This window comes from Lonchura striata, chromosome 6 (assembly GCF_046129695.1).
Source record: "Lonchura striata isolate bLonStr1 chromosome 6, bLonStr1.mat, whole genome shotgun sequence".
Classification (NCBI taxonomy): domain Eukaryota; kingdom Metazoa; phylum Chordata; class Aves; order Passeriformes; family Estrildidae; genus Lonchura; species Lonchura striata.
The window spans coordinates 27382633-27526811 of NC_134608.1; the positions used below are offsets into that span (position 1 = coordinate 27382633).

The window sequence follows — 144179 nt, forward strand, 5'->3', positions numbered from 1 at the left end:
CTGGAGTTGGTTAGGCAGGAGTGGTGACTTACAGCTTGATTTCACACAACTGGCCTCTTTGTCCCGCTGCCTCTCTATTTTCCTGTGTATGTTCACCTATAATGTACCTTCATCACACCCGTTCCCCTAAACATCCCATAACGCCTTTTGCACCTAAAATACCCTGTAATGGCTTTGCTCTTTCCTGACAAATATGTGATCATCTTCCCTCCTCACCAGTTAGGAAGTTCCAGCTTAATCTCCATGGGACGGAATGTTTCCTTCAATGACCTGTCAGAGTGGTCTTTGCCACAGTCTGGGTTACTTCCTGCGTTTGTGTATCTGGGGCTTACCTACTTCTGTGTTTTGGCCAAGTCTTGCATTGCTAAACACCTGTTAATCCTTACAGTCTGTGCTTCAGAAAAGAAAATAAGGAAGTCTGTGCAAACAGGGTGAAAGGTAGAGAAAGACTATTATAGGTAATTATTTTCTTCCTTAAAAAAAAATTAACTTATTTTTGTTGATTTTTCTAAATGTACCACAGTATGGTGGGTGTCCCATTTTATCCAATAACCAGTGACTGACCTGCTATCCAGGACAGATTCCATTTTCTTTCATGGATTCAAATGCACATTTTCACGTTTTCACGAAGTTTAGGGTGTTGCTCTTGTCTGTACCCTGTCTGGTTTGCTGACTATTCTAATATATATATATATATATATATATATATATATATATATATATATATATATATATCAGGAATTGCCACACTGCCAATGGAAATTATAAGCTTATTGTTAAAAATAGGTTAGAAACTGTTGTAAAATAATTGATAATTGTTAAGCATATACTGTTAGTTTAGTTGTTATATTGTAAAGGGGTTAAAAGGGTAGTTATAAGAAATACGGTACTCAACGTACTATATTACACCTAAGTAAAGTGCATCACCCCCCCAGCCTGGACGAAACTGTAATGGGCCAATCAAGCCTTAAACCTTCATGCAAATGAAAGGATTAAACAGAAATCAATCCAAAGGGACAAAAAATAGGATAAAAAGGGCATCTGACCCCGCTGCAGCATCCTCGATGGGAACTGCCCCTTGCTTTAGGCCTTCCTTTGTATTATAATAAATGCTGAAATCACTTTTAGTACCGGGAGTGTGGTCCCATGTTTAACATTAATGTTGTCTATCCCAGTCTGCCACATTCTGGATATATCTGTCTCAAGTAACAATGTACCGAATAAAGGATATTATCATACTACCTCATCTTTTGTAATATATAGCACTATTTCTGGTATATAGTACAGAATATATTTGCTATATTTGTAGCAAATATAGCTACAGATCGGAAATATTCTGTATTTGGAATACAGTGAATTGTATGTATGTATGCATGCATGATTTCAAATACAAATATGTATTTGGAATCATACATACATACATACATACAATGTATGATGATTGTATGTATGATTCCAAATACAGAATATTTCATTTTGGTTCAGGTGTTAAATTTTGTTAGAGTTATGAAAATTATTATTATAGTTATTGTTATGTGTAATAAACATAATTCGAGCCATTAGTTGTATGAAATATATAATATTGAATACTTGTTAGATTATGCTCGTTTGTACTAGCCCCCGCCCCGCAGGCGGGCCCGGGTGTATATTAGAAAGTGATTTACAAGTAAGAGGGTGAGTCTCGCCAGGAGATGGGCCGTGTCTGGAGAGATACGGGGACCCCAGGCGCTGATCGTCGCGTGAACCACCCGGATGGATATCATGGAAATCCTCGGGCAGATACATGTGAATGCAGCGTTCCCGTAAAATTCATCACGGGATTCAACAACTCCGGACACTCATCACTAAAAAAGAAAATCTTATTAACATATGGACTCTGAATAGCAGAAAAGACTGATTGCCGAAATCTTGGCTTCAGGTGGAATTTTCCCCATAAAAACCGCTTGTGCCAGGATGGAGGTGTGTGGGCATAGGGGAAAACCTCTCCTGAGGCTGACTTCGATCCCTGGGCTCGGCACTGTGGTTTGTTTTGTTTTGTTTTTTCCGTGGTTGGCTAGATAGAATTTGACCGCTAATAAAACTGTTTTTATTTTTAATTTGGCTGAATAAATTTTTATTTATAACATTATTATTGTTATTATTGTCATTATTCTCAGTCAGAAATCAGGTAGCCCTACCATAAGGGAGAAAAACCTCTAAAAGAAGTATTAACATTTGAATGTACCTGAGAATTCTCCTGGGTTTTATGAACTTTTTGTTGGTTTTTTTTTTTTTTTTTTTTAATTTAATGAGACAGCCTCAAACATTTTTCTATATTTCTATAAAACTCTGACAAGCAGCGCATCCTGTAAACATTTGAAATATGGTAAACTGTCTAAAACTCCAAACCATGTATGGAGATGCTTAGTAGTCATGTCATAGCTTATGAAGTATTTAGGACATACACATGATGGCCTCATGTTATACTTGATTTACATGGTTATATAATAATAAAATTAACATAATAACTAATAAAGTCCTTATTCTTTAATCGTTTTTGAAAGAAAGATGTCCAGATTACTTTAAAATTTATATACAATTTTTTTAAAACCATGGACTTACTCTTCTGAAGCACTTTAAAATTATCTTTCTGTGTGTGATGACCAGCTATAGTTTATATAAATCTGTTTTTTTACATTATAGTTTGTTGAGATTTTTAAGTTCAGTTAAAAAATGTAAAAAGTTTTTCCTGTTTCATCCTGTAAGTGTCAGAAAATCTTCCATTTCTCCTGGGTCAAATGATCAGACTCTAGACTATAGATGTGAATGTGCTGTTTTATTTCAATAGTTCATGTTGTATATTTAAATACGAGCTAATACTTGCTTTGCAGAAAGCATTTTGTAGGATAGATTTCTGGTGATGCTGATTAAATACTTTTGATTCAGAAACTTATAAAATATTCCAAAAGAAAATTGCATCAATTTTTGCCCAGTTAGTAGCTTTAGGGAAAATAGTTGGTAAAATGTTTTTAAATTTTACTGCCACTTAGTTCCCTGAATGTTGATGCCTTCCAGTGTTTCTTAAACCTTTAAAATAGGTTAATATTTCTGGAGGTGTTTGTTTGAGAATACAAATATTTAACATAATCTGTGAGATAAGTAGCCTTGCCTATGAAATTCCTAATCCACCTCAGGCAAGAACCTTACTTATAAAGGTAAAGTAGAATGGAAAACATTTTCTTTGAGCATTTATATAAATATTAAAGGTGGATAGGGGTTGTTCCTTTAAGGGCTGGTATTTTCTCTTTAATTTATTGTGGAAATCTTACAGGTTTTATAAATAACCAGAAGTGAGCAAATTTAGGTGAAATCTGCTGAACAAAAGTTTTTTGGTTGGATAGCCTGTAGCCAGCTAATTTGTCCAGTAATAATTAAACAAGAATGGAGCAAAACAGTTTACCTTAAGCACTCCAAGAAAACTCAGATGAGGGAGCAGTCAGTGGACAGAGAAATCAAACAAAATTCAAACACTGAAATGATTTAAAAGTGCATGTTAGATGATATATTTTTTTTGAATTGGAAGGTTTCTGTCTGCTCTCAGCACATTACTTCTGCCAAAATCTTATGGACAGCCTTACTTAAGAGGTGATTAATGTAGTTTTTCTTCCTTAATTGTCTGGGGCTTTTGCTGCTCTTCAATGAAAATGTCAAAAAGTGATCTAGATTTTGGAAAGCACGGAAGCATTTGGAAACATACATCTGAGTTGTTATTGAGGGCTGACCATCATTCAGAGGTGACTCTAAATTCCTTTCATCTAATATCCAGTCAATCACATTTTCTTTTCCTTTCGTAATGATGCCCTGAATATCATTTGCAATTTCTTACAGATACAAGAACAAATCTGAAAAGGAATCTGCCTTTACAAAAATGAGTTGCTGGATTTTTTTAAATACATGGGTTTTTAAGACATTTGTGTTTAAATGTGACAATCAAGATGCTAATTTTGCCTTCTTAGGCAATGGTGAATCATCCTTCCGTGCACCCTGCAAACATTTTCTTCTCATCAGACCCAGACAAGGCAGAAATACAGTCCACTCCACGTGAAACCACTGGTGTACCCTGAGGGTGTAATTGTCCTGTGCAGCACAAATACCTTTGAATTACATATGAATGAAGATCCCAGCTCCAAGATCCAGAGTGTCTCTTTGCAACTTTGTTGATTTGTAACGATTAATCTCTTTTAAAAAGATTTATATGCTAATATAGGAATTTCACTACAAAAGCTTAGTCCTGGAGTCTGACAAAAGCAGAAGAAAAATGGTAATGGCCTCAATGATTGCTCTGCTGATGTATTTTACTTCAGTGTGTGTGGGGTTTTCGAGGCAGGTTGTGGGGGCTGGGGGTGGCTACAGGGGTGGCTTCTGTGAGAAGCTGTCAGAAGTTTCCTCATGTCCTGCAAAGCCAATGCCAGGTGGCTCCAGGATGGGCCTGCTGCTGGCCACGGCAAGTCCATCAGCAATGGCAGTAATGCCTCTGTAATAAGATATTTGAGAAGGAAAAAAGCTATTGCGCAGATGTAACACATCTCTGCGGCCAAAGAAAAGCCGAGTGAGAAAATGTGAGTGGAGCAACTCAGCAGACACTGAGGTCAGTGGAAAAGGTGTGACAGGAGGTGCTCCAGCTGCCAGAGCTGAGATTCCTCTGCCACCCATGGTGAAAACTACAGTGAGGCAGGCTGTGCTCCTGCAGTCCATGGAGCACCACAGGAATGCAGAGATCCTCCTTCAGCCCATGGAAGAGACCCAGCCTGGAACAGGTGGATGCCCAAGAGAAGACAGTGAATCCTTTGGAAGCCTGCACTTCAGCAGGCTGGCAGGCACCTGCAAACCTGTGGAGGGAGTGTTGCCAGTTCTAGGAGCTCTTCAAACACAGGCCCAGTCTAGTTTAGAAAGCAGACATTGTTTATTCTGTGCAGGGTGCAAGGTGGAGGTTTCCACAAATCGAGCACATCAACTATCAAAACTTTTACTGTTTATATATTTTACCAAACAAAGGTATTAATGTTTATTGCCTATAAATTACATGGTTCTCTTATTAATTAACATTCTATCTTCTATTGGTTAATGATTCTGTTGCCTTCTCATGCTAATTATTCCACATACTCAGTCTTTCTCTTGAGTCAGTGAATTTCCTGGGTTGGTGGTATGTGAGTTGGTGGCTGCAGATTTCCCCCTGCCGGAATTACATTTTACTCAGTTGGAGCTGATTCAGCATAGTTGCTGAGTTGGTTTTATTAGTTTCTTCCTTGTCTTGGATGTTCTGCCAAATGTCCTTGTGACCCATAAATTATGCATGTTTTGTGGTTTACCCTTCTTCCCAAGTTTTGTTTGACCTCCCTTTAGGTGTTAGATCCTGTCAAGCCCTAAACTTTAACAAGGTGAATAAGTAATTTGCCTTTCTAACACCTGGACATCACTTAGAACTTGCTTGTTGGCAGCTATCTGTTTCACAGATTAAATCTTTGTTATTGATTAGGCTTGAAAGTATTCAAAGATCAAACATCAAAGAACATCCTTTCTTAAGAAAATTTTTACCTTTTCCACCTTTTGCAAGAATAGGGCAGGACCCTATTTCATAACCCCTTCTCATTCCCTGTAACTCTCTGGGCAGATTGTTAAGTTTTCTTGTGACTCTTAAGATGTCAGAATCAAGAGGAGCCCACGCTGGAACAGCTTTCCTGTTAGGACTTGTGACCCTGTGGGGGATCCATGCTGGAGCAGACTGTTCTTGAAGGAGTGCACCCTGTGGGAGGAACCCCACGTTGGAGCAGTTCGTGAAGAACTGCTGTGGGAAGGACTCATACTGGAGAAGTTTGTGGAGAACTGTCTCCCGTGGGAGGAACCCCATGCTGGAGCAGGGGAAGGACTCCTCTCCCTGAGCAATGACAGGAATTGACTGAAACCCCTATTCCTGCCTCCCTGGGCTATGGCAGGGAGTATGAGAAGGGGACGAGATAGAACCCTGAGCAAGAAGGGAGGGCAGGGGGCAAAAACGTTTTTAAGTTTTGTTTTATTCTCATTATCCTTCTCTGCTCTGATTTATAATAAATTCAGTTAATATCCCCAAGTCAAGTCTGTTTTGCCTGTGATGGTGTTTGGTGAGTGATCTTGCCCTATCCTTATCTCAACTCATGGGCCTTTTATTATAGTTTTTTTCCTTCCCCTGTCCTGTTGCAAAGGGGACTAGTGGGTACCTGGCATGCACAAGTAAAAAGCAGGAAGGCATCAGGGAGGTCACAATACCTACCTTTTGATGCCACAGTTAAGAGTTCTGGGAGGGAAAGACCTATGCACTGCTCTTATGAAATTCATGGATAGATGTAAGGATGTTACTCTGGTGATTAAGTAAAAACAGCCAAGGAAGCATCATTTGCTGGTGACAAATGAGTCTGAGTCCTGATTTTTGTATTTGTTACCAATGATTACTTTAGTAGTTACAAATAAAGGAAATTTGATCATAAATCTTCTCTACTTCTCAAGGGCTGAGATGAGGTTAAATTCTCAGCTCTGAAATGGCTAGACAACCTGAAATCTTGATGGTTTTAATGATGATGATATATTCTGCCCCTGACTTAGGCTGTGGTGTGCTTAACATAAGTGTTCTGTGTTTATTTTACTTTCCTCTAAGAATTCTTCCTCTTGAGGAAGACCTGTTTTGGAGAACAGAAATAATTTAGATTGAGATGTTGTCTCATAAGTGTTACTCATTGTAGAAATTTAGAGCTGAAATTCACTACCACAATCCATGATTATCTAGACTTTTCACATTCTGCAAATTGCTCAGGATCTGAAAATTAGCTAGACAAAAGATTAATAATAGCAGGTGATTACTTAATTCCTGGAATACATTCATTTATTGAATGACTATCAAGGGAAAACAGCCTTTATTCTTTTAAATAGTACAAACAGTTACAAATAAATAATTTTATTATAAAATGGTTTGTTTTTAAACTAGAGGCATGGAAAATTATTCCTATTAAAAAGTCTGTTCATTTTTCTTTTCTCTAAGGTATGATTGTAATAGGAGAAGAAGGTTCTAATATACAGCTACAAGACCACAGTATCAGAACTGTGCACTGGGGGTCATCTCTATGGTATAATTTAAAAGGGAAATTAATTAATTAATTAATTATGTTACTTACGACTCTGCTGCATCACTTACAATGAAAAATACAGTTACTGTATTTGTTTAAAGTACTGCATTTATTTTGTTGATCTACATCTTATTTATGGATGCCAAAATATTAATCAGGTGCTGTAGAAGATGTAATATATTCTAACAGAAAGATCTTTTAGGCTGCAATTAGCTCTTGTTAAGATCTGAAGTCACCCTGTATCTCCATTACTTGAAAATTTGAAAATAAGAATTTTTCCTCTAATTTTTTTTCGTAATCATATGTCAGAGATAACCATTCTATGAAATTCCAGCATTTTTAAAGTGACTAGCTATGGAGTCACTCTCAATTGTCTAGGGAATTATTGAAAGATGCTCTGTTCATCCATAGGTGTTGATAAGGACAACATTCTACTTTATCCTGGAAATAGTGTGCTGAGCACTGAACATAATGGCTTGGGAGAACAAATGTTAGTAGTTAAGAATTTCTTCAAACCAGTGTTTTTTCACTAGAACTCTTGTCAAAGAGAAGATGAGTTTGAGTGGGATGGGGTTTAGCTGTAGAAATTCTGTGAATCAACTGTGGTTGACTAAAACCAGCAGAGGGAAAGTAAGCTTCTTTATTGACATGTACTATTTATACTGTTTTTAGGAGAGTGCTGTGTTTGCCAAGTTTACTTCCTCAAAATAATCTTTGGATAATTTCACCAGTGAATGGTTTCAACATTCAAATTTTAGCTCTGAAAGCCCATTTCACTACAGTGTTAATGCCTTGCTTTGCGTCATAGGTCTTTTGGCTGTGAAGACTGTGACTGACAAGGTACTGTTATTCAGCTCAGGCCAGAGTTGAACTCCAATCATCCTGATGATGGAATTATGTTTATTCCTATCAGTAGTTGATATTTTCCTCACAGCTGTGGACCAGTTCGAAATCTATTGATAGCTTTCCAAATTATTAATTGGGAAGAGTGTTATATATTTGACTTTACATAGACTAGAACAATGACACATTTTTTTTTTTTTGCCCTGTCATGGAAACTCTGGAGATGAATACTGTCTCCTTTCTGAGGTCCACTCTATTGCTTCAATTTACAAGTATTGTTGTAAAAACAGGAATAAAAATTAACTTTTTTGATGTCCACATTCCCCCAAAGCCCCAACACTTCACAATGTGAAAATCACTTTTCTTTATAGTTCCTTAGATTCTGATCATTATGGACTTTTCTTTTAATGACCCTGAATAAACATGTGGCTTTCCACATCTCAGACTTCTCTATTAGACTTATATTTAGTAGTTATATAAACAAGATTATCCAAAATTACTTCATTTGGGTTAAATGCTTTTGAAAAATTTTTGAAAAATTACAGTTTGAAAAATGTTTTTTAAAAATTGCAGTTATTGTCCTGGAGACTATCTGTTGTATGGTTCTGTTTGTTTGTTTTGTGTGTGTGTGTGTGTGTGTGTGTGTGTGGGCTTTCTTTTAATTTTCTGGAATAAGATAGATCATCAGGGTGTTGCAGTGTAAATTTCTTCATGCCATGCTGCCACTTTGATTAAATTGTACATTGTGAGGGCTGAGTAAGCAGAGTTCTGAGGTCTGATTCTATATATTGTCTCAGCAGCCTGCAAACGTTTCTTGTAATGGCTAAGGTGGTGGCAGTGATATTCCTCCCTCCTCTAAGTTATGAAAAGGAAAAATATGATTTCATTTAATTCCTTTTTATTTCATTCAGAGTACCAGCCAGCAGTAGTCTACTGGTAATCTGAGGCAAAGATATCCAAGGAGGAAAATTGCCTCTGTCATCCTGGTTCTCTGAGGGACAGCCTTGTGGCTGGGGAAGCTGAGACTCTTCTCCATGTTATGCCACTGGCCAAAATTTTCTGATTTCCCTCCATCTCAGCTTCCTAAACTATAGTGTATGAAAAATTATGTGACTTTCTTTGCGGAATATTTTGAGCACTGTTATTGCAAGAGATGTGGTCTGATTTTCTTGATTGTTGTTTTCTGTTGTTGTTTCTTGACTTGTAACTAATTAAAATGAAGGTTTGAAATTGATTTCTCTACTGAAGCAGTTGCAAGTGAAAGATTACAGAAAATTACCACTAGATGGAGTCAATGATTTTCTAAATTATTCTTCATAGCTCAAGATAATAGAGTTGCAAAATTATTATGATCACTGAGTTAAGTGGAATATGATAATTTAAGTAGCTCACCTGTATCCTGTTATAATTGCATTATCTGTTCTTTGAACTTTACAATTCTATGATTTTTCACTTCATGTAAATAGATTTTTTTACAATTTGATGCTGAATAACAATATCTTAATAGAATTCTTTATCAGTTTTACAACATCCTGTATCAGCGCTCGCTTTCCCCATCCATGTCTCTAAGTTGTTCTGATGATTCTCCTCAATCCTGTCATTTCACAGGGTAAGTTCAATTCTAGTGGTTTCATCCTTTTTATTAATTAGAAATTGATAAGTAGGGTTAATTGCCAGACATAATTTTTAGCTCATGTTTAAATAAAAAGACTGTTATGCATTGTTCTGAAAAGCAGCTGGGATGTCATCAACAATCATGAAATGCCAGTTGTTAAGAGTAACCTGTGCTAAATTTACAAGCACAAAGATTATTCTCTTTGGACCTGCAAACTTCACCTTAGACAAGGATTATTGCAATATTTTTTCATAATGCATTACTTAGTACAGTCTAGCTTCCTTATCTGAAGAGAGCTAGCCAGTCAAAAATGTCATTCACTTTTATTCTGTAAAATAAAACTTGTTTTCACTAAAGAGTTCTCCAGATGTTCCAGCTTTTTTCCAATGGGACATTACTAATGTGTTATCTATGAAATTGTGCAGGATACATTACCATTCTCAACTTCATTTTCTGACATTTGTGTCCTGCAGTCAGGCTCATTGTGGTTGTCTTTTGTACAAAATGAAAAATAGAGGTAATATTTCCCTTCAATATTTGACTACTAGTAACAGGCAGATTTTTAGTAGTTTGTTGACGAAACAACTTAATTTCTTGGAAAACAAATACACAACAGTACTTAATAGAAACTCTTTCAGCTTCTAGTGCATATGGTCACTAGTTCAGAACTCTTTTACCGGCACTGAATCTTATCTAATACAGCCTCTTATCTTATTTTGTTTCCTCTGGTAATAGCAAAAAAAAAAGTAATATGAATAAAAATTTCACATTAAAAATAATATTTATGTTCCTAGGCAAACTAGTTAATGCCTTCAGTGTATTACTTTTACCCAACTTCCAAGAATTTTAATTAATAAATAAAATTAATAATATTAACTAATAAAGAAAAAATTAATGATACTAAAAACAGAAGATAAAAATTTTGGATATATATAATACATAGTGAAAACCCTACACAAACAGAAAGGTATGTGCTATTTAAATACTATAGGAAAAACAATGAGAAAAATATGATTTTAAAATCTATTCTTTGCTGTAAAAAAAAAATCAAAATTTTAAGTTTTAGAGAAAGCAGATAGTTTACATATTTTTAAAAAAATTATCCTCATCATAAAGTGAAAAGAAATTAAGAAATTTACATGAATCCCTTACTTGCTTGCTTTTCAGCATCTTGAATTGTGAAAAACATGATGAGGAATTAAACCAGACATTTTTATTCCAAACCTGTGCTTTGTTATATTTCTAGAATCTGACACAGACAGTCATATTCAAACCTATCTATAGGTAGCTTTTTCTATTCATGTTGCTGAAAGCAGGACTGAGAATTGATCTAAATGCTGCTAATTATTTTTCATAGAATCATAGAATATCCTCAGTGGAAATGGACCTACAAGGATCATTGAGTCCAACTCCTGGCCCTGCACAGGACAGCCCCAACACCACATTCCTGGGAGCACTGTTCAAACTCTTCCTGAGCTCTGCCAGGCTGGTGCTGTGACCACTTACTTCCCCTGGGGTGCTTCTTCCAGTACCCATCCGCCCTCTGGGTGAAGAATCTTTCCCTAATATCCAGCCTAAACCTCTTCTGACACAGCTTCAGGCCATTCCCTCGTGTCCTGTCACTGTCACCCAGAGAAGAGATCAGTGCCTGCCCCTGCTCTTGCCCTCAGAGGAAGCTGTAACTGCAGTGAGGTCTCTCCTGAGTCTCTTTTCTCCAGGCTGAACAGACCAAGTGAGCTACTCCTCATACCGCTTTCTCTCCAGGTCCTTCATTAGCTTTGTTGCCCTCCTTTGGACAATTTCTAACAGCTTTGCATCCTTCTTATTTTGCAGCACCCAGACCTGTCCCCAGCACTCAAGGTGAGGCTGCCCTAGCTCAGAGCAGAGGGGACAATTCCCTCCCTTGGCAGCTGATGATGCTGTTCCTGATGCACCTAGGACAGGGTTGGCCCTCCTGGCTGCCAGGACACTCAGATTTCTTTTTGGTTAAGCACAATTATTTTGCAGACTAAATTAATGCTCTCTTAATCAACTACTGCCACAGGGCTATAGGCTTAAAAATATAAAGTACAATTTCTTTCATAGAATGTAGAAAAGACTTTGATAGTTTGTGGTATCTTTTCAAGATATCTAAACAAGAAAATGGGTTTATAAAAATGTGTTGAATAAAGGTCACGCACTAACAAATTAAATGGAATGTACCATATATGCTTAATTTTGTAAAGTTTACAAAGGTTATTTTTAAACTATATGTAGGCTCAGAGTCAGCTATATTGTGCATTTGATGATATAGTCATCTCTTGGAATAATCATTATCCAATCAATTACAGAATTATTCTGTATGGTTCTGACGTGTTTGTTTTACGCATTCATAGCTGTTATCAAGAATTTTAATGGCTTACTAACCCCCACTTGTGAATAAAGCTTTTTCTTTTGTAAAGGTGGCAGGATGTGGCATAATGGCAGAATAGAAGCAGTAAAAGTTTTTACACCTCCTCTTGTCAGTATGAATGATTCACTAGTCATGGTAGGCTCTATGCTCTATATCAATACAATTAAATAATCAGTACCTGTAAGTTAAATTACTTCTCACACCCACTAGTAAAAATATGACAATAAAGCTATTCCCACTATAGTTTTTTATCTTTTCATTGAAAGTACTTGCATATAGTTTAGAGACTAGCGCTACAAGACATAAAAAGATACCTAAAACTTCTTCTCTGTAGCTAATAAACTAAACAGAAGAAAAGATACATTTCTGTAGAAGTGCAGTATGTAATTTTTACAGGGACAAGACACAGAGATGGTAAAGTATCTTTTGTTTATTTAATTGTAGGCCCTGTAAATGTCATTAGGATTCTAGACAAGTGGTATTTTGGACTTGAGAATCAACTGTGTCATGCAGTAGTTATAAAATGAACAGATAAAACATTTTTTTTTTTAAAGTGAAGTATTGGTTTAAAACTTAAACTTATTCAGTAGGAGGAAGGTGCTTATTTTTTCTATAAGTTGCCGTGCTAAATCTTTTAACAGCCTGGATTGAGTCTTGACAGCTCAAAAGCTCTGCTGAATCCATATAAAACCTGTGATCCCTATATTAGATTTCCTTTAGAAACACAGGGAGCAGTGGAAGTTTTTTATCTAAAAAATAATTTTTACCAATGTAACAACTATAAAGTAAAAAATAACCATGATTAATAAGAGTTAGTGTCTCTGAACTTGTGACTTTCTCAAACTACTCTCAGCTATATTCAGGCACCATGAGAAATACAGCTCACTTTTTAATTTTTAATTTAAAATTAAATTAAAAGTTAGGCTTTTAAATTTTATTTTAACAGTGCCTTAAAGAAATAGTGAGAAAACAATAAGGTTAATCTCTATGGGTTTATTTTCTACAAAGATTCATGCTCTAGTGGTGGCTCTATCTTGCAAACCTTGGGCTGTCTATAGGTAAATGATAACTCTTTCCTTTTGTTGTGTTTGAGTAATGAGTACCTAAATAATGTAGTTGAGCCCTTTTGGCATCATTGTGCTGGTTTATGCAATAAAGTAATTTCAGGGAAACCCTTACATAGGAAATCTGGATTTTCAATCTAGAGAGATCGTACAACTCAGTATTAGTATTTTGATGCTGCATGTGTCATTCAACATACACAAAAGGGTATGATATATATTATACCTTGCCTTTTGGTATCTAATATTGTAATTTTGATGGAGGGAAGATAGTGAAAGCTTTGAAGTGATGCAACTGGCCATAAGTGAGCAAAGGCTAGAAGACAAAGAATTTCAAGATATCTTTTCATAGTAATGTTTCGTCTTGTAAACTCATATATAACCCCATCACCCTGGAACTTTTTAGTATGAGAAAATATTGAAAATCTTCTTTAGGGAAAATAATAAATTTTGTTTTTTCAGACATTCTGTCCATTTTACAGGTTTAGACTGAGTATAAATGGCTAATTAAAAGGCAGATGAGTTTCTTTCTCATTTTGCAGTTTCTTGAGCAGGGAAAGTATTTTATGAAGAAGTTACAGAATAGAGCAACAAATTTTTGAGGAATACATCTCGATGGACTCATTTTGTTGGCTTGCAGTGAAATGACTGCAGACTTCATGTACTGAAATCTGAAAATAAACATAATTTGGCATTTATATATGAAACCTAAGAAAGTTACCTTTATTTTATAGTATAATGCAATGTCATCTTCGAGTGCACAATATGTCCTCACTATGATAGAGTCAGATAGTGTTTGGGACAGATAGTGTTGTTAGTGTTGTTGATACATTATAGGATGCACTTGGTTGCAGGAAGCTTTTATTTTTGGATGGACATGCAGAGTAAAAACAAAATTTGTGCTAATATTAAAACTAGCACTTTTATTACAGATTCACAGCTAATCTTAAGTGAATAGGGCAGAGTTAACATATCTGATAGGTTACTGCTGGAGGATATCTGCAGAGTAGACAGATAGTGCAGCATAGGTTACACCAAGACTGCAAAGAACCCCTACTGCCCTGCTCCGTCACATTTTCTGAAGCACAGTTCTGTTGTGTCTTTTAGTGAAATACAGGAATCAACCAGCCTGCATCCATGAGACTCTTCTAGAGACCAAGCCATTCACACATATGCTGTAGGTCTTCAACATACCCTGAGTTCATCCTAAGCTTTTCAGGTCCTGTGAAATACTGTGCAAATGCAGGAATGCTCAAGTGGCCTTTGTACCTCTATAAATGGATTTATGGTATTGTTCCAAAGTAGAGTTCAGTGGAGTAATGGTGGAAAGGATCAGAGAAGAGGAGAATGCTAAGAATTTTTGTTCATGTCTATCCCAAAAAATGCCTGTGCGGCTTTCAGGGGTCACTTGAGGCTGTCCCCTGTCCCTCCCCGGCCCCCCGGGACCCTCCGGCTAGCTGTCCCCTCCGGGGCCGGGGTTTTCCGCGGTCCCGCTGCCCTGGGCTTACCAGGCAGCGGCTGGGTTAGCACGGTCCGAGCTGCGGCGCTGCCTCAGTCGCCGCTAGGATTCGAGATAAAGAGACCAAGAGAGACCAAGGGTATGCTTGTCCAGAGAGATTGTATTGCCTGAACGGTTGCAGGGACCAAAGGCCCCGGGCTATTGCGCAGATACAGTTTTATACAGCAAAATTAAGATATAAGGTCTAAACAATGGGGATACTGTCCAGCTAAGGCACATCAGAACCACCCCAGGGGCCGGGTCCAATGGGAACTGCTCAGGGTGGGGGAGAAGGGGGTTTACAGAGGAATGCTGAAGCGAAGCCCCCCAGTTTCTCATTCCCAAGGCCTTTATAAAACAATGGGGCATACCTAAATGTATCTTTTCCCTCAGTTTCTCATTCCCAAGACCTTTCTAAAACCCTTCCTCCACACTACCATGCCAGCATGATAGCAACATACCTGGAGGTATTTCAGAGATGTCTCAGCTGATTTTATCAGCTGTGCTTCCAGACTGGCATGGAGATTCACAGGTGCTTGATCTCATCTGCTGTGATTGACCATGCAAATTGGGATAAAAGATCTTATGGTAAGCAGACTCATGACCAAGTGAGGGATGGCCTGGGGTGCCACAGAGAAGGCTGATGTATGACTTTTTCTTTTCTTGTTCATTTGTGTGTGTGTGTGTGTGTATGTGTTGAAAAGCATTTTTCCCAAAACTGATACTGTTGGTAGGCTACCCTTTGACACCCCCTTCAAGAAGCGAGGAAAAAGAAATCTGCCCAGTTTGTCAGCTATTACCTCGCAAAATGGTTTCACAGATACAAATCATACTTGAAATAAGTTCAATTAACCATGACTAATGAAGTCTGTGTGGATGGGTAGGTTATAGATATGAGAGGTTGTTAAAACAGTTTATGTGGGAATGCTGACAAAATGTTCTGGAGCGGCGGCTCCAGAGGGCTGGGGCAGGGAACAGAGGCTGTGGGAGGTGTGGGGGCAGCTGTGTTCTGAGCCATCCAGGCCATGCATAAAGTGTGGCAGGCTGCCTGCAGTCCTGAGCATACATTGCTCTTTGGTTTGTGACAATACTGAGCTCGCCTGGCAGGTATGTTACAGCTGTGGCGGCACAGATGGGCCAGGGCACCAATCCTGAAAACATGGAAGATAATGGGCTGTAAGTGGTGAATTTTGTGAGTGCTGGGTAAGTGGCAGTCAGTATTTGCTTTCTTTACATAGGTAGATGTCTGTAATGTCCCATTTCCCAGAGTGGCTTGAATTGAATTTTGGTCTTGGGACAGTTTTTTGAACATTTGTCATGATATTTCCAGCATTAGCGTAAGCAGCATTTACATCAGAATGTGACTCATATCAATAATTAAATCCTTACTCACACAGCTTAGTAAATACTCTGCTTATAATATTTAAGTCAACTATTTCCTTTCTGAGACAGAAAGAGTACTTTGAAGAGTTCTATTGTGTGAATTCTAATTCTGTTTTGTAAATATTTGAAGTAATTCCTCCACTTCATTTATATACCAAGGGTTTTTCCCAATTATTTTCAAACTCGAGGAATGTCCTTATATGTTTGAGATATATTTTGTCTGTATCTCTTTGTCTTTTTATTTAACTGAACTGTTTACTCAACACTTAATATAAATAGAAGGATACAAATAAAGTTTTAGCTGGAGTGCTGATTGATGAGTTTTCCAAGAGAAAGACATCAATGGCATTATATGTTTTTAAGATGTACAACACTGGTGATATTTATGAACACATGGTAGGTGTGCATAAATCAGTATGTTTGTGGCATTTTATTGAAGAATCCGAGGTGGGTTGTCATGGTGATTAAAAGCTTCAAAATGCTATTTGTTGGTATTAGTTTGCTGGGCATAAGGGCATATTCATTCTGCTACACTGAAACTTTTGTTGTCAAAAGAGCTACATTTCTACCTGTATTGCAAGGGGTATTCTAGCAGGGTAAGTAAATAAAGATCCAATGAACACATTAGACTTAAAGAAAATATATTGTTTTCTATTTTTGATCAGCACAACAGTTTTTGTTTTGAAACCATTAAGGAGGTTGTCTTTTAAATGTGTAGTGTTTCAGGCTATTTATAAGGTAGCAGAAAATTGTCAACCCCATGAAGAAAAAAAAGGTGCTGGTAACTGGTAAATGAAAGTATTTTCTTCCAGATGGAAATGTTATAGAAATGAAAAGAATCAAATATGTTTTGCTGGCATTTGCCTTAACAATAGCATATACTCTACATGAAAAGCTACCAAATTTCTGGTGTTTTCTTCTTAAGTAATTAGTAAACAGCACTTATAGACAAGTTAACCTTATTAAAAGCCATGTTGTTTTCTGCATGAGGTCATTGATGTGTTGCCATTAGTATGGTTGTTTTTTTAACAATTAAATCAATGAAAATGCTGCAACAAATGCTGCATACATATACAACATCACACACACTCTGAATGAGTAATACAGTTTTCATAACAGACTCAAAGTGAAGATTATTAACTAGAATTATATATATTTATATTTAAACTGACACTACAGAATTCTTTTGAGTCTTGACAGATCCGTGGAATATTTAAATGGAGTAATTGTAGTTACCAGACCTCCTGGGACTACCTGCTGGAATAAAAGTGACATTTTTCAAAGAGAAAAATGAATTTATAATGTGGAAAAAAAGCTAAAAATGAGGTTATGGTATGCCTGTTTATAACCATTCGGAAGGAAAATATGTTTATATGGAGTTACTAATACACTGTAGCGATGTACTTCAGTTAGAGTTAATTACAGAGAGGCTTAGCATGTATCTTATTGGGTTCCATGTTTCCTGAAATAGAATAAACCGTGCTGAAAAGAAACTTTTCAGATATTTTATTTTTGGTGCGTTCGTGTTTAGGAGTTGATTCTCTGCTATTTGTGTTTTCACTGGGAATAACTTTACTGAATTCAACATACTTTATGGTAATAAGGAAAAAAGTCATCCAAAAGTGAAAAATACTAACCTCTGGCTCTGTGGCACAAACTACTTGGGATAAATCACACCCTTTCACTTATAACTGTCAGGCATACTCAGATTTTCAATTAGGGAAGTTTTTTCAGTTGTAAACTCTGCCTGCTGAGCTTTCCTGAACTGAATAGAGCCACAGAATCACCAAATAATTTAGGTTGGAAAAGAATTGTTGGGGTCATCTGGCTCCACTGAAAGCAGGATCAACTTAACTAGGTTACTCAGTATCTCGCCTGATTGAGCTTTGAGTGGTGGCAATGCCACAACTTCTCAGGGAAACCTGCTCCACTGTTCGACTATGATGAAAGCTTTTTTCCTAAGATCTAGCTGAAATTCCCCAAGTTGCAATTCACGCTACCAATGCTGTAATTGTGCCACATAGAAAGAGTTTGGCTCTGTTCTTCCTCCTAGTAAGCAGTCAAAGATAGCAAGAAGATCATTAAGATCTCCCCTTTGGTTATTCTTCGTACACTGTGTGGCCTGGTGGCTGGCTGGTGCACACCACCAGTGCCTGTGGAGATGGCTGGTTGCTAAAAGCAGAAGTATAAAACTTCAAGATTAAGTGGAAGGAAGTGGTTTCAGAAGAAGGAACTGAATGAGACATTGACTGTTCCCTTAGGAACATGTGGAGATCTGAATGCCCTTAATATCGAGGGTATGTCCAATGTAACAAATAATGCCATCCATGAGCTGGCAAGGAAAAGTAACCCATAAGAACCTATGAAACTGAAATTCAAGAGAAACATGGCCTTTATGGATATTGAAGTGACTTTAACCAATATTCTACCTATGCACTCTGATACTGCCTATAGCACAAATAAAAGTGGGACATGGTGGGTGACAACTGTGTCTTCCTACATTATAGCATTTTTTCTACATTATATATAATAAATACAATATTAAAAATTAATTCAATATGTGTATAATATTTTCTCACCATCATTCTATCAGTCAGGTCACCAGGAGTAATTTTCTTTTCCTAAATGCTCCAGAATAATAAATTGATAATGCATGACCAAGATGAGGTGAAACACATGTGACCTTCCTTCTCTGTTACATGCCATTTAGCAGCTAAAACCTGAAGTTCCTACCATTGCTTTTCCTGTAACTATGGTTATTAGTTAATTTCAACTGCTATTACTAGGAAAAAAAATGCTGCCACTCTTTTTAGCAGAAAAAAATGTCATTTTTTTTTTCCACAGTAGAATCATTCAGCCTTTGCTGAAAGCTACGCTGAAAGCTAATGTCCAGAAATAGTACCTGCTGCTATGCTCTTCAGTCTCTTTCTTCCCTTGACCAGGCAGCAAAAGATGATTTTAAAAAAATACATCTACCCTAATAATTGCTGTAATGAAACAGGCAACATGTAAATAAATAAAAGTATTTATTTGCAAGACATTTGTATTGCAAGTATTTCTTGAAGGTAAAAACATGCAGATCCAATTACTGAGTGACTACCTGTTCCTTCAGAAGTAACCATGGTAAAAGAAAAGTAAATAAAGGGGGAAAAACCCCACAAGTATGCAAAGTTCCCTTTAAATATTTTACTCTCTTCTTACACTATCTTGTGTCTTCATCAGAGTAGTGTCACAATCTTGTAGTTGTGCATTAAGCTAAGTGTATAATGAATAGTTCATTCCCTTTCTTAGCTTCTCCTCAGGGGGAGAATTAAATGTGCACTCTTATATCCTGTTTCGGTGGAGTTTCATTTTTTAATTTTTTAGAAGATTTTTGCAGAAGGTGCTTGAATTGCAGGGAGTTGTCAGAATGAAGGACTCGGGGGACAGAAAATTATAGAGCAGAACACTATTATGTATCCTAGTAACTATTCTTTTAATCCTGTCTCAGCCTATACAACCACAGAGGTGCAGGAGGAATAAAGGCCTATTACCCTTATTTCTCAAATCTGCATATAATTCTGCAAAGCAAGGCAAGCATTGAAAGGCTGAACTTCTGTCAGCTCTGCTGGACAGAGGCATCTTCTCTGTGTGTGGAGGAAGGTAGGTAGTCATTGTCATTCCATCCACAAAGCTGTTCTAGAGGCTTTTCTCTTTAGTAGCTACACACAGCAGGGAAAAACCATTTTGAAAAGGGGTCTGGACATAAGTATTTTCTACACAAGGGATATGTACTACATACAAAACAAGAGGTGACAGGTGTGTTTCTGAGTTCCTCTTGTTTGAGGCCACTTTGCACATATATTATTTCTTCATTAGAGATGAGAAGCTGGACAGATATGGGAATCAAAGGGTTGAAGGCTGTATAGAGTTCTTCAAAATATCTGCATTCCTAGCAACTATATAGTAGAGAATTTTAAACAATATTTCTGCCTTTTCTCTATTTTTTCCTTTTGGATTGTCACTGTGAAGGTAAAGGAACACTGTCTCGAAACTAAGTAGAATCTAGAGATAAAACTTAAAAAAAATTCCTTTTCCCCACCTTATTCTTTTTTTATTTTGCTGAATATTGGATGAATAAAAATACAAGTAAGAGAGGGAAATATTTCCCTAATATCAAAGAGAGAATTACAAAATGAGCATTCAACTTGAAGAGAATGTCAGGGAACAACAGTACCTTATACTGCACTCTGAAAAATTGTAAAAAGTACAAAGGTTCATAACATATTGTAAAGAAAATTCTTTAGAACTTGCTCTGTTATCTTGGAGGTAACAGACACACCATATGCTGTGTCTAGCAGTTGCTATGGCAACTACTTTTAAAATTTAAGCATGGGGAAGCTATTGCCTAAAATCTCCACAACTTGGGGCCAAATCTTGCTTGATGCTGAACATCAAGGGAGAATAAAAAAGATAAAAAGGAAATACTAAAATATCTTTCTTGTTGGCTACTGAAATTTTATCTTGAAATCAATACCAAAGGAGATTTCAAGTCATGGACTCCTGAGGACATTGAAAAAGACAAGAATGGGATGATTTCAATATCTTAAATTTAATACCATACAAACTGCAATTAAAATTAGGAAAAACCTATTTGTTCATTGAGGCATTTTACATAAAAATGATGATATTTGTATGGCAGTAATCTATCACTGTTTTATGTATTTGAGAATTCTTGCTTAGAAGTCAAAGATTAGTAAATTTTTGAAGGAAATAGATAGGAAGGTAGTAGATTTTCATAAAATGATAGTGCTTATTATGACTTAACAAATACAGATTTATATCCTTGGAAAAATAGTTTTAAATATAAATAATACTTGGACTGTCACACCAGCAGCCTGCATAATGCACTTCTAATGCAAAAGAGGCTAAAAATATCGAATAAGGATTTTTCTAAGGAAAAAGCAGTACAAATGAAATTAAGATACTGTTGTTCTTCACCTAAAAAGGTCTATTAGACCATGGTACAATGAACGCTGTTATAAGCAAGATCAGCACTTCAGTATCTGGTTATCTGTGATTAAACTACATCACAAATTCTATCTTGCCCACATGCATTCTAGATGGTTTCCTTGACAGTTTGCAAAGGTGAAACATAATTCAGCCAGAAAATACTGGTGTACTGTAGATCTTTACAAAACTACCCATACAAATTCAACTTGTGGCTTGGAGTAATTCAGTAATTATCTGGCCCAATGTCACTGAAGTTGGTGGTGTTTTCTCTGTAGATGTCCCCAGACTGTGCATGAAGCACTGCCCATTCTGCTTCCTGTAGCAGAAAGGTGGCCATGTGCAGGGCCTCCCTGCCTTCAAGGGAGTCAACAGCTCCTCCCAGTTTCGTATTAGTATCAAACTTGCTCTGTGTCCCTTCCTGTCCTGCATCCAAGTCACTTACGAAGATGTTGAACAGCACAGGGCTGAGGATGGAGCCCTATGGAGCCCCACTAGTGACAGGTCACCAGTCTGAGGTCATCTCATTCACTGTCACCCTTTGTGCCTGACCCATGAGCCAGTTGCTCACCCATGCCGTGATGTGTTTATCCAGCTGTGAGCTGCACCTTTTGTCCAGAAGGATCCTGTGAGAGACAGTATCAAAAGCTTTACTGAAATCTGAAAGAATTACATCAACTGGCTTCCCCTGATCAACTGGGTGGGTTACCTTGTCATAAAAGGAAATCAGGTTCGATGAACAGGAACTTCTCATTAAGCTGTGATCTGTGACTCTTTTGTCTTTCAGGTGTTTTTCAATAACTACAGGATAATTTTTCTGTAGATTTACCAGACACTGAAGTGAGACTGACACTCCGTAGTTTTTGAGCTCCTCCTTATTGCCCTTCTTGAAAATTGGGGTAACACTTGCCAGCTTCCAGTCAGCTGGGACCTCTCCAAGACCACTTACAAATTGAATTTTTTTTTTTATTTTCAAGATCCAACATCCTGCAACATTGCAGGACCCTTGCAAGAAAGTGTTATTAATCTCAAGTGTCCTTTTTTCATGCTGTTATTTCTCACTGGGTTGAGTCTCTAAGTCCTTCCTCCAAAATAATGAATTCTGTGAGCTGTGGCTCTCATAAGCTGCTATGAAATTATCAATGCTATTATAGACAAGAGAAAGATTTAAAACTTAAACACTGGTTTAGGCACTAGTTTACTCAGGGCTCTTGAAAGTAATTATTGTCATTGTAAAGAAAAATATGTGTTTTAAATGCATTCTGTTCAGCTACGAGGATCATTATCTATCTACCTTGTTTTGTCTGCTGCTCATTAATCAATGTCTCTTAAGTTACCTTCTTAAAACATTTTTTGATGGACAGCAGCAGTAGAAAAGCTTGGTCACCAGCTCCTTCTCCTCTGTTCCCTGTCCACTCCCATTTGGGCCTGAAAATCACTGCCATGTCTATGAGAAAGACAGGTCTTGCTGACTGTTCCAGTTCATGGCCTCTGGCTCTATCCTTGTACTGTCTGTCCTTCTAGAAATGTCTAATATTTGCTTGGCAGGCCATTTCTCAAGGGGATGTGCATAATTTTGCCATAGATTTGACAATTCTTCATGTCACGTTAAGATACTTACTTGCAAAAATTGACTTGTTGCTGAATAGACAGTAAGGCACTGATGTTCACAGTATAGCTGATAGCTGGTGGAAATGAAATAATCTGTATTGACACATTTGGAAGTTTCACATCTTTTTCCACTTAACATGCTAACGTGATAATTGCTAGACTGATGATTTTTCCAGTGACACGTCTCCTTTTGTCAATATTTAGACCTGTGTATAGAAAACTTATCTATCACACCTGGCTAATTTTCACTTAATTTAAAAATAAATGAAACATATTTAGTTTGCAGGGTTAACAGAACAAAATGAGGTATTATAAACATTTTTCTTGAAACATGATTTGAAGGATAGTAAATGATAATGGCAAATGTATATCAAATCTGGCTCAAGTGAAAGTATATTCCAGGAAATTCTTTTAATGTTTAAATAAAACTAATTGAACATTTAAGTTGAGGGTTCATTCTGCTTGCCACTTACTGCAAGGTTTCAAAATCTAACTGTTTGGGTTATGAAACTTAAACATAATGCCAAATAAAAATAGGAACAAATACCCAATAAAATCACTTCAATATCTATCCAAGAGACAGGCGAATTTGTAGCCAAAGTGATCCTATGTTCCATTGTGCATTTGTCCACAGGGTTTAAATACTGAATCCAAACAATTAATTCATCTAGGCTTCTATCATAGCATTTCTTTGCTGTGTATGCCATGACTCTTGCTATTAGTGATTAGGTAACAATTTGTCAGTGAATGAACATAAGCTGTAGTATTTTGACTATCCTGACATAACTGTAAACATTATTAGCTTTAGCTTTCTTTAGCTTTGGTGCTTTTTGCTGGACTGATCCTCAGGAATGAGTGTGACCATACTGTTCTGCAAAAATAGCTATCATGACAGTAGGATGAATCATTTCACTGTTACTTTCAAAGGTTAAAATCACCACTTTCTTCTACACGTAATTATCATTCTTGCTGTAGTTCTGTTTTCACACCCATGTCTGGTAATTGTGTTCTACCTGTTGGGGTGGAAAGCTTATTCCCTTATCTTTGGTTGCATCTATTCTGTGTAAAGATGAGTATTCACTTACTGGGAGTTCTTACCCCATACCACTTCTTGAATGGTTGAATTTATTGTGGCAAACACTGATATATGCCAGTCACATGATTGAGAATTCAGCCATGGTCAGTTTTTACTTAGTCTGAATAGTTACAAAATCTTATATGTAATACAGGTGTTTCACCAGGTTTTCAGTATTATAGATATTCTACATATTCTAATTTTGGACGTCATTAAGCCAGTAAAGGTGTTTTTCTTTCACATCTTTTTCTTCAGATAATGAGAACCTACTTTGGGTTCTGCATTCAGAGACTTTTGCCTCACAATCAGAAGAATGGACAGTATTCTAGAGAAGTGCCACTGTGAATTTGCAACATGCACTGACATATAAAAGAGGCATAATTCATAATTTTTTCCACTAGATCATCATATTTCCTGACCCGTCTTTGATGCTTACAGTATCACAAATACGTGATCTGAAAAATAACTTTTGTACATTTTTATGAAATCAAATAAAGAATCTTTTTCTGCATAACTACAGTCATCACAACAATTTTTCTTGTAGTTACATGCTTATTAATACATTTCGCTGTTTCTTGCATTATGTGATACAACTTGTGCTGAAATGTGGAAGCTGACTGCTTCTATTGTATGTCACTCAGTGCTTCTTTGCTGAAAATCTCTGGAATTGTTTCCTGGTCTTAGAAACAAACCTGATATTTACCATTTAACTATATTCATATTCTGCTTTAATGCCCATTTAGTATTTTTTAGTTAAAAGAAATTATTTCACATGTCATCTCTCAATAGATGGTTTTAGTTTACCTTTCAGATTATTGTGGTTGCTCATGAAATTTCTCAAATAGCTTGCCTTTGATCAGACATCAGGGATTCCTTGTGAAGCATTTACTGGGTTTTAAGCTTCATATACTTCACCATTATTGCGTAGGCCTTTAAAATCAGAAATGTGGGTATGAGGAAAGAAAATGTGCTTTTGCAATCAATACTCTTGTTAGAAATATTCTGTATTATTCTGTCTTGCAAGCCTTGCAAAGGACTCTCATTCTGCAGAAAGATTATATCGTAGCTTTCCATAACCTGCAGACACAGCTGAGTATCTGATTTCCTGAGTGAAAGTTCTTTTTTATCCCCTACAAGAATCTGGAAACATTGCCTTCATTTCTTTTACTTTTAAGTTCCTATCCAGACTAAGAGATTTGGAGAACTTATTTTTCTCCAGAATAAAAAGAAAATTCCCCCAGTTCCAGGTAAGTGTCAGAACATTTTCAGAATGCCAGTTACTTGAAAAGTCAGTATTACAATAGGTTTGTACCCTTTCATGTGACAATACCCATAAACTTTTGGAACAATGAAACTGACAACCAATGGATGCAATACTGTGATCTACTGTGAGTTTTTTCACAGTCTTTTGATACATAGTGCATTTCTGTATGTTTCAGGTGCTAAAATTATTTGGATCAAGAGGGAATCTGACCATTTTTTAAAAATAAAAACACAAATTCATAGACTTTGTGTTTCTAAAAAAACTCCTAATGTATTATATAGATTTTCACAAGGTTTTCAAAAAGAAAAGCAAATGCAATTCTAAAACATGTTAAATGCCTAATTTTAAGTGTTTTACATTCTGATCCCAAAGCAAAGGACAGAAGGTGATTTATAATGCTTGAATATTTCTGTCTGATAGTGTTGTGAACCAGGGCACATTTTTGCTAAAACCATGCAATTTTTGGAATTACCAATTTTCTATATAAGTTTGTTCTTTTGTGGATATATTCCACAGAAGGGGAACATTAGGGGTCTGGTAGGGAAATACAGACAAACAAACCAAGACACAGAGAGACTAATTTTGCCTTAAGACTAGACAATTTTATAATCACCCTCCACAGCTTTGGGAAACAGGAGTCTTGGTTTTGCATTTAAATCTGTTTGGCAGTATGCACTATGTCTCCCAGCCACTTGGTTATTTGTAGAATTTGCTGTATTCAAGGGGTTTGAAATACTTTAAAACAAATTGAGCTGAATGGGCATCTTAAACCATTTCCTGATTGGTGTGTCTTCTAGCCCCTAATGTGCCTTTCTAGGCCTTAGTTATTTCCTTTTCATAAAAAAAATAATTGCTCTTAAAAATGTCTGCTTGGATTTCTTTTGTAAAGAGAGCCAAACTGAGGAGCTCTAGGCAGATTAGCTGGACTGCTTCGTTTAGTAGGCTCTCTGAGCTTTGAAGAATGCTTCAAAAGTATGGAATAAAGCTCTTTTTCTTCCTATTTTTGCATGGGCTAACAACTTCCCAGTCTTTTAATTTGCTGTCCTGTTGCATTAGAGTTCATTATCTTTGTGTTTCAGTTTAGTAATTCTGTCTGAGTTCCTATCCTTTCTCTCTTCTGAGTCCCTGCCGAAAATGGCAATACAAGTAACACAGCAGAAGCTTGTATACGGACAGAAGATATAATGAGAACAACACTGCTCGTGGGAATTAAATGCTGCATCACAGGGTTTCATTTGTAAATATCTGCAATGGGAAAGTATGTTTAAAAGTGCATTCAGATTCACTGTTTGGAGTCTCTTATCTTTTTCACTATGCCTGCACTGTTCGTATTACAAAACAAGGGATGCAGTTCAGGCTAGATTGAGGGTTAGATATTTAAATTTGGAGAAAACAAGGCCAAAAAATCATTTTAAGGCATAGTAAAGAAAAAAAATTCTTTAAATGTACAGCAGAAGCGCAAAAAATTGTGCAAATATTGGCTGATAATAGCTTCATAAATAAGAAATTAAAAGAACAAAGACTGCAAGTGACTTATTTAGTGTTGTTTGGCCAGATGGTGGCAAAATGCAGGTCTTCAAATGACAGTTTCCATGTGCTGACTTCTCAAGGAGATCATCACATTGGCTGTGAACACACAGATTGTTTTCTGAGTGGAAAACTTGACCTGTCTTGTACCAGTCCAGAAGTCTTTTACAACATGATACACGGTGGGGAGAATGGATATGGATAGTTCACACATGGAACTACTATTCAGTGAAAAGGCTAGCTGTTTTCATAACTGAGAGGAAAAAGAATTGTGTGGAAAAAATTAGACTGACTCTTGTATGAAATTTATTCCCTTTGGCCTAGAAAAAGGTCTTCCATCAACTCCTTTGCTTTTTTAAGAGGAAAATTGGGAAAAGCTTAAAATGTCAATGTAGGTATTTTTTTTCTTTTAATAAGAAAGAATGCACAGAAAGGTAATCTTGATGTTCAAAGAGATCTTGTCAGTTCTGTTGATGTCAGTATCAAAAGAAGTTGATAATTATCTGAAGAAAACACATTTCTTTTAGTTACTTTCTTTTTCATGAAAATTTCTCAGGTTAATCACAGCTGCAGATCTGCAAGGGTATGTACTGTGCACCTTCACTTCTGCAGCACATTGTCTACCAAGATTTATAGAGGCAATTATAGTGTTATACCTTCTCTGGCATGACTAAACTTAATGTTGGATAGACTGCAAAGAGAAAAACCTAGTAGTTATCTTAATCCTATATTTTTTGTACAGTATAATTATACCAAAGGCATGGGGTAGCTTTTTGCTGTCTACAGGTCAGGTTTGGCCATGCTGTGTTTCATGCAAGGGGGACTATCGCAGGTGCTGAAGGTGAGCAGGAGAATTGTGAGTGCATTTCACTTCTGCATGATTAGTGTTTACTTAAGACAAATAAGCCTCTGCATTATTATTAAATGAGCTCTTCAGCCAGAATGGGCTCTATTCTGTGGAGCATTTGTCCTGATTTAATCTGTACACCACTCTTCCAAGAGTGTTAACTTGTGAAGACACTGGAGGACTTCTTGATGACAGTTTAATTTCTAACCGAATTGCCATCAAGATGAGTTCTGAAAATCATCACAATGATAAAAGAAATCAAAAGGCCTTACTGCAAATGAAGCGGAGATAATTTTTTCTCTTTTTTTATAAGGAACAAAAGAAGTTCTAATACACTATTGCTTTTTGGATTCTCTTTAAAATTTCCTTCAGAATGCAATAGCATAACCCCGTCTACAACTTCTTTTGGTTGGGATCATACAGTGTGATTCAGACAATGACATCTTCAATTCTGCTCAACAGGATTTATCCGCAGAATAGTGCACAGTAACATTTTTTCATTTATTATGTTTCATTTCACAGACTTTTTTAAGGTCTTATAGCTTAAAAAGCCATGTGTTTTGCCCATTATGTTTCCTTCAAAGCTGCATCCACTAAAAGAAAAAGGAGCTTGGAAATGCTAGAAATTCAAAATTTCTCACATACTAATTTGCTCTCCTTTGGATTTTTCATAAAGACAAAATCAGGCAGAACATTTCTGTGCCTTAGTTTCCTCAGCTGGAGAAGGAGGGGGCAAAAAAGAAGCTGTGATAACTCCCACATATTTTGGGAGGATATGTGCATTTGATAGACTTGAATGGAAAGCTTTACATGAGAATATTTGCAATAACCAATTGCTTTTATTTTGTCTGGCCTCTCATGAAAAGAAACACAGGGTTAATTCTGGAAGCTAATTCTTGGAACTATATTGTTGTATATATCTAACCTTGGTATAATTCAGTGCTACATTCTAAAAAACACAATTTTTTTCTCTCTTTCCCCCCTTCCCCTAAATAGTACTGCACCATAATTGCAATTGCTATAGAGGCAGGAGCAGAGGAATTAAATTCCCTGTAGGTGTCACATGTAATTGTTCCTAGAGAATCAGAAGATTAAACATGGCAACAATGCACAGCACAAGATAGCCTAAACCTAGTTTTCCTGCAGAACTGCAAATAGTAGCAAATCAAAAGACTGTTCTCCTTAATTACCACTGTATGAGGCATCAAGCTAAAAGCAGGCTCACTCTGTAATGTTTTCTATACAATTACAGTATGTGCATACAATGCAAGTCCTTATGCACCACCTAATAGACAATATTATACACACAATTATTGCTAACTTCCATTTTACAGGGAGAAATCACTGGTGAGTCTAGGACATTGGCCTCTCAGCTTCCCCAGCAAGCAATACTTGACTAAACTAAGGGAACAGTTTTACTTCCTGAAGCCAGTAGAGACTATTTATACTTAAACACATTTCTTCACAACTTACAGCCTGTTGTATTAGGTGAGAGCTTGTGAGCTGGATGGGCTGCAATCTCTGTGAGGTTTGCAAGCTGGAGCTTGTGGAGTACTTCACGAACTTTACCCATTTTTTCTCCCTCTGTATTCTGAAATCAGCTACCCTGCTGATCAGAAGTCCATCTGGGACTTGAACTCAAGTCAGCAAGAGTCAAAGAGCTGTAACAATAAAAGCAGTGTGGGGTTTTGGGGAAGAAATTGTCATTCTTGTACACTGATCTAACATGTAGCAGTCTGATCTGTTATTGTTTTGAGCCAAAATAAATATTGGTACAAGCTGAAATATGTGTCATTGTCCTGGCTTACACTTTTGCCAGAATTTTATATAGTTTCATGTTGTTATTTCCTTAATCAGATTTCAACTGCCAGGTATTCCAGTAATGAATTTCTTCCTATTGTAGTTTAACTGCTCATTGAAATTTCCATTCAGCTGGAGAAACCATTTTGCTCTCTGACATGTTTTTACTGATTATCAGGGTTACTGGATGCACTGTGCACTGAATTTTAATTGGCACCAAGCTATATATTTTTAGTGAGAAAAAATGGGAAGTGCTTTTCATTAAATTCTTGGAATTCAAGTGTTGTCTTTGAAGATAAAATGATTCATAAGATTTACTGAAGCGGATTATAAATCAACTTTCAACTGTGGCATAAGCAAAAGAAACAAAGTTGTGATAGTCCTTACTTAAACAATACCTATTTATACAATGTTGTAACAACAAGTATTATTTTACTTGTTGTACAGGGTCACCAGCTGACAAGTGGGTTTTAACTTTCTGCATATTCACTTATTTTTATCTAGAAATCAAAATAACTCAATAGTACAAAATACTATCTGAAAACAGTTGCATTTTATAAGGGTTTCTTCTAGCCATAATAGTACACCAAATAAAAGTTATACTTTTTATGTTAATAAAAGGAACTGTTGGAGATGCAAAATATCAATATTTTCTCTGAAGGATGAAAAACAAACAAAGCCCAGGTAAGCAGATTTGCACTGTTTTTAGTAGAAATAACCAGAGATGCACAGTTTTTTCTTAACAAGTGAATCAGAAAGAAATACACTTTAGGAGAGCATCAAGCAGTTTTTAATTATAGCATAGTGGACAATCTCATCCACCTAGGAAACCAAGTGCTGTTTTTCCAGCTTCTAGTTCTGAAATTCATTACTTCTTCTTAGAAAGAGAGAAAATATTATGTATTCTTTCAAATAATCACAGTCCAGCCAGCTGGGGGCAAAAAATGAACCCTCTGAAGTAGCTTGTGATTCTACATATTTATAATCAGTTAATTAAGAGGTAATGTCCACAATCCATACTTTCATTTCAAAGGCAATAAAAGGATAAAGAGAATCACAAAGAGAATCATTAAGGCATACTGTAACTGAGGTAACATCATGTTTCTGTGTAAATTAGAGACACATCTTTGAGACCAATTTATTGATGCTGATTACACAAAATAAAAATTTTCATTTATAAACTAGGGAAGAAGTTTCTTCTGTTTTATTTGTTTAGAAGTGTTTCAAACCCTGCAGAATGATGCAGCCTAAAGATGAAACGAAAATAGTTTTCTGATTTTCAGGAGATGCTAAGCCAGTGTTAAGCTACAAATAATGGAAAGAGAGGAAATGAAAATATACTAATGAAGACGTTGCAAAGAAACTCTCTCAATTACTTTCTCAATGCCTGAGTCTATTTTCCTTCAAACATGGCCTGATTTGTAGTTGTTTGTACAGTTATTAATAGTTTAATTTTATTAGTTCACTGCAGTAAAACCTGATTTACATCTTGTGCAATTAAATGATGAGTCAGCCTCAATCACATACTAATCTTGATTTCTTCAGTGCAGCATTGAAGGTGACCTTAATGTGTTTTTGACATTGAACTTACAAAAAGCGTTCTGGAAAATATAATTTTGCATTGCATGCAGAGAAAAGTACACTCCAAAAGACCACTGCATCTTTCATGATTGATGGTGGTGGTTGAATTCTGATTCCATTCAGACCATAATTAATGAACTTCTGGTTATACACTGTTGTAAATTTTAGAAATTTAGCTGCTAGCCATCTGGTGAAAAAGGTAATCTTGCACATACAGAAAGAATATTTTAGGATGGGAAATAGTCTAACTTGTGTGCTGAATAGCTATGTGGGAATTTGCTGCAGTAATTACCCTCCTATCATTAGTGACAAGTAATTGCTATAGCAACCCTGCTGCCACCTGTCTCACACACTCTCTTTCAAACACATACACACACACACACACACACACACACACTCTCTCTCTCTCTCTATCTCTCACATGCTCTCTCACTACATATTCATAGTTTTGAAACAAAAGCAGAAAAGCCAGTAGCTTAATGTCATTTATTGAATCACTGTTTTTTCTAATCATCAAAATATAACCTCTTTCTCCCCTGCCAACTCCTCATAAATATTTATTAAAAATAAAACATTTGTGTTGTAGAAAATAGTGCTGTTCAACCAAAGTATCTCTATTCAACACTAATTCTCTGAGGGAAAGAAAAGAGAACTCTCACAGCTTGATTCCTTTTTTTAATTTTATTACTACATTGGGTCTGAGAGTGATTTTGCAGATATGGATATGAATTCCAACAAAGGCAGCCATCTAATATATGTAACTGGTTTGGTATTCACAACTAGGGCAGCTGAGATTTGTTCTCTTTGATTTAGACACAGCCCAAACCACCATGCCACTCTGTCAGCACCAGATATTTCTTTATTGCAGGAAAACAGTTCCAATTTGCACGCAATATTTTTGACTTGTTGGCAGTGGGTAGAGACTGAAGAACAGGCCGGCTAGCAAGGTTTCACTATGGCATCATCTAACCCCGGCTCTAGTTGTCTATTTTGCTACGGCTTTTGACAACATGAATGGAACCTGACATTGAAATTCTAGAATAATCGACAAGAATAACAAAACATCCTTTGTATTTGAAAGTACCAGAAGTTCACAATTCCCTATGATTAGACAGTGAAAGAAGGGAATGGTTGCTCAGCATTTTCTTTTTCGGCTTATGAAATGCCAGCTTTAAACCCTCAGTTACAAGCATTCCTGATAAAGCGATGATCCCGCTACATCAGCACGGGACAGAAATCCAGAGAACGGGTTTGTCACCACTAGATGACAGCAAAATACCAATAACCAGGACTTGGACGTGAAAATGTAGAGCCACTAGGTCTCTCACTAACCCTATCACTCAGTATGCTCTAACGTGAAGATGAAATAAAACAGCGTTTGAAATATGAAAGAACAGTGAGGAAATTCGGGAACAGCATGCCTCAACACCCGACATTTGTGCCCCACATGCTTATTTCAACTCTTTTGATCAAAAGAGACCATTCACATTTAATTCTTAATATATGTATTTTTTCCAAAATGACAGATTTTCTCATGCTGCTCACTCCATCTAAAAATAATTCTGTGCCACAGCTTTTCATGTTGCTGAGGAAGAGAAGGAAACTATCTAATGGAGAGGTATTCAATTTTTTCAGATAAGAAAATAGTATGGAATATTATTTCAGATAAAAGCTTACATACAAAAAAGTAAATCTTGTAATACTTCTCTAGAAGTGAAACCTATCCTTTACATTTTTTTTTAAATAAAAAAATTCTCTTCAATTTTTTTCAATAATCTGGGTAATAGTTTTAATTTTAAAATCACATTACAGACTTTTGTTAAGGGTGTTAAAAGTTATGTGCCTCCTTAACATCTTCCTGCAACTGCCAGCAACCTGAATGTTTTATTTATTTGGTTAAAAAAATAGCAGGAAGAAACCTGCTTCTGATCAGCTCACTGTTTAGTGTGGAATGGTTGTCCAGTCATGTGAAGCATGGGTAGACTTCAGCTTTCAAGAAGGAAATCCATGTACTGTCCGTTATACAATTTGTCTCATTTATTTCTGATTAAATTATTCATTCGTTTTCTGATGTTCTAGCTCAAGACAATATGGCCTGTCAAAATACAGGGTTTGCAAGCAGAAAGTAGTACTCATTTCCCAGACATATGTAGTCCTTCAGTGCTAAATCTTTAAGCAGTATGCATTAATCTGAGGGATTTGTTGGTAAATTATACTGTATTTTGTCACCTGTTTAACTTGAATTGTTCAACATATTTGAAAATTAAAGATCCATATATTTTGTTAATGGGAATTTTATGCTTCATAAAAACTAACAGACAAATGAGAACAAAACCCAAAACTCTGAAAGCATATAAAACATGAAATGCTGTCTCAAAAACATTATAGAAAGAGCTATGTGATAGTTTATGATGAGGAGGAAACAGGGGGTTTTTAATGTCCACCATAAATATATCAGTGCTATAAATGAATTGTAAGAGTTGTAGTGCTTTCTTCAAAAGCTCCAGGGGTGCATTCAGCCAGTGCCCAATACTGTGGCATAACTCTGCTCCACTGTACATTGAGAGTATTTAATATTTTACTGAAAATACTGGTCTTATGGATTTGGGTACCTATTTTTAGTACTTCAGAAAAAGAGAATTCCAGAGATTTTCCTGAAGCTTACTCTTAGAAATGAACAATTCACTCCATTACTTCTGTATTCAGTTCAGCAAACAAATAAATAAACTTTTCTTCCAGCAATGAAGAGGCATTTGAACAATTTACCTTCTGAACATCAGTACACTACTAAAACAAAAACCTGTGATGGTGAATATCAATATTCAGTAACTTCTTAAAACTCCAATGTTTAATAGCATCTGAGCTTCTTATTTCATCTCTTCCTACCAATTTAGCAACTCTTACTGGAGGAGGAGGCAGAGCTTCCTGGGGCAATTCTAAGAGATTATAGGTTGGTTGATGCTTGTAAGAAAACCCACAACAGTGGGTTATGCTGATGGAAATAGTAGGGACATAATTGCTGATGGAAATAGTAGGGACAGCTCTTGAGTCCATGGGCAGCAAGACTGGTTATTTCTCTAATGTAAGGGAATAACAGAAGAAAATATACAGTTCACACCTGACTGTGGGTTCTGCAGACCTAAGGATCATTCTATTAAAGTCAAAGCCCATTAGCAGTGTGTAAACAACCTCTTAGACACTGACTGTTCATGTTGAATATATTTTTACATGTTTTCAGTTCTCATTCAAGGCAGAAATGTCAACACTTTTGCCAGACAGTAAAGGGCAGACATTAAAGGGTGCTACAATCTTGAGGCTGCCATCTGTTATTCTTGAGTGCCAGTCCTGATGGAAAGGAGAGGTGATACTTAAGGATGACAACGGAGAAGCAGTGGGAGGGATTCAAAGGGAAGAGGCTTTGTCAGGAATTTCTGTTGCTCTTTCATATTGACTTTTCATTAAAATCTTGCACATACATACATTTTTTTTTTTTTGTTCTGAAGATGAAAACTGCTGTCCTCTCAAAATCTGCTTGATATCTTATGAAATCTCAGTGCCTTATGCATGTGATTAAAATACAAATAAAGGACTGATGGCATTTATAACATCTTCTACAGAAGGCATATTGATGGGGATTCATGAGTCACAAACAAATTGCACATATGAAAGCAAACTGTATTAGAACACATTGCACTTCCATCCAGAGGCTGTTTTAGAAAGGGAAATACTATGGCTTACTCATTATGGGGGGAAACTGCATTTGAAATGGTAGAGCAATATACTGACACAGATAAAGAAACTTCCTTTCCTTTTCCTCTGTTGCCCAAATAGTGAGAAACACCATAATCTTGGTAGGATGGCAAAGGTTTGAGAATCCATGAGAGTGTTTTTTTCCTTCCCACTAGACTTATGCTCAAAAGGAATTTCCAAGTCATTTCTAGGTAACTAGGGATTAGGAAATCAGAATTTATTTTATATTTTCTGTCAAAGATCAATGGTTTTATTTCCCTTTCTGACCATCTGCTTCTATCCTTAAAACATCAAATCTACGTTTACATCCAGAGACTTTTGGTGAGATTCTAGATTTCTAGCTGTGATGACAGATATTTGGAATAATTTTTCCTGAAAATCAGTAGTTATCTGTCAAATAGATTCAGTAAGTATTAATTTACCTAATAAAGGTGGATGATTACCAAAAGACAAACCACATTCTAGAAACTTGGTGTGTACTTTGTACCTCTCTTGTCCTTCATGATACAGTATTCAGAATAAATTGTGCATCAGTAGACTGAGACACTCAACAATACAAGTATATTTACACTGGTGTAGCTGGAAGTAAAGATAGAAAATATGAAAAGCATCAGACCAAGATGTTACTCAGATCACAATTATGAGACTGTCTGGTGCTGCAAAATCAACCATTAAACATTGAGGTTTCCATTTGGAAGCATCACTCAGAATGTTGAGTTAAAGCATCTCCCAAGATAGGTCATGTGGAAAATGATGCCAAACTAACTGGTAATTCAGTAGCAATCTGCAGATTCTATCTTCTTGCAGACTGATCATATTTTTAAAGTGAAAAACTGGGGTGTTGTGTTCAGGGGTTCTCAGGGAAACATTCTGGCACAGGGAAAAGGGAAGTTGGCCAGAAATTCAGAAAAAAAAAAGTAAAAGAAAAAAGGGGGCACTCTTCATCTTACTTTCAGTGCTAAAATAGAAAACTGGGACATCTTGTAGTAAGGACAGGTTGGATAAATTTTTATCACTGTGTCACCTCTTCGCTGTCTTCACTCTCAAATTCATTCATTCACGTCTAGCTCAAGCCTTGTCCTCTTGCGTCAGTCAACATGCGCACCATCAATTCTGCATGTGATTTATTTTACATTTTTTTCTACTCTGAGTTTTGACAACATAATTGAATCATTTTGCTCATGATTAAGGTCTCCAAGAGAAATTAAGCTCTGTGTTCAGAAATGTTATCCCATTCATGTTATGATTTCCCTTCCTTCTGTTTGATCATTTTACACTCAGGACTAACACTTAAACACTGAAACTTCCATCTGACACTTTGAGGCTTAGGGCATTACTCTTTTCTCTTTCCTTTTCTATATTATCTTTTAAGGTCAAAGCTTTTTGTTTGGTTGAAAACTCACTTTCCTTTTTAATAAAGCCCAAACCTCACCACAGCCCTAAACCTCACACGTGCATGCCCCATTCCTCACTACCACTTACTGACTGAGGAGCCTGAGCATATAGTTTTAAAGGCAATGATTAGTTTTGCACGCAGAAAGATTGTTTGTGTTAGCTACAAACAGATTTTCTACCTCTTCATTTCCCCCAGAAGAATAGTCTGCTGAACTACTACAGTATATGTCACAATATTTAATCAGAACCAATAGTTATCAGTTTTATAAGAAGAACATACACTTTATTACCATATTCCAATATGTTGTTAGCAAAAGATAGTAAGCAGTCACAAAACAATTCAGAAAACCTACCTAGAGCAATGGTGGCAGAGGAATGCCTAACAGTTACCCAACAATAACTTGGAAAATATATTAGACTTAGAAATGAAAGTACTTGTCAACCTATCACAGTAAGAATTCAACTATAAATTTATAAATTGTCATAATTGTAAGTACTCAAAGTTCAATTTCCAGGAAGAACAGATGTTATTCAACAAAACTGCTCAAAACATTGCTTCTCAGACCAGAAACACCAGCTCTTCTACTATGGCAAAACAACCATGTGAAACATGGAAACTTTGCAACAGGAATACTTTAGTGCTTTGAGATTCAATGAAGAAGAGAAAATCCATTAAACTTAAGCATGCATTGCACCTTTACAGCCCTAGCACCTGGGTAGAAAATGCAGGCTATACCATTTAAATCTGTACAGTGAACGGAAATTTGAAAATAAGAAATTAAATTCAGTCAAAATCATTGTGTCTTTAATTCTATAAGGTTTCAATCTGCTTCTGGTTATCAGACTTGGAAGGCACTATGTTTAATTTGCATTTGTTTCCATAAAGTAGTTGTCCTAGAAGTAGGTTAGAGGTTGATGAAAGCTGAGGAGTATTCATCCCTAATACATTTTAAAGGTATAATCATTCAGCAGGGAGGCCTTTAAACAATTTAAAAAGGGGGGAAAATTGTGAAAACAAATATAAGCCGACTTGAATACAAATATGTTAATATGGTAAGGTTGTGGAGTCTTCACCTGTGGAATAATTTTAACATCTGGCTGGACATGGTCCTGAGCAACCAGCTTTAGCTCACCCTGCCTGTGTAAGGTGTGGGGGTAATGACCTGTCAGCCTCAACCATTCTGTGATTCTATGATCCTCCCAGGCTTATTTCTTTCATTATCTAGAAACAGCCAAATTTTTCTACTAAAACTCTGTTGCTGCAAAGTAGGATATACAGAATATATCCTGTTTATAAATATGATCTTGTTACCACTAGGAAATAAACTGTCAGTTAATTTAATTAATTAAAAAAATAAAAACACATCTCAGATGAAAGCTAGCTTGGAAGTAGCCCAGAGGTCAGAAACTGAAATCTTTGATGAATGCTTGATTATCTCAGTCTTCAACATATGTCCTTGCATGATGCTGTCTGTAAGTTTCTGAAAATGGTGAAGACACTCCACATTTCCAGTGGGTGTAGGAACAGTGAAAACAAGCAAGAAAATGAGCTTCCTGGATAATGCAATAGAAATAGCATCTCTATGCCCATCTGAAACTTCATTTAACCAGCTAGGGGTTTACAGTCAGTATAACATTACAGTGCTAAATTCATTCAGAGGCTCAATTGGCTTACTGCAAGTGAAAACAGTATTGCAAGCATTGATGTAATTTCTGAATTTGACACTAGGCACAGATATTTGGTGGGTTATAGGTCTTTTGAGTCTGAGCATTCAAGTCTGCTTATGTAAGTTACATCAAAACAAGAAACATTTGTTGTGAAATCCTAAGATGATTGAAACTTGTAAAATAATTATGTCAGAAATGGGGAATCTCTGCAAGAAATTAAAGAGTTGAAAGAGGTTAAAATGATCAAATTTTCACTAATATGTTGCTAATTGAATGCATTTGGGCCCAAATTTTCAGAGCATTTAAAAAAAACATGCATAGATCCAATTCATTTCAGTCACAGCTGTGATCACTTGGCACTTGCATGGATCTGCCAAAGATGACTCAAATAGGTACCTAGAAAATGTGGCCATTTTTAGCAGCCATTAGCAGCCATATGAAAATTTTAATTTAAGTGTCTCAATTACCATCACATTAGAACTTTGTGGTAGATTCAGTTCTCACTGTCACAATTCAAATCCATTATCCTTCACCTGCCATTTCCAGACACACTGTGGTCCTACAGACTTTGCTAATTACATGATGGATGAATCAGTTTTCTTTTGATCTTTATTCTCCATTGCAGTTTATCCTTGATATGTTTCCAGAACAGAGTGTAGTCTATTCAATTAGGCAAAATGTGAACAAATAAATAAGGACCTACCACCTAAAACATACACGTAAGGCCTAAATTAACATTGCCAAATCAACCTTAATTCTTGGGTTTCCTAAGTTCTGAATGTAGAAAATTAATAATATTGCATTGCAATACATACAGTTTCTGAGCTTTTTTTTTTTTTCCCAGAAAATAAATAGCAAAAATTAGATGTAAAGAAACCATGCTGCATTTTGCATGTAACAGTGCAGAACTTTAGTAGCCTATCTGAAAAATAGCTGGTAAGTAATAGGCTATTGTTTTTAAGCTGATGTGACAGACACATTCCCAGCATACTTCACAGGTATATTTGTCCCAACAGAAAAATTCTGGATAAATTAAGCTGGAAATAGTATAGTTATGTTGGCAGATTGAAGCCCTGGAACTAATGAGCCTGTGGTCTTAGCACAGGCTAAGTGTTTTAGAATTTACATATTAGAATGGATGCAGTTTGGAGCTGACATGCCTAAACGACTTCTGGACTACTTAAGTATGGGGATCATGGCTGCTGGGTAGAGTTGAAGCATGTCTAGTACACAGTGTCATGCACTATTGAGTTAAGCATGCATATTGTTCAGGAAATTTTGTTGCTCAATTCTAAAAGCTTCTTGCGAAGATTTAGTATGATTCCTTACTACGAGATGAACTGTACTAGCTAAAAGTTCAAAACTTGGCTGTATTTGGCTGGACAAACCCAAGGTTTTGCTTCAAAGCAGATATAAGCTAGAGAACTCCTTATGAAAGGCTTTTATAGTATGAGGAAATATTTGAAAATATTCAGCAGCCAACATCTGACATGAGAATTTCAGTTCAGAGTCTGAAATTTTAGAAAATTTAAATGCAAGTCAAATTTGTATACTAAAATGGTAAAGTGTGAGACAACCTTAGGTCTGGATAATATCTAAAATTAGTGTCTTTTATGTTTAGGAGCATGTGTAAAAAGATAATATAAAACTGTTACTTTTTTGTTAGCCTACTCTTATCTGCTTTCACATAAACTAAAGTGCACATTATTGCTTCTATGATCCTATATTATTTTCTCACCCATACCTTGAAACATGTATAATTCAGGTTTTTTAAGGTCTCTTCAGAAGGGAAGTGGATGTTTGCTTCTCTTTACTGTGGTGGAATTATGTGACTAAATATTGTCAAGTATAAGTAATTTCAATAAGGAATTAACAAGCAAATAATACAGATAAATCTCAATGCTTCAGATAGAACAGATATATATTCTCCATCAGAAAAATACAAACTTCCATGTTACTAACCCCATTATTGTGGTTTTCTCAAACGATGAGTAATCCAAAGACTGGGAAGAAATTTGGTATGGTTGTCTTTCATGATATTACTAATACTTTGTAATATATGACAGTGATGAATAACCTTTCATGTATGTTTACAAAGTAATGGCATAATTGTTCATGCTTGCATGATAATTAAATGTGTTTATGTTTACAATTAGATGTAATGACATAAAGATGGTCTGAATATTTGCCAATCTATCTTCTATCTGAATCTTTTAAAAGATAATATATAGTAGCAACTAATTAGGTGACTAATATTTATGACAATTTATGAATGTTCTGCATGATACGCACACAAGCAGACACACATACACACATTTACATTCTTATCTACCTTCAAAGAATGAGGTGGATAAAGTCAGTACATTTTTAGCATAATGCCTTACTTCAGTCTAAGGCACATTATCCTTACAGAACACTTGACTGGGTTTGAATTGCAATAAAATATATATAGTAGTGAAGTATTTTATAATAAAGTTTACACTATCTGATAAAAAAAAAATTCTTAGTGCTCTGATTTGTATGTATATTTTAAACTAGTACTATGAATCAATCAGCCCCTGTGGAGGAATGACAAAAGGGATCTTTTAGATGTCTGACATGAATTTACATAAGAATAGATGTTTTTTGTATTTTGATAAAGGTGTTTCTGGTTCCCTAAAACCAAAAACTTTGAATGATTTTTTTTCTTGCAATGACATTATAAAGGACAAAAAGCTGTAGGTATTAACAATTCAGAAATATGCACAACACAATCTTTAACCATTGCAATAAACCACAATTTCCTTACAGAAAACGGATGAATCATTGGAAAATAGAAATATCTTTAAATAAATACTAATATATTTCTATTTTCCAATGTTCTTTGGGAAACCTTGGCTTAACTTTTAAAGTTTCAAGGACTGGGGATTAATGTGGCCCCATTTCTGAAGAAACAAACATTTTATTAAAACTAACCTGTAGGAAACTCAAGCCCAGCAGGAGCTTAATAGCCTTAATCCATTGCAGCTTTACAGAACCTAAAGAAGTCCATAAGTTCTGCTTAACACATATGATATGTTACAGTTGTAAAACTGTAACCACGAGCAGCTAATCTAATTTAAAAAAAATAATCAGAATTGATTATTAAGCTTCAAGGGAGCTGTGAACAAGGGTTAGTGATTGAAAAATACAGGGACTTCCATTCAAACAGTCAAATTAAGTGTTCAGCCCATATTTAGGAGCCTTTTCAATATATTTTATACCCTGGGGAACCTAGATCCAACTAAGAGCCATGGCCTGTGGTTGTTCTGCCTACATTTGCAACAGCTTGAGGTATGCCATCTCACATGGTTTAGGGAAATTGCTGCCAGCATAAGACAAATAATTCCTTCCCTCTGATCCTCAAGAATAGCTGGAAAGTGTAAGCTCTCATTATCAAACCTTCTGCTTTATTCTGTCCTGCTGTAGCTCTGTGTCACTGGCCTTGTTCACAGTCATCTCATCTTTGTCACAGATACATTTTTCAAATGCGACAGAACTGCATTTAGTAATCATGAGCTTGACAGAGATGTATTTGTAAAACAAAAAATCATAGAGGGTAAATTTGAAAGTTTCCATCAGTTTAATGCAAAAATATATAAATTTCTTCCCATGTTAGTTCACACATTTCAGTTGAACATATAAGGTCTTGATTATGATGTAATCCTATATGTTCTTCATTTAAATAATAAAGATGTCCTATTTGAAGATTCCTGTATTCAGTGTTTATTCTTTCCATTCTAATGATTCCTTCTAAATTATATATTTCAATGACTTTAAATTTAAATTGTAAAATCAAACCTTGAATTTTGCATTTGTCAGGACCATCACTTTATTGCTTCCTTATATGTAGGTAAGTCTATCCAGCATAAATAGATTTCACTAAGGATAAAATAGTGCTTGTTTGCCAGTGTCAGAATCCAAAGGTACAATCTTACCATTCATACATTCAATCTGGATTTTTACAGCCAAGAATTTTCAGATATAATTACTTTGACTTATTCAAATTATTTCACCTGACTCTAATCAGCAACAGGGGTGACCCATCTCACCACATCTGAGCAATCTGAAAACATTAGGCTTTATGGCTCTCTATACTGAATGAGAATATTGCTATTACTCAAATTGGCAAGTCAAGCTACAAGCAACTGAAAGCCTCATAGTCTTTTGGTGACTGCAAAAGCTCTCAAGCAGATCTCATCCCCTTCTGGTCAGTGGGAATATATTATATGAGTGTAATCAGTAGAAACAGGGTCTTGATTTCTGAGTAGTAGAGAAAATGGCAGAGAACATGCTCCAACACCTCAAAAGAGCCTTGTTAGAAAGGGCAGAAACTATTACTGGATAATCTGGGAAGAACATTGAGTTTGATATTTTACAGCAAATCAGAGGCAGAATCAGGACTGGCGTAAACATTTTTGAAGAGCAGTTCTATATCTAAGCCCTTAAAATTCGATATAAGAAAATTTACACATATTTTTTTTCCTAAAAAGTTTTATCTTCATAGAGATTATTGGATATTGGAGTGTGATGTAGGTATAATGCACAATGATAAGAAAATACAGGAGGAAAAAAGGTATGCCTGAATTTATATATCTAAAAATATACACTGAGAGTTGCCCCAAAGGGCCACTACAAGAAATTGTCTCACTTATACAAACTCAATGCTGTTTTCTTTGAAGTGTGATACAAAATTTTTCTCTTCCAAAAAGATATCATATGGAGAGGAAAGAGCAAAGGCTTTTCTAACAAAGTGTATTAGTCTTGTTCCCAGCCACATTCTGGCACCTGATTTTACTTATCCCATCACAGCTAACTTACAACTAATTCTTCTCAACCAGTGCCTTTAATAATAATTAGTGAAAAGCTTCCCTCTTCTCTGACTGATTTCCAATATAACCTAGGTTACTTTTCTCAAAAGAAAAAAAAGCACCAGTGCAGAAACAGTTAAATTAGACAGAGTTTAATATGAACAGGGAGAAAAGAAGGGCTGGACAAGATTGTCTCTTACAGTCCAATCACTGCACATTAACTCACTCATGCTATGTATATCTGTTGTCTCTACAGGTCATGGCCACCTAGGCTTACACATTATAGTTCTTAGAATAAAATTCAATTTAGTGGATAAGGGTTTTATATCCTCCAAGTTAATTTCCTGGACATATTCCAATCTTCACTCGTATTACTGCAGGAAGAGATTAAAGCATGGGAATGTTTATATGATTGTCACATGTTTATGTTGGAAATTCTTGAGAATACCACCTATACACTTTACTGAGAATTCAATGATCCATCATTATCAAAATTCCATCCTCTCACATTTATTATTTTCTTAAATTGCACACACATATACTAATGTCATTAAAACCTTCCACCTATACATGCAACATAATTAACACACTGTGCCCAGTATTGCAGATGCCACCTATGGTCAAATATTCCCTATTATGCCAGTCATTTCAAAGCTGCTATTGCAGAAAGTTAGATATTTTTTAACAGAAGTAATTTGACCAACATATTCACTTTCCTGAACAGCTTTGCATAAATGTTTTGTGATATTTCATTAGTAATAAGATTTTGTTCAGCATCAAAAAAAGAGAAAAATTCTGATTAATAAAAATGACCATACAAGTTATTTTAATACTGGGATTTGAGATTATGCATGATTAAACTGAAGTTTAGTGATCCTTATAGCATTTGAACATCATATATCCCTGGGTGAAGATATTTATAATTCAGAAATGAAGTCTAAGTTGTTTATCTCTGTTATTTCAAAGTAACAAGAACCTGGTTTTCATTCTGAAAAGAGGGCATGTGTCCCTGTTATGTATTTGAACACCTCAGCAGATGATCTGTACGGACCTCCAGAGCACAAATCTGGCATAGTGTGTAACCATGAGACTTGTAATATCTTTATGTGATGCAATACTTTGCAGTGACTCCCACTACATTCCTCAGATGGCAAAGTTTCTCTGAGAAAAATTTAATTTCTATTATGAGCTAAATTTTGCATTGTGGAAATGAGGTTTGTGAACAACCAAAGCTGTATGCAAGAGATTATATGGACACTTGCAAATTCAGCTTTTATACCAATTTTTTTTCTACCTGAAGATGTTTGATTTTATTTTTTAACACTTTTTTTAACTTACATTTTTTGAATGTGTCTCTCAATGAAGGTGTTAGAAAGGAGAAGCTGAAGCAACAAAAACCCCATCCCATCATGGGTTTACCCCATTCAATCCACTACACTGACATTGTTTTAAATTTATACTCTACTGAGATTTAATCTAAATAGATATTTTCTTAAAAAGTTCATTTTGACAATCAGAAAAGAATTTGAAACTTAAAAAAATTACCCATCTTTTTATTTCAGTATTTGTTGTGAACCATATTTAAGAAGAAACTGGGATCAGTATTTAAATTTTTTTGATGCTGTTTTTATTTTATGATCTAAGTGGTTACTATAAGCACCTCATCATCAGTTGTTAAGAATTCTTGAGTATTTCTTTTTGAAGAAGGGCAAAAGGTACATAATGTCTAGGAGAAAATGAAAGGCAACTGTTGTTTCAGTGTTTCAAGTGATTAGAATGGCATAATCTAGGCCTTAGTCTGCCTGATATTGTGAAATAAAAGGAAACTGGCATATAAAACTCATCAAGAAAGAATTCCAATGGGAAGGTCAGCTAGTTTTGTTAGAGCCAGTGGTGGAAGCAGAAAAGAAAGAGAGACTGGTACAAAAACGCTGACAGGTATTTTTCAGAGGTTAAAAATAGCAGGAAGTTTGTCATGTGAGAAAAACAGGTGGGAGTACAAAGAGGTTCTTCACCCTCTGGGGAAAAACAGGCTTACTAAGCATGCTGATTATTGTTTTCAAGACTAGGAGCGGAGGAGTTTTTTTTTTCAAATCAGCTAGTCCAGCTATTTTAACTTGATTTTGGGATAGGAAACATGGGTTTGTGTGTTCAGACAATGCTTCCCTTACTGAGACTCTACTTTCATTACAAGGAAACTTGAGTAGATGGCAACTTTTCCTTGTTTTAGACAGAAGCAGTCTTGTGATAGGTACTCAGTAAGTGATGGTTACTGGCTTCAGTGACTATTACAATGTAAAGTTTATCCTCTTATCCAGTTTTATTAGTATTTTTTAAATCAAAAAAGACAAACCTGTTCCAGCTGGGTTCTAGTTTCCTAAATTACCATTTGCCTTTTCTGTAACTCATCAGCAGTGACACTATCATAATGAATAGGTATTTTGGCTTGAGTCTTAGAAGTGCTCCTTTTCATATTTCATAGTGAGCTGAACAGAGGAACTCTAAAGAAATTGGTCTGAAACAGAAATTTTCTACAAACTCATTCTATACTGAGGGGAAAATAATGTTCCTACAGCTATACAGTTACCACATAATTTAATTGAAAACACATTTAAAAAGATCATACCTGTGCTCCACCTTTATTTTTTGCTCTCAGTTATGATATGTGGACTAAATTTACATCAAAATACACATGTACATTCCTTAGTCTTTGCTAAACTTTTTTTTTTATGCAAGTGACTTTTTAAACTTTTATTCTTACTGTTTCAAAGCAGTAATCCTTTCAATTACTGTTTTTCTCTCTTGCATACTTGAATGTCAGAAAGCTGCACCCACTATCACATGACCTAAATATTCACTTGGAGTGAAATATTTTCAAAACTGTGACCTTCCACAGCAGGCTACAAAATTGATAGTAAAAGCCATTCTATTGATGCTTCTCTTTTCCTTTGTTCCTTTCTCCTAAGGAAAGTAGATTAGAAATATAGCAATTATTCTGCCTGGATATTGAAAGGGATTTCTGAGCAACCTTGCACAATTGAGCTGGCACATGTAAAAACTGTTTCTGACTCACTGAGCTGGCATATACTGCTAAATCAGCATTGGCAGGACTCCAGGCAGCCTGTCACCAACACTGGATATTGCAGTAAGTACCAGTTCTGAGTATTGTATCCAAAGTGGTTTTATTGAATTGTTTAATTCAGTGCTGCAAGGTCTGGCTTAAGAAACTGAAGCCTTGGACTAAAAATAAAAAGACCACAGTGGAACTAAAAGTGTACCAGCTGAGCTATGGTAACTGAGTATGCTATTAATAAAAAAGACACTGCTTAAATTCCTTTCAATACCCATATTTTCTTACTCACAGGGACTTTTCAATATTTTACAAAAGTATAAATTAGTTTACAAATTTTCTTTATGAAATAATTCAGAAAATAAAAACATTGACCAAAACATACAAAGAGTGATTATTAAGTGAAATACCCATGATCTTTTCAACAATTTTTTTTTTTCTGCAGGGGATACCTTAGAAACTGTGCTCTTTTGCAAGTAAGTAGTAAATTTTGACATGGTAGGAAATTAGTAATTTTCTCACTTCAGCTTTAGCAGTGCCATATTTTCCTTAATTTTCTGCAGACTAGGAACATCCTCAGAGGCAGCAATCACAGTTCAGCCATTCACACAGATTTACTAGTCTGTGATAGTTCAGTTGAATCTGGCCTGTATCCTTGGTGTTTAAAAAGTGACACCCACTGTGGACAAGATTAGTCCCACATGAACTTAGGCACACATCAAGGACCTTCCAACATTCTTGATGAAAAGGAATATAACTAGGTCTCCAGTAAGGTTCATTTATTAAATGGTTTTAACTTTGGAGAGAGGGAGAACATAGTAGAGGTAAAAAATATCAGGAAATAGGACATTAGACCAATGGAGCCTGAGATCATGCATCCTGGATGCCAGAAAGCCTGCACAGCTCTAAAAAGTCTGTGAAATTTTGTTGCTCTTCCTGTTTGTGTAAATTGGATTAGTGACATTCTCTGTCTCTGCATAGCCGGCTTACTCATGAGCTTTTGGAAAATTGGAAAAGATCATAAGTCTGGGGTGCATAATGCTGAAAGCCCTGTGAGGGCAATATAAATTAACTCTCTTATTATATTTGCATACAAACAAATTTACACATTTTAAATATGCATTAGCATGGATATATTCAAGCAAAGTATTTTTTTCTGTAACAGAAGTTACAGAATGTAAATGGATGCAAATATTTCAGATTACTGAGCACTACTTTGCTCAAAAAATACAGTTAAATTTATACATATCACTTGATACTGGAAAGGCTTCTCAGAAATAAAAGAGTATATGAAAATCTACATTGAAATTAACTTCAGTGCCTTAATCGTCCATAGATAACCAAACAGACCTCAAAGTTTCTGACAGAAAATGCCAAATTTTTCCCCCTCTCCAGCTGTAGTTAGCTGGTTTTCACTATAGCATTGCTATATTTTTGCACCTTTAGCTGATGAATATATGAATACTGAAATCCCTTGAGTCTATTGCTCTTCTAGAACTGACCGACCCGAAGGAATTTAGTTAGAAGGGCAGCAGAATTTCAATCCTGGATGTAAGGAACCAGCTTTGGTTATGACTTTAACAAAAATGGTTTCTGTCCTTAATGATTGTGTGATGTATTATATAGTGTCATTCATTCAAAAAGGTTTGCTAAAAAGTACTATGGTTAGATAATCATCAAAACAGAAATATTTGAATTGCTTTGAGCAGATAGCTAAAGGACATCTTCCTATGTCTGTGAAAGAACACTGATGATGATAATATATAGCAGACTAAATACCTTTGTAAGTCACTCTGTCAGGGATTATTCAGTGATTTTGCTTTTGAAATCTTTGTAATTCCTATGACCTATACAGTTGGTAAAAACCACCAATTCACAGTTATAGTTTTCCAAAAGCAGAACAAAGAGAAGAAATTACATACTTTTCACAAGGGACTTGGTATTATCTGAAACCCTATAATAAAAATCTCATTCTGTTTCTTCAATTAGTTGATTGATTTCAGTAGGCGTGCCTGCAATCCAACCAATTTTAAAACAGCTGTAAAAATAGATTTCATTCTTTGAAGGATATCCTACTTGTGGATCAACAGCAAAGTTAGTAAACATAAAAAAGAATGTGATGAATTACAAATCTTCTGGTAGTACCATGCAATTTACCCCAAGACTGTGATTTGTCAGTGATGTTTGGGGTAACTGCTCCTTTGGAAACCACCAGTATAGCTGAGGAATAATATATATTAAAAATCTTGCATTATCTAGCAGCAGAGAGAGGTTTCTTTGCAAAAAGATCTTGTGAAACACCATAATAACTGGTTAACACTCATCCATAAGTTTTAAAAGGGTGTTTACATAAATAAAATATAATAATTTTAGACATACAGAATGTTATAGTTGAGATCAGCTATGGTAGCCTTGCTAATACTTTGATCTACGTGTGTGTTCTTGGGAATAAAGGATGTTTTTGTTGAAACTAGTTCTCAGAATATGAGAGACAACTGAATGGCAACAGCAGTCATTCATGGGGCCATATTAAGAATGTTATTTCTGATGACAATAAATTACACTTGTCTCCTTTAAAACATGATTATTATGAAAGGGTTTAGAATGGGGGAGGCCCAACACCCGAAGAGAAATACTGAAGTGTTTTGCCATACATTTCCACTTTCAAGAACAAATATTATTATTTATCTCTATGTTACAATGAACACAAAAAAAGGAGTATCTAAACAGGAAAAAAATTGCCAAGCAGGAAAATTCAACAAATTTCTTGATTTCATGTTTACAAAGGCAGAGAGATCAGAAACAGACAGGATGCAACAAGACTTCCACTTTGCAAGCAGATTCCCTGGGACTGTTCTCTCTTTCTTCCTTATGCACTAAGAGGTTACCTATAAATCCTCAGGCAATTAGAAGAAACTTCTGCTTCAATTTGTGATAATAGGTAACAGTTTTAGGAACCACTTACTGCAATTGATGATATTCTAATCCCAAGTATTTCAAGATGTGAAGGGAATTGTTCTTATATCTGCTATGGGGTTCGTTACTGTTACTACTCAAACCCATACTGAAGGTCCAGCAACTTCTTGTTTGCGCTGCTCTGAGTATGATGTGCTCTGAGGATACTTTGCTGAATTCTTTCTAATATAGCCTCCTTGTAGAATATATTATGTTATGCTCCTCTGCCTAATCAAATGAGCACACAGAAATGATGGCTATTGGGGGATGTTTGTTCCAAGCCTGCCACAAAAGTCACCACCCACTCAAAGGTCCCTTTCTAGTTGACCAGAGGAGCACAGAGGCACAAAACCAGGTGAGAAATGCAAATCAAGGATGGAAAGGAAGAAGCATCCTATCAAATCTGTTATGTGACATATATTATCAATTATCTCCTATATATAATCTACAGCTGTCTCACATGCAGAGAATGTTTTTTTTTCTTCACAACTGTTTCTGCAGAATTACAGCAGACTGAAGATAAAGGAAACTGTCAGTAAACTGGCTATTGCTTTGACAGACACTGAAGGCCTTCTCGTGTGAGGGTGATGATGGAAAAGCGAAACCTGTAGCCAATTACAAGATCACCTTTACATTCAAGGCTGTCTGCAAACAAATGGCTTTTCCTTTATGCACTCTCTACATTCAGTCACTGTTATAGTGAGAGTAATTAAAGTGATTAAAAGTTACCTTAAAAACTATTTATTAATTTCTAATACTTTTTTGGGTCATTTTCAAAGTGTTTGATACAGTCTGAGATTTCATTCAAGTTTTGAAATTAGAGACTTGCCTAGCAACAAAAAAGTATCACTGCTTTCTTGGCGATGTCAGAGCATTAATGTTGTTTTAAGACTCTGCCTGTGAGTATAGAGTATAGTTTATATTTAGAAAGAAAATCCTACAGGATTCCATATATCTGCAAAATGGTTAGACTTTCATGCTCTTAACAGTCCACTGCACAGCAGCATTTTTGTGTATGACTCAGGAATAAAAAATGTTAGGTCGGCTTCACCGGAACCCCCAGCCTGGTTCAGGGGTCCCGTGTGGTGGTAAAGTCTCTTCTCCAACCCATGCTTCCAAGGAAAAATTCCACAGGCTCTTGCTGTTCGGTGTCAAGGCAGTTTATTGCGAGTTATCTAACAGATTGTCTTCGCAGGTCAGCAGCCTGGGCAGAGGCACACACACACCCTGACATCCTCTCTGTCTGCTGTCTTCTTCTTCTCCCTCCCACCCAGGGTTGCTGCTATCTTTTAGATGATATATTACGTGTTACCTGTTTACAGTTTTTCCCCAATACCTACTACCTATGTTACAAGGTGCTTTTCTACTCTAAACCAATCCATAAGAGCCAGCATCACCAAGAACACGGAGGCAAGGAAGAAGAAGGAGGAAGAACAGGATCAGCCCACTTTCCTCCATCTTAGAACTTCTGACCCCCATGTACAAAGTAAAAACTCCCCTGTACAGGTGCTAAAACCCCCCTGTACAATACTAAAAAATTTTCCCCTCTACTTTGTAACTACTTTTACTATACTATCTAACCCTTTGTGACTGCTTGTTCCACCTTCAAAGTTGGTAACTCATTCCATGGCTCAAACTCAAAATCACAGCTGTTTCCAGCTGCCTGCCAGGGTCTAAAATGCTTCTGACCAAGGCCTGGAACATCCAAAAATGTCTGAGGGACATTTTGAGTTCCAACAACAAGCCAGACATTTACTTTAAATATGGATTTTTTTCTTTATTATGAATGAAGTTTTAATTTTTGATACTGCTTATTGATCTATCCTCATTTGCTTTTTTTTTATGCTAGTGACTTTTAAATAGTAACAAAGTAAAATCACCCTACTCTTCTTTTAGTGAAAAAATTATTCACCTTAGACACTCAGAGGGAAGCAGCTTCTTTTTAAGATTTGCAGAAAAGTGAACTTTTGTATGATTTAAAGATAAAGCACCCGTGGTTGCAACTTTAATCCAATATGTATTTTTGTGTAAGTATCATGAAGTAATAGAAAAGAATTAATCATTCCAGACATGGAGAAAAGCATAACTATATTGCTACATATCTTTGCAGTCAAGTAACATCTTGTGTGTACTTTCATGGTCAAAGGTTCACACTATTGCTTTTCATTAAAAAATGAAATATTGTTGTTAAGTGTTCAAATGGAGCATACATTAAGAGTCATTACTAATTAGATCTTCCTCAAGATGGACCTACTTGTGCTTGGCAGAAAAGTTGCAATAAATTTTTTTAACAAGCAATATAGATAAAGAGCCCACATACTAGAATGTGTTTCCAGGTTTTGTACAACCAATATTAAAAAAACCAAAATGCTGTGATCCTCTGGGTCTCCCCATATAGGCACATATGTACATGCACAGAGCCAGAGAGGAGAGTCCTGATGATCTTGGTTGAAGGGCATCTTGATCATGTGGGTAGATTTTGTTATAATTATTTATGCTATGTTCCAACACCAGCTTGCTAACCACAAAGGAATTCAGGTGCATGCATAACAAGCATGCATAAACAATCTGCTGCTGACATCTAGAAAGTGCAGAGCTTGCCCTATTTTGAAACAGCACACCAGCATTCTGTTCTCTTTCTGTGTTCTTGAACATATTCAGGGGCTTTAGAAACCAAGAAAAGAACCGTCTTATCTTTAGATAAGATCCATCTTCCTTTTTGCAGTCTTAAGTGTAAAATGAATTATTTTTCAAAGTATTTGATTAATTAATAGATGCATATATATTTATTTTATTTATACTGCATATGTCTGTTATTCCTGGTTTTAGTTAGAAACAACATTTTGAAAAACTGCATCAGAAAAATCTATATGCTTGGATTTGGGACTCTTTACTTTCAAAAAGATTTTTCCAATTTAAATTTATTTACTGACTAACTAAGCTGAATGGAAAATGAAAACTGGACTTCATATGTATGACATAAATCTCAATGTGTCTTTCATGTTCCAATATCACATTTAGAAAATTTGTACTCATCTAACAGGAATACAACTTATTTACAAAGTCCACAAATGACACAGAGCAGTATGAGCATAAAAACTATTTACTGTATTTTTTAGAAATTTGCAGGATCTGAAAACTAGATTGCAACTTTTAAAATTATATTTCATTACACTAGCTGTAGTATCTGTATCTGAGTTTTGTTTTTGGCTTTTTATTATGATCGGTATACAAGAAATGGAAAGGCTATTCATGAAAATGCAGTTTAATTTTAGGTAAAAAGGAAATTCACAAATTGCAAAAAAAAAAAAAAAAAAGAAGGCCTGCACCATTTTTGGCAAAATGGTAGTCTTACTTTCATAGAGGCAATTTCCCCTGTATTAAAACATTTTTAGATATTTGATTCTAAATGATGAGAAACAAAAACATCATACACTTAATAGAGTGTGTTTGAGGTTTGTGCCAAAGCTTGCTTTAATTTAAGAGTCTCATCTTATTTCTATATACATGGAGCAAGCTGGGATATAAACAGTACGAATGAGGATGTTCATTTTGCTTTATTGCAGTTTCTGTGACTCTAGGCTAAGCTTCTATAGAAAGAATCAAGTTCATGCTATGTCAGTGTTACTTGCTCTGATTTACATGTATGATGAGATATAGAGGATGCACCTTCACTCCTACTACCCTGTCTAGAAATGTTGTATTATTTGCACTCAGAGATTTGATCTTATATATTTAATTTCAAATAAATATATTTAAATTAGAGTAAAAACATATGAGAAGAGTAGGATGTCAAAGTAACTGGAGTTTTACCTGCATCTCATTAAAAGCCAACACTTACTTACCAACATCTCCATTTATGGACTTGCAAAATTTTAATAGTACTAATGACACAAAAGAAATGAGTATCACAAAGGAAACCCTGTGTTCCACAGAAATTGAACACTAAGCCTAAACAAGGTTATCCTCTTCAGATGTTTTCCTTATTCCAGCAGCAGTCAAACTCATTTTGGACTCAGAGAGAAGGAGCAGCAGCAGGATGCCGTTCTCAGGTGTGGCATGCCAGGCCAAGGGCAGCAGGACAATGGCCTGACAAAGTCCTGCAGCGCCTGGACAAGGAAGGCAGAGCCTGGGGACTGTCAGCAGAGCTGGACGGCAGGCAGGTACAGAAACACGAGGGCAGGTGCAAGGGCTGGCAGGGCTGGCCAGGGGTCATGTTCAGATCAGTGAGCTGTGTGGCTGGGCCCCTGCATGGGCGCAGTGCACCCCAGAGAGGGACAAGGGCAATCGCTCAGATTAAATGCAGCTCCGGAGTACAAGGGAATGGCCTCTGCTAAGGCTTCCCACAGCTCCTCCTCAAACAGCTCTCTGAATCCAGGCTGCACAGCTGCGCTGCTCACACTGCTGGCCCTGAGTCCAAGCAGCCAAAACCCCATGAAGGGGCTCTGGCACCAGCTTCCTCCAGTTCATCCTTTCTCATTCCCCGATTGCAGCCAGGAAGTGGGAAACCACAGATCTCGCAGATTTGGGCACCGTTCAGAGAGTGACTTGTTGCCCCATTGAAGTGAGCATTCACACTGTGTCGCTACTTCCCTCAGTGACCTCACATACCTGTCAAATAGGATGCAGCACTTTATGTGGTCTGTACTTTTGCAGCACATAGCATGAGTATATATTTTAAAGTCTGCTTGTTATCTCTTTAGGAATGTCTAGCTGTTGTGCTGTTTTTGGCTAACACAGAGTTAATTTTCTTCATGATGGCAATATTTTGGATTTGTGCTGAACACTGTGAAAATAATATGGAGATGTATTTGTTATTGTTGTGCAGGGCTTACACAGGGCTTACACTTTTCTGCTTTCTGTTCTGCCAGGCTGGAGAGGAAGTTGGGGTGCCTGGAAGCTTGGGAGGAGTTACAGCAGGGACAGGTGATCCAACTGATTGAATGGATATTCCAGACCATGTGACACCATGCTCAGTATAGAAGGTGAGGGGAAGAAGCAGGAAGGGGTGGACGTTTGGAGTGACAATATTTGTTTTCTCAAGTCACAATTTCCCAAGTCACACGTGATGGGGTCCTGTTCTCCCAGAGATGGCCTAACACCTGTCTGCCCATGGGAACTGGGGAATTAATTCCTTGTTCTGCTTTTGCTTTTTATGTGTGCAGCTTTTGCTTCCCCTGTTAATCAGTATTTAACTCAGCCTATGAGTTTTCTAGGTTTTACCCTTCCAATTTGCTCCCCAGTACCACTGGTGGGGGAGTGAGGGAGCAGCTGCCTGGGGCTTGGGTCCTGGCAGGGTTAAACCACAACACTATTGAACTGGCTATCTCTAGACCAGAGGTTCAGCATCATTTCAAGCTGAGAGATGGCATTAGCTGCATACAAATCCTGTGTTCACTTTTGTTGGTCTTATTTCCCTCCTAAAGTGTACATAAATTAAAAAAAATGTGTAGCACCCACCTATTTCTTTAGTGTTCAGATTTTTTTTTAAGAATAGAGGTGTAGTCTGTGCAACCTAAGAGCTCTTATTTTAAATGTGGTGTGCACATTGGTAAAATGTTATGATGAATTTGTAGCCTGTTCTGTAAAATCTACAGTCTCCAAAATTTGAGAGGTCCTATATTAATATTTCAATAATTACAAAGTTTCTACAGCTAGTCTCTTAATTTCTGTATGAGATACTGAAACTCTGGAGTAATTAAGATTTTATTATATGTGCTCCTATATAAGTAATTTCACTCCTCTCTGCAGCCTATTAATAGTCTCTAGATTCCACAAATCAGTATAACACTAAGTGTACTAGGATCAAATTCACCTGAAAAAGGCAAATACAAGTATCACATAAATCTTGGCAATTTGAAGTGACACCCATAGCTCAGGGCATTAGCACTGGATTAGAGTTACTATAAAATATAAATGTTTATGCTGTTTTGCAGTGTAATGCAGACAAGAGAACATAATCAAAGCTTTCACAGACATAAACAGACATCACATACTGTAATTATATTTGTCTGCAAGATTATAATAATCATAGATGGCAGGTATTACAAGGCAGTTCTTTTTTTCTGGTTAACCCATTCAGTATACTCATCATACTCCAAAAGCAATTTCCATAAATTGAATATTAGGTATATTTATATTTATAAATATATTTGTACATTGGAAATTTTGGCATGGGGAAGCCATTGTCTGTCTATTTGTCCACATTTCCGACCTCCCTGCAAAAGACAAGATGGTGAAAACAATCACAAGGCATTTATGCAACAGTCAGTGTGTGTTTATGTCCGCGCCAGCCCAGACTGCTTCCATCATGCTGCTGAATATGGACAGAGCCTCATCACCTGAATCCCTGCAAGAGGGATGTCTCTAGCAGAGGACGTGATACACAGAAGAGGTCGTTTCCCCTTCCAGTTTATATTGAAGATTAATCATCTCTCCAAAATTAATGTCAGAGGTTGGCTATTTTGCTTGAACAGCAAATTAGTCAGAAGACTGATTAAAGCCTCTGTTTATTGTGAATGAATTGTTAAAAGGCAAATCAGTCCCTTTTAAAGGCCATTTCCTGCCCTGAGTCATTCACATAGGACTCACACTGAATTCAAGGAGAATTCAACACACTCCTTCAAGGGCAGAATTCATCCTGCAGCTTAAAGTCTGTGAACTTTGTAAATCCTAAAAAAACAGCTAATATGCAGAAGAAACTGTACTCACCTCAATATAATGCCTACAGTCTTAAACATTAGAATCTATGAATCTTACATATTGAATTTTGATTAAAAACACAGAAAAAATAAATTTACATTTTAAGTTTTACTGATGTATAAATACAGAGCATTAAAAGAAACTGTTTTTAAAAAGGAATTCTTAGCAATAGTCAAGAGCTAATACTAAAAATCTTTTGAGTATAGTGAAAGGTATCTTCTTTTGTCACCAAAAAAGTATGCAGAAACTTTCAACAGGAAAGGTGTGTGTTATCAAAGTAATCAGGTTGACCAAGAGATATACACAGTATTATTTTATTTTGGATGTGCAAGGCTGGTTACTTGCCATCCTGAAAAGGAAAACAAAACATATATTTTCCTGAGCATAATAGCCACAGTTCAATTAATATTTTTAAGACAAAAAAGATGGTTTATTTCATATACATGAAGCAGAGAACATAATTATCATTGCAAGTATTAATGTGGCTTCATACTTTAAAAAGCAGGTAATAAATTCTTCAAAAGTATTTCATCACTCAGTGATTTAACACAGTGCTATTATTAAGGAACTTCAATTTTATATCATATCCTTAGTGCACACTGAGCTCACGCAAGAACACAAGAACTTGTCTATAGACATGTCTGTAGACATGCTCTTTTCAACAGATTATTTTTAGGGGTTTCAGGTGAAAAGGGATTCCTTTTATCAAGAAACATATGTATCAAGAAACAAATGGAAAACAGCAGAAGTAGCTCTTAAGGTTAGGAAGTTGCAGTTAAGATTTCTCTTAGTCAGTCTTTCTCTTTGAACCAAGTCCGATTGTATGCCAGTATGAAAGGCTTCTTAGAGATCACTCCTGTTAAAATCCCTTTCAGAGCAAGTAACTTGCCATCTGAGCCAAGATGTATTTTTTTCTTGCACTGCTGGCCTCCCTGGCAGTCCTTACATTGAGGGCAGGCAGCTGCTATTATCTCTTCTACTCATGGAGGACAAGTTAACCCTATCCTCATCAGGCATTTATGAATTATCACAGGATGAAAAAAAAGATTGTATCTCAGCTATTGCTCCATTGTGAGGTTCTGACATCACCACCCAAATCGAATATCCCATGCTTTTCTGAAAATTCAGTATTACATAACTCATTGCCCCCTGGTAAAAATATGTGGATGATTCATATCCATACATAATTGAAATTTTTCTGAGTTCCAAATATGTGATCCTGTATTTCAGACCTACTTGTAGGATAGAGATCAGCTGTGCTGAAGCTCTGAATCTGAAATTTTCACAAATCTAACTTTGATTTGAGTAGTTATTCTAAGCAGTCTTTCTGCTGTCACTTGTCTGTACTCTCCACTCTAGTGGCTGAATGTCAACCCTTTTTCTGCTTGTGTTCTGTACAGAAGTAAAGTGGTGGTTCTGGTCTTCTTCTACAGTTATGGTCTAGAAAACTATAAAAACACACTAGGAAAAATAATAGCATTTTCATTCTATATTCCAGCTCTATCATTCCTGCTCATGGAACTGCACTTATTACAGCTGCTGTAATGTTTTATTTACACCTGCAACTTACAGATCTTGTATGCACTAACATTTGCCAAAGTTCTATTTCATCCATGTTGTTTATTTGCATAATAATAGTATTTTACAGCACATGAACTACTCAACTGTATTTTAATGGAAATATTTAACTGTACAGAAGAGTTGCTCATAACTATGCCTGAACATAAGATAATATTGAAAAATGATAAGAATGTTTCAAAATAGCAAAGAAAATTTCACTTCTTTCAGCTAAAATATAAGATACCAGCTGCTTAAATTAATATTTGTCCTTCTGATTAATTTTCTCTTATATTATGACAATTTGTGATAAGTAAATATAAGCATTTTCTGTCAAATGTAAAGATTTGATCTTTAAAGAAATAAAGATAACATAATGTCAGGTACAAAGATTATAAAAACAGAGTACAGTTTTCTGCTCTTGAGAAATATCTGCCTACCAGGAATAAATACCTACACAGTAGAAATTGGAACAGACAATAAAAAAGTGAAGTGACCCTGAAAAATATTTAGCAAACTGCAGCTGTAAGTAAAACATGCCATACATTCATCAAGTCAGTAAATTCAAAACAAGCTTTTATAATTCAGTCTTATTTCTCTGCAAAAGAGACTGATAAAAATGAATATGAGAAAACTAAGAAGAATTTTATGAAGTTCAGCAAGGACAATTGTAAATTCTTGCAGCTGGGGAAACATAATCCAGGAGTGCAGCACAGGCTGGGATCTACTGGTCAGGGAAGCAGTTCAGTGAAAAGTGCTCAGTGGACAACAAATTCAATATGAGTGAACAGTGAGCTGCTGTGTAAAAGAAATCCAACAGGATGCTGGATGGAATCAACAAGAGCACCATTATCAGAGATAAAGAAGAAGTTATTCCCCTCTGCTCAGTGATTTTCAGGTGACATTTGGAATACTGTGTTCAGTTTTGGCCCCTGCTATACAAAAAAGGTGTGGACCAGCTGGAGATGGTCAGGAGAAGTAACACAAAGATGAGGAGCCTGTCATAGGAGGAAAAGGCTGAAAGAAGTGGGGCTGTTCAGCCTTGAGAAGAGGCACAGGGAAGATTTTATCACCATATTTCAGTATTTAAGAGGTGGCTAAAAAGAAGACAGAGACTCCTTTTTTTTTTACAAGGAGTCATATGCAAAAGTCAAGGCAAGTTACTCCTAGGGAGATTTCAATTTGACACAAGTAAAATTTTTCACTATGAAAAAATTCAGTCTTTGGAACAATCTCCCCAGGGAAGTGATAGATTCCTGGTTTTAAAATTTGCCTGGGCAAGATGTTGGGCAATCTTGTCTACACTGCAGTTTTGTCAAGAAAGGTTGGACCAGATGATCCTCGATGTTCCTTCCAAACTGGTACGCTATGATTGTATTAATGAATTACGGATGTGTATGGAAAAGCTGCATAATATTTCTTTCTTGATAATTACAAGGACTGAAATGCCTTTCAACTGAAAAAGCTTGGATGGAGACTGTGGAAGAAGCAACTGGATTTCTGAACAGCAAATGATGAGTTTTCTCATAAAAATGTTAAAGCCTCAACACTAAAATTCTGGTTGGTATACAAACTTTGCAACTTATTTCTGAAAATGAAAGTAGCATGTTTGATTTATTTTTCAAGGTATTAAAGGAGATATTCTCACAACACTCAGTAATTTATTTCCTGGTTCATCATATTTTTGGCTATAATCCTAACTTGCATCTGTTTAAACTAGATCATGGGTTTAGCATTCCAAGTCCTGAAAAATGCAAGATGACATGAATAGAAGAGACTCCAAATCGAATATAATATCAATGTTTGTCATAATCATATGGAATTTGATGAAAGCATATTAATATTGTTACATATTTCATTGCTAATAAAAATGTATTTCTGATTTGTTTATAAAAAATAAAAATGAATACAAGTACAATGGAAGACAGTGAGCTCCACCTAAATTAATGAAAAATAGAACACAAGGCTATTATTGTATTTGTCGTGGATGTTGCTACATGACTGCTGATTAAGTTACACTGCTCAAAACAAGGCAAAACATCAAAACATGCAAATTCTTGAATATATCCAATGACATTTAATAAGCCTTTCAAGGATGCAGCTAATTTTAGCACAGCACACAAAGCCAAGAAGACTGGAGTAGCAAAACAAGATTTGGCTAGACTACACTTGAGGGATTCAAAGGGATCTGAGAATAATGCCCTATCTACATTTTCAGGTGTGTTTTGATAACCCTCCTATTTTACTTCTTATTCAGATATTAGTCTTTCATGTAAAAAAGGTTTTTATCTTGTCCTTACAAACCCTCTGAAGCAGGCCCCAATGGGGACATATAAATTTAATGAGTCTCTCATCTCTCCCTGCTGATGCATTTAGGGAGAAAGAATGTCTATGGGGCAAAGTATGAAGATGTGGTGCTAACAATAGATGGAAAGATCAAGAAATGGGGGAATGATCATTGTGATCAAGAAATGGGGGAAAGATCTAGAGCCATCCTCTGTTTTCTGCTTATATAAGAACCATGTTAACAAATTCCTGTTACAAAGAAATGCAGACCTTAGGCAGTAAAGGCCACATTTAACCAGTATTTTGATATCTGGCTTTATGCTGAAAGGGCATTACCTGAAGCTGCTGATCAGTAGAAATCTGTTAACCATGGTTGCAGTTTAATAGAGTTCTTTTTCTATTTCTTTCTCTGACAAAGGATGTACGGCTTGTATAACTAAACTTCAGATGTAACCCAACTAAAAACCAACCTTAATAAAAAATTCCTTGTTTTATTAGAGCTGGTGGCCCCAGTTATGGGGGTCTCTGTACCAGATTCCCTTCTACCAGCAATCATTATGTGAACAGCTGTTTAGTCCACTGTGGCCTGAGATGGGTACTTGTCCTGCATGTTCTGTCCTGATGGAAGTGTCAGTTCTAGAAAAAGTTTCTTGCAAAGCCTAAAATGGAGATGCAGTTAAAATATATTGGAATATTGTCCATCCTATCATCATCCTAGCTAGCAAAACACATTCCCACCAAGAACAAACATACAAATTAAATCGCAAAATTGAAGCATACAATTGCAAACAGGAAAAATGTTAAAATAAAATAAAAAAAATACATAATTTAAAATCCACAGAAACAGAAATATGGTGAAGAAAGAGAAAGGGTAATTTGTGTGAGTGGCTCTGAGAAGCAGCAGGGAAAATTTAAATCCATGGATGTTCTGGTTTCAGGAAAAGCAAGTCCCAACACACAAAGCAAAAATCTCCATAAACTGACAATTTCCCAACAGGCTTGGGATGAAAGCAGGATGTAACTGTAGGAGTAATTTTTGAAATTGAGATAGACAGCATGCAAACATGTAGTTGATCCATACAAGATAATAATTTTGTAGTCTTAGTACATTAGATTTACAAAACACAATGGTTTAACAGCCATATTTTAAAACTTAATTCCCTGAAACATAATGAAAGAATGTTTGTTTTCTCTTTGTGAATAGCAGATAGCTTTTTCTTGCCTGACAGATCCTAGCTTTCCTTCTCATCCATTCAGCAGTGTGTTTTAAGCAGTACAAATGCTGAAGTCAGAGCTGACACTCAAGATTTGTCCCTAAACAATGAAGACAGCATTGCAACTGAACTGTACAGATAGCCTTTTTGGGGTAATCACTGTGTTTAAATTTATCTTTGCTAATGAATAAAGACAATAGCATGGCAGATGGGACAAATCCACTTCATAGATTAATGAGAAAATGGACATATATATATACATAACCTGATGTTATAAATGCAGAAATGCATCTGAAAGTGTATTATTGAAGTATGTCAAGGAGAAGCTGGAAAAATGCTTCAAAAGACTCTTTATAATTCTTTGTCTAATTTTTGAACAGCTATTCGAATAAACTGTGCTTATGCACCTCATTATGTGCTGTTTATGAGCACTCACATTCCTATCAACATCCTGGAAGTTCTATTCTTGAGAAAAATGAAAGAAAAGAATGATGAATAGCTAGTGGTTTAATGTACTTTCTTTTAAGTTATTTCTGTTAAAAATGTAAATATTCAATAATAGTCTAGAAACATGCTATTTTTACAGTATTTTTGCCACACACCCCAAAGTATAAACAATTCATTAGTAGCCTTAGTCCGACCTTTGCTAGTATAAATTGTTGTTCAAGTCTTTTTAATGGCAAATAAACTTGAACACCTCAATATGCAGTCTTAAGAACTGTCTAGGCTGTGCTCAGTTGAGCAACAAGAAAAAAATAGCAAGAATAACAATGCCACTATTGTGCTAACAAAGACCTTGGGTTAATAGAGACTATTTTGACCTTATGACACAAATTAACACTACCTCAGGGTTCCTTTAATTTAGGCCACCCTGCAATAGCCTCTGGCAGTCAGGGATTATTGGATGAAAGCAAACCAGTTTGTTGTGAACAGAGGTTCAGGAGACCTTCATTCAATTCTTGGTGACACCATAGAGTCTTTGGGTGATATTAGGAAGTATTAAACTTTCTGTGCCTCCAGCAGCTGTATGGTGAAGCAGCATTAGTATTTACATACTTTATAAATGTATTATTTAATTAATTTAACACATTTTTGGAAACTTTGTGCACAAACCCCTAGAAGTCCACTAAGAGCTTTGTCAGTCTTTGGTTGTGACAGAAGAGTCCCTAAATCACATCTGACTGCTTCAATACATGAAGGTTTTTTTTGTTTCTACATGTCTTTTTAGCATGCAAAATATAAAACACCCACAACCATCCATAAAAACTAGGTTTGTTAAAAATCCCTGGAGCATATGCTTCCTTGAAATAATACATACACCTGAATAATAGTAATTAAAATATTCTGTGAATGGATTTACACGTATGCATGGATTTTTGTGGAACGAGACGTCTCCAAAGTCCAGTTTTTGGGTATGTTGTAATCAATGCACTGTTTAGGGAAGACTTCTGTATGAAAGAACTTTAGTATAATGGGTTGTGTGCAAATTCTGAAATCTATATTTTGAACAGTTTTGTCATTCAGATGTTTATTTGGCTACAAAAATGTCAGTTCCAGCACACTGAATTTTGTATTACTCTGTAGAGAACTAGTTGCTTTACTTCTAGTAATACAATAATTAATTACAAAGTTTCAATTTCATTGTTTTTATTTAGTTTCAAAGCAAATTCTCACTGATATTTCATCACATCTTGTATGCATGAATTCCATAAAAACGGAATGAAAAATTAACTTTATTTTTCTACAGATCAACAAGTTATCCTTATTTAGTTAGCACATATCCTATGAAATATTCTGAAGGTAATATAAATTAGTAATTTTCTTATTACTTATACTGTCTAAATAAAGTAGCACATCATATTATGTAGAGAGAGAAAAAGTAATCACTGAGTCCTAGATAAACTAGAGAGGATACATTGTGTACCTAATGCAAAGGAAAGAGAAGAGGTGGTGTTCTCAGGTATATAAAATATTTATGGACTGATTGTAACATTGGCAATAATGACAGGTTGTACTCAAAAAGCTTTAGACTTCCTTTGATTATTTAGTTGACAAATGTCCAAAATTCTGTGCACTGGTATCTGGTGCGGAAATTTTCACTTTAACATAACCTTGGGAGTCCTGTTGTCTTTTATATCTTGGTGAGAAATACATAAATCATTTGCTGGGGCTATTTCCACACAGTCTCTCTCATGGTTAAGAAGTAGGAGAATGGATGCCAAAGAAAAAATCATTCTAAGTCTTGAAATATTATTTTTGGAGTCTGATTTGTAGATTTTGAGCCCGTTATCAAATGCAAGTAATTACACAAAAAATATCCTTGTCTATCATCCAAAGTCATGTCTGTCTGATTTCACCAAAAGTATTCTAATTTCCAGAACAAATAGGAAGGGTATATATGTGTGTACCTGCATTCGCATAAAAGTTGCTTTCAGTTTAATGTTTCAAATTTCTTCCCTGCAGTAACTGAAATCAAGGATGTTGTTTTGTAGCAACCACTTCTTCTTTCTTCAGTTACTAAAGCTCAGCAATATTATTTATGAACTCTTGCAGATTTTACACTTGAATGACATATATTTTATGAAAATAGCTTAAAACAAACCTCAAACTGTCATATATACCTCAGCAGAGCAACAAAACAAATGAAAAAAAATGACAGCACAGCTACACGAATGATGTTTTGTAAGCAGCCATATATGCTCTATATCAAGAATAACAACTTCTTTATTATTTATATGTTGCCATAAGTGTACATAGGCATCAAAGTCAAGGCTTGTAGAATAGTTAATGAACCAAACAATAAATATTTTCAAAATTCTCAGAAGACCTAAGCTAACTCAAGTCCCAGCTGAGGAGGAAGGCAACATCAGAGCAACTGGGGAGTGATGAGAAATCAAACATGTTATGAATGGGGCAGATATAGCCCAAGTGCACAGCTGTTCCATGGGCTCACAAAAAGCTAATGCATTAAATAGTTAATCTTTCATTAAGAGTGTGTAATCAGTTGGCATGATTTGCTCAACACACAAGAAAACTGGTGACTGTTCCCTTGGGAATGCAATTCCAAGCTTCAGCACTATCAGTGCTGAAACCTCACCTCCCAGTTTTAGATAAAAATTTTAGATACAAAAGGCAATTTTGTTCTTTCTCAAAAGTATAAAGTAGAAGATGGAGGAAAAAAGAGAGAAAAAAAGGACAATATCAAGACAAACTCTTCACCTTTGTTGGGACTGAGTGAGGATCAATACTAAGTTATGAAAAGACTTTGCAGATTAATCTGTAGATTAATACACTCCATCAGCAGCACCTGCCATTTCAAAGGAGCAATAAAAGGTTAAGGGAACACGATCAAGCAAGGTTACTCTTCAGCTGTGATTCCTCCTTTGGAAAGATGCCTTTATTTGCTCACTAAAGGAGTGGAGTCCAGCTCCTGGTGTTGGTGTCGATGGTATGAGGAGCTAGGAGGAGTGAGGTGGGGGATGGGACTCTAGGACTCCTCTTCCACTAGTTACAGCCACTGGGGCTTAATGCGATCTATAAACTCATCTGTCTGTTTACATACCAGCAAATGATACGTCTCTCTGATCCACTTACATTTTCAAGCCTAATGTATACACAGGGCACTGACGTTGTGTATACAAGACACAGAGATAGCTGGGGGCTGTGTGCTATCCCTGCTTTCACAGCACACTGTCACTCTTATAAATAAAGCATTCGCTCGGGAAAAGAGTCTGAGAGCTGGAGAGCCACATTGCGTGCAAATCCAGCTCACTGCCTGAGCTTCCTCGAGGTTGAAGCTAATCCTAACTGACATGTTACAGTAAAAGTACTTTATAAAATCAATATTAAATTCACAGCCTTTGACATCCTGGGACATCAAAGATAAAGGGGAAATAAGCTGTGGAGTAAACAGTCCTGCAGCTATGCCAGTTGCTCAAGGAGAGAGGCAAAGGAAGACACAGGAGACCATGGGGTAAATTAGTATTGTGCTAGTCTTGTTTTTATACCAAGGTCTTGACATCAATGAAAACATTATAAAAACAGCACGCGAACCCTTACAAACAAGAAAAAAAAATATTAGGAAAGACTCACTCAGTTACAAATTCATACAACCTTTTCAGGTTAAAGGTATATTATGCTCCCTATACAAAACACATTTTTAGCTTTCTCTTTCAATAAATTATACCTGAGAGTGATAGGATAATAAAGAACTGGGCTAGAACTTGACTGCACAATCTTAACGTGACATGATCATTCCAGCTTTCTGTGATGTACACCTGTGTATATTCTAGAGTCATCCAGGCTATCCAGGCTGACATACAGTCAGCCATCATAGCATTTGTACTATGGGTGTGAAATACAAAATGTATTGAGTCAAGAGGAGAAGAGCTTGAACTATGGTAGAGCTACTTGTTTGCTTAATCCCAAATTCTCTCTTTCATATGTAGAATGACAGTCACAATTTATACTTTAAATGGTAACACTGGTCTTGATCAAGGGTAAAATGAAGACCAGAATCAGCTTAAAAGTAGAAAATCTCCCTTCTTCACCCCTCACTATCCTCCTCAAGCCATTTCCTATTGATGAATAAAAACAGCATGTACTCTTGATGCAAGGTAGTGTAAGTCAAGCTGGTGAGTTGACAAGTCCTTACTGGAGATTTGCATTGTGTGAATTAAAAACATTCCTTGACATTTTGTGGTTCTTGTGTAGTAAAGTTGGTAGTTCTAATGGCTCTTGGTGGTACCTGCATCAGTCTTAAGAACAGACATTTGATATACAATCACTTCTACTAAGTATCGGCATTGAAAGAGTAGAAAAATCAAATCTTTTGTGCAATGAAATTTCCAAAAATTGTAATTAAAAAACAACAATATTTGATTTTTCACAGGAAACCGCTAATGAATTTCTACTCATAATAAATTGACACACTAGCTTGCTGTACCACATAATATTGCTACCAACCATTACCCTCAGGTTAGTATTTATGATGAGACAACTGTTGTGGTTTAGGAAAGAAAGAGAAAATTAATATGTTTGCTAACATTGAATATGGACAAGAAGGTACAGTAACAACTGTTTTTATTTAGTTAATGTGTCTTCAAGAAAGAAATTTCTCTCCTGATGCTTAGGAAAATGTAATTTCAATAGTGTTCAACCCTAAAGTTAGCAAGGACTAGATACCTAAAATTATTCTGAATAGCTTGATTGCAAATATTTGAGGGAAAGAGACTAAACTTAGGGGAAAGGACTGAAGGAGTGATGCAGTGAAAGTGATAGGCCTGATAAAGGAAGAAGCCAATTCACCTCTCTACAGAACACACACATTTTCACATATGCAAATGAATATATGTTTTTCTAGCCCTTAGACTGATGTCAACATTTAGGAAATGATAATTAGGGGGTGAGGTGAGATGTTGTGTGAATCCTATTAGAACAAAAAAAAAAAAAAAAAAAAAGAAATCCAAACAAAACCCAATCCAAAACAAAAACACCCATAGCAAAGAAAATACCAGAAATGTCAATTCTAACATCTTTTTTTAGCATATGTCTGCAATGCGCAACAGATTTTACTAGGATGAATAAAATCTTTGTCATCAAACAGGATGGAACCATTTTAACAGCCATTATAAAGACCAAACCAACATTTAGCCTAAGGCTAGTGTCTTAATTTGGGAAACAATTAGACCATCCCTGCCTTTTCTAAATATACTACTGGGTTTCAGTGACCAACAACTAGTAATGGCATCTATGGCTGCCCTTTTGGAGCTTTCATGTGCTTGGCAGCATGCCAATTTTAGAGTTAGGCAAGCCAAAAGCTGAGTTAAACAATTCCTTTATGCATTATTTTACCCTTGTAGAATAAAAAAGCAAATATGCTGATTGCCAGAAACCAATGCTTTTCAGCTTGCTTTATTCAAGGGCATAGAGGATTTGGTTCAAAGCAGCCTGATACTTCAGAAGACAGTGAATACATCTGGCCCTGTGGAAGACCCATGATGAAAGATTTGAGGATGACACGTAACTTGAACCGTACTCCTCACATCAAAAGAAAACTCAGGCAAAAAAAGGAATTTTTGACAACAGAAAGGAAAGTAGATGTTTATTAAACCAATACAAGATTCAAGGAAGTAATTTGAGGTTTTGAGAAAGATTTCCTTCATGTTTCTTAATGTACTTACTCCCCACAAGAAGAAGAATTCCTACTGTTGTATTAAGGACTTAGTTTTTTTGTATTCTATGTAATGTTTTGTGTGTTATAGAAATGAAAAATCCAATTATTTTCATGTAAAAAAACAATAAAAATGTGTGAGACATTTGATTCTCTTGAGGTGTCAGCACTATTTATCTTACTGAGTGCTATAGCTCATATAATAAATATTTTTATCATGTTCTGTATATATTTGCACACTGCACTTATAATCACATCTTAACAGCTCTGAGCACTGTACTAAGCAAAAAGAATAACATCTATTACAGATTATTTGCATTTTCATTCCCCCAAAAGAGGAAGCATATACAGTCAGTACCTCATTTTTGTAAGGTTGATTGAATCCTTTTTGGTGTTTTTTTGCTAGGATATTTTTTGGTGAATCTTTTTGTTGGATATATTTGTTTTCTTTTACCAATTTCCATGGTGCTGTACACTTAGCTTAGAGATGGAAGAGTGAAAGTACTAGATTTTGTCTTTGGTTGGAAGTTTTCTGCAGCTACTGCTTTTTTTTTTTTTTTTTCCTTTTGCAATCATTCAGAACAGATCAGTTCTTTAGGATTTTTTGGTAGTTTTGATGAAGATACACTGATGGTCATTCAATAGATTGGAGTGTGCCCAAGAGATTGAAGATTAAATATTTCCCCATAGTGAAGAATAATTTGCATAAGGTAATCTCTAAATAGCCCTGATTTAGAGTCCTTCTGAGGCAAATGTGATATAGAAGTCTGTTCTTTTAGGTCCAGGGTCAGATTTGATCAATATACAATCATACTCCCTACTGTACTTTGAAGACTGTAAAACAATGATTGTATGTCAAAGGAAACATTTTAAATACAAAGTAAGTACTTTCACCATCACTTTCATTTTCACCAGGAGTTAGTACATTCATGCCTGGTAACAGTTTGATTTTAATTGGACAAAAGGCTGTCTAGAAAACATATTTTACTATGTAGCAGAGAGGGCTACCATTACATGTTGAAGTAATAGAGTAGAATTATACTTCTGCTTGTTCCTTCAGGAAATAACACTTCAAATTAAATATTTTGCTAAATGTCCTGGAGGGTATAACAATATGCTCAACATAAAATAGATATGCAATAAATATTCAAAACATTACACAACATTACAAATTCATATCATCACAAATGCTTAATTGAATGGTTCAGAAATAATTTATTATGGCCTCTGAAACTGTTTTTTAGACTTAGGTAAAACCTTAAGATCGTAATCCATAAAATAAAGACTTTAGCACAAAATGCTAAACATATTTAATATTATATTTCATTATTTCTTCTGTAATATTCAAATATACAGGCTCTGTCTCTTATCTTAGAAAAAGTTTTGAATTAATATCTTAAAGTAATCTCTTCATCAGCAGGAAACTATCAAATTTAAAATTCCTGTAGCATGCAGAAAAATTATATCTATTTCTGCTTTGCATGCCCACTTCTTTGTCACTACTAGTAATGAGAGAGGAGACAAGAGATTCAAATAAAGGATTTTGTTTCATATTGCATATTGCTGTTTTTAGCTCACCAAGCCGTGGTTATTTATGGTTCATTTCCAGGTAGTCATGCGTAAGAATCTCAGCTATAAAGTCTATGAACTGCAGCGGATTATTGTGCTAATATAAACTTCGTATACTGATAAGAACACAGATGGAACCAAAGTGTAATTTGTCATTACTACAGATTGGTACACAGAAGTGGCCCAAATTAGGTGACACATTATGACAGTAGTTATTAAAAAGTCAAAATTTGCATATCACCATTACACATCATTATTCAAAATATGTAATATAGTGAGGCTATACATAGGGCATCCCAACTGTACCCCACTGTCACTGAGTTCTAATTAAATAATGGGGATTTGAACTGAAGTTCTTTGGTTGAGCTGTGTATAGGAAGCCCATATTAACAATTATACTCTTAAATAACAGTTATCTACTTCAACTGATACAAAAGCTTGTTTCTTCCTGCAAGGGATGAAGTAAAATCAAAAAATAAAATATTTTTCTTTTTGACTGAACTAGTCTCTGTCTTTATCATGTTACTTTTTAAAATAGCACTTTATCAGATGGTGAAGGAAATATTATCATTTCATCACTGATAACTGGTTAAGTCATAAGTCACTACTCTGCAGATTGTTCATTGATGAAATATTAATGTGACCTCAAATATACTGGAAAATTTAAACTATTTGTGAATTGCTAACAGTGAATCTCATTCTAAATAACACAGTCTATGGTATCTGTACTTTTGTAAACCAAAAATTATCTAGCAGTCAACTTTATTGGTATAATCATAATCAAATATGTCAAATGCAGCTATGCCATAGCATCTGGACTCTTTCAGTCAGATATTCAATTAATAAAATAAATAAATCAAACATATATGCAGATGACTCACTCTGCGTTTACAAAGTTTCACAGCTTCAGATTGCAAAGTCACCATTTAATCCATTTTGCTCTCCATGTTTCCTTTTTCATTCCAGGATTCCTTCTGAAAAACCAAAAAGTATGAAGTGGAGAACTCTAGAGAGGTCCTTTCAGAATGCACATGATTGTGTGCATATTGTAGCAGTGAATGCTATTCACCCACATGGGTAGCACAACCAAGAACATTTGCTGGAGCAAGTGCTGCTGAATTTGCATTAAGGCTGTAACTTCCTTCTAAAAAATTAATGCTTTAGAAATTGTACAAAGATGAAAGGTTTTTTAAACAAAAATCTCCAAAGCATTATAGAAGTATTAAGTCTAAACTACAAAGGTGAAAACTTCCTCCATGCAAGTAATACAGTTTTTTGCTTTAATTTTCATTCATAAAACCCCCAAAAACACAACACAGAAAGCAAAACAGTCTGCCCTCCCATAATTATCTCAAAAGCAAACAAAAGATAAAAACTTTTAAGGAGGCAAAATCTAAGAAACCTTAGAGTGCTGCTTCCAGAATTAGCAAATGCCAGTCTTGGGTTGCAATCCAGCCTGCGTCAGCAGATGAAGAGAACTGCTGCTTTACCTCTGTCTAGAGAAGACGGTTTCCATGCAGTATGTTAGAAAAGCATGGTCACAAAGAATACTGATTAGGCCTTATGTTTGCTTAACACCCTCCCCTCTCCACCCCCCAATTTTTCTTAAATGTTTTGTTAAGTACTATAATGTAAACTGCACTGGATACCCTCAAACTCTCCAAATTTGAACCACTCAGGGTCATGTTGAAAGCTGTACTGACATTTCCTTTGCTTTTATTGTTACATGTACAAACCTCACTGGTTTTAGATGTTTTTGGAGCTGTCTGTATGATTTTCTCATACTCATCAATCCCTAACTGGACTGAAGTCTCATATGGGTATGTACACCTGCAGCCAGCCTGGTCTTCTGTACCAGATCCCGTCGGTTATGAGTCTTTCACTTTTTTGTTATTTTGATTTTGCTTGAAATTGATTGTTACTCTTTTCAGTGGTAACCAAACTTTACTCATTTTGGTGTAATAAAAATGTTGATAAAATAGTTTTAAGAAGTAGAATTTGTTCTGTCTTATTCATGGACTACCAGGAAACATAATGTAAAGCTCCTTGACTAAACTTTGGACCAGACTCCCCCACTAGTCTACCACTGTGCCAGTGGAGCTGGCAAAGGAGCTTTCTCATTTGGTTTCTTAGTGTCTTAAGGACACAGGGAGATCAAAGCACTTCCTCAGAAGAAATTTCCTACATAAGTATTTCAAGGTCTTTATAATTTTTCCAGAAAAAATTTGGTATAGCTGACCTTTAGTAAAATATTTGTCGGAAGCACTACTGAGTATCAGAGTTTAAGTGAATAGTCTTGAACTAAATCAATACCAAATAGTTCTGAATCCTGATGAATTTTTACACAGCACTCTTAATAACAGAAAAATTGAGTCTTGGGAAACTTGGGTCTTACTTCTGTCTCTGCCATTTATCTGCTCAGTTTGATTCCAAGTCACTTTGCATCTCTTGTGAATTCTCACATGTGTGGCCTACCTTGTCTGTTTAAATAGAAAGATCTTTAGGAAGAGATCTTGCTAAATTTCAATTCTGTGGCTAAGCCAGCAAGGCTTTATGTTCAACTGAGATTTATAATCTTTCTTGACATAAGAAAATGTAAAAATGTAATGCTTGCCAGAACAAGGAAGTTGAATGTTAGCCTCAGATTTATTCCTTAAAGAAGAACTCTACTGCAAAGAACAATTACTTTAATTAAAATTCAATCTTAATATTATTATTTTTCACACGTAGACTTAAATCATCTATTAACTGGTGGGAATATTTTGTGAGGAGTGAAGCACATTATTGCCAAAAATCATTTAGGCTGAAAAAGAACTCAGAGATAACTAAGTCCAACCTTGGACCATGTCAACTAGACCATATCCCTAAACGCTATGTCCAGTCATTTCTTGAACACCTCCAAGGATGGTGGCTCTACCATCTTCCTTTGGCAGTCCATTCCTGAGTTTAACAACCCTTTTCATGATGAAATTCCTCCTGATGCCCAACCTACGTCTCCCTTGGCACAACTTGTGGCTATGTCCTGTTGCCAGTTGCCTGGGAGAAGAGGCCGACCCTCACATCTCCTTTCAGGCAGTTGTAGGGAGTCCTGAGGTCACCCCTCAGCCTCCTCTTCTCCAGGTTAAACAACCCCAGCTCCCTCAGCTGCTTCTCCTGCAACTTACCCTCTAAATCTTAATCTTATAATTTAATTTGTAATATTCATATCATGTCATCTTCATTTGTAATATTTCTGTTATTCCCATCTGTTTTTTCTTGTGGTAACTTACAGAAAACTCTTCCACCATCAACTTTTAAAATACATTAAATACAGAAAATCATTAGAAATTCTGCCATTCCAGGTAATTAACTGAAGAAAAACGTATTTGGTTTGGTTTAAAACAATGTCAATAATGTAGTAATTTAGAATTTGGACATTAAGAAAGGCAGTTATATATATTAAAAAAGGACAGAAACTCTTCTATTAGTAGTATGTGATAGGATCTCTCTCACATATGCAGGTGTAGATTATTTATGTAACTAATTAACAACAGGTGTTATTAAACTGCTGTATCCCCAGGAAACAGACCAACAGATGTAATCCTATCTACAGACTGATGCAATTTTGATTTAATACTGATAATATTTTGATATAATAGAAGTTTGTAGTCTTCAGAAACAGAGAAAAACCTGCTAAGTCACTTTAGGGTATTTTAGCACATGACAGACATTCCTTTTTGAGAAGTGCTTGCGGCAATTTAATTTAGAATGTGTTCATATTATGCATAAAATCATCTTTGCTATTTGAAGAACAACTTCCAAGTATTTCAGTTCGCTAGGAAAGAAGGAGAGTGGAGAGTCCATTGCATTTCCTGGGGTGCATTAGAAAGAGCATTGCCAGCAGATCAAGGGGGGTGATCCTGCCCCTCTACTCAGCCCTCGTGAGGCCTCACCTGGAGTGAGTGCTGTGTCCAGTTCTCCTCAGGAAAGGAGTGACATGGAGTTCCTGGAGCAGGTACAAAGGTGATTAAGGGACTGGAGCATCTCTGCTGTGTGGAAAGGCTGAGGGAGCTGGGCCTGTTCAGCCTCAAGAAGAGACAGTGAGAGGGGACCTAATCAATATCTGTGAGTATCTAAAGGGAGGGGCCAAGAGGATGGATCCATGTTCTTCTCAGTGCTGCCAAGCAGTAGGACAAGAGGCAACTGGCAGAAACTGATGCACAGGAAGTTCCACCTGAATGTGAGGAAAAGCTTTACTGGGTGGGTGACCATGCTCTGGAAAAGGATGCCCAGAGAGGTTGTCAGATCTCCCTCCCTGGAGATATTCAAGAACCGTCAACACAACCCATGCCATGTGCTCTAGGATGACCCTGATTGAGCAGGGAGGTTGGACCAGATGACCCACTGTGGTTCCTTCCAGCCCTACCCACTCTGTGATTCTATATAGATTTTAGTGTTCAAGATCTTTTTAATCTTTATTGATAATATAATTTCATATCTGGGTTTTTCAATTATTTTTCAGATCTTAGCTATATTAAAGTTTTCTATGAATTAGTATAGCTTTGAATTCTAAGTGGCAGGCTTACCTATTGGGTAAATTCCCTGAAACTTCACATTGTAATACAATTTCTCCATGGTTAATCTCTCTGAAATTGTAGCTGTCTTTGAACTACATTTTTAATATGAGTGGAGTTTGTTTTGCGATATTTTGTTTCATTTTATTTTAAAATTTAATCACTAGATGAAATTAGAATGGTGATGAATAGAGCGCTAAAACTTCTTGTGAGAAGGATACTATCTGTTATATGTACCTGTTGTATTTTAGAACTCCTCATTTAGGCAATGCCATTTTTTGAATATTACTACTTCTGCTACCTATACAAATATCTGCCCAAAAGTGACACTGTTATAAAAGACTCAAATAAACTTGCCTGTTGTCTGTAATGTTAGTAGAACTAATTTTCTACTATTTTACAATTGATGTTCACTGAACATGCAGCATGTTAGGAACATGCTCTAAAATGCTGCAATTGCTATTACTAATTGCTTAATGGAGGAAGGGGGTTAAGCTCTGATACAATATAGACATTATTTTATTTGTGCTTCAGCGAATTACCTAACCACATGGATGAGAAAGAGGTAAAGGTCAGACAAAATACTAAATAAGAAACCTGGGAAACTGGTGCTAAAGTGGCTTAAAGCTGCTAAAGGAAGTGAAAGTGACTAAATAGGAAAACTAAGGTTAGAAATGATAAAGATGTCTAAGAATTAAGCTATTCAGACAGCAAAGAAAAACTGACAAGAAAAATATAATAATATGCAGCATACAAAGGCTAGTCTCTCAAGGCTCTGTCTTGAAACTGGTGCTCTTCCAGACCTTTGACAACCTAGACAGTGGAATCCAGTACACCCTCAGCAACTTCATAGATGACACAAAGCTCAGCGGGACAGTAGTGGATACCCCATCAAGGCCAGGTAGTATGAGACCCTGAGCAAACTGGTCTAGTAAGTGGTATCCCTGCTCATGGCAAGGAGGTTGGAATTAGATGATCTTTAAGGTCCTTTCCAACACAAAACTTTCTATTCTCTATGATATAATATCATTATAACAGCATATTATAATGGCTAGAAACTGGAGAGCAGGGGAGGAGTAAGGTCTGGAGGATATGGGGAGAAATATAAAACAAATATAATTTTCAGAGTGTGCAATTAAATTCATTGTTAGTCTGTACATGCTATAGTCTGTTGATAAGCATGTCTTGTGTGCTGTCAGTCTTTGGAGTAGCTCAGTTACTTCAATGGCTTAAGTAGCCAACAAATTTTCAGGGGATTAAAAATAAGAGATTCATCTTGATCCTAGGAGTCTGATCTACTTGTATAGCAAGTATTTACATTTGCAGTAGAAGAAGTTGGGCTATAAGTATATAAATTATACTATAAATAATTCTATGCAACAAATGATATATACTATAATAAATATAAATTATTTTACAGATGAGAATTGAATATGAGTTTCTCTGATTTGAGACTTTTATTTTAAAAGATGCATTTTCCTTTTCTCTCTTCCTCTGTCAATTTCCCACCTGTAAAATGAAGAGTTGACCTCCACGGTCAAAAGGACCAAATGAATATAAATTAACTCTTGTGTGAAATAACAAACAGCACAGTAATGAATGCTACAGAAAAGACATTAATGAATTCTGTCTTCTAAGTAAAGTTTAAACAAAGAAGAGTAAGAAAGTCGTAAGTCCACACATTGAACAACGGACAGAAAACAAAACTCTAAATAAATGCTCATTAAGAAAGTATTGTCCATCCTCTACAGGGAATGTGACAAGAGTCCTGTGAAAACCAGTGTTTGTGATGCTTTAATTAATCAAAATATTGCCATGAGATGCAAGGGGAATGATGCTCAAGAATTAGGTTTCTGCAGGCACCATTACACTAGTCATGTTGAAAGTTTTGACTGCCTGAATTTGAATCTCCATGTATTTTGAAATATTTTTAATAGTTTAATATTACAGGGTATTGACTTAAAAGATAATAGATGATGGAAAATTGCCTTAAATAGCACAGTTCCATTTCAACTTAAAATACATGTTTTGATAATTGTAAATATATTCTGTTGTGTGTATACTGTTATATTAAGTAAAATTGGTGAGCATCAGTACTAAAAGGTCTTTTTTTTTTTTCTAAAAATGACTGTGTTAGAGAATTTTAGTGTGCCAAGAAGACTACATCCTCTGTGGCGGCTTCCAGCTCAATTTCCTGAACATCTACTGGTACTCATCTTTGGGCCCTTTTTTAAGCTACCAATACATGTGATAGCTGACCTACTTTTGGGAACTTTCTAAGACATGGAACACTTCAAGACTCACAAAATACTTAAAAGCTCTAATTCTAATATAATCACAAATCTCAAAGAAATGCCAGTGAAAGGATTCAGCTCAGCTCTTGCTTTGAAACAGAGCTGCAGACAGGGGCAAGAAGCAGCAGTGATCTGCACGTATCATCTGTTCAGCATTCACATTACTTGGCATTTAAAATGTGTAGACTACTGCAGACGCACTGACCTGGAGGCTTCTGTATAGCACAGGGATGTGGGAAGAAAGAAAATTCCCCATATAGAATGAAATAGAAGGCAACTGGAATTTTATATGCAATACTAAGTGCTTGATTGTATTGTTAACACAATGGCTAAAATATGATAATTTAGCAGTATCTAAAAGTAATAATGAAGAAAATAACTCATCTACATATTTCAGTGTTATTTCTATTACTGGTTCTATATAGAAGAAAAATATTACAAAAAAATTCTGAATAACTCTTCTATTTATTGAGATCAAACATATGAATAGATCTTTGATTTCAATAAATTCTAAGTGGTCAAGATGTTAATTATTATTTAATTTGCACAAATAGCCTTGCTTAAGCTTGAATGTATTTCTGACAGTTTGTATTATTTATTCTTTCTATAAAGTATACCATGAACATTTAATCCACTACTGTTCTGGATAAATAATTTGAAATTCAGAAGATTGAATATTTGCCCTTTTGACTGGAGAAAGCTATTGTGTTTTATTATTTATGTGAGGATAGATCACTTAATATGATTCATAAAAGGAGTGATCACATTTGAAAGGATTGAAGATATACTTGAAAAAGAATAATCACTGTTATGTGGTAAGATACTGACTTAAAAATAAAAGCATATTTACCCCACAATGTCCACCTTTAATTCAGAAAATAATACCCTAATGAATAAATGTATCAAAATTGGGCTCTATGGGATTTCTTGCAATCTCCTGACAAGCATCTGTTACTAGCCATTACAGGAAACAGGATACTGAACCAGATGGATCATCAGTCTGTTTTGAGGGAATTGGTTTCTGATGCAAACCAACACTTAAAGTAAGTACACCAGCACAAATTTGCTCAGCAGGCCCAGTAAAAAAAAAATGAATTAAATACATAAGCATATACTTATTAGGAAAACAAGACAGGAAGATAATTACACAGACAATGAGAAAATCAGAAAAGAAACTGTAAAAAAAAATCTTAAAATGAACAAAAAAATGCAGAGAGTAGCATTTTTCCCACTTACTCTGCTGGTTGACAGAGTAATTATACCTCTCCTGCAAAGGACTACCAAAAAAAATTCTTTTAACAAATGCTTTTTCCTCAGAAAAAACAACTCAGATTAAAATGTAACTTTTGTTTTTGTAATTTTGTAATGTTTTTGAGAAAACTTAGTGGAAATGAGCTTTACTCATATTAATTGTGGTCTCTATGTAGATCTTGCTTATCTGAGGCCCCTGTTACTGAGCTTATTGTAAGACTGCTATCTTAAAACATGGGATTTATTAAGAAAAGAAAACAAAAACTGCATATTAATTTGAAGATAAATTGCAGTGTCTCATAAAAATTGAACTGTTAGCATCCTAATTTCATGCCTTCCCTTTGAGTTCGTCTTTCTGTACTCAAGGCCATTTTGCTGATAAAACACAATATGAGGAAGCAGATGGAAGGAGTCTCTGTCAAAGGTCTCCCCAAAAGACTTCTAAAGCATTCCAGCAGGGCTCTCTGCTGTGTTTCTTACTGTTGGTCCTGCTTAGGCTACCCTGGAGTGGGGCAAAAGTCATGCCCATGTCTATACCCAGAGAGGTACCCCATTAAGCCAAACCTTAATCCTGACCTGTGGTCTGACTTCCTGGCTTGACCTGTGAGCTCTGCAGACTTGTCTGGAGGCACTGTCCTGTGTGTAACAGTGGACAATGTATATGGACCTGATTGCAACCCCAGATTGACCTTGGAGCTGCTTCATCATCAAGAACTTGATTAGAGATTTGGATCCTTAGCTGCAACAGATTACTCTTGCCAGAGCTTCTCTGTTTGTCTTGTTTTGGTGCTGTGAGACCCTTGTCAGTGAGACCTCCCTCTGCCTTGTTATTATGCTTGGCTTCTGACTTCCCTGTCCTTGCAGGGTAGAGCAGCTTCCTCTTGCTGCTCCCTGATATGGAGCTTCTGACAATTTCCTGCAACAGATATGTTAACAGAATCTGGAGAAAGGAGAACAATGCTAAATACAACAGAAGTCTGACCAACATTTATGTGGAATGGACACAATCTTATTAACAACTGGACACAGAAGAAAGTCTAATATATCAGCAATCTCTGTTTATTTTCTATATATATGGGAGAATATTTGCAGGCACACCAGAGCTTATTCCATCAACACTGCTCTAACCAAATGTGAGCTGGTTGCTAGGAAAAGTGACCATAGCGCCAGCTTTTTAACTCATTAAGCTCAGATTGAAAACAAAATGTATTTTCTATGCTAAGCTCTACTATGCTAAGCCATCAAGGACCGTAATAGAGCAAGCTTTAGTTTGTCCATAAAACATATGTAAACATACTAATAAAAAGTCTTGACCTGTGGGCTTACGTCTGATGAAGTAGAAAAAAGTACAGTTGCAAATTCTTCTCTATTCTGCTCTAGAGAGACTCTATTCTCTGCCCTTAGCATTAGCCTTGTCTTGCATTCAAATCCAGCTATATGTTCTGTTTAGTCTGAACATTGGATCACAGTGGGGACAAGGAGTATGCATGATGTGGTGGTAGGCAAAGTAATCTGTATATTATTTTCACATCAGTCTTTTACCTACTTCCTACAAAATTGTGTTGACAAGAACTGGTGAAAGTATTGATCCCAGTGAGACCTGACATTGAGATATCACTGAGATAAAATTATCAGTGAAATAAAGATGTTTCCCCTGAGGGCAAACCATGCCTTACCAATCTCATGGTTTTCTATGATAGAGTGACTGCAGTGGTTGACCAGGGAAGACCAAACAAGTCATCTAGATGACTCACAGTCAGGGTTATCCAGAGAAATTGTGGATACCCCATCCTTGAAAAGTGTTCAAGGCCAGGTTAGACAGGGTGCTGAGCAACTGATCTAGCAGGTGGCATCTCTACCCATAGGAAATGGATTGGAACTAGATGATCTTTAAGGTTCATTCCAAACCATTCTGTGATTCTGTGATTTTATGTTACTGATCCAAATATGGACAGTAGAAAGTCTATTTCCAATACTTCTGAAAAGTAGTAGTAGTGTCTTTATACCTGTAAATTATAGGAAAAGGAAGCTTAAATAGGATGTGAAAACCACCATGAAACTTTTCATTAGCAAGTTTCTGCTGATGAGCACTTTTAATATCTGTTTGCATGACAGGTTCCCCATGCTTTATAACTAATTGAATTTCAAAATGGTATTAAAAAGACCCAGTAATATAAAGGAGTTTTGCAGATGCTGATCTATAAACATCCGTGTCTGCAAACATCCTGTTTTCTTGTGACACCGACCCTCGCATCTTTAATGGATTAGGCTAAGGTATTATAAACCTGCTAATGAATCCTTTGCCCATCTTCCATAGTTATAACCATGTTTGTCAACGTGTCTAATTCACTTTACTGATTATTGGTAGCAAGTTAATGTTTACAGGCAAATCTTGAAATTGTATGTTTCCCCAGAATATTTTTCAGCTAAATATAGCCTTGTGAATTGGAATTCTCTTCACATGAAGTACATCTTAAGTATACTAACCAAATTTCATATTTAAAGAACATCCTCCTTAGTCTTTGGAGGAAAACTGAAATTATACATCAGAGAAAAGCAAGCTTTTATTTTTATAAATCCACAAAATCTTCCTGCTGTGCCTTCAAGTTTGTAATTGGTTACAATACATGGGAAAGTCTAAGAACTCAACACGAGCCAGACTAATGTCCAGCTGGTGTCAGTGCAACGGCCTCCTTGGAAGACAAAATGTGTCTCTTTCTTTTTCTACCTCCAGTTTTAATTGCTGAGTATGAAGTTGTATTGTAAGGAATATATTCTTTTGGCCAATCTGGGTCAGCTGTCCCAGATGTGTCTCCTTCCAGTTTCTTGCCCATTGCCATCCATAGACAAGCAGAATGCTGCACTGTTCAGCCAGAACATTGACATGTTATGATCACTGTTATGATCACAAATCCAAAAAACAGCACAAAAAGAGCTGCTCCAAAGAAAGCTAACTCTGTCCCAACCAGACATAGTACAGATAGAAGATAAAATAAAGCTTATTTAAATTAAAAAAAAAAAATCTATTACACAGAAATAGATATTTCCACTTCAACATTAAGCTACAGGATATATTTCAGCCTTAAATATTCCTCAGCTGCCACAATACATGCTAGAATGGGGCAAGAAATTGTCAGTGATGGGCAATGTAGTGAGACAGAACAAAAGAGTTTGTAGAATGAGAGCCCTTAGAAAAGATTTGTTGAAATTGGTTTGGAGCAGTAGCTGCAACAATGTGGGATATAATAACTTTCCTATTTAAATGATATTTTATGCTTAAGGAGGTATTCATCCATGGAATTTGATAAAATTTAAAAGCTGCTATTTTTAGGGTAAGCCTTTATTTAACAAACCAAACAAATGGTTTATTTTAAAATATTAATGTTGTCATTATTACCACAAAACACTGAGTAATAATTTACACATAGAAAGTGATATTTGAATGTGTCAGTTTACTATCAGTTACCATAAGAAGTATCTCAGTTTGGCAGGTTAAAGAGAAAGATGTAAAAAAAAAAGCGGCATCATGGTCTGAATATAGACCTTAGAGCAAGAAATTGCATCTCAGTTCAAAATACAGGCTCCTTCAATTATCTCAGGGAGATCACAACTTTCTTCTCTGTTTCCCCACACCTAACAGAGGATAACACTGCCTACTAATCTGTATGGATGTGCACATATGTTTTGAATAATGCTGATCCTGATGGTAACTCTCTCTGGGACTACTACTTGCAAAGTAATAAACAGAGCAGCAGCAGATACTCTAGGAGCCAACCAAAAACTCTGTTAAAGAGCCTTCTGAACAGTGGTAAAGGAAACTCATTAAGATATATTAGCATGGCTATCTCCTTAGAACATGTACATTTCTATATCAAGGTCAAGACAAAGTTCTAAAGCAAAAACTCTGAATCTGAAGTTGCTAGAATGTTGAACATATTTGAAAAATTAAAGGTTAATAAAGCATGAGTATTTCTACAGAATTGCTTCTGTAACCTCCATCTTCCTTTTCTCCAGTTGCGTGCTGTATAATAGCCAATCCCACATCATTCTTCAAAGTTTAAGTGTAATTTTAATAATATATTTTCGAGTCCCCAGATCAGTCTGAAAACAGGCATTCTTATTACACTGCTTTCTTACCCCATCACTCACTGCTCTACTACATCTTGAAGCCCTACAACCAGATACTGCAAAACAGAGAAAAGCAAGGCACTACTTTTGGACCATGTAACTGGCCTGAAAACAATTTGGGCGGATCTATTTCTGTTGTAGAAGGCAGTGGAGGTTGTTCCCTTGGAATAGTGTCCAATGACAAAACCAGTACTCAGTTTCTCAGGTCCCATGTCAAAAGTATTTCCATGAATAATGGAAATGAGTTCTGAATAATATGAGTTAGATGGGAAAAAACATTTAGATAAATACACATCAGTTATCTGCCATTATGGCAACCAGTTAAATAGGTACATTCCTCTTATCTAGTCTTTCCTTTCTTATTAGCCCATCACCCAACTAACTCTGTTCTAAATATAGAATTGATACCTGCACAGAATGTACTCTATAATCTGCCTAGTGTTATTACTGATTTTAGCTCCTTAATTAGTGCTATTGCCTCCTAGGTTCTGCATGTACCAGGTAAAATAGTATTAACTGAAAAATCATACTAGACTTTCTGTTAAAACCATTTGATCTTTAAATTCAATATTTTAAAAAATAATCCCTCCAGAGCAATAAATTGTTTTATATGCTAAATAAACAATAAACAATAAATTGTTTATATATGCTAGCTTGAATTTTTTTCTTTTGTTTACTATTGTATTTATAGCATTTCCATGCTATTGGGAGTCATAATGCCATCTGTATATATAATGACATACTGCAAATCCTTCATTTGGGAGTATCACTAGGTCATTTAAGACTTAAACCCTTTTTCTTTTCCTGTGTTTTGGCTGCAGGACTCTGTCTAACAAGGATCATTACATACCTAATAAAGTTTCATGCAGAATTTTGTCTTTAATAAATTGCTTAATGACAGTAAAAGCATATAGATTTAACTGAAATATCTTAATCTGTTGTTTCATTATTTGGCTAAAAAAAGCAGTCAAGTTGGAAATAATTTGCTTTGAGAAAATGAATTCTTTATATTGCTTATAATTCAATTAGCAGTTGAAATATTTTAATACTTGATTTTTATTATAAATTTGCATAATATTAGATTATTTCTGGCAATTACTGCTGGGATTACTGTGTTTCCAACAAACCCACTCTAAAGCAGAGATTAGCAAGAGGGGTTATCAGAGACCAAAATTTATATTCTTTTTCATGCATTTGGAAGACAATTTTTTGGTATCAGCTCTGGTTTGTGAAATCCAGCCACTTCTCTTAAAGTATATAGATCATGAAGCCTTCAGAGTCTGTGAAAAATAACTGACTAACTGAAGTTACTTAGCTGCTTCAGATCTCTCAATTTTCCTAGACAGCCCAGTTTTCCTATCTCTTGCATTTTTCCAGCATCTTAATGACTTGTTGACTCTTTTTGGTGACACTGATCTTGTAAACAAATTTAGTAGAACACTTAAGGGCCCAGACACTTTCAAGCTCAATCTAATTTATTAGTAGATTTACTTCTGTAATACATCTTTCTCTGTGGCATATTTGCAATAACTCTTTTTATCCTTTAAAGCTCAATTATTTCCATTTTAAGGTATGATAGGAGACAATGAAGCAGATATTTACAGAAAATAAGGAAGTTTCATAAATCTGATTCTGCTTTGGATAATACCCCTAAGGGAAAAACTGAAATGGGAAGGGAATGGGAAGGGGAAGTGAAAGAGAGAAAAGGAAGGGTAAAGGAAAAGAGAGCAGAGAAAGGAGAGGAAGAAAATAAAGAAGAGCAGGGATGAGAAGAGAAATGCAGAGCTTTACAATTCTAGCAAATGTTCTTCTTTCTATGCCATCAATTAAATTGACATCACTATCACTTGTTTCTATACCATCAAGTAAAGTGAAATTTATTGCAATACTTACTGTGATCAGTCACATTAGTGAAGCATTAAACCTTGATTTAGACAGAGTTTGACTGTTTGAGCCATACAAGAGTTACTACAGAAAAAAATGCACCTGTAAGGGAGCGTGGATTGAGCCAACTACTTTCACTTTAGGCTAGCTAGGATGGGTGACAGTAGCGAATATGAGGTACACCAGGGAAAGCCCCTCAGCAGGATCTAGCTTCAGAAAAGAACTCTGGAAATCTACAGTGCAGACTACAGTACCCTCTTTGCTCTTTATTTCCTACACTGATTAGATGAAACAAGCACCTATATGTTAACTACTTCTACTTTTTTGTGTTTTCATGCATGCTATGGCTATGGCGCTCATACTGCAGTCCAATCCATAACACTTGCTTCTACTTCTACAGCAGAGATAAACTTTTACTATTAAATCAGTTTTGCTCATCTTATAGGAGAGTAATCTGCAGGAAAAATGACTTGTGACAGGTATTCAGACTACATAGCTATGAAATGTGAAAGAGAAAATTCATACAATCAACATTGCAAAGAGGCATCACAGGATTTTGGACTAAGTACCTACATAGCTTGTTCTGTAAGGGCAGGTCAGTCTGTTTCCTCTGTTCTGTTGCTCAGGTTACATGCAAGAACATTCTTAGAACTGGAACTGAACAAGTTCTAGAAATAGAATGGTGTAACTACTTTTCATTTTATAACATTCCTGAAAGGACTGCATACTGACCTGCTAAGCATAGGAAACTTTAGGAAATTATTCCACTGAGTCATCAGTACTGTACTGCTTACCATATGAGCTCCTCTTGTCTGTTAAGCCTACTTGCTAGATAGCTTTAGAAACCAAATTAGATACCTCATTCCACTTGTATGACTGCAAGGTTTTATCTCAAACCCTGTTTTCCAAATGCTTGCCTCGATTTTGATTTCCTGACTTTTCTTCATTGTCTACACACATTCCGTAGCTGCACCTATTTTCTTAAATTTTTTAATCTCAGAATTGCATGTAGGCTATTGAAAAAGCCACACCCAACAGTCCAATGGGCAGGGCATCTGACAGTCTCTGAGACATCGGGATTTAATTTTCCACAGTACTAAAGATTGCCTATGTGCCAGACCTATATTCAATAGAGACCTTTGGGGTCCCACTCCACTCTGCAGAATTCAGTGTTTCCAGTTCTAATTAATTCCATGTGAGTGATGTAATCTTCATTAGGAGAGAAGCTAGTTTGGCAATTATGTGAGAAACTTCAGCATTCTCCTCAATTTTAGACAGACTTGTAAGAAAATTCTGAGTGTCTTCTTGCCTTGCTTGTTTTTCTATGGGACTTTAATGATGGAGACTTTGAGTATGATGTGAGAATTCTAGGAACCTAAATGTTAAGTTTAGTTGCCTAAAGACTCATTGTGACTGATACCATACCTGCCTGTCCATCATGTACTTTGTCTGAAAAATAATATTTTTCAAAATAATTTTGTTTTATTTTTATGAAGTGTGCTGTGAATTATAATTAAAGCAAAACCAAAAGGTAGAGTAATTATACATATGATTGTTTCAATACAGAGTCTCTTAGATCCCCTTTCATGTCACTGGATCCCAAAACCTTGAGTTCAGAAAGTATCTGTACAGAATGAATGTCTATGGAAGCTAGGCTGAAGTCTATGTCACTATTTAATAGACTGTTATTATTGTAACATATGGCAGCTAGAACAACATATTTGAAATGAAAATACTAAGGGGAGGCCTCCTTATTTGAAAATATTAGTGCCTTTATGTTGTATTTCTAAAGCTGAGCAAATGTTATATTTAGACCTAAGAAGCAACAGGGCATGAATTATTGCACACTAATTCACAACTAATGTGTTGCTGCGAATGAAGCTAAAGGCTGAGTGCAATCAACTCCGTTCCATCAGTACAACATTAATTCGCACACTAGAAGATCTTACTGCACTTATAAAAATATTATTCCAAAAGGTCACAGAATCTAAAAATAAATGGTAATGTAACCAGGGTCAAGTTCTAAGAATTATTATCAAGTACCAGTTTGATCTATACATTTTAAAAATAAACACATTTATCACAGAAAACTTGTGTGAGCATTAGCCAAACCTAAGCATATTCCTGATTTCAGCAATAAAGTTGCATGTAAAATCACTGAATATGGAGTTCATGGCCATACATGGAAAATAAAACAAAATATGTCTGCTGCATCTGTTCAGAAAAACTGGTATAAATCAAATGGATACAATTCAACATTCTATTTAGATGTGATATTTGTGAAGGACACATCTGGATATAATTCCAAGTGTTATGGACTACCCAATTTCCTATGTCTAGGCCTAAGGAAAATCGTGGTTTTGTTTGGTATTCCTCCTACAATTTTGGAGTTTAAATACATAGTGACTTTTTTGGGGAAGTGTTTTGTTGTATTTTATATATTTATGTATTTTATGTATTTTTGTTTATGCTGTATTAGTTAGGCTTTGCAAACTAAATGTTTTATGGGAATTAAATGTGGTTTTAGGGAACCCAATGTAACTTTCTTCTAATGCTTAAATATAAAGTATGCATTGATTATGGCATCTTCTAGTGTTTACATATTTTTAAAATAGGCTTGAAGAATATTTTTCAGATTTTTATTTAACCATGTAATGGTTTCCATTATGGAATAGACCAGGAATAGGTTAAAAACAAGATGTGAGAGACCTTTTACCAAAGGATAACTGAGGTTATGACTTTCCTGTGGCTGGAGAGGCTATCTTGTCTTTCTTCTTTTATTGGGACTGACAAGAAACAGAGCAACAGAGAAAGGATGTGCTTTTGTTCCATTTGGAGGTCTGTCCTAAGAAATGGCAGCTCTATAAAATAGCCTGTAGGGAGAGAAAAGTTTTGAATGAGCTTAGGGTATTCATGTTAGTACTGAAGAAAAACAGATTTGAAAAAGTACAATACAGCAATTAAGAGGAGATTTCAGATTCTAGAATTTGCTTTGCTCAGGAAAGAAAATAAGTTACTCCAGAACTCATGTTAATATTTCTATACATTCCACTTCATTATATTCGAACTTCAATATATTTTCAATGAACATTAATGTAAATCTTAATCCTAATCCAAAAACTAATCCAATTTTTAATATTTCATTCTAAACCCAAATGCCTCACAATGATGATTTAATTTTCATTAATAAAACTGTATCTGCTGAGAAGTATTTGAAAAATGTTGCATGTGCTGGAATTTAATTAAGAATATTGGGATAATTAAATAGATTTAAAATGAATCAAATCTATTCTAAGATGAAAATGTTAAATTTAAGGCAGTTCTTAAAAGGAATTTTGATTTAACAAAATAATGTTTATACCCTGCATCATGACCACCAAGATTCACACAATGTACAATGAAAACTACTTTATTATGGACAGTGGATTTACACTGAAATTATTCTACACAATACTGGATTATTTCATTACATTTCTTTAATAAGATTAGACAAATTAATGCCAGACATAAATAATTTAAGAAATTTATGTACTCTTTTAAGAGTGAGATGTGATAGTAGGAAATAACATAATATTCTTGTGGTAATTCAGATATTGCACTAATATTTGTGAAAGATTTTTTTTGTGAATGACTTCTTAAGAGTCATTTAGTGTGATAGAGAAACCAACTGTCCTACTCAGTTAAAATATATCTCTTATGTAGAGACTCACTGTATCTATTCTCCATTAAAATGTTTTGTGTACTATTTAATAGGTGGGAAGTTCCTAAAGACAAAATATAGACAAAATATTATTGGTATTACCCTAAAGAAAATGACTGTATTCCTGACAAGAGAAAGATATGTCAGAAGATGGCAGAGCTGTGCCACGTGAGTCAAAGGGCTGAAATGTTGTCTAGGGCCTTCAGGGAGCTAATATCATGTCTCTTCAGACATGAAAAATAATAATTACACACTGCTTATCAATTAATGCCAACTTATAGGAAGGTCCTACACTTAGATTAAGTGAGGAGATTGGGTTGCTTGAAAACAGCAAGAAAGGAGAAAGAAAAGGACTATGAAGATGCAAGGAAAAAGCAAAAATAATTAAACAGACATGCTCTTATACAGAGTTGGAGCACTCATATTTCTAATTAGAATTTCAGTGCAGGAGCCCAATTTAACCTTAGGGAGCCTTATGGTGATGCATGTCACTCAATCTAATACTGATATACTAGTGTGAATTTTCATATTGCATTTAGAAGGATGCTGTTATTTATACACATATTTCAATTTTAGGGCCATTTTAGTGGCTGTCTATAATATCTGCTTGTGAGAAGGGTTTTTTTATTGAAAACCTCTAAACTGACAGTTAATTTCTTTTTTCTCATTCTTACATCATTATGAACGCATGTATTTACTTCCCTTATTGCTTGAATTGACAAAGATCTCATATTTTTGAGGTATTATACAATATTGTCATTATTTCAGAGGCAAGTTTCTTTCAATATATAACATATCCAGAGAAAGCACAAAACCACTTAGCATTTAACAGGTGAAGAATGTGCCCCAGTGAAATGGCCATAATGATACTGCAAAACCTGCATCCTCTATCAGTTTCCAACCTCTAATGAAGGCTGTAAATTGAATGATTGAAAGAGCAGTCAGTAGATCAGGAAAATAATTAGACAAACTAAAAAGTTCTGGAAAATATTCTATTTGACAGAGTATTTCCTTAGGAATTGTGGTTAAAAAGAGGAGCTGAAACATTTTAAATATAGCTGAAAATGTATATTTAAGACATATTTGGGTTTTATCTCGATTTAGATTGATGGCATCTTTACTTCCTCTTGTATTGTCTAAACTATCATGTACATATCATTCCCTTTGAGCAGAATTCCTCCTAGTTACTTCACTACTTAGACAAATTTTAGCCAAGTTTCATGGATAGCAAGTAGGGTTGTGCTGGAAGGGTTAATTTTCCATTTCCCCACCAACAATGCTCAATGGGGCATATGTGCTGCTGGTCATGTGATGCAATTACAGCTGACAGCCTGTCCTGTCCCCTGAACAGCTGGGTCTGATCCTCAGATTAACGTATTTAAAACCGTAAAATCTCTGTAAGTTGTAATGATCAAGAATGACAACACTTTTTAGAGTATATCCCATATTCCTTCTGACCAATACTTTTCATGGGAAATTACTGACTTATTTTTAAACAAACCAGAGAAAAGTAACTAATTAATTACTTATTACCTGTGAATTTTATAGAAATATTTGGTTTGCAGTTTTATGTGTCTTTATTCCTATTGATGAATTTTTAAAATTACCCTTCTTTAAACCCCCAGAATGTTTACACGGTCCTTGCACACTAACATCTGCTAAGCTTTTTTTGTTCAAGAGGAATAATTCATGCCTCTTGAGTTTGCACACGTTTCCCATATGTCTAGAAAATCATATGCTATCACTCCTTTCTTGTCAAAGGTTTTAATTCTCCATGCATTTATCAAGGAAAAAAAATTGAAACACACTTTATTTTCACAAGTTTTTCACTACCCATGTTTCATTTTGAATCCCTATACATTTACAAAACTGTTCCCATGGAAACCAGAAGGAAATTTTCTCTACAATATTCTTGAAGGATGAAATGCAAGTAAAAATGTATTTAATAATTTTAGTGAAAACTTTTGGTGTTTCAGTTCTAGTTCAGGTTTTTAAGAATATATTTTGAGCATGGTGTTGGGGGATTAATAGTAGGGAGCTCTTTCAACATCCATGAAAAGATTCAGATGCTAGCATACATCTGCAAGCTCAACACAGCCTCACCATGACTTTTCTGCCAGTGGTATGGTGGTGACAGTAAAACTTTAGAAGTTCTGGTTTGGACCACAGACCTTATGTTTTTGAAACAAGAGTTGCCTTCTACATTACTAGCTTGGATCAGATGAAAATTCAGACAGTTTGCTTTACAGGAGAAACTCTAGTGACATCATATAGGCCCCTACTGATGAGAAAAAAGTGGCATCCTATCACTTTTGATTTTTTCAACTTTCAAGTTCCACGGACTCAGGAAGTTACATATGACTAGCATGGTAGGTGAGGTGAGAGCAATAAATGTTTTATATAGACTTCAGTAATACTTTTAGCACTATCTCCCACAAGATTCTTGTAGAGACACTGACGAAGTATGGTCTGGATAAGCAGACAGTGAAGTGGATTAAAAACGGGCTGAACGAGTTCAGAGTTTTTTCACATGACATATTGTGTGAGACCAGTATCTAATGGTGTACCCCATGGATCTATGCTAGGCCTGATTCTTTTCAGTGTCTTTATCAATAAACTGGATGATGGGGTAGAGTCTACCCTCAGAAAGTGTGCTGATGATACAGAATTGGGAAGAATGGCTGATACACCAGAGGTGTGCTGCTATTCAGAGGGACTTTCACAGGCTGGAGAAGTGGGCTGATAAGAAGTCACTGACCTTGTGCAGTTCAACAAAGGAAAATGCAGTGAGGAACAACCCCATGCACCAGTATTATGCTGGGGACCAACTAACTGAAAAGCAGCTTTGTGGAAAACAACATCCAGGACCAGTGAACACAACACTGAATGTGAGGCAGCATGAACCCTTGAGGCAAAGATGGTATCATGGACTGAATGAGGACAAATGTTGCCACCAGGCTGAGCAGGTAATTCTTTCCCTTAATTCAACACTGTTAAGGCCTTCTCTGAGCTATTGTATCAATTTCTGGGCTACTCAGTACAGCGGAGACCTGGAGCCACTAGAGAGACATCAGTGCAGGGCCACTAAGATGGTTAAGGCACTGGAGCATAGCTTCTAAGAAGAGAGGTTGAGCAAGATGAGACTCTAGCTTGAAGAAGGGATAGCTTGGGGGGATCTTATCAATGTATTTAAATACCTGAAGGGAGGGTTCAAAGAAGACAGATCCAGGCTCTCTTCAGTAGTGCCTGGTGATAGGAAAGTGGGCACAAATGGATACACAGGATGTTCCATATGAGCACAACAGTACATGTTTGTTTGTTTGTTTTTTTTACTGTGGGGAGACTGAACAATGGGACAGGTTGCCCATGGACATTGTGGAATTGCCATTCCTGAACATGGTCAAAACAACAACACAAAAAAAAAAAAAAACCCAAAAAAAAAAACAACAACAACAAAAAAAAAAAACACCAACAAACCCCAAACAAGCAACCCAACCAACCAACTAACCAAACCAACCAACAACAACAACAACAACAAAGAAAAAAAAAGAAAAAAAGAAAAAAAATTAAAAAAGCATTTTGGGCATGGTCCTGGGCATCCTGCTCTTGTCGTCCCTTCTCGAGCAGGGTAGATAGACCAGATGACCTCTAGAGATCCCTTCCAAATTCAACTGTCCTCTGATTCTGTAAATGTGGTCTGTCAACTTAATTGCTAAATCCTCCTTTTTGGCTTTTGCGAGTGTGCATACAACTTAGTACAGAAATAGCTTTAACAATAATTAAAAAAAAATTTCTATTAAGAATTCAGCTATACCTAACATTTGCTCCCAAGATTGCATTCTGCAAAATGGGTCAACCTAGATACATGATAGGAAGGTATGGGTATTACATGATACATGAAAATGTAGTCAAGAGAAGATGTTCATTTTATATGCATTTTACATTTTTAAAGTATAAATAAGTCTGTTCTCTATGTAGATTTTTTAAAGCTACAAACCACAAATAACTTCTGATAATAAAAAGGCAAGAGTAGGGGATCAGAATGAAGTGTAAGATATGTAAAAGAGTACTCATTTATAAGAGAAAAAAAGCAATGTCAGTAACATTTCTATCAAGCAGACTTTTGAAAAGCTTCATCCTCTATAGTAACATTTCTTCCCAACAAATCTATGATTTCTCAGGTTGCAATGAGTCATGTCATGTAACTGAATGTGTCACATCCAACTGCGATATGATGAGAAACAACATAACAAAAAGTGACAAGATTTAACATGACACGTAAGAATGAAATGCTACAGTGGTAAACACCAGTTTTCAGCAATTTGGTATGTCATGTTTTTTAAAAAGGACACCTAACAGTATGGTTCTCATATAATAATCATAGCTCCTGACAAACAGAATTACTTAGTTTTCAATGATTCATGTTTTCAGACACCCCAATGGTGATTATACTTTTATATGCAATTGAAAGATGGATTTTTGGCTCAATTAACACTGATATACCCAAGAAAATTAACCATCATTGTGAGTTTAAAACAAAGGTGTTTACTTGTAATCAGCTGAAATGGGACAAACTTGTTTAACCAATAATTGCAATTTATATTATTGATAAGGAGAACTGCTTAGAAGAATAATGCCACTGCTCATTTCACAGTAGCTTGTAACAGCATTTGACTTCTTGGTGATAAGGGTTATAAGCTATCATCTGCTAGGCAAATTTCTAGGTAAAGAAAAAGTAAAAATAATTTAAAATTCATCAGTGCAGAGATTAAAAATTGAAAATTTCAGTTCAGACTGGAACTGAAAAGACAGAAACATTAAATCTGGGAGGCAGAAAGGGAAAAAACAAATTGGGAAGAATCAACAAACTTATAGGAAAGAAGAAACTAAGTTTCACCATTGAAATTTTTATTTTGAAAAGTTTCAAAATATTGGTTTAAAATTATTTTCAGCATAAAAAATATATTAAATATAGGTTACATAGTAAATAATAATGTTACTGCTGATATGTCATAGTATGAAACTGCAGTTTGTTAGTGCTCTGAATGAAACCTTTTCTGGATCACAGTGTCCTTGTTTTACTGAGACAGTTTCTTTAACGCTGAAAGTGTAAAACAAAGACTTTGTTATTAGAAACAGAGATCTAAGTAGTTCCCTCAAAATGGTTTGAAATATTTGCCATCTTCTAGTTAATGATGCAGAAATCTATGCAAACACAATCTATCCCAAGCTTGCTCTACAATTTTTTTTTTCATTCTTAAGAACTTGATATTCTAACAAAATAAACTATGATTTTCACTATAGACTACTCTGTAGATTATAAGAAGCAAATAGATCTTAAGATATGAATAGGTCTAGTTCTCCTCTGATTGATTCAAGAACAAGTTTTCAACCTCTCTGGTGTTTATCAGTTTGTCAAAAATAGAAGTAGGAAGTTCAAGGATTTCTGATTTTCAAAATCCTAAAAAGAATATTCTCTCTTTCTTGATTTTTAAATTTTATTTAATAGTAAACTCACTTGAAACTACCAAAACTCTTTTATTCTGTAAACTTTTTGCTACCAAACGGTAAAAACAAAGACGCTAGAAAAATACCCAAGAATCACTACTGCAATTTAATTGCATCCTTGGTGTCTCTGAGGATGATGCATGTATCACCCTCCATGAACAAGCATCTGTCTGTTTTTTTTTTTCTATTTTGCAATCAATGATATGGAAGTCCTACAAAAGTTTTCATTGCAGTGGAATAACTAACTTGAGTATGGTCACTAGTGAAGTGTGCAAAAGCCAATTCACAAATAAAGAAGGAATTGATTAAAACTTCAGATCATAATAATGAAGTTTACATTCCAGCAAGGAGCTAATGAAGCCTTTGAACAACAAGAATTATCAAGACACAAACAATTTTTACTCAGATTCTGACTATGATTTTTCCCTTAGATGATCACAAAATGCTGCAACTGTGTGCCTAATTTACAACAGACCAACATTACACAAGCCATAGGGCTAAGAACTTGGCCAAAGTGCCTAACTGACAATCTTAGTAGAGAAAAGTGAGCAGGTGTCCTTTGGGAATCTAAACATTAGTAAATTGAGACAATAATTTCCATTGTGTGTGGCTTTTAAAGTTCTGGCATTACACCCTTTGTTTGGAGAAAAAACAAATGCAGACCAAAAGTTTGCCTGAGTTAGAGGTAAATATAAACTATATTCCTTCCTTCTATTACACATTCAGGATTGCAGAAGGTCCCTTAGGCTTACTGAGGGCAAAGTGTGTCAAAATTACCAACCAGAGTGCTCACATTTTGAGACATGCCTGTGTTTTACAACTAGATAGTCACACTTGCAAGCAAGAGTATTACTGCTATGATTACAATACCCTGCAGTGTTACAGGTCACTAAGCCATAAGGTATTCAAGCTTTTTTCCCTTCAGTTTGATTGTATGTATCTAGGAGAGACACACGCTAGAATTAAAATCTAGCTCTGATCCACCAGTCTGTGAGCAATGTTTAGGTCTAAAAAAGATGTTCCATTTAGGTGCCATAATCGTCAAGTGCTGATAGCGCCTACCACAGATGGGGAGCTGGTGTGGCCATAGCTCCTATCAGCTGCAGCTTTCAGTGCTGCTTCCCCATGCTCGCTGCCAGGACTGCCTCTGCTGATACACCGCAGTTGTGTTGTTACTGCTGCTTTTCAGACTCGGAGTTTGGAGCAAGAGCGCACATCAGAGCACTAGTCTGGTTCTCTTCTTGAGAAAAGGTCTAGCATGTGTTGTCAGTATCTGTTCATTTCATAGAGGTTTTCCAAAGAATTATGGTTAAGTTCCTCTATCTATCCATAATTTCCTTGGGCTGCCAGAAAGTTTTTGGCACTCCCCCAGAAATATGCTTCCACAAGTTCTGCTAAGATTCTCAGAGCAGATTTGCCTACCTAGAGCAGAATATCAGAAGATGAACTGAAGCTGTACAGCTAATGTGGAAACAGTGTACCACTGGCTCCTAAATATGAAACTACACCAGTGTTAAAGGCTCTGCAACACAAGTCCAAGATAGCTTAGCTTTTGATCATATCTTTCAGGGAATATTTCCAAACTTTTCCTAAAGCCATGCTGCCATACAGGAAAGAACACAAAATTCAATGTATCTAGAAGAACATGAAAATAGGAATGGGGTTCTCTGCCCCAGGAATTTGCTTGTGGGGAAGAAGGACTTTTGGGTTCTGACATCTATGGTTAGGCTCTTGTAGTTTCTATGGATTTGTCATTGATTAAAATGTATGAAGGAAAGGGGTGGTAGCAGACTATTTAAATTAATTTTAAAATATGAATTGCTATTTCCACATTAGTGTGCTCATCATGGAAAAAAATATTTTGATACTTGGTAGCAAATTAATAACAGAGTTTTAAAAATTGTATGTATTTCAACTTTTGCATCTCCAGACATGTTCTACTGTCTTGGAATTTGAAATTTGATGTAGACTACAGAAATATAAGGCCATGAAATGGTCAGTTTTTGATGGAATTTTTTCTTGGAGTATTAGCATATTTTTAATAGTCCTCAAAAAAAAAAAAAAAAAAAAAAAAGAAAAAAAGAAAAAAAAGCACTTTCAAGGGGCTTAGAAGGCTTCATTTATCATTAGCCTTTTCTGTCTTGCACTTTCCATGCAGACAGGAAGATAATGCTGAATGCAGGTGAGATCATTATATTAGTAATATTATTGTATTCCATGAAAACACTTTATTGCCTGTATTTGCTCAATTCAGACAGTAAAAGTAAAGCAGTGATCAATAGAATTTCTAAGCTTATCCCAGCCATATGAGATTCAGAAAGAGTTCCTCAGGCAAGTCTGTTCTAAATGAAAATTCTGTGCAGAAAAGGGTAGCATAATTAGTATGCTGCATATGTACCTATAAAATAATTTAATACTTAGAATTGATGAATTAGAATTTTTTAACATAAATTTCTCAGCAATATCTATAAATGTAGTGTTTTATTAGAAGAAGATATGTTGATTTTTTTTCTTATGTGGGTGTTAATTTGGAATTGAAATGCTGTAAAACATGAAAACTATGATCTCAGAAGCATTACCTAAAGAGTACCATTCAAAACACTCCCAAATGACTGAAGAAAATGAAAGTAAACCTTCTTGTTAACTGTGCACACTTTTGATCCCTTTACTTATCCTTCAGCAACAAATTTGCAAAATGAGGACAGAAAGTGATATTCATTACACGTTAGACTGCTCTTATTTCTATGTAGGCTGATTTTGAGACCTGCATTTTATAAGCCCATTATGACACCAAAAGGAAAAAGCAATTTTAATGACTCAAATTCAGTATGGATTTTTTTTTAAATGCCGATTATAATGCATAAGATATGGACATAACGTCTAGTTGTTTGAACAGTATTTTGAGTTCTTCTAGATCACTAATCCTACTGTCCTATATACTTGAATAGTGTTTAGAAAAAAATATGAATTTGGGAGGATTTATTTTAATTTTTTTTTCATTTTATAGCCTCTACTGACAGGAATGCTTTTAAATAATACAAAAAAATTAAACAAAATTCTTAATTGCTTTTATTTTGATATCTCATTAAGTGATTTAAACAATTGGGTTATTTTCAAACAAATGTTTGAAGTGACTAAAGCTTTATGACATGTAATACATATTTTCCCCAAGATGTTTCTTCTCATCTCTATTTCATGAGGTTTTTTTTTTAGTTTTATACTGGTTATATTCACACTGTTGCTGGATAACTTGTGTCTGATTCATGGGCAGGGAGTAAACTAGAAAATTCCAAGTTATAATTCTGGCTTAAAACAGTTACAAAAAGATATCTTTATTTTTTTTCCTTTTATATATTATAATAACAACTATAAAAATGTATTTTATATTTTGTATTAATTATTATTGTTTATATGTCAAGTCCATAGGACCTCTTTCCATATCCTTAAAAAGAAAGAATATAAATCTAATTTTGTTCAGTCCTTTAATTACGACAATGCTTTCATATTTTGTGTCTCAACTGGACTGCCTAAGCATTTTTTATGATTATTTAAAACTTGAACTTTTCTTTTTGAGTCACGCACATAATTTTTAATCACTAACTGTAGCTCATGCAAAAAAAGTAACAGCTTGCTACTTGTATGAGTCAGAATCTAAACAGAGCTATTTAAAAATCATTTGGAAAATGTGTTATTAGCTAATTAGCATAATGTAGTTATAGAGAAGATATACAATCTAACAAGTTTCACTGAATCAGTTCATAAACAAAAACTGCAATTAGCTACTATTTCCTTTGCATTATTATTTTCCTTGAGATCCTATCATATGGCCAAGTGAACCTAACAGTGTTGTCAAACAGATTTCAGATCTGAAACACTGTGCTGCAGTTAGAGCACACCTTTCATTTTTCATGTATTGCATTCCAACACTTTCTACTGAAATATTTGCATCAAATTTATGCTTCACATCTAAATAACTTTATAATTACTTATATGCATAAGAAAAGATATCCTATTCTAGCTTACCATTTCCACTTAAATTGCCTAGGTTAAAAATCTGAAACAGTAAAACTGAGCAAGAAGGAACGATTTGTTTTTTCTAGACTCAATGTTGAGTTGAATTTGTGTTGAATAAAAAAACACACTGAAACAGGAAAATCAACTGACTTTTTATGGCTATTTTAATTGGTTGTTAAATTTTGCTCCAAAACTGATTAGTTGTAACCATTTGATCATCATGTGAATTCCATGTGAAGTAATAACAGAGTCCATAAATCAGGCCTGACTGGTCTCTGAAATTTTCATTCATCTGTGAACTTTAGCATATCTTACAAAGCTTGGCCACGTTCTCCTCGAAGTCAGCAGAGATTGCAAGGTATGCACCTTCTTCTGAAATCCCTAAGCTCACCTGTAAAACAGTAAGGCCTGAGAGATTTCAGGGATCATTTCTTGACATTCATAGACTATCTCTACATCCTAGTTACACTATGTTTCCTAGGCCTCTAGAGAAAAAGAATGAAAGGCTTTTAGCCACCATCTAAAATTTCCCTGATCTATGCAGACTTCTGATATAGCCACATAGGAACCAGCACAGAAACCAGGATAGGGGAGGAAAAAGAAAGAAAAGATAGCTACATTATTAATTGAAAATAAATTTGTATTTTGAGAAGAAAATTTATAACAGTGTAAAAAAGTGATACCATCTGTGTTCAGGGTGAATATCATATTTATTTCCAAGAAAAAGGACAAATTTATATTTTAAAAAATCTTGAGGGCACACTGACTGATGTGTTAGTGATACTTAACACGCTACTGGTGAAGCCAAAGTTTAACTGATTTAAGACTACAGAAGCATCAGGAACATCAAACAACTGAAGCTTTGTAAAGCAAAAAGCAGTATTTTTCAAAAATGTAGTATAATGGTAAAGCTATTTAGAGGAGAACACTACCTGTCACTGGGCATCTGTGGTTATTAAACAGTTCCCAACATGTCATCTTTTGCAACACTGGCTTATGAAGACAGAAAATAATTAGGGTTTTTTTAATCAGAGTTCCCAAGTATTTAATCTTGCAAATATCTAGATTTCCTGGTCTTGTGCCTTGTGTTCAGTGACAGTGCTACAGATGGTCTGGGTAACCTCACAGACAATCTTCTAACTGAGATCTTATCCTGATTCTTCAGATTCCTTCCCAAGGCACATGCTAGTTGTTTTTTATGACTGCCTTTCAATATTTTCTCTTAGGCAGACAACATCCTGCATTAAGTTGATTGCAGAAAAAATGAAACTGAAGATTCATTTTCCCTGTTTTTTAGGTTAAGTTTTAAGATGAAATGATGAAAACTTTACATTAGTAGAAATGGTCATAATAAACAAGAAGAAAAATGCTGACTGTACATCCAATTAAAATAATCAAATGCATTTAATTTAAAATATCAAAATCCCACAAGGCATATAGGCAAATACCAACAGCTGCTGAGGAGGACTCATAATTGTAAACTGAACTGAGAGGAAAGGATTGAGGGAATATTATGGTAAACTCCAAGACTAGCGTTTAATGCTCTTCATCATCAGGGATTTGCTTCCTTTTGCAATATTGAAATAAATTAACTTCATTGTGAAGAAGGAAGATCTCTTTAGTCAGTGGATATTCTACTCTTGTCAGTACCTGACCTCCAAATTTAGTCTGCATGCACTGGCTCAGACAGCTGCACAGGATTTTTGTTTGCTGGTATGAAAGACCAATTGGACAGTTCCTTGGCAAAATCATGGACATTCTTATGGTGCTCCCTCAAGGGGAGCTACAGAACTCTCACTGATACAGCACTAGCACTGTCCAAAAGGCCATCTTCCTCTGAGACAAAAAAGACTGGATCTGAGGAGATTAATATGTAAATCACCTTATTAGTAACATTAAAGTGAACATCTCCAAACTGTATACAAATAGCTCATAAAAATGTTGCTATAGTTTTTCTGGGTTATTTCAGAGTTTCAGCCTGGTCATACCACCAGTTTTACACTTTTCATAGCACAGAAACTTTATCTCCAACAGGAATCAGCTTCTAGGTTTAGTCTCCCAGCCTAGCCACACAATGTATTTTTTTTCATAGTTTCTTTGTGAGGAGCAGATTTTAAATAATTTAATGAGTGAACCTATGTTGTGTAGGTGACTGGAAACATAGATTCCCTCAGCAATTTCCATTAAAATGCAAAGAATCACTGCTTTCTCACCCAGTTCCTGTATAATTACCAATTCATTTGGCATCATTGTAATAATTATCACAGTAATTACAAAACTGGAATTTGTATGAAGACAACATATCCATGCACCTAATCCCATAAAATCATCTACAGTCCAAATGAAACATACCAGACAAACTGGTATCCTGGTAAAACTGTGTTTTGAAGATTCTCATGATACTGTAACAATATAAATACTTTCTCCAAGAGAGGGAGACATCACTTCTTAAAATACCACTTGAATACTATGTAAAAATGTATATGAAAGAAACACCAAACTCTGTGTAGTGTCTAGAAACTCTTGCTTATGACCTAGAAAATTACTAAACTTATTATGTTCTGAAAGATGAGCAGAGGGTCATAATTTGTACCTCAAGTCATCAAAATTAGGAAGTCAGTCTCCATCAGTTTTTTTGTATAGGCAATGGAGAGACCTTATCCTCTGTGAGAATTCCTTACAGTTCTCTGAGATATACTCTGAAAGAATCTCTCCTACATTTGCAGTTGCACAGAACATACGGAAACTGTCCTAATAAAGAAGGAACTATAAGCAGAAATTTTGTCATCAGATAGAATAGCCCACTTGCCTGTTTCCAGATAAGTAAATCCCTCAGCAGTATGTTATGAAGAAATCACTAGCAGTGATGATTTTTAATTATTGGCTTATTTCACTTATATCTGAAACCATGCTGCACAATTATATTTCACTAAGAGGGCGTAGATGGGACACTACTGCTACTACTACTGTAACTGCTCTTCAAGAGCTCATTACCTCCAGGGAAAACCAATCTCAAAGCCCAGTTTGTGACCCTTGCCAGACTGGTGTTATCCGGCTCCATGGCTGCAAGTCTGCTTCAGAAAAAGTTAATTTCGAGGTGATCCCTCCAGCCCTTCAGACCATGTGTTCCACTGGACTTTTATATAAACCTGAAGAAGTATTTGAAGAGGTGTTGGGGTTTAGGATTCTTCCTTTTGTTTCTTTCTCTCAGGGAATTTTCTCCCATATGTGTTACCAGGAGACAATAATGACCGGGTACTTAAGGGAGACAAAAGAGTTTGCCCAGCTCAGGGGTGGAGGGCACTCAGCTGCACTCCGCTTATCCGGGTTTCTCTCAGAGGGTGGAGATGCTGCGGGAACTGGGCTGGGAAAAGGGGCTGGAGCAGCTGCCAGCTTCTTCTTGCTCACTCGGCATTTGGAAGGGAAGGAGGCTGTATTCGCTGTGGGAGGAATCCACCACCACTGCGGGGCTCTGTCTCCTGCTGCCTTCTACGGTGAGTGGAGCTCTGCTGGTCAGAGTGACCTGACCATTGCACTGAGACTTTATCAACACCCCGCCTCACCAGGTAAAGGACTCCTGGCCACATGCTGCAGCTCAGGGTTCCTGCTCCCTGTTGTGTTGCTTGCTGCCCGGGAGCCCACGCTGCCGTCCGAGCCGCAGCGGCGAGGTTCCCGCTACAGCCGCTCCGCCGGCCGCCATCAGCGCGGCTCCTCGGCTCCTCGCGCCGCAGCGCCCCCTGCAGGCGCGGGAACCGCCGCGCCCGCCCGCCCGCCGGGAGCCAGCAGCGCCCCTGCTGGCCGCGCCCGGAGCTGCACCAGAGCGGAGAGTGCCGCGGCCGAGAGCCCGGCACTGGGTTCTGCGCTCTGGGCTCTGTTTGGTGTTAATGCCGGACCTGTTTGTTTGTTTACTTTATCAAGCTTACTAGTAAAGAACTGTTATTCCTATTCTTATAGCTTAGCCTGAGAGACCCTTAATTTCAAAGTTATAAAAACTTGCAGGGAAAGGGATTATGTTTTCAATCCCAAAGGAGGCTCCTGCTTTCATTAGCAGACAAGTCTTTCAAGCCAAGACTAGAGGAAATACTTTCTCAAAATCTAGGAAACCAAAGAGCTCTTAATTCTTTGCAAATGTTTAAAAATAATTCAGACCTAAATTACTGTCTGGGTCAAGTTATTTTGCACAGGAGTTCTCCAGCTCCATATGGCTAATGCTTTTCAAATACAGCTGCTTTTGAATCTCAATTGACTTGACTGGATATGTTTCTTATCCAAGTTAAAAATTTCTAATGCTTCATTTTTGCTTAGAGAAGGAAATAAAAAAGAGTTGCAGCAATAAAAATAATTAGTGGAAAATTTCAAATATCTATAACCTAGAAAAGATGAAGCCATTTTGAAATTAGGCAAGTATGAGTCCTGACAAGATAATGAGGATAGATGATTCTCACCACCTACACAACAGGAGATGAGGATGGAATGGCTGATAACAGAAATACTGAAATATATTTTGTAGCATGATTGCTTTCCTTCTAAGTTTGTAAAATCATCACAGAAATAACAGAATACTTACTTATAGCAGATAGGTAAGCAAAACTGAAGTATAACAATGATGAGAAAAAATAATTAGGTTCAGACTGACCTTTATGGATCAGAAATAGTTAGGCAACTTGATTAGGAATTTTTCTTTAGACTGTATTTATTCATTGCAAATATTGACTTCTCTGATTATGTTGAAGGGCTATAAAGAAGCAGCAAACAATAAAACTATAAATTGGGAGTTCTTTGGAAGATATTCGTTGGGGGGATGCTGTGCAGAGACTCAGAATCTTAGCCATTCAGGAAGAAAGTTACACTTGGGAAGAAATGTTAATTAGCTTTTTCTATAACTCACCAGAGATCATTTGGCCTAACTCACTAAGCATGTATTGCCTTGCCTAGAATCTACAGAGCTCCTTTCCTGTATCTAGTACATTAATTTCTGTTAAGGATTTGGAGTGGGTTTTTTCATTAACTACATGAGGGGTCCCAAATCTGTTATCCAGGTTTTTCAGGTGGAAGAGCTATGTTCCTCTGTCAATGTTGCCAACGATCCTGCTCACATGCACAAACTCAGGCCTGAGTGTGCCACAGGGAGAAGTCTTTCCTAAATTATTCAAGAACATCTTAGTTCTGTTTCTGGCAGCTGCTTAGAGGGTGACCCCTTCATACTCCTGACCTGCAGCATTAGCAAGAACAAGAGAAGAAGGAAGTTTAAAGGAGCATTTTTTAATCTCGGTGAAAGAGCACTAAACCCTGATGGAAGAGGCGATGAAGGACTTAACTGCAGGATTTCTATCTATAGGGTAAAATAACATATTCTCAGATAAGATATTCTCAAATAGATACTATTTTTTCTAGTAGTAAAGTCTTAAAGACACTATTCCATACACCTAAAACAAGAATTATTATTACAGAGAATCCTCTAGACATGGAAAACTGAGAAAATAATTATTTAACTTTAGATATGACTGTGAGGGAAGGGATTATACACACTTCAGTAAAGTTTTTGACTACATATTTCTGTCTGGAAAATAAACCTTGTTTTTCTTTTCTCAGCAACACACATTTGTTTATTTTCCTCTTTGCACTTTCACATCTAGAGGTTATTTTTCTTGGATATTTTTTCAAATGAAATGAATATTATGCAAAAGAAATTCCCAGTTTCCTAAGGATTTTCATTTCTTGATGAAGTCAGTCATACTGGATATGTTACATAATAAATGGCAATGATTTGGCAAGATGTAATCAGGGTCAAACAATCATGTCTAAATTCATACATGCATGTAAATATATGCATTAATAATATTTACTTGTATACATAAAGCTTTTTTAAAGCAGTGTGCTTATTGAATTGCACATCGAATCTGAACTTGCAAGTGTAATGCAAACAATGGATCAAAACTCTGCTTGAAAATACATAATGGAGGGTGAAAAAATAAGTGCAGCCTAAAAAAAAATCCTGCTATTTTAATTATTATATAAGACATAAATTGGGATTTAGATTATGCTCTACACATTGATTCAAGATAGCCTGAAACTAAAGTTTTTGAGATTTAATTTTCTGTTGCTATTAATGAATATTACAACAGTAGCTGCCCCCTGTGGCTTGGTACAAAAAGCAGTGTATATACCTAGCACAACATTTGCAGACCTCCTCAGTTTTCTGTTTTTAATGTGATGAAAAATTGTACAAGTAACAAAGGAAAATGTCATGGTAACTAAAACATTTCCTATACATGTATTTTAGAGGGAAGCTAAATCAAAGGTCTTCAAAGAATTACTAGGGTTCTTTCTAGGAGGTTATTGACAAATATGTAGTTTGTCTTCTGAGTTTGTGCCTCTTTCACAGATTGGTGTATTTGTGATCCCACAGGCAGGAATAAGTGTCTGTAATTCATTTCTCCTTGTTAACTAGTGTGCTTTTGTGTGTAGGATGATTGACAGCAAACTCGGCTTAGTCCCAACGGATGAGCTTGTTAGCAAAACCCTAGCATCCTATCTCTAATAAAGCATATCAGCAGTACATTTTGTCCTATCTATTAGCCTCTCTGTTTCTTTTTTGTGAAAAGCTGAGTGTCCCTTTGAAGCAATGACAAATAAACCCCTGAACTGAAGTGCTAGGCTGCCTTATGGACAGCTGGATAGTAAATGTCACACCGTGTATAGAATGCCTATTATCAGAGTGAGCCATTTGTTCCATTCCTTTCAGTATCTTAATGTAATACAAAATTGCTAAATCAAGCCCCATGTCTGTGACAGAACATAATTAATGAGAAAGCAGGAGCCAATTCAACACTCTTTATTGGGACCTAATTGGCTCAGGCAACAGAGTTGTCACTCAACAAGAGACTTCCTTTAAAGCAATTTTGTTCTTGGTTGTATTACAGAGCCTATTAAATTGTCCCCTCCTTGATCACACAAAGAAGTATCTGCATGCAATAATTAGCTTTTCCAAGGGGATTTTTTTAACTCTTTCAATAATAGCACATTTTCAAGCACTGCTGGAGGAAACACAGCACAGGGATATGTGCAGCCTCTGGACTGAGTAATTGCAATACATGCATTTCGGGAAAGCCTGTGAGGACTGCATCAAAGTCTGGCCATAATGGGGAGGCTGATTTCAGAGAAGGCTGCAGGTCAAGCTGGGCACCTGATATTGCACTCTGTGCAAACTGTTCAGCTAAAGGACCAGGTGAAAATGTAGAGGTATGGATTGTTTAACTGAGTGCTTGCTTTCTGACAAAATATTAAGCCACCATGAGGAATGAGAGGTCCTATTTCCCAGTGCAAGTATCTGCAGATTCTAACACTGCCATCAGCAGCCATTTATTTCAAGTAAGAATTAAAACCTGGTAGTCTTTTTTTCAGTAATTATTCATCAGAATTTCCTGGGCTTTGTATCTTAATCAGTAGATTATGGGAGAATAAACTGGGAAGACTGTTAGTTTTAAGAGAGATTATTTTTTTTGCCACACAAAGAACAAATGTCACTCTTTAGAGTTAAGCAATACATAAATTGTACCTAAGGAAGAAGGAATTCTAGAACCTGGTTCTGTAATCTCAAAAAGCATGGATTTCTACAACTAGTCAAAAGACAACTTACTCAAACACAAAATACATCACTGATTGAAGTTCAGTGATTTTACCACCATCAAAAATTTCCGGAAATGTTCACTATGTCTGTAGCTAGAAAAATTTAACATATTTTCCAGAAATTTTCAGCTTATTTGAGAGCCAGACAGCAAAATGGGAGGGATCCTGAACCAGTTGAATATCTCTGTGTTTAGAAAAGCTTGTCATAAGTTGAACTTCACATTTTCTGTTCAGTTTGGAGTTAAAGATATATTGAAGTACTTGGCCCATGTTTTTTCTCAAAATTGTCACATAACATCCTGTATAACATATTAATAGATATGTAAATTGCTGTATTAGTTGTTTGTCTTGGAGAAAGCTAAGTGTAAGAAATCAGTATATCAGGACAATTTAGTTCTTCCCTCTTATGTCTCAAGACTAAAATGATTGGACTAATCATATAAATAATAGTGTATTATCACTTCTTATTTTCTTCAGGGTAAAAATTATAGGGATTTCAAAGGGAATTACCAAAGCAGAATTAAAAGAATGCAGGATGTTGTTTTTTTCCTAAGAAATGTGTGTTTATTGTTTAATGTTTTATTTGCAGTTATATTTAAAAATTGTGAGGAATGTGTTTTGATTTGCACATTTTATGTAGCTTTTTTAATGGTAGGAGTTCATTTACATCTGCTCTAATATGCAAGCTACAACATAGCCACTGCTTTGAAGGCTCAGCTAGAAGACAATACATGAATATTTTACAAAGCCATTTTTTTCAAATTTAATAATGTGCAAGACAAGACCCTAAATGCAAATGCTAATCAGCAATGTCCTTTCACAGGTGATTCATGAAGTCTCTGAAAGCATATATTCTGAGTACAATTTTATTAGCTTATTCTAGTAACAGGTAAAAATTATTATAAAGACTTACATAATCTATTTTTCTTTAATTAATCACATTCAATCAATATTATAAAAATAACATTTTATGTTATGATTAATTCTACATGGTATAGAATACTAATGGATACTGAAGAATTAAAAAAATTACAGAATGGGCATCTACTGAGAAGAATTTGACAAGTCAAATTAGAATGTTAAAAAAATAAACATTTTAAATGAAATATTTTACCAAACAAACATTATGTGGAAAAATAGTAGTGGAAAAGATATTTTGGGAATATATTCAAAACAGCACTGATTGAAATAGTTTATCTAATGAAACAGTTCTCCGATGTTTAATTTTCATTCAAAAAGTACTTGAGCTCCTAAGTGAATTGCCAAGCTTCTGTAGTTTTGGGCATCATAACTGTATAACATGAGTTGGATGCCATGCTGTCTGAATATAACACAAGACCAAAAGGCTGTTTCTCATTTCAGAAAATCTTGGGATCCAGATATTAGTAACAGTCTCCTGACAACACATAGGCTCAAGTTAGATATCTCCGCATGTCTGTGCTTGAAAGGTCATTGTCACTGATGACATAAAATTGAGGTCTAATCAAGAGAGAAATATGACATCATTTGGTTGTCAGTGCAAACAGAACTAGAATGTGTGATTCCAGGACTGGTGGTTATTAATACTTCAGCAACTGAAAAAAGACAATCCATATTAGTATTGTGTCTCTATTTAATGCATAAGGACAACATCTTGCATCTACATTAGCCGACAGTGGCTAAGAATAGACAAGAATTAGATGTGTGGTTTTGTGAATTATATAAACAAAGTTATTATGATGCATAAAAAACCATTGTTTAGGTCTGCAAGTTTTTCCTCCTTACATATGCGAGGACCTCACAACAGATGTCTCAGTAAGGACTAGTTTACATAGTGGCTTTGAACTGTTTCCTTGTTTTGATAAACAAAGCATTGTTCTAATTAGTAAATTGGGAAAAATGTCTGAGTCAGGACAGAAATCCTTCCATCATTTTTTGTGTCTAGTATTATCCTGTAATAGTCCACAATGTTACCCTAGGAAAATGATGACAAATTCCTTAGCATACAGTTTTCCAGAATATTTTGAAAATGTCATCTTGTTCGTGTAAATGCTGTCTTTCTTCATCTCATATTAATACTTGTCCTAGTATCTTGGTCCCCAGTTGAATAATTTTACATACGTCATTATATTTCAGAAACAAAAATATTGAACACTTTAAGCAGGCTTGGATTTCCAGGCACTAACTCTGAGGGAGTCTGCAACCTCTGAATCTGTCATGTAACCAGACTTTTCTTCAGCACAAAGTATGATTAAAAGTAATAACACATGTCATACCACTGTGGCAATGCCAACACAGAGGATGCGTTTCTACAGAACAGATGGTACTTGCAATGCTAAGAAGTCTATTCTCTTCATTTTACCTCATTGTTGCTTGGCTTCTGTGCCTTCTCACACACGTCACACATTTGAAAGTGTGCACAATGTCCTCTTTCTAAAGGGCATGAGCATATGAACTCATACAAACAAGATCAGAATGCAGATTAATTTATCTACATCATAATTCAATATAGATTAAAAACAATAATAATATTTTAGCAGCAGAACCCTATAGCTATTATTTTAGCATCTAAGGAATTTATAATTTTGCAAAGCAGGGAAAGGTAGTACTGATGAAAAAAACCTAGCAGGAATCAGTTCACCTACTATGCACAGATACTAGTGTGAAATATAGCAGTTTCAAGAAGTGCTGAGTAAACTACATTACAATTTAAGACTGAGCATTATGAAGAATAATTTAAAAAACAAAAGAAGTGTGAGGCATGCAGAATTCTGTCAGACCTTCATCCAAAATTGATACTCTTGTGAAATAATCATGGGACAAAATGATTGTAAGAGTTTTTAAAATATCATTCACAAATTGCCATATCTGCTAATTGAGAGTAAGATACCAAGGCAAGAAGTTACACCTACCTAAGGAAAGAGCTTTCTATATTATATAATCAGTAAAATATCTTCAAGGCCTTCAATTTCCTTCAGAGATATGTAAAACCTCCAAATTCATGTTTTTGCAGATTTTGCGTATCACAAACTGAGGAAGAAAGGCTTCAGTGTGTACAGAAGGAAGGGACTGTTCTGGGTTATGACTCAATAAATCTGTGTACTGCTCCAGCAGTTGTTCCGCTTGTTTATTTCTCAGCACACGAAGTGATGTTCAGTCTATGAGTATAATACTTTCAGATATAGTATGAAGAATCAGGAAGAGTCAGAACTGGTTTAGTGAGCAAGCAGGAATGGTCTGCTGTATATGCACCAAAACTAGTCTGTTAAAGAGTGAGTCTGTATATGGTGTGATAATAAAATGTGGCTCCTTTCTTGATCAGCAAGGGTGTGAATAATGGCCCTGAAAGCCAGTTTATGCATACTTTTGGCAGACTGAAAATTACACAAATGACCTGAAAATAGGGCAAAATTAACTGCCATGATCTATCTGTGTGTAATCTGAAAAATTCTGACAGCCTGCTTAATCCTCTTCTATGACTGCCTCTGGGGTCCCCTGTACTAAGAGATATGTGAGATTCAGCCTGAGTAAGTCTTGGAGAAATACTAGCATATATAGCATCTATATTTTGATGTCATCCTCAACATTCTCCATAATTTTTTCTGCAACCAGTCTAGTCTTAAGAGACCTGTTATAATAAAGTGATCTGCCTGTTACGCCCACTTATCTCGGTGGCTAGACAGAGAATATTGTTAGTTGTATGGTATATGATAGAGTTTTCACAATGGGTGGTACAGCATAGTGACTCACAAATTATACAAATACTGTCCTTCATTTTTTTTCTGCTAATTGACTTTGTTTTCTTTCTCTTTGACTCATATTCTCCAGAAGAAAACATCTTGTAAATCACTGGTCTTTATTGTATTGTGTCTGAAATTTAAGTAGGACACAAAAAATGGGCAAAAAAAATTATTCTGCCCTTTTTTATCTGCTCACTTAAGAGATCTTGACTTTTTTGAACTTTGCTTCTGTAGACAAGGCTTGCTAAGAGAGTAAGTAGCAATTTGTATGACTATTTCAGGGTAAAACAACAACTTTTTGTTAGTCTCAAGCATTTGGATCATTCAAAATTAAAGCAGCAGAAATCCTTGAGGCTGACTATGGTCCATCTCAGTGTTGAACCTGTATATTACAAGTTATGATCTCTGTAAACAGAAGGTACTTTGTCATGTTCCCCCCATTGTCTTTCTTACTGTGACATTCTAAACAGACTTTTGGGAACTCTTGGCAAATTCAATGCATTATTAGTGATCCCTTTCTGGTAGATGCTTCCTGTCAGCCCAGGGAACAAAAAAAATGATTATGAGGAACATGAATAAAACTCCTTCAAAAGCTGACATAGCCATTGACTATGGGTTAAAGTTCTTCACACTGCTCATCAGCGGGGAAGAAAATGACGTAAGCATTGTACTTCTTTCGACCTTTGGGTACATTTTTCATTTTGGCTGGGAATTCTATGTGAAAAGTATTTTATCATCTCAACAGTTTTTAAAATAACTATAAAAACAGTTCACCCTCAGACAACACATAAGGCTTTATTTGGGAAAGAGAATTAGTACGATAAAGCTGACAGTCACTCTTTATTCAGGAGAGATTCAGCAAGCTGTTACTACTTCTGTTTTGAACAAGAAACATTAAAAAATCATTATTTCACTGAACTACAAGGTTGCTTAGACATTGAAGAGTATGGCACTAAACAGTGAATGTGAGCATATATCTGTGTGCAGATCACCTAGGAAAATACAAAGTCAGAGAAACAATCAAAATGACATAGAGACAAAAAGGTAATATGACCCCAAAGAAAGACTGGAAATGCCTCTGAGAAGAGGAATCCTGGGAAAATGCTGAGAAGTGTGAGAAGACAAATTGTCTACAGCTATTTGATTCATGCTGTGTTCTTAGAAAGAAGGTTTTGTGAATTCTTTGTAAATGAACATGGTCTATCAAATAATTTCTCTATCCTCTAATGGAAAAAATTGAAAGCATTTCACTGGTTATGTGTTACTATCAAAGGGATGCAATTGCTATAGATTCTGTATTGCTCTTCCAAAAAAGTCACACGTGAAATTGTTCAGTGAAAACAGCTTGGAGGTAGAGCCTCAGCTAATCCCACCTATGTAGATATTTAAAAAGGACTTTACATGATAAGGCTGAAAATTTCAGTGCTCACTATATGATATTTGTGCATGAAGATTTAATAAAGGGTGTGTGAATTTCCAGGCCAAACCCTCAAATAGCTGTGGATTGAGGAGCCATTGTGACAATAATTCATATGACACAAAGAAATATTGTAGGAAATTATACTTCTTATAACTTATGATTAATTTTTAGGAAAAACTCCTCTGATTATATATTTTTAAAAGGTTTAAGCTGCCTTAGAATTTCCACTAAGTTTTATCACTTCTCTAGAGAAGAGGAAGAAATTGATTTGTAGAAAACAAATAAAAAAAACCAAAACAAGTTAGTCACAGCAATTTGATTTATATGGGAATATAATCTCCATACAGTCATCAAGCTATATACAGATATTTATGTTATTATTCTGTATTCATGACTGAGATTTATTGATGTGACCTATTTTTGTATTTATTTTTTAAAAATATTTTTTAAAATTAAAATTAATTAAATCCACTGCACTATTAAATATGGAACAGACCATAATTTGATTAGCAAGTAATATAGCACATGGAATTTATGAAATAGCAAAGTTGAACTGTATGTTTGAAACAGATCCTCTCTACTAACTTTTCATCCCATTCTCTATGTTGACTGTTGAAGAAAGAAAATTATCTTCAATATTTTTCAAAATCCAGGCTCTCTATTAAACACTATTACATGTGCGTGAATTAACTTGCTTTTGAATGCTGAAAATTCTTCAAATCAAGAGTCTTAAGCTACAGAGGAAAACTGAAGAAACTTAGTCTAGGTCTTGAAACTGCTGCAATAAGAGCACTAAGAATTCCAAACGCTGTTATGTTCATTAGAGAGGGATTGAGAGATGTTTATAGTTTAGATAATATAATTAGTAGACTAATGAATCTAATGTAGACGTGACACACATATTATCAATGTCAAATATGTAAAGTCTTACAAACAATTAACCAATTTTAGTAGTCCATTTTGCTAATGCAAGGCTAAAACATTTCCAAGTTTATTTAAGAAGCAGCCAAAACAATTAAATATATTTTTCAAATGTTGTGTCCTTCACATTTTTTTTATTCTAGCATTTGTGATAACTGGAACTGAAACCTGAGGATTTATTGGTATTTCAGAGTATTAGTACAAAGGAGAACATGACTGTGAGATGACTAATAAAAATTGTCATTTGATCAGGAAAAACTTTATATAAAGGAGAGAAACATCAAATTTTTGTAATTATACTGGATAGCCTACTCTTAAGTATCTTAGTATAAATCAGGGTATTAAAAATATATAATTTTAATGTGCAGTTATATTGACAATTATTATTTAAACAGGAATTAGAACAAAAAAAATTCAGAAAATTAACAAGGAATATGAAATGTGTCCATATAAAATTGGTTATTAAGAAATCCACAGAGCTACTGACTTCAATTTCTCATTAATTTCTTACTCTGTTTCCCTCAAATTGTGCTTCTCTTATTTTACATTGGCCACTCCTTTTATACACTACAGTGTCTTTATCTTCAAACTAAATTAAGTTTAGGATTTTAAAAATCTCATTGGCATGTAAGATTATGACAAAGATGTACTTCCAAATACCATTAAGGGACCTTGATGGCAAACACGGTGATCCAAATAACTATTGTGGCATTACAGCATTTGCCATTCCAAACTGCATCAAGGCACATAGTTTTCCATCTTTCTTAGTATGTATTAGTAATATTAATCTCAAAGACTTGTGGTTTGTTATAGTGTCTTTTTATATATTTCTAGACTTGAAATTAGAATTTTCAAAATATTTTCTTTTATGTACTTTCTCATTTTAATGCTTTGCATTCACAGATATTTGAAAAAGGACACAAGCCCTTTTCAACAATTTATATAAAAACCAGTATATGACTGAGTAACTTTCAAATGAACCCTAGAATGACACCTTTGTCAATGGCACCTCTTGAAATACTAGTTTAGTCTTCTTCCACATACGACTAATTTACACAGCCATTATGACTTGAGACATGCAAATTAGCAGCCAAGAAAGAATGGAGATTAACTGCTGAGATTACAAGTAACAACCTCTTAAAATTAATTAGTATTTTGGCTTCACTTTATTTTTAGGTTTAAAAAAATCAAGATCAAAATGTTTAATATCTTTTTTCAAGTGGAAGTCAATACTGGACATAAGCAGCCAAATTTTCAGAAAAGTTTGATTTCCTTTGAAAATCAGATCACCTTGCAACGCACCTTTATTGGGTCCTGATTTAATGGCAAATGAGCCATTTGAGTCATGAGCTTTTTGCCTCTTCCTTTTTCCCTTCATGTTAGGATTGCTTTCTTCCTTATTGGGAACTTGTGTCTATTGTCCTATTCTTTCTACCAGCATCTATTGTACTACTTATTGCATTTCTATGCATTGCCTACAATGAAGCATAGTGGCATTTCAGAATTTTTCTAAAATAAAAATAAAGTAGTAGATATTGTCTTTCAATTTTTACATTATCGAATAAATAAGGCTTCAAAATTAAAAAATTGAAAAATCCAATATTATGTCCAAATTTATCAAAATATTTCATATATAGAAGTAAAAAATATACCGTTTATGACCATCAGTATACAAATATGGAATAAGTTTCTTAAATAAAAATAGCAAGAACATTTTTATGTGAACATGTAAGTCTTCAATGAGAATAATGTGTTATCTGTTATAAGGACATAATAAGGGAAATACTTCCATTGTTATTTTCACAGTTTAAGACAGAGTGCACTGTGAACTCCTGTCCTTTCTTCTGGAGAGCTTCCCAGGAAAAACAGACTCAAAAGTGCAATATCCATACTACCTGAACCTGGAGAAAAGTATTTAATGCATTTTTGCCAGTCTATAATAATGATATCACTTTCTAGAAACCTTGCGGGGCTGAGTTGTAGGACTGAAAACGTGCTGTTTCTTACCTGGTCTGGTCACCGGTATAGTCTTACATACATAACCACTTTTCTCTTAAGATCTTTATACAGTTAAATGTGGTGAACCCCAGCTCAGGGAAGAAATGATGATGTCTGGCTCCAGATCAGAAAGCTGAAGGATAGCTTTATTAAAACAATACTATATTACATTAATATACTATTTAAAGAGATATTATACTATTCTATATACTTTTTACTTACCTAACTCAAACTAGTGACTCTGCTGAGAGTCTGAGACACAGCTGGATCTGATTGGTCATTGAACTCAACTTTCACTAAAATCTAATTAAGTAATCACTTTACTAGGTAAACAATCTCTATACCACATTCCACATGGGGAAAACAAAGGAGTATAGATTAAGATTTCTCCATACTTCTCCAAGAAATCCTGAGAGACAGAATTATGTCTCTCTGTCCAGAGAATGTGAATATCACATCTTTACTTCCAAAGAACTTTTCTCTAGTTAAACTAATTTCTATTATTTCCTGAGTCTAATTTTTCTTTGAATCAGTCAAGTGCCTTATTCATATCTAAGTCAGACTTTGCTAAACTGTACCTCAAGGACGACAATCTATATTTACCTCTAAGAGATAGTACACAGCTTTTAAGAAAATTGCAAGGTAGAAAAAATGAAAGTGAAAGACGTAACACAGTTTTATCACAAAGATTTTTTAACTTGATGAAAAAAGAAAAAGCATAGATCTTAAACTGTAACAGTTATACTTGCTCTTACAGTATTAATATCATGTTGTGTGATAAAATCTTACCACTGAATTTTCAGTTGTTTCTGGATTTCAGTTTAGGAAACAGTAACACAACTGTCTAATCTACTGTAAGACTTAGATCCTTATGTAATTTTCATTTCTCTGAGGACAACACTGTAAATATAGGTGAAATGACATCAATAAAGTCTTCTGTGAAGTACTTAGTGCTTAAAGAATTAACAGAAAATTAGCTAATGACAATGAAAGCAGAAGTCAGTGAAGAATCATAAAGTATTCAGAATACAACTAGAATTACAATCTGATTTTTCTTCTATATGTATGTATTATGAAATACTTTTATTTGAATCACTTTGAGGTCTAACAGATTATGTTAACCTTTGAATAAGGTTATAGTATACTATATATATATAAAATCTTTCCATATAGCAGAAAGTAAGTGGAGGTAGTAGAGTTTACCTTGCTTCTTCTTTCTGATTAGCCTGGAATGGGTAATATTAACTGATCAGATGACACTGCTTAAAAATCCTGTCATTGATTGTGTGCCATCACTGAGGAGAACAGAAAAAAATCCTATGGATGAGTCAAAAAATAAAAAGCATACATAAAAATACTTCAGTCAACCATCAACCATCATACTTTAATAACATATTATTCTGTGTGTTATCTGGAAATGACTGAAGAAAAAAATCCCATAAAATAAACTGGCCACCATTTGATGAAAAACATTTTCACCTTCTGATTGTGGAGGTTGTTCAAAACTGCAAGAATAAATTGGCATGTGGGATTTATGCATGTGATAAAACACTAATTTTGTAACATTAGGAATGATAAATCATACAAATTTTCTAAGCTCAATCCTCCACATATTAAGCAGAATTACTGGACACTCCCAAAACTTGATGCCAACTTTCATGGAAAAACTTTCAAATTAGTTGATATTTATTCTTTTTTTTTTTTCTTTTGTGCTGCTTTTACAGACCATGGAATTATTTTTTGAGGGGTTTCTTTAAATACATGATTAAGTCCTCTTTTCTGGGCTTTTACTAGCATTATCAATGAATTCTAGAACAGTTCTGTAACAACAAATTTACAGGATCTGCATGATGAATAGTAATAATATACTACAGAAAATGTCAGACTTTTTACAGACTTCCACTAACTGGACAAAACCATTGCAATTACAGCAGATTTCATAAATTCAGCTATTTCAGCAAATAAGATTTAAAAACAATAGACTCTAGCTGCTTCCTAAAATAGGTTCTACTCCAACTCCACCTGAAAGACACTGATCTCTTCTCTTTGGAGACTAGTGATGGCTCAAGGGAATGGCATGAAGCTGTTTCAGAAGAGGTTTAGGTTGGATACCAGCATAAGGTTCTTCCCTCAGAGGGTGGCTGGGCACTGGAACAGGGTCCCCAGGGTCACAGCACCAATCTGAAAGAGCTCAAGAAGTGTTGGACAATCTTGTCAGGCACAGGGTGTGACTCTTGGGGTGTCCTGTGCAGGGCCAGGAGTTGGACTTGATGATCCTTTTGAGTCCCTTCGAACTCAGACTATTTTATGATTCAGTGATCCTGTGAAAGATGCTGCACTGAAATACACAGGCAAAAAATAATTTTAATCGGATGATTTACTAAAATACATTTAGAAGAGTCCTTGTCACAGTTCCCATTCCTGAGAATTTTGGGTTCTGGGACCTGTCATGTTTTGTAATATGGCACCTTAGTTTAAAAAGAAAAAAAAACAAACAAAAAAATTTGCCCTTTCTGAAAACTGATTAGTAGAAAGCACTGACACACTAAGTTGAAAAATTCTTTCAACAATAAAAACTGAAGATTGCTCAATTAAGCGAGTTGTATTTTCAAAGCATGCATTTTTGTTGAAAAAATTTGTACTATGCAGATAGAGAAGGTTAAAATCAAAATATGGTAAATTTCAAAGTGGCTGTTCTGGAGTAGGAAAAGACAGATCTTTCTCTGCCAAGAAAAATGTGCAGTAATCTATGCATCAGCTTTCACAGACCTTCCTTCTCCATAAGAAAAGTTCAGCAGACACCAGTTCAAACTCTGACCTAAATTTTGAGGGAGCTGTACTGAAATCCACCATGGAGTAATCCATCGATTTCTAACTGTATTGAAGAAAAATATGTGGCCACTGTGTATAGTATGCAAATAGACTACAGTTTCTGGCTCTGTAATCTGAGCTATTGAAAAATTAGTCATATGGCTCAAGAAAAATAGAATCCATGCTCACTTTGAGAGGATGTCAGTAACAGCTTGTCTTGAATTTCAATGCTGTTTGGACAAAGACTTAAGGACTTTTTGAAGAAAACACAAAAAAATTGGTTTAATATATAAAATTTTGTTTAAAATTCAAGCTGTCACTCAGTGACCCTAATCTTGGATTTAGCAATATAATTGTTTTATAGGGAAGTTCCAGCTAAAAAGAAATCAATGTTCCAGTATAATAGAGCTATTTCTAACTCCTATGCTCTGATAAAATGTCATCTTTGTGATAACCAGTCATCTATATTACATCTACTATCAAAAGCTAGAATATTGCATGCATGTATAGATAAACAGTATCTATACAATAGAATACATCTTGCTGGGAATATTAAGGCAAGTCTTCACTGACACAAAGGTAAGCAGATCATTCATGCTAGGTAATATTTACCCACATTCAAACATGAGTTTGGCTTATCTCTATTTGTTTTCCTATTGGGCATATTTTCTGTGAATACATAAGTATTCTAGATACACTGTGTAAATCCTTCTTGGCACAGCTTATATCTGAAAGAACCTTATCATAAAGCCACTTTACAACCAACTAAACAAGGTTTAGAAATCAGCAGAAATTTTATCTTCCCTTTATTGGTCTACAAGATTATAAAATATTAAACTTGGTCATAAGGTAGGAAAAAATGTTTCTGAAAATTAAGTGTACTGTAATGCTGACATGACATATTAATCACAAATCAAGAAGATTATTTTTTTACTGAGTATTATGCATTATACAAGTATTGTCACCCAAAGTTTGTGCACAGAACAATTCTGAAAACTTGAAAGAGAAATTTGAGAATTTTTGGATATTATTTTGTCAGAAGATGTTTCATTCCATAGAAATCATGCAAACTCAGAATCTTAGAATAACCCAGGCTGGGAGGAATCTCTGAAGGTCTTGTACTTCAGTCTTCTGTGCAAAGCACGGTCAAGACTGAAGTCAGAGCCAAATTCTAAGGTAAATTTCCAGTTGAATTTTTTAATATATGCAAGCATGGAGATGTCACAACTTCTCTGCCAACTTTGCATCCCATAATTCTGATGTGGCAACTATCAGCCATTTACATGAAAAGCAGCATTTAGTGGTCTTACAAATGTTTGCCTTCTCAGCTCAGTGAGTAGAAAGAAAAAAGAAAGACTGCTCTAAAAATGGACAGCTCTCTGTGGACATAAAATTATTTTTCTTACAAGTTGCTCTTCTGGAATCTCCCCTGATACAGGAAATACGCCCTTAGCAGCTACTGAAAACTCAAAACAGAAAATCATGAGTAAAAATGGGCTATAGCTGCTGCAGATTTTATGCTGTGACATATCAAAAATAGCTGTCCTTTGGTAAATTTCCATAAAGGGGATTGGCAATTAGATTATGGACTCTTTGAAACACAAAGAATGTAAGTCCAAATGATGTCTTTTTTTTTTTTTTTTTTTTTTTTAGGTTGCAGATTACTTACTTCTAGAAAGTCAACCTCATATCAACATCAAATAGGCCCTTTGTCTCTTCAGTGTTCCTTCCCACTATAAAATGAACTATAGGAACTTATCCCCCTGGGCAAAACTGATTTAACATATGTGCTACCCTAATAAGCACTTCTTCTCATCACCTGTTAAAAAATTGAAAATTATTCAATAAAAACACTTTGAAAAAGTCCACAGAAATGAAAGTTATTATTGCTTGTTTCTTCAAATTTGATGCAAATGGAAGTGGGGATTCCTACAGAAGACTCCTCAGCTTCTTGCTGAAAATTAACTGTGAATTCATCCCTAAAGAGACACCGTGATTTTTCTCTTCAGCCTCATATGACTGTTCCAAACTGCTCTTTTTTGATCACACCTGTGTTACAGTAATGATATACATAGTATATGTAATTTAAAATGGGATCTCTAATAAAATACATTTAAACATCTGCCTTTGCACTTTGCTTACACTGTTCTACTGCATCTCTTTACAAGCACTTTACAGAAAACATTTAAAATATCATTGTACTAGTATTGTCAATCATGTAAATTATCTTTGGCTTCAATTTGAAGAATGCTGGTGGTGGACTGAGTCATTTACTGTATCATCAGTAGAGATAAAATTAAAGGGAGTGAAGCAGAGTCATGAACAAAATTTAGCAAGAGCTATAAAGAAATAGGAACTACCCTTAGATATACTGCAATATTAGAATGCAAAATATAACACAGGTAAATGAGTCACACAAAACTGTAAGCTTATAACTATAGTCAAAACTTATAGTCATGTGGATATATATCAATAACTGAATGTGTGGTCACTAGGAAAGTCCAAAGGATTAAGAGACTCCATTATATTTCTGGTAAAATGAAAAATTGCAAAAAAGCAATTCCAAACTAATCTATTAGAGGAAAAGAAGAAAAACAAAGGTTGTTTTCTAACAAAAGGTTGTTTAATAACAAAAATTTCCAACAGAAAACTTGAGCAAAATTTTCCTTTATACATAGCTTCCAGAAATATGCAAAAAAAATATTTATCCAAAGCAGGTTTGACACATAAAGAAAATATTAAACCTCCAACATATCTTGTAGATTTACTCTAGATTGTTTACAGTCTCTACAGATGAAGAAAATTTAGGATAATCATCAAACAGCAGCTGGAAACTCAAGAGTGTTCTAACTTTTATTTTCAACCTATGCTTGTAAAGTGCCAATAAATTTTAGAGAAAAAGACAAAACACAATACTTGGTTCTCTATCCTGTATAAAAGCTAAATTAATTTAATAAAAATGCATTGCTTCAAGAACAGAATTTAAAAATAAAGAAAATATATTCACACACTACCCAAGAATAAACTTAGAAAATGCTACCTTAGATTTTTGGTGGTGATATCAACAATCCTGTCTGTATTTTCCCCTGCAAATGACAGGCTAAGACCCCAAACTTTTTTGCATTCATTTAAACATTCTGTAGCATTTGAAAATTGACAGACTACAGCTCATCTTGAATTCTGGTGATTACAAATGAATGCAATACACTGTTATAATGGCTAAGCTGATATAAGAAGGGATAGAATCACAGATGTTTAACTTCAGATTCTATGAACCATTGCTAGACAGTCACTGGGTACAGTGCCTGTGTGGCACTATACTAAGGACTGAGGCTGGCTGTATTTACATAAGCCAAGAAATGGACAGAAGGTATTAAATGATAAAAATTATTCCATCTGGTACCTTTGAGAAAGGCACAGCTCAAAAAAAGGTGTACTTGGAGAGAAGATATCTTCAGGGAAAAGCAATATTAGGAACACAAGTAGTGGAGAAACTTAAAGTGAAATCCAATTCAAGAATAGCAATTCAGTGCTCAAACATCTGGGGAAAGGCATTGCTACATTAAAAGGACTAGGATGTTAAATGGTTTGGGCTAACAGGCCAAGTACCAAATTCTTGGCTCTCTGGAGTACTGCCAAAAAAATGCATTTCTTAGAATAATTACCAGGCTTGTCCTAGAACAGTGAATAATTTATTAAATGCTCAAGTACACTGTCATAACTGAGACTTTAAAAGGATGCATAGGCAGTAATTCCAAAATGGGTAAGATTACCAAAGAAATAATGGTAGCTGTTTTTAGTGCTAAAGAGTATTGGGATTAAAAAATGCAATTGGGCCTCAATAATGGTGTTAGTTCAGGAATTAATCTGATGCATTAGATCAAGGAATGCAACTGGGCCTTCAGGAACGTCCTTGCTTTTAATTTCAGACTGTAGTAGAATTTCTAGGGTGTTTTCATTATCTCTCATCTATACTCCTACTAAAAAACTTCGGTGAAGTCAAGCCTTTAATTTAACTTTCATGACTCCATGATTAACATACTTGTAATGATCTTATTCTTGTGCTAATAAAAGTAGAGTAGCACATAATGCTGGGAAGAATGAAGGTCATGGTAGAAGAGCCTGTCACTCTTCCACAAAGGAGGAACAAGAGATGATGTAGGTACCAACATCATACGTGGAAACTAGATTCAAATTATTTCTAAGGTGAAACTCATACTAATTTCCAAAAGTTGTTATCACAAACCCACTACTCAGCTGGCATGAGTTATTGTTGACAAACCTGGGACTGACTAAAAGGGATAGCACAATTATCCTAGCAGAACTAGTATTGAGAAATATTGGCAGAATTGAGGAAGCCTGCCTACAACAGTCTCGAGACAGTACTTCTCTTCATTTTAGTATCACAATATCTAGTGTGATTATAAAACCTAAAGAAAATCCCATATAACTTTGTAGTAGCACAACCCAAATGAGTAAAACTGAAAATATGCCAACCTGCTATTAATAACTGACAGACTTGGATAGTAACTGCTGTTAATAGATTTTCAGATTGTTTTGGGAAGAAGACAGCATGCCACCAAGCTTCTAGGTAAGGCTAGTTTAAAAGACAAGCTAAACAGAAGGCTTGTTCTGCAGAAGCAATACACAACACTGTCATTACAAAAGCTTCATGTTTGGCAGAACAATCATTCTCCCCTTTGATCCTGGGATCTATAAGACCCTGCAATTTTCAGACAGCAATGGCACAAGATCAAGGTCAATAGTATCTTTTTTAAGATAACATTTTTAAACAAAAGGATAGAAGCACAGAAACAGCCAGGCAGCAGTTGCACATGTGGCATTCATGTTTTGTAATAATTTCAGTTTGAATCCTGCCAATATCACTTCATCTCAAGCCACTTGCTGGGACGCTGAGCACATCCATCCTCTCCTGTAGGCGTTATTTCTACCCAACAAAGAGACTGTGCTTGGCTCCAGAGGCTGTTAGTCTTCAGTTTCATGGGCACAAAAACAATTCAAAATGTACTATGAATAGTGAATAGGAAAAAACAAACCCTTAGCTGTCAGTAGTAGGCACAGCATCATGGAGGGCGTCTCCATTAGTAGATAGCTGTCTTGTAAAAAAAATCCTTGGCAGAACCAGGGCTTGGAGCACATTCAAGGAAGGAAATTTTCTAGAAGGATTTCATGATTTTCCAGAGATTATTCCAAGATTTTTGAACTAATCTCCAATCATTTTTGGTTTGCTCACTTACATATTACAAAATTTCATAGACTTTCTACCAGCAGCTTTGGTGGTACAATAATTATCATAATAAACCTTTATAAAACACAAGACAGTATTTCTGAATAGGAAAGTACACTGGATAAATGCAGCTTCTGTTCTTAAAAAAACAGATTGCGTATGCATAAAGAAATACAAATTAAAAAAAGGTCTACAATAAAAATGCAGTTACTTAAATAAGAGTGGGAAAATATTTTGGCATATATCTTAACTACACTTTTTTCTTCATATTTGTATAGCACAGAGTTCATGCCTAATACTGGTGTGACTGATATTGCTGTGACACAATTGCAGCGCTTGCAGAACATTGTGTATCGTGGAAGATATACCTGGGCCTTCATGTACTCACATCACTCAAATGCTCAATCCCACACTGTGTGTATCAGATATCCTATTTTTTTCTGAGATGACGTGTAATTTAAGAATTGTTTTTAGCCTTTAAAGAGCGGTCTGCATGTTCCCCGTACCTAGGGACCAGCATATGACATGATACCCTTCTGGAAGCTCCCCCAGCACAGGTAGGAAGAGGAGCAGACTCTGCAGCGCCCTGAGTCACCAAGTCTCGATGGCCCTGAGTTGACCCCTCTGCCTCCTCCACCCAAAGCCCTTCCCGTGGATCCAGGGGCTCTGTTCAAACACCGAGTGCCCTCACTTGCCGGGGTTGGGCAGTTCCTGGTCCTGGTTATCCTCACCTGCCCTCATCCTGACCTGCGGGTTGCTGTCCCAGCTTGGCCTTGCACCGGCCGTGTCAGCTGCCCTCTGGCTCTGCTCTGCCACCTGCGACTCTGCACAGCCACGCACCCACAGCTGGTGTGGTGGGACCTCCAATACACCTCCGAAACCATAGAAAACAAACTGTTTAAAAAGTGTAGTTTTAGCAGTTTGGGGATTCTTTGATTTTTAAGAAGTACTACATAACACCTGTTACTTCTAATAAGTATAATGAACTGGAGCAACAGGCTGTACTTCCCAGAGACAAGATATTCCTTTGTCTGATGTGAAGCTTAAAATAACTTCTGAAGAAAGATTCCTCTCTCTCCAAAAAACATCATGGAGGGGGCAATGTTTTTCAATTCTAACAGATGCTTGTCTTCATCTTTATTACATGTATTTCACTGTATTCCTGGGAAGAACACACAGAAGAAAAGCACCTGAAGAGAAGCCATGTAGTGGCTTGTGGTAGGCTGTGTCTCCAGAATATATGACGTGTGTCAGTTCAGGGTCAGGCTGTGCATTGAGACAATTAAAAAAAAAAAAAATCACTTCAAGACTTATCAATCTTTGCTTGTACTCAACATTTGGTAAATTGAGAGGACGACCATGATATCCTATGAGCTACTGCAACAACAGATGTCCTAAGTATGGCACTCTCAGTACAATCTGGATACAAAGGACTCAGATAGCTTTCAGCATTGCAGAAAATAAAATGTTATATGTTTGTTTAAATGTATTCTCAGGTCCACAAATAATATATTGTCAGCATACAGTTCATCAATATGCACATCCTTCTACAAAAGAAATCCTTCCACGGACTTTTGACAGTACATATCTTGCTGAAGGATTACTCAGTCAAAAACCTGATATTACTTTTCTGCTTAGTGATACAATGCAGTATGCTCAATATAATAATGGGCCATTATCTCTTGTTTTCTAAAAGATGCCTTGAACTGTAGATAGAAACTTACATCTCATTATAACCTTTGCTCTGTTAATGTAAAAATCCAAAACACTGCTGCTTCTGCTGGAAAGTGGATTTTTCATTTTAGGTTTTTACACTTTTTAAAGCACTACTAAAAGCCAAACCTTTTTTTTTTTTTTTAAAGTAGCTCTACTGACATGGTTGGCAGACTATACCAAAGCTTCTACAAATGAAAGTGTGAGTATCTTATATCCAAGTACCATGCACTTGCATCCCAGTTCCACTGAATTTCCTTCTAGATTTTAAGTTTCTTCCCATGCCTCTCTCTGATTATCCAAATTGTTGAGTAGTTAATGGTCAACTGAACTGTTCCAGCAACAATGGTGCATTTTATTTTTAGTCTAAGATAAAAACTTGTGAACAAGAGGATCTTTAAATGAAGGGGTTAATGAGGAACATAAGTCAAATCTAAAATCACTCACACAATAATTTTGTGACATTGGTTTGGGTATTTATTCTGTTGTTTAGTCAATTCCTTTGGCATGCAAACCAGGAAATCAAAATGATGCCTCTACATAGAGTATTAGAGGGCAATGCATGAAGATGTGACTTTTTACAGCATATAGGAAGTGATCCTTTTCTCCTGCAGGTATCACCACTGACAACTTTTCTTAACTTCATTTTTGTTAGAAATTAGAAGGTGTAATTATCAGATGGTTATTACATTAAAAACCCCTAAGTCTTCCTTTTAAATTGGCATAAGCCATTGCTCTGGGTTAAGCTGGTATACTGTAGCATAAATTATAAGGAAGAAGACTTATTTATAGCCAATCCTGTCTGTAAGTACTGAATTTGATTCCTCTGTTAAGAATATCTGAGTCACTCAAGTAGATGTATTTGATGGGCATGAGATCTAATTGTGTTACTGCTAAATCTCAAACAGTTGCTATTAGAAGCAAATTAGCAAGAGACCTTTGGATAATTCTACCACTCAAATCAAAGCCTCAATCAATTAGCCATCTTAATAAATAACAGTTCCCTAAAATGAGACCGGAAAAAGAGACTAAATAAATATGCAAAAACCCTATAAGGTGAAAAATTTAACAATTTTTCAAAGGTCAGGAAGGAAGCCAGGATCTAAATTAGATTAAAGGTTTGATTTTTCTACTCTCGTCTTTATTCAGGCATATTAAAACCAAACTAAATTTTTTTTTCATTGTGATCATAGGCCGTATCTTTGTAAAGAATTCAGTTCAGCTGCATGTTATGAGAGTCAGGAGGGTAGCTTAGAGCAAACAGTTTAGTCAGAAGCAATCACCAGGTAACTGCAAGCTTTTGGCTTTTTGTGGCCCTTTAGCTGTCTTGTCTGCCATGAAATGAGAATTGGTGCTCTAAACAGGAACAGTTTCCTTCTCCACAGCATTTGTGCTTCTCTATGCAGAGAATTTTCACATCCATGCATATATAGTAGATCTCTCTGCCCATTGCCTTGATTTTGCCTTGCCTATGCTGTCCCAGCAATTTGCATCATGTAATTTTCTGTAGGTCTTGAAGTCAGGCCAGCCAAAAGGTTGCTAATGGAGCAAACTAACTATATATTCCATTGCTCTAGAGCATTTCTAAGCAAGATTCATGTCTAAGTGTGATTCTAAGCAAGTCTTTTGGGAGATGTGATGTTGAATATAAATATTCTTATACTATTTTTTAGGGGAAGATATATAGAATAATTTGAAGAATAACTTGAAATAACATACCAGCCTGTAAAAAAAAATTAGAGATGAGTAAAAATATGCCCTGCAATTGTGCAAGTGATAGAATTGATGATACTGTATGGTACAGGTTCTCATGATTTGGAATTGAATCCATATGAAACTCCCTCATATGCAGAGAAGAAACAACACTTAGCCCAGTGTTGCTGCTGAATAATGCATTTCATACTTGCATTTTAAAAATCTACATTTAAAATACTGACTTGGCTGACAAAAATGCCTGTCATAGAGTGACTCCATTTCAGCAAAAGAGAGCTTTGTGAGTACAGACGAAATAAGGGGGATCATGTCATAAATCACTATACATATGGTTACTGGCAGCGACAATTTATAGGAATTAACTCACCTGATAGCCTAATTGTGCTTCTGTTAAAGACAACAGTAAACTCCTTCTGTCTAACATAGAAACAAAGCTGAACTCATAATATGCTTAGGAATTGATAGCTCTGTACTCTACAAATTATAATGCTGCATCCCATTTCTTCTTAGCTGAACACACTTTAACACTGTGATTAAAGAAATTGAAATAAATAAAAATATTTTTAACAAAATAGTCACAAGCTTTGTGGTCTTTTAATCTGGATATATACTTGTGTACCCTCATTTATTGCACATAAATGCTCAGTCTTTGGTCATAACAGTTTTTGTGCATATGTAGAATATTCTTCATAATGTATGTTTCATTCATATTGCAACATAAAAATATATATATAAAGTAATTAAATTAAAGTTCCATTTTCATATACCTTTATTACAGTTGGCTTAAATCTATAAAGAGCTACCTATTAAAAAGTCTTGAGTAGATTCTATAAAAAGAAGTTACATTTATGATATTTAGTATTACACATTATACAGTTCCTTTATTTTTTGCTCACTTGATCATGCTGTGAAAAATTCATGAATATTTAGCTATTAAATGAAATGCAAAATTTTCATTACCATTTTATTGAAAACTTGACATCTTAAAATACCATACATACCATTAGTATTCTAGTGCATTGTCACCTTATTGAAAAATGCTGCTAAAAAACAATACCACCATTCAGAGAAAAAAAAATTGTCCGCCCAAGGCTATTAACTATAGTTCTACACATACATTAGTGACAAATAAGTGAAGCAGCCAATGCTCACAAAAGATGTCACTAAAATGCTAGGAAACAACTGTAACCATAGAAACCATCTCACACTGCAATCTGAACATCTTTTGTCAGTGTTTGACTAGAAATGAGATGCTTAAAATCATTAGGCTATCAAAAAATCTGAAGTCTCTTCATTGAAATTTACATATTTAAATATTTTGAAACCTGCAAAAACTTCAACATGATACTTTCATAAAATATTGTTTCAGCTCTTAGTCCTCAACTATCACTTTTGATATAATAACAAGGATTATAGAGGAAATTACTCCCTCTCCCAAAGTCTCCCCCACCAGACCCTATCGTTAGTGCATATACCGTAGAAGAAGACAACCTAGGCATTTAAGAAACCCCAAAACAACCCACCCTGAAAAACTGAGATGAGAAGTAAGGACAATTTACTCAGCTCTCTTTAATAAAAAATATTCGTAGGCATGGCATTCACTAACTCTGCCTACTGCGTTGATATTTTGTAAAATATCCTCATTGACACCATCCCCCCTACTAACAGGATTAGAGATACTGTATAACCTTCATGACATTATGCACAAAATTTTCTACAGTCAATAAAATTTTTGGATGAGATTTTTTTTTATCTGACTTATAAAAGTTTGAAAACTTTTGAAGATTAAGTATCTTTCCTTTAGGCTAATGGCTTATTATTAACTAATAAAAATGGCCTATACTTCTGGCCTATAGAACAATAGGACAGCCCAGCCTTTCTGTACACTGACTGATCCTGTTATGTTGGACTGGGGGAGATATAGGAAGGCAGCCTTAGTTCATTTTGCATTCGAAATTGTTGTTGCAGTAAATCTGTGATAGTCTGAAAATCCAGGTGCATATGGGCAGTACTACTTAACCAAGTCACTGTTATGTAGTGTGTTGCTCAATTTCTGTTTTTTATGCCTTTAAGCAAAGTTCAATGGCCTTATTAAAAAGCTTTGAGCTGGTCCTTTAAAGCACTGTTTGCCAATGTATTGTGATTTAACTCTTGTAAAGGAATGTGGAGAATTTCAAATTATGCCTCTTCTGACCACCTCCACCCTTTGGCGGTGGAAAAGGTCAGATTTCAAGGTCATCAATCTCATGCTTTTGAAAGTACTGCAAGACACATTAGAGCTGGCAAGAATGTCTTTCTTCTGGTTGGCAAACAAAGGTGGTACAATTTACAAACTAGGAATCTGCTATTTTTATCAGCAGACTTGATTGCAAGTGAAAAAAGGCAAAAGAGGTAGAAATTAAGAATAAAATTTCTTTACAAAGTGTTTTTATTATGCGTGTTTTACCAAAAAGCTTCACAGAATTATACAGGCAAGAACTAACATATCTTAAATGCTGTCTAGCTCATTGTATAATTTGTGATTGATTGACTTAACATATAGTTCCTGAGATTGTGTATATATAGATATGTTGCAGAAGTTAAAAGAAATAACAGTAATATAAAATGCAAGATGATATTTTCTAGAGAGAATATCATATACATAAGCACACAGGTAAAAAAATTCTTCATAGGTTTTCTGAAAAAGAATGGCTCACAGAACTTTAATGATAATGAAGTAATCCTTTTGGGATGAAGTACTGTATGCAACTACCCAAGCAATTTCATCTAAAATTATAATGACTTTTAATTTATGAACCCAAACTTGTCCTACATCATGTCCACATGCATATTTAAAGTCTATTTTAATACTACTCTGTTTCTGGTAGTTCATTGTCTTCTTATCACACAAAGATGTGCTAAGAAAAATGCTTTGCAGAAGACAAAGAAAGAGGAAAAATTATGAACAAGTATCACAACTGTTGTAACATCTCTAGTAATCTTTACTGGTTCTAGTATTCTGATGGCCAAATAGCAAGTATCTTGATTTTACCAAATCAGATTGAAAACTGCATCTTCGGATGCTTCTTTGGATTCATTTGCCAAACATGCTTTTCTACTTTGTATGTTTTACAGAAAGATTGTATAAGTAGGAACCTTTTGACTTATCCTCACTAGTAAGTGTTGGTTTAGTTTTAGCAATATATGAGGATAAAGCACACACAAAATTACTATATTATTACTATATAAATACAGAGCTAATATAAATATATGTTCTTAACAAAGTCATCAACTTCTGCAATGCTGACAATAAAATTGACAACTTACCACCTTCAAAACCATTGGTATTACAGGGGTTTTAACACATCCAGAACTGGAATTTAGCTTGTTCTACATCCAGTGCTTGTGACATCTGTATTAATTCTTCTGTTTTTAGCTAACTCAAAAGTTTTTCTGTTCAGAAAAAAGTTGGCACAGAATTATGGAAGAGCAGCTCTGTTCCAATGGCAGAAGAGTGTCTTTGTCTGATTCATGGACACATGCTCTTACTCACAGTCATATCTGATAGGAATCCCAAGAAAAAGAAAATAATATTTAAACAATCTCTATATTTATCAGGATTTTCCTGCAGCTAACTGAAAATTATTTATTGATTATACTGATTTATTTTACTAAGGAGAACAATTTAAAAAACTGAAGCTGTGAGGTATGAAATAAATAAATTGTGATTCTTGCTTTTTTGACCTACCTTGAATCATACTTTGTCACCTATACTAATAGTTTTCATCAAACTGAATTCCATAGTTAGTCAATCACTCAAGATGGAGGTATTAGTTGTGGGCTTTTTTCTTGAATATCTGTGTATCAGCACTCACATATTTTTCCATGGGTATTTAGTATACGGTTGTAAATAATCTTCAGTGTCACTAGGCCCCTACAAATCCCTTTTTAGACTGCAAAGTGCAACAGTATAACATCCTCTAGCGGTTTTGGATTATTACACATTTTGGTCTAGCAATGTAATACTAATACACCTTTGCTGATGTAATAAGTGCAGTGGTCTCCTATTTGTTTTCAGGTACAATATAATAATTTATTTGCTAAGATACTCAATAATTGTTACTCAGTAATAAGATACTCAATGATTGACTTTGGTTAGTTGACTTTGTTCTTTCTTCTGGCAGAAATGGAAATCTGCTGAGCTAACATGAAATGGCTCGATGTTGTGGGCTGACCTTGGCTGTATTCCAGATGCTCACCAAGCCTCTCTACCATTCCACTTTCTCAGCTGGACAGGTGGAATAAAGGTAGAAGACAACTCATCGGTTGAGACAAACAGTTTACTAAAGCAAAAGCTAAAGGCTGCATTTTCACAAGCAATGAGAAAAAAATATATTGAGCTACTTTCCATTGACAAGAGCTGTTTGGCCACTTCCCTGGAAACAGGACATCAGGCTGTGTAGTGGTTGCTCTGGAAGGTTAACACTGTAAATCACAAATGCACCTTGCTTCCTCCTTTTCTTAGCTTTGATAGCTGAGCTGGTGTCATGTGGCTTGGAACATCCGTTTGGTTAACTTGGTCAGCTGGCCTGGTTTTGTCCTCTCCAAGGATCTTGCCCACCCCCAGCCTACGTGTGAGGGGCAGAATTTTGGAGAGACAGCATAGATGCTGTGCCAGGGATCCTCACCAGTAGCTAAAACACTGTTTTATTATCAACACCATCCTTACTACCAACACAAAGTACAGCATTGTAGGGGGCTGTGGTGGGGAAAATGAACTGGACTCTAGGATATGTCCAGGCTCACTTATTTTCAGTAAAGATCATCTCCTATTGCTGTTGTCAGAGCAGAACTGTTCCAGATGGCCAAACTTAGTCCAACCCCAGCAGGGCGTGTCTTGGTCATGTCTTGATGAATTGGAGGCCTCCTATCTTGGCTCATAAAGCTAATTTCAAAGTCTATTTATTTATTTATTTATTTATTTATTCATTAATTCATTCACTCAAGTTTGGCTAAAACAGATTGAACATTAGGAAGAAATTCATGGGCTTATTGGATTCAGTTATGCATTTGTAATGCATTATTTACTTCATTTATACACTTGAATATTCAGTAATCTAAATGATAATTCAGTTCTTTCAGCAACTGATCAATGACATCGTCTCATAATAGTAAATTCTGTATGCCCACAACTGTCAAATAATATGTGGGTTTCTAGTCATATAAATATTTCAAATTTCAAGATTCTCTGTCAAAATATAACAATAGATTTTTTCAATAAAATTGATGTTAGCATACCTAATATTTTAATATAAAGAAGTATTCAGAGGTCGGTTACTTAATTTTATTTCTTTATTCATAGCTTTGACTTGAAAAGATAAATTAGATCATAAATTTGTACTTTTTAATGTTTTTATATTTGCAATAAATAGGTATTTCACATATTTCTGTTTTAAGATGAAATGAAACACTTTACAGAAAGATTAATGATATCTTGATTGATTATGTATACCATAAGAGTGCAAAATTATAATTGATGTTTTGGACTTAAAACTTTATATGCTCTTGTACAATTAAATTGCAACATTATGATATTATGATATTAAATTACAACATTACAACTCTCATTTTCTGTGATAGGAAATTTAAAGGAATGTTGTCTGATGTACAATAAAGGTTGCTGCAATTTCTCTGCAGTCAACCATTTCAATTGCTGTTATGCTTCTGCTCTATCCTTTCACACTCACACTTCCTTTGTTTTTTCGTTTGTTTCACTAGGATAAAATGTCATTATCCAGACACCAAACATTCCAGACATGTACTGTCATTTCCAAAGTAAGAAGGTAAAATCTCAATCCAATCAAGATTAGTATAAAAGTGCCCCATTTTCCTTTATCAGACATATCTATTAGTATCAATCTGTTGAATCTGTATTTCTTGAATCTGTTAAATAGACTTTTGGTGTTAGAGTCATTAACTGCATTTCATCTTCATACTTTGGTTTCATGAATGCTTAATCCAAAACATTTGTTAAAGGATGTAACAACAATGTCTCTACCAAGACAGATGGGGTCTTTAGAAAATGAAACCCAAACCTGAGTTTTAATACCTGATGAATGAATGCATCTAAAGATACATATCAAATCATGCACATAGCTAGACATTAGTCTGTGTAGAAATAACCTTTATTGCAAGTAAAAAGACTCCACACAGTTCATGAAAGAGGCAAATTCCCATTTTTACCAAGCAGTCCTTGAAACATACACGTCAACCACAAGTTGCAGAAAGGTGACCAATTGTAGTAAGTGATGAAGTAGGGAGTTTGGCTATACTGAATATCCACATTTCAAGCCTTCTCATATTTAATATTTTTTAGTTTTGAAACCCAACACTTCAGTTAAGGAAACACCAAAATCATAGTCTTGTCCTTTTTTTACAAAATAAATTAGTTTTTAGGGTAAAGGAAAATATAAGATTGATATTTTTGTCAAGTTTTGATATGTCACCATTAGTGCAGTATCTTCACTCACAATTAAAAATAAAAATCTATGCCTAATGACTTCATATAACCACAGGCATACCCTGACTATTGTAATAGTGGTGATTTCTGATTTGAAACCAAAGTGGATGTAAATATCCATTATTTATACCTTCGCAGTCTATCAAGTAAGTTTACACCCAGCATTTGTGCTCCTTGACTACATGTACTGGTGCTGATGCTAAATAGGTTAAAATATTTATATAATACTTCATTATTAACAGTCTTTTTCATGACAATTGCAACAGCAAATTTTGTTCCTCATGCTTGTATAGAGACTGAACTTTGACAGTGGATCACCAGACTGCCTTCCAGGTTATCTTGCTGGCTAACTAGAAAATATTGACATGGGATTCCAGGGCTCAGCAATATAACATATTCCTTACATATAGAAAATTTTCATAATTTTATTGTTAATGACACAGGATTGCATTCTTATATAGATATTACATTCAATACACCACTGGGTAGACAAAGATATTTCATAGAATTTATAAATAATAATCTTATTTCAGTTTCAGCTGTTGTTTATTGTCAAGCTCACAATAATGGATTCAAAGCTTGACTACAAATATAAGGAAAAATACAGAAACACAAGAGTAATTATCTGAGATTTTCACTGAAAGGTATTTTCACTGAATTTTTTTTGATTACATAAAATGAGCTAAACAAATTTGATCTCAAAGGAATTTGGTATTTCAGTGGCAGATTGCAATATCTTCCAAACATCATAAAGAACAACCTGTTTCACATTACATATAAATATGCTTTCACTTCTGTAGTAAATCAGGACCAGGACTATGTATAATCTCTAATGTAAGTGTGCTGGTTTGGGCTAGAATGGAGTTAATTTTCTTCACAGTGGCTAGTGTGGGGCTAGGTTTTGCATTTGTGCTGAACAGAGAGCTGATAATATGAAGATGCTTTTATTATTGCTGAATTTACAGAGCCCAGGCCTTTCCTGCTTTTTGTACGGCCACGCTGGAACGGAACTTGGGGTACATGGGAGCCTGAGAGAAGACACAGCCAGGCCCGCTGACCCCCGCTTAGCAGAGGAATATTCCAGACTATGTGACATGTTACAGCGAGCTCATGGGCACTCTATTTCCCCTTCCCCGGGCCCCTGTGACTCTGATCAAGATAACCCTGGACCCTCCTTCCTGCCCCAACGGGGTTGGCAGAGAGCCAGAGAAGCCCACCCTGTCCAAAGTCTGTATAGACCCCTGACATTTCCTGTTCGTCCTCTTTGCCCCGCTCTCCACATGGACATCACAGAATAAAGAGAGCTGCACCAACATACATTGGGGGTAAGAGCCTCCTTTGGAAATCTTTGCCATCTCCTGATAGTCCTCCCCTCACAGCCTCAGACCTCTGAGCTAGCCTAGGATATTTAGGGGGCTGTGCAAGGGGGGGACATCAGTGACATTATAGTGTATAAGGCTCATTGTATAAGGTGAGGGGTTACAGGAGGAAGGGGGGATGCTTTGAGTGATGGTGTGTGTCTTCTCTGTCACTGTTGCATGTGATGAGGTCCTGCTCTCCCAGAGATGCTGAACACCTGCCTGCCCATGGGAAGCACTGAATTAAATCCTTGTTTTGCTTTGCTTGTGTCTGCAGCTTTTACTTCCCCTGTTAAACTGTCTTTATCTCAGCCCATGAGTTTTCTAGGTTTAACCCTTCTGATTTTCTCCCCAGTTCCACTTGGTGAGGGAGTGAGCAAGCAGCTGCCCAGGGCTTAGTTCCTGGCCGGAGTTAAACCACTAGTTCAGGACTTGAGTCTGGCACTCTCATGTGATCATCCATATTGTTGAGTTGTTGTGCTTTTGGCCTGGATCAGCTGGCATTCTGTTTGCCAGGAGCAAGCATGGTATGCAATCTGGGCAGGGAGAATTTGGTGAAGATTTTAGCCAGTGGCCTAGATAGAAAACTGCTGTCCTTGGTGTGGCATGTTCTGAGTAGGTAAAAAAGGCCCCGTGTCACAAATGAAACAAAATGAAACCAAACCAAAATAAACCAAACCAATCTGACTGATAAATCTATTTGCAAAGGTTTAAGTGTTACAGCGATTGGGGACCTCAAGATGTGAGAGATCTTTTGTGTTTCTGGGCATTCAGCAGAATATTGGAATTTAGATTATTTAAGGCTGATGAAATAATGAGTGGAGATGAAGAAATGAGTGGGAGATGAAGCAATGTTCTTAAATGTTGGAGCTGCTGTTGAAATATATTTGGGGAATCTCATCCTAGATGTTTTTCCTATAAGCATAATCTGAAGGACCACATGGCTGAATGCCAGGAAGTTCTTGGAATGGTATTTTCAGAAACAGTGAGCATAATAGACAAATAGACCACTGCAAATGTAGTTTCAGCATCTGATAGAGACCTTCAAATTATACCACAAGTATACTTGAATTCATTATTTTTTTATGAGTGCTCTGGGTCCAGCCCTCCTGCTACCAGTTTAAAAAGCAGTTTCTCAAAGTGAAATCGAATTCCATCATTAGGGGACAGATTGTTCTAACAAGCTGGATTAGAGCAGCATCAGCATGAATTTCAAAAACTTGCATGGAGCTATAAATATAATGTGCAATATTTTTGCAATATCTGATGTGTTTTGGTCTAATGTTGAACATGCCCCATTGTTAAAACCAGCTGTGTTCTTTCACTTTTCATTCCTATAAAGCTATGATAAAGGCTGTCAAAGCAAACCCTGCAGCACCAGCCTTTCTTGATAAAAGTTCTGTGTACACAGTGCACAGTAATCTCAAGATGGAACTTTGTTTCAAACCAGAACAAAATCTTCAGCTAATTATAAGTGAACTATATTAAGCACAAAAGGCAATTTCAATTTATACTGAACAAAGTTGCATTTTACTCTTTCAAAATGCATTTGTCGAGGTTTCTGGAATTAATTGAAAATTCATTTTACTTAATTTTCTAAGGTTATTTCTTTTATTGCTGTAAAGAAGACTGTGTAATGCTGTAACATCTAAATCCCCCCCAAAGAAGATTAGTGGGGTTTTTTCTTTGTGTTAATTTGTATTTAAAGCTTTAGAATAAGAAATGAATCATTCTTTTCATTCCTTACATCACATTAGTGCAGCAATCACTAAACTAACAGTCTTATTATGAACACATTCAAAGCACTTGGAGGAAAATTGCCAACAGAAGTTCTACACAAAAATAGGTCTGCTGTTTAAACAGAAGAGGATTAAAAATAAAATTGTAGTTTATAGGTGACTGGTTTAAGTAAAAAAAAAAAAATATTTGTGCACTTCTATTTGTTTTGACTTTCTTTTATATGGTATAAAGAAAACCTGTGGATTTTTTATTTTTAATTCTCTTAGCTGGTTTTTTGGGCAGGATTTAATGGAAATAACATAGAATTGTCTCTTCTCATTTTCCTGAAAGATTTGTGACCAGTGGATAATTCTCACATCCCTTTGTAATACAGGATTGGGCTGGACCCAGGCAAAGATATAAGGGCTAAAATATCCTACATATATTACCTTGGCTCTACATTGTCAAAGAACCTTTGAGTGGCTATATTTTTGTCCCAGAAATGTCAACAGTAAAATCTATGAGCTAGAATTCAATTCACATTTTTGGTAGGATTGATCATGTCAACAAGAAGGACATTGTTTACTCCTTACAGAAACTGTAGGGTGGCATGTGGCTTGCTCCTTGCACACAGAATTAATTTGCCGGTCACCCAGCATTTCATGAAATGGCATCAACCCAGGATGTGAGCAGGGTTTTCAAAGAGTCTCTTGAGACTAGGACTGAGTTCTTTATATTCCCTGGTTTGTTCACTGTGGGTAGGAGCTGTTCTAATCCAACAACAACCTTTCTGAAGCCCAGGTACAGGAGACAAAGTTGATGAGCAATTAAAAGTTCCAGACATTTCCTCTTGCCTTTCAGATCAGAGGAAAATTTTGGAAGAAGCATTTTGAAACCAAGTTAGGAAAAAAGCAAAAAGATTGGAGGAGAAAAGAAAATTTATTTTAAATACATCACATCATCATTGCAGTTTCATCTGCCTACTCTGGGGTCTGCAATGCTTCTAAAAAAATAGGCTTCCTTTCAGTGAGGAACTGCTGAACAGAATTCAGAGGCTGGCAGAAATGACTCAGAGACAGCTCAAGTCTTCTCAGCAGTGGTGACTGATTTTAGTTCCCTAATGCTAAAGATAAAACTATCTCTGAGGCTATAACATAGGATAAGAGGCATAGAGAGTAGTAATTTGTCTTTCTACTATTAAAGGACTACAAGAGATGTTTAGTTCTGATGATTACTTAATACTCAGGGGCTAATGAACAACCATATTGACATCATCTGAATGTAGAGGTAGGAGGCAGAGACCAATAGGCTGGTTTGGAACTTTTGGCAAATGTGAACCAGAATGTGGAAGTTGTTATTTGAGCCAGTGTGGTGTCCTAGGCAAATCTGAAATATCTGAACCTATCTCTGGTTTGCCATTTCCAGTACATTGTTAAAAGGAAAGCTATCAATTGTGTGAGAAAGAGAGAAGAGTAAGAATCAGGTAGAACCCAGGCCATGCAGGTACTAGCAGCTCTCCTGCAAATGGTTATCAGTCTTCCTGTTGCTTAGTGGTTATTAAGCTTTCTTTAAGAATTCATATAGTATATATAGCTAGAGACAGACAAAAATATGTAACTGTTATCAAGGTAAATTAAGAGGAAACTAGATCTGAGATGCACAGAACTCAGAGCCAGAATACAAATGAAATGCATGAACCTTATCACAGTGTACTACTGCAGACCTGCTAATATGTGTGTTCTGTGTGCCTGGTGAGTTGTGTAGGAGCCAATGTTCTACCAGACAGGATTTTCATTTCCTTACAAAGCCATAAGGTGTTAGGAGCCCTAACACACCCTTCCTGTTATAGAAGATTAGGACCACAGGAAGATTCTTGCTCTGTTCAGGAGTGACCAACCCAAGATGCATGAGTCTTCTCCATTGGTTTGATGGTTAAAAATGGCCAGACCAATATAGGTTGATTTTTGTTCCCCTAGTAATTTACTATTTGGTAAATGTTGCAAGTGTTGCACACTAGTGGTATGTTATTAATTCTATTTGGTCAAGACCAAGGTCTGGTGTGTATTATGAAGTGTCATATTTAGTCCTCTTCCTTCAGTTTCAATGTGTAAAGTTATAAAAAACCTGTGGGTTTATGGATCAATGTTTTTCTGATCAGGCTGTAATTTTTATTTCAATGGCATAGCACAATGCTGAAAGAGGCTTAGTCTGGCAAGCTGGTAATCACAGGTAATTCATGACCTTGACAGATACCTCTTTGTAAGCAAGCCTGAGACTATCAAGTATGGTATTTTTTAGCTGTGTTATGGCTATCAGAGGTATATCAGGAAAAGAAGGATTTTTAACCTTTTTCCAGAATAACAAAAAAAAAAAAAAAAAAAAAAAAAAAAAAAAAAATCAGAGACTAGCTTGGGTGAATCCTATCTTTTATAGGATAGCACTTAGGGAGGTAAGAGCTAATGAAGGAGAACCAGCATTTTTGTCAAGATGTTGAAGGTATATAAGTCTGATCTTTAGGTGTTCCAGACTGTGTACAGGTAGATGTCTCCACTCTTAGGGATGGCATGTTACACATGGCCATGTTATGCACCTCTAGGGGATGGCTGCATTCATCTTGCTGAGCAGATTAATTCACCTAAGCTTTGGTTAGGTGAAACAGGAATTTTGGATATGTACCAGGACAATAAAAGAAAAAAAAAATATTTGAAACTGTCAAACTGAGGGTGGAAATATACTGTTAGATTTTTAAAGACTCTTGCTATTTAATTCAACTCTGCTGGCATTTATTATAAATGTCTAAAAACAGTTGAAAGAAAAATATTTTTGTTGCATTCTTCACATTCTCTGATGCTGAAAGAAGGGTTCATACTTTGGTCCTATTGAGAAAATGTTATAGTCTCTTTCTTGTCAGTACAATAATGTTTTTAAAACAAAAAGTAGCCATGCTTATATCAATTTAACTATTCACATACTCAATTTCATGCAGGTATAAAGGCAGTTCAGGTTACAATTTACAACAGAAAGCAGAAAGAGTTGGTCTTCAAAACCCAGCTCTGTAAACCCTGTAGTTCTACAAGTAATACAGTATATTAAAAAATCCAACTGACATTATATTCCTCACCTGGTCCCTCCTATCCTCCTCTCCCCCCTTCCCCACGATGCTTCCCATTTCCCCCCATAATTAATTAAAAAAAACAAAAAATTATTTTAAAAAATCAGGTGTTTGTCTTCATTTAAAAGATGATGTAGGGAATGTAGAACTGCATTTTATTTTATTTTTGGTTGATTTCTTAGGGAGTATGACATCCTAATAAGCTTAATGCAAAATTGGTATGTGTTCCCTCAATCCTTATGGGCAACACCTAAAATGGACAAGATAATCTTCTGCACCTGTCCGGGAACATTTATCTGTATAATCATAATCTATTTCTTAGCTGTGTGCTGCTTTGTGATTGACTTATTTTATGTATTTTAAGTAATTTGTTTTATTTGCTTTATTTTAAAAATAAATTCAGTTAAGGGGGATGTTCCTGTCTTATTATTTTCAAAGGAAAAATGTGATATAGTTTAACAAAGGACATAAAGTAAAACTTGTGAAATCTGTGGATGCCATGTCTCTTTCCTTAGGTTCTGAGAAGAAATGTCTCCCTGCAATTGCACAGAAAAGGCAAAAAGTTGGAATACCATAACAAAATATTTGTAGAAATGAGAGAGGACACACACACTCTTACTCACATGAAATTACTCTAGTAATTAATTAAATTGTTGTTGCTACAAATTTAGCATTGTTCCAAAGTGCACATTTAGATCAACAATATTTCCTCTCAATATAGTACTGGTGAATTTTTCTGTCTCCTAAATAAAAAATAATATTGAATTGCATGTGGCCATTGCTGCTCTCAAAAATGAACTGGAAAAGCTTCAGAATGGATTCCCTTCTTTGGATGATGCATTTTAAAAATATTTGGGATACATTTGATTACTGGTTGAGATCCACAACTCATTGGTATATGCTTAATTTGAAGCACACGGATAATTTCACTAATTATAATGGGATAGTTCAAATATTTATTAAAATTATTTTGCTGAAATAGCAAAAATAATAAATTGAACTATACATGTGAGATAAAAGCACCCTTATGAATTTTTTATTTCTCTACTTTAGCTCCATCTCTCATCTCAAGGTATTGGAAACTAAAATATGTTCACAGTTTCTTAAGGTTCTAACTGAGAATGAGATATTATAGTCCAAGTTCTTTACTTATTTTTTTAAGAGTATGAATTTTTTTCCTCCTAAGGAAATTCTTTCTATGACGCTGAAAATATATTCCTTTCTCTCAGGAAATAAGCATAATCTTTATCTCTGAAGGCAATAGCATTGCCATCTTCTTTCACTTATATATTCCTTCACTTGAGAGAAAATACACATTTCATTTTCCTCGCCAGCTGTTTCACTTCTGTTCGTGTCTTCTTTGAATGTATAAGGAAAATATCATAACTGTAGCTTCCCATTAGATGTAATCTAATTTGAGCCTGATGACACATTTTATTAAGACTTCTAGATGATTGCTTAGATCTTAAAAGACATTTATATTTTTATTTAATCTGTAGAAGTCATAAATACTAATCATCAATTTGTACACCCAATCTTTAGCCCTGCTAGTAAAAAATGTGTTCTTTAGATAAATCTTTCTTCAAACAGTCCATTACATCTTTCCAAAAGGTTATAAAAATGTGGTATGCAAAGCAATAAAGCCAATAAATTTTATCTAAAATATATTTAAAACACTTGGGTCAATTGTACCACTTTTAAATATGGAAGGTACAAATTCACTAAGGGAGTCATAGTAAGATAAATAAGTGCTAGTAAAATTATGATTCATGATTCAGTAAGATATGGCTTAAAACTGGAGATGCAGTTGTCCATCCAGGTGAGAAAGCTCATATTAAGAGTCACTTCATGGAACAAATGTGCACATACAAATCTTTGACAAGAGAAGAAACACAAAACCAACCAGGTCCATGAAGAGCAAATAAAAAAGAAGGGAAAAACTCTGCCAGTGATGCCACTTTGACAATAGACTTCTTTTAGCCTTGCATTGTTCCCATTTAGATGAAGATCTACTGTATTGCCAGGTCTACAATGAATGCCTTGTACATATATGCATAAAGGACTTATTATTTCCACAGTGACTCAAATATATCATGAATAGGTCAAATCTACAGCACGTGCACAGTAAGTTTCCACTATGGTTGTGCTGAATTTTCCCCAGGATGCTCAAATACACAGCGCATTAACAGCAAGTTCACATATGTACATCCCTGCATCTCCAGAGTCAGGGTTTGGAGAACAGACTCACAGCTTGGGCAGTCTGGTACCACGGCCCTGAGCATGAACGCGGTGCTATCACTCAGTCACAAGGCAGGAATGCCCTGTCTCCTCAGGGATGCCCTCTCTGGGGCACAGGGAACTCCTGCACAGGACAATGGAGCTTCCCTCTGGCCTTTCCTCACTTCAATCTGACAACTTTAATACTTGGCACATCAAGAATCCTGCCTTAGGTTTTAAACCTCCATGTCGTGACACAAAAACAGAAGCAGAACCACAACTTCCTTGTAACTTGAGGCCCTATATGCCCTGATGAAGCTCTTCCCAAGAATTACATTCAGAGCAGGAAAACCTAGACAGATGTTGTGGCACCATACAGCAGGAAAACTGAATATGTGGCATTCAGCTTTCCTCCCCCAGCTTCATCCTAGAACTCTCAGACAGTTTTCTACTAAGCAGATGGGTCAGGTGCTCTTTCTCCAAATACTGTGTATCGCACCTTACTAGTGAGAAAGAGGAAAATTAAGGTGTTTATGCCTCTCAAAAGTTGTAACTTCTGGAAGCTGAAGATACAAATTATTTTCTTGGCTAATCTTTCTCATGAGCTGACACTTTCATGGTATTTAGTCTAGAGAAATATATTAATTAAAACAGCCCAAATGCATAAGGCCACGACGCTGCTAGCTGAGTGACAAAATCCACAGAAAGGTGGCTAAGGCTAATCAGCCAAATGAAAAAAGAAAATACGTAGGTTAATAATGAGAAAAGTTCCCTGTCCAAATGATACGCTCTTCAGTGGAGTAGTTTCCTGAGGGAAATGATGGAAATGCCATCAAAAGAGAATTTTTAAACTGAAGTAGACAAAAAAATGTGCTTCAGGAAAAATCCTGTATGTATCCTCTGCCAAAAAAATGTGCTGAGTATATTTCTATTTCTTAGATTTCTCTGATTCCACATAAGTTTATGCCATGTAATAGAAAAAACCACTGTTTTAAAGATATAAGCTGACTATGCAAACCCAAACAAAATTATTTTGATAATTCTTAGATAAACTTTCTGTATCATCTCTAATAGCAAGAAAGAAACAAGAATCTGTTCAAGATAGTGGCAGATATTTTCTAGTATTTTTTGTCTTAATGTTATAGACTTAATATATATTTTTGACTCTTAAATTAATCATTTTATAATTTTCCAAATAAGAGTCCTGGCTTTCTTACTTTAACTTACTTTTTCTAAATCTCAAAAAACCTTTAATTCCACAAGATACATTATAACATTATTCCAATACTTTAAAATCTATTATAATCAATAATGTGGTGAGAAGTTCCTTTTCTCAGAGAAATTCAGAGCCAAACAAAAGTCAGATCAAAGATACCACAGCACATGTGTCACAGCACACAAGGGTGAATTTTCTGCCTCAGACTGTGTTAAAAGCCCTCACCACAAAAAAGCTGAACCAAAACTATTCAGGAGCATTTACCTTGCTACTCTCCATCTTGTTGATGTTTTACATATATTTTCTTTTCATTTGTTATTTAAAAATTGTCTGCGCTCTAATGGAAATAAAATCTCAGTGTCATTAGATTGTTAACTTCATGGGAGATTTCTGAGACTCTCCTTAATTCTCCATAATTCATTGGTATTCTGTGAAGTGGAATAACTTCTAGATCTTTGGTGATGAAGGTAATTTGAGTTAGAAGAAAATTCCCATGGTTTCCCGTGGTGGACGCTGAAAAAGATTAATGTAATCCTAGACTATTTCTCAGGGATGTTATAAATCTCTGCTCAATCAGTTCTGCTGCAGTGTCAGGAGAATGTCTGTCACAGAAAAATATCTGCTGCAGAACAGTTCATAAAAATGAAAACCTTTTCATTTTGCAATGCAGTATTACAGAAAAAAATGGCAATTCATATTTAACAGACACTGTTTTACAAATATGCTGAATAACAAACAAACCACCAGAGAGCCAAGTACAGCATTTGGAAATACATATGGGAAGAGGCCAAGATACGTATTTTTAGAAAATTGCAACGTAGGTAACCAGCTACAATAGTTTTTACAGACAGGATGATGCCTGACACTCACAGGCTTAATTTTGTTAAGCAAAGGAAAGGCTTATTTGTTCACGTTCCTATCAGCCTGTTCTGCAGTACTGTAGTTTTTGTGTTTTAAGGAGATTTTCTCCAGGGAATTGCCTTACTCTGTAAAGAGTGGAAAGAGAGTGGAAGGAAAATGGAGAAAAATAAAGGCTCTTCCTCACATTAATAATCTGCCTAGTGTGAGGTGGAATTGTGTTAATCCTGCGAGTTTTAAAAGCCCGTACATTTAACATCTTCTTCTGGGAGGTAGCAAAGTATGAGACCCAAATCCAAAATCATATTTCATGAGCAAAGCATCAAAATGCAAGCAACCTACTTTGAGCTGCGGGTTAAAAAAAAATAAATCTGAATTAAGTTAGATTGCAATTTTGTTGTTATTGCTGTGCGAGTTATACCTGACATCGCTCACATAAAGTATAGGAATAACTTTAAGGAATAACTTTATTGATGCGCCGCAGGGCAGCCCCCGCTAGATGTCGCTGCAGGCCGCGGGCACAGAGCGGCCCCGGCGGGAGCGGCGCGGTCCTGCGCGCTCAGCTCCGCGCCCCGCGCCCCAGCCCGCGCTCCGCCCCGCGCCCCCAGCCCGCGCTCCGCCCCGCGCCCCCAGCCCGCGCTCCGCCCCGCGCCCCCAGCCCGCGCTCCGCCCCGCGCCCCAGCCCGCGCTCCGCCCCGCGCCCCCAGCCCGCGCTCCGCCCGCGCTCCGCCCCGCGCCCCCAGCCCGCGCTCCGCCCGCGCTCCGCTCTGCGCCCCCAGCCCGCGCTCCGCCCCGCGCCCCAGCCCGCGCTCCGCCCCGCGCCCCCAGCCCGCGCTCCGCCCGCGCTCCGCTCTGCGCCCCCAGCCCGCGCTCCGCCCCGCGCCCCAGCCCGCGCTCCGCCCCGCGCCCCAGCCCGCGCTCCGCCCCGCGCCCCCAGCCCGCGCTCCGCTCCGCGCCCCCAGCCCGCGCTCCGCTCCGCGCCCCGCGCCCCAGCCCGCGCTCCGCCCCGCGCCCCCAGCCCGCGCTCCGCCCGCGCTCCGCCCCGCGCCCCCAGCCCGCGCTCCGCTCCGCGCCCCCAGCCCGCGCTCCGCTCCGCGCCCCCAGCCCGCGCTCCCAGCCCGCGCTCCGCGCTCCGCCCCGCGCTCCGCGCTCCGCTCTGCGCTCAGCCCGCCCCGCGCTCCGCGCTCCGCTCTGCGCTCAGCCCGCCCCGCGCTCCGCGCTCCGCTCCGCGCTCAGCGCGCCCCCAGCCCGCGCTCCGCGCTCCGCCCCGCGCTCCGCTCCGCGCTCCCAGCCCGCCTCGGCAGCGCCCACAGCATCAGGCCAGGCACAGCAATAGTTACTGTCGCATAGGCAACGAGATACCTTTTATTCACAAGTGGGAAAACAATGGTTTGCGAATGCTAAGCATTAGGAAAGTTCACACCATTTTTTTTATTTGGGATATTGAGAGGTGTGTGGGTAACCAGTGGCAGAAGAAATATGTGGCTTTTTCCTTATGAAGAAAATCTCATTGTTTAGGATTAGTTTACAAGTTAATAAACAACTGAGTAAATGGAGGACCATGTTTATTGAAAAATACTTAATTTTTTTGGTGTTTGAGCTTCCAAACTGGACATTCAGATGGCCCAGTTTATCTCAGTGGTCTGCAAATATAATCAAAATAGTTTTGTAGGCATGTTATTAATGAATACATACATTGATTATTAACCTTCTTTAATGTTGTCTCAAAAGTAATTTAAATTATTATTCAAGTAGCATTCTTCACTTTTATTACAAATACAACATTTATTGGATAGTGTTTTCATAAAAAACAACCAAATTTAGAATTTTTCATGTTAAGAGTTATTTCTGTTTTATTCTTTCACCAAGCTATGGTACATTTGTGGAGTGTATCTATGTGCAGGAAAAGGCTGCACTAGGGGTAAGCAAAAACAACACTCCATATGTGTACAGAGAGGAACTAAACAGAAGACAGCAATGATTTGTGGCATAGAGAGAAAAGTTGAAATTTTTTTTTCTTTCTGAACACATTTGGAACACTTAAAGTTACACATTCATCTGTGCTAAAGCATGTCTGGACTAAATGCAACCAGCATGTGTAACCAGTAACTGCAAGGGGCACATGTACCCATGAGGGCACAGTGGGATATGAAAATGTACCAGCAGCACGACAGCAAAATGTGTGCACATAAAGGAAGGATACACTGGAATAAGGGAAAGAGAAAGCTGGTTAGATTTATTGTAGGGATACCTGAAAAAAGTAAATCAGACAAGTTTATCTTGGAAGATTAACAGAATCCTAGAAGCATTAAGGTTTGAAAAGAACCTTAAGGACATTGAGTCCAACCATTAATGTGTACTAAGGTACACTAAGCCATGCCCCTAAGCACCACATCTACACATCTTTTAAATACTTCCACTCTTTCCTTGTTTCCAGCCTGTTCCAATGCTTCACAACCCTTTAGGTGAAGATATACTTCCTAATATCCAATCAAAACTTCCTCTGGTGCAACTTGAGGCCACTTCCTCTTGTCCATCCTATGGCTTGTTAGTTGGGATACCAAGACTCACCTCACTACCACTCATTTCAGGTAGCTGTAGAGAAAATAAGGTCCCCATGAGCTTCTTTTCTCTAGGCTAGACAACCCCAATTTCTTCAAGTGCTCCTCATAAGCCTGTGTCCCTCCCCTTTTCACATCTGGAATATCATGTATGGTTTGAATTCTTTGAATAAAGCAGCACTTAAGATCTAGTACAATGGACAGATTTCTGTGTCAGAACTTTATGGAAATTGTAGCAAATGATTTGCCATGAAAACTAATTTTAAAAATTGGTTTAAATTACTACTGTGTCAGCATGGTCATGTGTTTGGGGTTACATCATAATAATATGAAGTCTGCAATTCTTTAATATTTTTCTAGGTATTTATTTTAATGGAAATGCAAAAGGTGTAATCAAATTTAAATATTATCAACTTGGGCTTATTTTGGAGACAAGTAGCAGATATTTGGTGATATGACATACCAAATGTCATTCAGTGGTAATTGCCATTGCTTTGTCCCATCGCCCATTATATAATTTTTTACTAAAGTCTGTTTAGAGACAATGTCAGCCTAAATGAAAGTGATCATCTATAAGAATCCAGGACTATGTGTCCTCTGTAAATCTAAGCAAATGCTAATTAGGGTGTTGCTAAGAAATATTAATTACCAGATATTCTACCCATAACAACTGTACACGATACCCATTACAATTAATAGGAGCTACACATGCATACTGAAGAGAAATAAAATAACAAGTATTTAAATAATTTAACTTGTCTCCTTACAGGAATCCTCTAAGTGTGGAGAAGAATATTAAATAGGGAGAACACAGAATCATATAATCTTCAACTTTGGAGGAGACCTTTAAGATAACCAAATCCGTACGTCAACCCAGCACTACCACTGTAAGCCTTAAACCACTAAATCACCATCCAGTACCAGATCCAGATTCCTCTTAAATACCTCTAGAACTGGTGACTTCCTATCTCCCTGGGCGACCACTTTCATGTCTGATCACCCTAACAAAAATTTTTTTCCAATATGTAATCTGAATCTTCTCTGACCTCTTAAGGTCATTTCCTCTGCAGGTCTTCTCACTGCAGGCATGGCAGAAGAGACCAGCCCCACCTCACTACAGCCTCCTTTCAGTTGTAAAAAGTGATGAGATTCCCCCTGAGCCTCCTTGACTAAAAAAGCCATTCCTCATAAAACATAATCTCTAGTTCTTTCATGAGCCTTGTTGCCTTGTAATCTCAGTTGGTTTTAGTAAGGTTTTCTAGCATCTCGCATAAATGTGCAGCTATGCTAAAGTAAATATGTTGAAAAAAAGTTGCAAAGTGAGCCCTGGAGGAGACATGAAAATGTTTCCAGTACTTCTAAAACATGCATGTTGTTTACATTTAGCAGCAGCAAAATGCAGTACAAGATGCAAAGATTTCAGTGGCATGGGATCTCCCACAATGGGAGCCTTTCTCCAGCTCAAGGATTGCTAACAACCTTTCAAAAGGCAAGAGACACTGCGGGAATACGGACAAGCCAACTTGCTACTTGGCATCCAAGCTTTCATTTTTAACAAGTCTTTAGAAAAAACAGTTGTGAAGGAAACTGAGAAAGCGTGCCTCAGTATAAATCACAGAACAATGCCTTTCTGAGTTAGCACAGAGGTGAAGCAATAGCTGTGATATGTGAAGAGCCCATATTTATTTAGTAAAGAAAACAAGCCCTGGAATTAGGGTAAATGACACTGACTCTCAGAGATGAGCTGTTATTGTTCAGACTCCTGCAGCTGTTCCAGCTAACAATTTCCAATTAGAATGAAATTACTCATAATCAAAACATGGGCCGAAGTAAACTGAAATCCCTAACTTCCAATATAACACAAAAAGATAGTAAAGGAAACAGAAAAAATTAAAAAACCATACGATAAAAAACCATAGAAAGAAATTCACTTCAGCTCCCAAAACAAGGCAATCTATCTTTCCTGCAAAGACTGAATTATGGCATTCTCTCATGGACTAAGGACTTTCAGTTCTGCCTCTAAATACCTGGCCATACACAGCCAATGTGAAAAGTATTTGGCTGTTAGCATTCATTTGTTATTTTAAGCTATTCCTTTACACCTCACACTCAAAGGTAGTAGGCAGATGGAGTCAACCTGTGGGCTACCTGCAGTGAACTCTTCCCCACCCCTGTTATAAGAAGGAGAATGAACACCACAATCAGATATAACCAGAGTGTCACATGGCAATTCATGTAATCCTTTCATTTTTATTACTATTACTATTTATGAATAAAAATTTCCAAGTTAATGAAACTTTGCATACTGCAGGTGGAAGCAGAGTCTTGAATCTATGATTGCAGAAGGCT

At 35.9% G+C, this 144179-nt stretch overlaps 1 long non-coding RNA gene across 1 annotated transcript; it reads left to right on the forward strand.

The window, feature by feature from the left end:
• The first annotated feature begins 15589 nt into the window (after nt 1-15589).
• Nucleotides 15590-115738, forward strand: LOC144246479 (uncharacterized). Its single transcript, XR_013340156.1, has 3 exons — nt 15590-15745; nt 53158-53271; nt 115270-115738. It is a non-coding gene; the product is annotated as an uncharacterized LOC144246479 (long non-coding RNA).
• The last annotated feature ends 28441 nt before the right edge of the window (nt 115739-144179 follow it).